Below are 144,179 nucleotides of genomic sequence, written 5' to 3' on the forward strand. Positions count from 1 at the left end.
GCTAAATAAACTCTGAAGATGGGACCATAGGGCAGACAGCCATGCTGCAGACAGTGGCCCCATGAGCCGGAGGCACTTGGTACAGCAGGTAACGTAAAGCTCAGGGTACAAAGCAAGGTGTCAAGGAACTCATAAAATGTAAAAGAATGAAAAAGACCAAGTGATCTATCGAGTTTTTTTTATTTATACAGGTTAAGGTTTTTTTTTTTTTTGTCCGAGTATAGATCTGTGCTTGTCCCAAGCATTTCCGACTTCACTGTTGACTGAAACCCAGAAAGCTGGTAGCAGATTGAAGTTCTACATGGCACTTTTCAAAGCAGAAGCAGCAGTGGGGAGATGCTTGCACAAGGCGTTATGGTTGGAAATAGCACAGGTGATGTCAGGGTTCGGGCCCACAGAATCAACCCCTTCTTCTAGGCAAATAGATGAGAAAAAGGGGATTTTTAAAAGGTGCACAACAACATACACCCCTGAAGTAATTTTAATGGGGTGTGATGGACAGACCACCAGGTTTTGATTTTGTATGTTGTCATGTTGGCTCTCCTAAGGTCTTTTAACGTCAATGTCTTGTTTTGCACATCAAGGCCTTCAGGTAAGACTGCATAGGTTAAGCATTTTAATAAATAAATGAATTATTCTGCTGATGCTTGGCCTGACTGACTCACTCAAAGAATCTTCAGATATAGCACAAGTAGAAGCAATACCAGCAGCTCTAGTGCTCTGTGGCTATTTTCTTTTTTACCAGACTGGAGCCTGGAAAAAGCACCCTTTGCTGAACCCAGTACTCACTTCAGCAGGTCACTGATGATGCACTTCAAAAGCCAGGCTGAGGATGACCACACTAGATGGCTGCAATTGGACAGAGCAGCTCTAGCAGCAGTGTAGAGCAGTCTCTTCACTGAAGAAAAAGGTAGCTTGCTGTATTTGGAGGCTAGGATGACTGCATCCAAGTACCCCAATTTTGGCATATTTGACTGGACACATCTGGATGAAGAGATCAAGCCCCTTAGGGTCCAAGAAATGGCTGCTGAGATAATCCACCTGCAAGTTGTCTACTCCTGGCAATCCTTCCTTCAACACTCATGTCTCCTTAATGGTTGATACATACCACTGTGGTGGCATTTTCTGACTGTATCCCAATTAGGTATCCCTTTAAAAGGGAGATCCAGTACTAGGGAAAACCTGACTGCTCTGAGTGCCAAAATGATGGGAAATTTCCTTGCTTGACCATGTTTCCTAGCAAAAGTGCAGGAGGAAGCACAGAGTAGCCTATAAGCACTCTAAACTGAAGTGGTATTAAAGTGCTTAACCAGAGGTGTGATGTAACCCCTGTCTATGCACCAGATGCAGCTCTGAGTGGTTGAATTATAGCAGCAAGTTTGAAAATGTAGCACTATAAAGTTAACATAGTCCAAACCTAACCCCAATGTTACAGTAACGGTCATACAGGTTAACCGTTTTACCTGCCCACAATGTTGGATTGCATAAAGTCCAAACTTTGGCTATCACAGTGGACATATCCCCAAAGAGGGCTTTAGGGACAGGGTTCCATAGTGATTGACCACAGGTCTGGACCTGTATAGCACCCTATGGCTAACTCAATGTGTTGCACCAAGTGCTTAAGTGAGCACCCCATGCAGGATTTAGTGCCAGAAGCAACATTACAGACTGTTCCCATAGTGCATGGTCTGGGTATTGCTCTCAAGGTTTTACAGAGGTTGCACAAATCCACATACACTGCTTCTGTATGGACTTTAGACAGTGATGGTTGATTGAAGAAATCTAAGAAAAGGACAAAAAAAAGGGAATAAATCTAGCAAACCTGATTTCTCTACAAAGGAAAAGTGGTCCATCACCTTCAAGGAGTACAAAAAAAAAGCAAGCAGGATGATACACAGGGAACTAGGGAATTCAGGACTGGTATGTTTTGAAGAGACCAGGGGTCATCATCTAGAAGTTAGAGTAGGTCTGTAGCAAAGGTTCCTCTGTACCAGTTTGGTGCAATGAGCATCACCAATTTCTTCCATCTTACAGAGCAGTCGAGGAAGAACCTACACTGGGGGAAAGGCATATATTTGCCTGAACTGTATCAATGTGATTATCAGAGCATTAGATGGCAGGTTCTTACAGGATTATTGGGTCCTGGCCATAAACAGGGGTAATTTGTTGTTGAACTTGGAGATCAGCTTCGAACAAGGCAACCACATGGCCTAGGATTCTCATGGTGAATTTCACAAAGAGAAGTTTTATTTTTTTATTTTAAAGGTCTGCGCATGAGACCTTAGAGAGAAGCTGGGTTTGGTGGGAAGAAAGCTTCCAGTCTAGTATGGGGCCTAAGGATTTCAGACAAGGGGAAAGCTAGAGTGCAGACTTTAAAAAACTGGATTACCCAAACCAAGGCCTGAAGAAGATGGCTAGTCTTCTGGACATTTGCAGACAGTTGGAAGGGGGGTGAATCGTTCTGGGGAAGGTCATCTAGGTAATCTGGATGCCCCGATTTCTTAAAAGCTCTAGTAAGGTTTTAAACATCCTTGTGAATGCTCTGGGTGCAAACCATAGCCCAAAACGGTAGTGTAACAAACCAAAGTGTTTGTTTCCTAATGTGAAGCGCAGATGAGGTGGATATATAGGAATATGGGAGGTAGGAATCTTGAGCATCTACTAATCCCACATATTACCCTTATTTCAGAGAGATAATAACGGACCTTGTGGATTCCATTTGAAACTTGTGAACTTGAAGGTACATGTTTTGGGAATTTAGGTCCAAGATAGGTTGAATAACCCTGTTTTGCGTAGAATACTTTAAATGTGTCCGCCAGTGGGAACAAAATTACGCCCTGAGAAGGTTCAGGGCAGTTTGTAAATTCCACTGTCATTGGGCAGATTTTGGTTGGTTTGAGAGACTAAAACAACGACAGGGAAAGTTGGAACTCTATTTTGTATCACTTTGAAACCATAGGTCTGGGAGCCAGAAGAATGTTAACAGTATAACAAATTCCACCATTTTTTGGAGAGAGATTACTCTAGCACTGTGGAGAGGGCTTTGTGACAGACTTAGCTGGCTTTGTGTTCCAAAAGTCACATGTCAAGGGGAAGGGCTAAATTTTGGCATTGAAGATGAAAACACTGGGATGTTTTGGGACATTTTACGAATTTGTAAAGTGCCTCACAAAAAGGGCATACAAGTGATGCGTCCTTTATAGGCAGCTGTAGCTAACCAGACTTTTAGGCCGCGTACACACACGGGGACTGTTCGCTCAACTTTGTCCGCTGAACAGTGTTTCGGCGGACAGTCCGCTCGTGTGTGGGCTTTCAGCAGACAGTTTCAGCGGACAGTCTGCTGAACAAAGTTTTTCGGAAATTCCGAAAAACTGTCCGCTGAAACTTTGTTTCAGCGAACAGTCCCCTCGTGTGTAGGCTTGTTCGTCAAACTAAGTTCCGCGCATGCTCAGAAAGGATTTACACGCCGAAGTTTGCATTGCAGTGTATAGGACGTCGTTTTCTAGTCCCGTCGTACGTGCCGTTCACGTCATCGCGCACGGTTTCAGCGGACTGTTCGTTCGTCGTGTGTGGCCAAGTCCGTCCATGCTAATTTTGAGCGGACTGTCCGCTGAAACTGTTTGACGGACAAAGTTGAGCGAACAGTCCCCGCGTGTGTACGCGGCCTTAGCCTTACAATTCTGCACATATGGATAAAAAATTATAGCCATTCTGGAAACATGTGTCATGTCAAGGACATTAACACAGAGGGGTAAGGTGAAAGGCAGTGTATGTAAGGTTCAGCTGTTCTCAAAAGCAGGATCCTGTCAATTGCCAATGGCCCTACTCCAATTAGCTGCGGTTTGACAAACAAAAATTGCAGCAGAAGCCAATTGCAGGGGTGGACCCACAAACATGAAGAGGGCCTTTAAAAGTGCCTCACATTTTCTGTCTGCAGAATCCTTAAAATGAAGGAACATCTAGAGGCACAGGAAGATACTTATTGAGTACGGATTTTTTTTTTTTTTTTCACTGGACAGAGCTCAGCAACGATTCTGAAGGGAGAAATACTTTTTAGAAACCCCCCCCCCCAAAAGTCACAAATTGCACATTCTATTTGTTCATGAATACACAATGAATGAATATAGACTTTGCAAATCCTTTAGTACCCAGGAGCCTGGCAAGAAAATCAAGTGCGACTACTATACCACGGCTTTTGCAGACAGCGGAAACAAACATATCTACGGTTGAAAGCATCGCATCAGGTAGATGAGGCTGGGGATCTTCCACGGCCTCCTCTAATACACTCCTGGGTCTTCTTTAAAGTTTTTTATGTCTACTTCGTTCAAGGGAGGTAGGTCCACTTTCAACACAGGTAGAGAAGGTAGCAGTGCAGACGATGTCTTTTGCTTTTGGGCTCTGGACAGTGATGAATTAAGGCCGTCAGCTAGAAATTCTTGTGGGTTGCTCATGGATTGGGGTGTGTAAATTGGGCAAGCATGTTCAGGGAATGATACACAGTAACTCAGGTATTAACCATCCTATGGTGAAGGCCTTATTGCCAAAACTGCAGGAAGTAGCACCTAAGCACCCAATAAAGCTTTTGAAAGAAAGTTGGTAAGAATAGTGCTACCTGTGGTGTAACACTTCATCATCCACTTGATACTAAGCTCTGAACGTCAGACATTGAATGGAAAGTCAGCAAGTGAATAAATTAAAACACATTTTCCAGTTTTGTAATCGTTTTAAATGTAAACTTGAATCAGCAGAGCAGGAGATACTAATAAGTGTGGAGTATATTAAGTCCCACATTTGTTAAAGGGCCTGCCCAAAAGCTTTGCCAGTGTTTAATCACCTGAAGGTAGCAGACTATAACCCAATGTCTAGAAATATCTAGCCTGTGTTTTGTACTGTACCTTTTCCAAAGTTATGGTTACGCAAGCATAACTTGGCTCAGGTAACTGCAAGCATGTAATGTATTTCTAAAGTTGGTCCATGGTTCGGTTTCCTACACTTTAAAGCTTGAAGTCACAGCAATAGTATGATTTCAATAGAACTACATATCTAACAGACTTCATTATCTGTCTTATCTTCACTTCCCTGTTACAGCTTATTTGTGTGATTTTTTTTATATATATATATATATATATATATATATATATATATATATATATATATATATATATATATATATATATATATATTTTAGAAGTTATAAAAAAAAAATAAAAAAAACTCTGGGCTTTAAATTACTTGATTATAACATAACTGGAGGGTGAGGGCAAAAACAGAATTTCTACTAATGAGGAGAAAAAAAAAAGTTTTTGGGGTTTTCAAATGGTCACAAAACCAAGTAGTACTGGACTATAAAATAGATAAGAGGCAAGACTTAATAGATCCAAGATATACTGGCTACTATAACTTTTTCCTGAGGCGGTTCTGCAACTTCACAAAACGCGTATCAAAAGGCTGTGATGCAACTTCTGAAATAGCAGAATAATGAATAAACATTGAAGATGTACATTAGACGTATATAACACGTTTTAGATCTGTTTAAAGCAGCATGAGTAGCTAGGCACAGCCCTCTTGTCACTTAGTGAGCTTTCTTACTATTTAGCAGAAATCATAAGCACCAGACGAAAAAATAAAACTCAAAGAAAACAAAGTTTAGGATACAGTATTCCTTAACTCTTTCCCTTAAATATGGATACAAAAAAATAACATTTCACTTTTTCGCACACAAAAAAGCATATTAATGTTAAACTAAAAAATAAAATAAACACAACAGAAAAAATTACCAAAGGAAGGGGGGAAATGAAAACAAGATGTGGGAATATTCAATTTGACTATTAAGTCTTTAATAGGAAGAAGCTCTTAGTTTAAGAGCATTGTAAAAGTCCGGCTTTGTTGAAAGTATTCCAGTCCAAAGGCAGCTGCTTGAGGGTATGCAGAGGTGATTAGATCCAAGCAAGGAGTCCCTCTACCTGTTCAGTAACCAATTTGTTCCTGCAAAGACTGGAATCCAAATGTAAAAATCAACTACTGGAGAAAGCAATTTGTACACTGAGTAAGTTGTAAGGGAGGAGAGGAAAAACAAAACCAAACCAGGAAAAAAAAAGAAAAAAAAAAAAAAAGAAGAAAAACTAAAATTTGCACGTATAAAAGAAAGTTAAATTTCGGAAAAGGCAATTCAGATTGCACAGCTGTTAACAAGAAAGGAGAGAAGAGGATTTCTTTCAGCTCATCAATATGATGAGTTGATTCATTGTCAGCATCCAGGCAAGCATTCTACACGATGTTTAGTTTGGATACCACCCTGATCCCCTTCAAAACTATTAAAAAAAATAATTAGGGACTGAATGTATTATCTGGCTTACTTAAAGTGAACAAAAAGATAGTACAGTTCCTGGGGTGGATGAAAAGTCTGTGTCCTCAGTCCAGCCTTAAATTAGGAGCTGGTCTTAAAATACTCCATGAGGCATTAAAGAAAGAGGAAGCTGTGGATTGTCACCCTGCCAGGTGAGGACAACCATCATATGGTGACAAGGTAAGCAGGTGCTATGTACTGGATGTAGGTGGCTTGTCTCCTTCATCGCTAGGTGCTGAGGGAAAAACAAAAAAACACTAGTTAAAAAAGTGTAGGGCACATCCAAAGTAGCAAAGAGAAATTTTAGGAAAAATGTTAACAAACATAATAGTGAGCGAAACAGAAAAAAAAAAAAAAAAAAAACTCAGCAACTTGCTAATTTCTACTACAGTGCCCCAAGCCTCAGCAACAAAGCTGAGAAATCATAATGCAAGAAACTGGCAAGGTATCAAAAGTTTTTGGAGGATAAAGTATATTACATTTTGCACTGCAACCACTATGGGAATATACAGTTTTTACAAGCTCAGCACTTTAGGCATTTGCAATTAGTCATCTCATGAGAGCGCTTTATAAAGGCATAATCTATCCATAGTTTGGGTACACATAGAAAGCACAAGGTCTGTGGTCTGTTGAAACAAGAAGCGACAGAAAATCCCGAGTGATCACTAGAATAGAAGGAAACAAAAATATTCCAATGGGACAGTTACAACATCCTAAAAACCCCTTTCACACTGGGGCTCTTTAGCGCTAAAAATAGCGCCTACAAAGCACCCTGAAAGAGCCACTGCTGTGTCTTCAGTGTGAAACCCCCCGAGGCTTTCACACTGGAGCTGTGCATGGCAGGACACTAAAAAGTCCTGCTAGCAGCATCTTTGGCGCTAGTGGGCGAATAGCGCCACAAAATTGGCAGTAAAGCACCATTTTACCACCGGCGCACCCACCGCCCCAGTCTGAAAGGGGCCAAAAGGATTTAACTTTTGGAGGCTGCCAACTTCCTGTTGTATTTCAAGTGAATTGGCTTTGTATTTAAGTGTAAACAAAGCAGATGTAACTTGACACCACAGGAGGGGGTGAAATATGGCCAATACTGATGGATTATAATAGTCTTGGCATAATATCTCCATGTATTTAAACCTCAATGGATTTAGAAAGTCTTTGGCGTTTCCAAATACTCTATATCAGGGGTATTGAATTATAGTTCACAGAGGTCCAACTAGTAAAATTTTCTTTCACCCGGATCGGAACTGCATTTTTTTTTCAGCCCTCTCCTCCTATATCACAATCCCTTACATCAGTGTTCTCAGCCCCCACATATCATAGCCCCACCTTCACATTACCCCCACCCCCCCTTTACAATACTGAACTGAAACCCCTTCACATCACATATACACACACACACACACACACACACACACTTTATTCACAGCAGTCCTCAATCCCCCTTCAAGTCATCATCCCCACACCACATTACTGTCCCGTGGCCCTTTCACATCATCCCCCAGCAAAGCTGCACCCCTTCAAACCCTCCCAAAACACTGCCCTCCTTTACATTCCCCTCCCCCACAGCAGTAGTGTACTCTGCCCTCTTCACATCAAACATCTGCCCCATAGCACTGCCCCCCACACACACACACACACACACACACACATATATATACATTACAACCCCCCCCCCCCCCCCCCCCAGTAGTACAGTAGTATGTTCTGTCCTCACATCATTGATCCCCCTTTAAATCACATTTTAACCCTCCCACCCCCCTTCTCATCACACACAGTTGTGTGTTCTGTACTTTTTTTTTATTTTTATTTTTTTACTTTATTTCTTTGACATATTTCAATGTAGCAGAACAAGTTATAACAGACCAAGTTACAGCATCAGTATATAATTTTACAATTTTGTTTCCTTATACCGCTAGTACATCCTATCCTCATTTTCCCATTTATTTTGATTGATCCGTGCAAAACATCTTTTTATATTTTTCTATTTTTCTTACTTGCCACTATCATATATACTTCCCAACCATCCTTTAGACACAAGTATTTACAAACATATACACACAGACATACACACACAAAAAATAAATAAAAATAAAATAAAACACGCACTCACCGGGCGACAAATCCATAGCGTAGTTTCCATAGTGAGTTATATACCACAAGCTGACAAAGGAAAAGATTGTTTCTACCCACATCTTTTATCGTTACAATTTAAAAAAAAAAAAAAAATTTCCTGTCCTCTGGTATAACTCTCTACCCCGTTTTCCTTTGAATACCGCGTTTACTGTCCCACTCAACAGAAAAAAAAAAACAGTACTAACCACTCAATACAGACTCCCTCCAATACTAGTGAGAGGGGAGCTAACCGTGGATCCGATATCCATCGTTTCCATATTTTAATCCAGTTATTGGATTCCCCCTATTGCAATCAATTTGTTGTTCTTTCAAGATGTTTTCATTTACCTGAAGACACCAGTCCTCAGCTTACGTGCAACAAACAATAGTCTAGTAACTAATATCACCTCCCTGGGGAAAAAAAGCCTTCCTCGTCAAAATATCCCAGTAGACATGTCATAGGGGTCTTGTCAATATGTGTATTACATGTAGCATTGATTGTATTAACCACCTCTCATGTGTATTAAATCAGCTGGAGACTTGGCATCTAGGACACTCCAGAGAATCGCGTCTGCCCCACTTAAATAATTTAACTGGTGTTCTGTATACCCGATATATTATAAATAGTTGCGTCAGGCATTGAGCCGGTGATAATGATACTAGGGGTACCCTTCTCAAGATAATTTGCCAGTTTTCATCTGAGATGTCCCCTATGTCTCTCCCAGCCTGTTCTACCCAGGCTGACAACGTTATCCTGATATAGTCTCATCAGTTGATCATATAAAGACGAGAGCAAGCCCTTTTTTTCCTCCCCCCTTGCTAATGATGTTATAAGTGGGGGTAGGTTTTATCACCATCTTTTCCCTTCTAAACTGAGTTTGAATCGCATGCCGTAATTGTAAATATTTATAGAAGTGACTAGAAGGCAGTTGAAAGGATTCTTGCAGGTCCTGAAAGGAGCACAAAAATTATGTGTAAACATCTGTTCTATATATTGGAGCCCCTTAGAGTGCCAGCTTTCAAAACCCTCCAATTTATATAATTCTTTGTATTGCTTATTCCCCCAAAGCGGGGAGTATTTCGAAACTCCTTGAAATTTCGTTATACTCCTCGTTTCCTTCCAGACTCTATTCATAAGTGTCATTGTTAGACCCCTACAGGTGTTACCCAGGGCTCCGGATTCCAACTGAGCCACAAGATTATATCAAACTATTTAACAATAAAACCTGTATGGGGTCTTCCCAATTCCTTTCTCCCCAGCCTGCAAAATGCTGAAGCTGGGAGGCTATGAAGTAGAGTCTTGGCTGTGGTAACGCTAATCCACCCTTGCCCTCTGAAGAATCGAAAACTTAATTCTCTGGGTTTTTCCTTTCCATAATAGTCTACAAAATATTGATTCTGTTTTTTTGAACCATTTTAAAGTTATCCATATCAGTGAATTATGGAGTATATATAACAATTGAGGGGTCCAGATCATTTTTATGAGATTTGCACGGCCTACCACCGATAATGGCAATTTGGTCCACGCCATGCTCTTAAGTTGGAATTTGTTAAGAATAGGTGACAAGTTATCCATTAAAGAGTTTTCTATTCTAGAGTTTATCATTATTCCCAAGTATTTAAATGATGACACTATTTTAACTTGGGGGGCCTCTCTTAACCTGGGCAGACTAGGATTGTCTAAGGGAAGTAGTACGGATTTATCCCAATTAATAATGTATCCAGAAAACGATCCAATTTTTTTTTATTAGTGACATTAAGGCGCTTAAAAGAACCTTCTGTATCCCCAAGAAACAGTAATCATCAGCATACAAGGAGATTTTTTTCAATCCTCGTTCCTCTAATAAATCCACAAATAGATTCCGCCTGACGGGCGGCCTCGGCCAGTGGTTCAAGGGCCAATGCGAATAGTAAAGGAGACAGGGGACACCCCTGTCTTGTTCCTCTGTATAGTGGGAAAAATTCTGAAACCGTGCCATTTATTTGCATACATGCCCTTGGAGTGGCATACAGCATCCTGATCCACCTTATAAACTTGTCCCCCAGGCCAAACAAACCCAACACCTCCCACAGATATGTCCACTTGACGCGGTCAAAAGCTTTCGCAGCGTTGAGTGACAAAATTGCTCTTGTCCCAATATTATCAGTTGGTATTTGCATATTCAAATAAAGCCTCCTTATATTAATAGCTGTAGACCTTGTGGGGATAAAGCCACATTGGTCACGATGAATCAATCCCTGTATATGTTTACTTAGTCTTTTAGCCAGGACCCTGGCTAGAATCTTAGCGTCTGAGTTCAACAATGATATCGGTCGGTAAGATTCCGGAAGCCAAAGGGTCCTTTCCCGGCTTTGGTAATACAATAATACAAGCATCCCTCATAGATTCAGGAAGCCTGAATGATTCCAAAGCCTGGTTAAGGACCTTCAATAATTCTGTAAGCAAAACCTCACCATATTGTTTATATACTTCTGAAGGTAACCCGTCAATACCCAGGGGTTTATCATTTGGACTTTCTTCCACTGCCTTAATCAACTCCTCCAATGTCAGAGAAGCTCCCAGTTCTTGTTTATCGTTTTCAGAAAGAGAGGGGAATTTTAAATGTTCTAAAAATTCTCTAAGTCTTGTCTCGGAACAATTAACTTTATTTTGATATAAATTACTATAAAAATTAACAAAGGATCGCATTATTTCCTTCTGGTCATAAGTAATATCTCCCTCCACTGTACGAATAGCAGAAATAATTTTACTATCTTCTTGGGATTTGGCTATTACTGATAGCATTGTACCTGATTTTCCTCCTCCTTCAAAACTGCGACATCTAGACAAAAAGTCAGACCGCGCAGCCTTTTTCATAGAAGTCCGTTTATATAATAATTGTGCATCCTTCCACACCCCAATGATTAGAGGTAGTAGGACTCTGAATATACTGAACTTCTTTCTGCTGCACCTCTACTGCTAACAGCGATTCCCATTCTCTACATGCTTTTTTGTAGACGCTTATGGCCTTAACCACTTGCTTACAGGGCACTTAAACACCTTCCTGCCCAGACCAATTTTCAGCTTTCGGTGCTCTCACACTTTGAATGACAATTACTCAGTCATGCAACACTGTACCCAAATGAATTTTTTGTCCTTTTTTTCCCACAAATAGAGCTTTCTTTTGGTGGTATTTGATCACCTCTGGGGTTTTTATTTTTTGCGCTATAAATGAAAAAAGACCGAAAATTTTGAAAAAAAACGCATATTTCTTTGTTTCTGTGACAGAATTATGCAAATTATTAATTTTTCTTCATAAATTTTGGTCACAATTTATACTGCTACATGTCTTTGGTAAAAATAACCCAAATTAGTGGATATTATTTGGTCTTTGTGAAAGTTAGAGAGTCTACAAGCTGTGGTGCGAATCGCACAAAATTGATCACATCTGATGTACTGGTGACCTATCTCGCTTCTTGTGACCCGAACAAGTCAGGAAAGTACAAATACCCCCCAAATGACCCCTTTTTGGAAAGTAGACATTCCAAGGTATTTAGTAAGAGGTATAGTGAGCTTTTTGATGTTGTCATTTTTTTCCCACAATTCTTTGCAAAATTAAGATTTTTCATTTTTTTTTTTTTTCTCCACAAAATTGTCATTGTAATAGGTTATTTCTCTCACGTGGCATGTGTATACCACAAATGACACCCCACAAAAAATTCTGCTACTCCTCCTGAGTATTACAATACCACATGTGTGGGACTTTTTCACAGCCTGGCCACATAGAGAGGCCCAACATGCAGGTAGCGCCATCATGTGTTCTAGGAACATAAGTTACACATCTAACTTGTTGACTATTTATTACACTTTTGAAGCACCAGGACAATGACACGTGACACTGATGACAGATGGCACTGATACGTGGCAATGATGACAGGTGGCACTGATGACAGATGGCACTAATATGTGGCACTGATGACAGATGGCACTAATATGTGGCACTGATGACGCGTGGCACTTATACGTGGCACTGATGACACGTGGCACTAATACGTGGCACTGATGACACGTGGCACTGAAACGTGGCACCGATGACAGATGGCACTAATACGTGGCACTAATATGTGCCACCGATGACAGATGGCACTAATACATGCCACCGATGACGCGTGACACTGATGACAGATGGCACTGATAAGTGGCATTGATGACACGTGACACTGACAACAGATGGCACGTGACACTGACAGGTGGCACTGATGACAAATGGCACTGATACGTGGCACTGATGACAGATGGCACTATGTGGCACTGATGACACGTGGCACTGACGGCAGGTGGCACTGACGGCAGGTGGCACTGACGGCAGGTGGCACTGGGGGCAGGTGGCACTGGGGGCAGGTGGCACTGACGGCAGGTGGCACTGGGGTGGATGGCACTGGGGGCAGGTAGCACTGGGGTGGATGGCACTGGGGGCAGGTAGCACTGGGGTGGATGGCACTGGGGGCAGGTAGCACTGGGGTGGATGGCACTGGGGGCAGGTAGCACTGGGGTGGATGGCACTAGGGGCAGGTAGCACTGGGGTGGATGGCACTGGGGGCAGGTAGCACTGGGGTGGATGGCACTGGGGGCAGGTAGCACTGGGGTGGATGGCACTGGGGCAGATAGCACTGCTGGGGGCGGATGGCACTGCTGGGGGCGGATGGCACTTTTTATTTCATTTTTTTTTTTTTTTTTTTTTTCCGGAATCAGAACGGCTGCCGCTGCAGCCGTTCATCTCTCCCCTCTCGCACTGTCTGTGCGAGGAAGGAGAGCGGCGCTGCGAGATGATCTCATATGTTTACATATGAGATCATCTCCCATTGGACACGCCGATCACGCTGTAAACGGCCGCTGTGATTGGCCGTTTACAGCGATCTGTGTTTGCCTGTCCCCGGGGGACACGGCGAACACAGAACTTCCGCGATGCGCGCCCGCGGCGGCGCGCATTGCGGAAGTAAACATCAGGCCGTCCAGGGACGACCGCCCAAACGAACGCGCCTGCTCTACGGCCGTAATTCGGCTATAGGGCGGGCGCGAGGAGGTTAACCAGTAATCCTCTCAAAAATGCCTTCATGGTGTCCCATACTACCTGAGGTGATGTTGAGTTATTATCAATTTGAAAAAATTCAACTAAGGCCAAACTCATTGCATCCCCCTGATGAGGAACTTTAAACCAGAAAGTAGGAACTCTCCAGTTAGACCTAATTTTAAGCTTTATCTAGTGTTACTACTAACTGTGAATGATCTGATAAATCCCTCGTTACGTAATAAACATCAGAAACCCAAACAATAGCCGAGTCTGTTCCCAAGAACATATATAACCTTGATAGGGTCTGATAAGTACCAGAGCAACAAGAATATTCTTTAGAAGAAGGTTTCCTATGCCGCCATATGTCATACAGTCCAAGCTCCTGAATATAATTGTAGAATGCAGTATTCACATTAGGGCCTGCTGGATATCTATCCATGCTGGGATTGCATACATTACTGAAGTCCCCCATAATAAACATGGGGGTCACTGGATTATCAGCTAATATCAACCCTATCTGTTGCATTACTTCGCTGTTATATGGAGGAGGGATATAAATAGACCCTCAAATACATGGCATAGAAAATAATGTACATACCAGCAAGACAAACCTACCCTGTGGATCTATCCTTGCTTGCCTGCAGGAAAACTGAACCTTTGAGGAAATTAATATACTTATTCCTCTTGCGTAAGCTGAATATACTGAATGGTATTGAGTGGTGTACTTTTTATTCTGTAATAAGCTAACAGTATCTTTAGTTAAGTGTGTTTCCTGCAAGCAAACAATCAAGGGGTCATGCTGGACCAGTTTATTGAAAATAGCACGTTTTTTTAATAGGGTTCTTAATCCCTCTAATATTCCATGACCATATTCTGATCTTATTAGCCATTAGTAATTACAGTGCCTTGTGAAAGTATTCGGCCCCCTTGAACTTTTCAACCTTTTGCAACATTTCAGGCTTCAAAACATAAAGATATACAATTTTATTTTTTTGTGAAGAATCACCAACAAGTGTGACACAATTGTGAAGTGGAACAAAATCTATTGGATAATTTAAACTTTTTTAGCAAATAAAAAACTGAAAAGTGGTGCATGCAAAATTATTCGGCCCCTTTACTTTCAGTGCAGCAAACTCACTCCAGTTCAGCGAGGATCTCTGAATGATCCAATGTTGTCCTAAATGACTGATGGTGATAAATAGAATCCACCTGTGTGTAATCAAGTCTCTGTATAAATGCACCTGCTCTGTGATAGTCTCAGGGTTCTGTTGAAAGCGCAGAGAGCAACATGAAGACCAAGGAACACACCAGGCAGGTCCGTAATACTGTTGTGGAGAAGTTTAAAGCCGGATTTGGATACAAAAAGATTTCCCAAGCTTTAAACATCCCAAGGAGCACTGTGCAAGCAATCATTATGAAATGGGAGTATCAGACCACTGCAAATCTTCCAAGACTTGGCCGTCCCTCTAAACTTTCAGCTCAGACAAGGAGAAGACTGATCAGAGATGCAGCCAAGAGGCCCATGATCACTCTGGATGAACTGCAGAGAACTACAGCTGAGGTGGGAGAGTCTGTCCATAGGACAACAATCAGTCATACACTGCACAAATCTGGCCTTTATGGAAGAGTGGCAAGAAGAAAGCCATTTCTCAAAGATATCCATAAAAAGTCTTGTCTAAAGTTTGCCGCAAGCCACCTGGGAGACACACCAAACATGTGGAAGAAGGTGCTCTGGTCAGATGAAACCAAAATCGAACTTTTTGCCCACAATGCAAAACGATATGTTTGGCGTAAAGCAACACAGCTCATCACCCTCAACACACCATCCCCACTGTCAAACATGGTGGTGGCAGCATCATGGTTTGGGCCTGCTTTTCTTCAGCAGGGACAGGGAACATGGTTAAAATTGAGGGGAACATGGATGCAGCCAAATACAGGACCATTCTGGATGAAAACCTGTTGAAGTCTGCAAAAGACCTGAAACCGGGACGGAGATTTATCTTCCAACAAGACAATGATCCCAAACATACAGCAAAATCTACAAAGGAATGGTTCACAAATAAACGTATCCAGGTGTTAGAATGGCCAAGTCAAAGTCCAGACCTGAATCCAATCGAGAATCTGTGGAAAGAGCTGAAAACTGCTGTTCACAAACGCTCTCCATCCAACCTCACTGAGCTCGAGCTGTTTTGCAAGGAAGAATGGGCAAGAATTTCAGTCTCTTGATGTGCAAAACTGATAGAGACATACCCCAAGCGACTTGCAGCTGTAATCGCAGCAAAAGGTGGCTCTACAAAGTATTAACGCAAGGGGGCCGAATAATTTTGCATGCCCCACTTTTCATTTTTTTATTAGTTAAAAACGTTTCAAAAATCCAAAAGATTTCGTTCCACTTCACAATTGTGTCCCACTTGTTGGTGATTCTTCACAAAAAATAAAAATTTTATATCTTTATGTTTGAAGCCTGAAATGTGTCAAAAGGTTGAAAAGTTCAAGGGGGCCGAATACTTTCGCAAGGCACTGTACACACACACACACACACACACACACGACCTAGTGCCCATATTGTCCACATGATCCCCGAAATACGGTAAATCATACAACAGTAAGTCATTATACCGCCTTCCTCCATTTGAAGAGTTACAGACCTGACCAGCCCAACATTCAGTTGATATCTTAAGCATGTCATACTGTAACCGGCATAAACAAAATAGTACAACATCAAGCAGTAAAATGTAGATTGTCACCCATACACACACCAAAAAAATAATAGCAAAAAAAATAAATAAAAAAAAACATTGTTTCCCGCAGGAAGGTGTATACTCTTGACATCCACATCCCCCTCCCCACACTCGGATCTGCCTTTCTGTTTTTTTTCAGGTGGATCAGAATGGGCTACCCACTGACTGTGGGCAGGTGAATGTCAGCGGAGATGTGTCCGCTGACACCCGCCTGCCATCCGCTCCGCTAAAAACTGACTTATGGCGATATGGTCAGCCATCCGTCTTGGTGGATCGGATCCATTTTTTTGTCCGATCTTCCCATAGAAATCAGTGGGGCTCTGACAGATCCCTCCCTGCTCAGTGAGCAGAGGGACCTGTCATTCATGGCTCAGTGGAGGTCAGAGCAATCTGCAGCTGAGCTGGCGGATGCCACTGAGCAGATCCACCCAGTGTGAAAGAGGCCTTAGAGCAGAGAGTGGAAGACAGAACGTTTCTGGACCAAGTGTGGGGGCACAGCACAGAGTGCAGGAGCTGCAAAGGTTAATTTTTTGTATTAACCAGCAGGACCACCCTGCATCCAATCACTTGCTGGTTAACTTCAAAAGTTAACCCTGGCAGCTCCCACTCCACTCAATGTTGTGCCTCCCACACTCGATCCTATCTCCGGCTCTCCACTTTGCTCTTATAACAGTAGCGGAGGTGTGGTGAAAGAGGCAGCTCCTAAACAGCGCGACCGTGGTCCGGATGGAACAGTGGCTCAGTCTGGATCTGGACCGCTGTCTGCCATTTGATGATGCATGCTCTATAATCAATATATAAATGCTATCCCTCCACATTCCATTGAGGGTTCCGAATTCATCAATGGTAAATATACCACAAGAGGGAGTCATATGGTTTCCCAATTAACCTTTACTCAGGCCCTGCTTAAGATGAGCAAAATCAGGCACTAAAATGTGACTGAGGGGATGCTGATGAAAAGCCAAAAAAATAAAATTATATATATATATATATATATATATATATATATATATATATATATATATATATATATATATACATACATACATATATATACATACATACATGTCATTAGTACAGTGACCATGCATATTTTTAACACTGATCACTGTATTAGTATCGCTGGTTCCTACAAAGTGTCAGCTAATGTCCGACTGTCTGCCGCAATATCGCAGTCCAGCTATAAGTCGCTGTTTGCTGCCATTACTAATATCATTTTTTATTTTTTTTTTTAAAGTTCCAGTACAACTACCATAGTTTGCAGATGCTAGAACTTTTGCGTAAACCAATCAATATAAGCTTATTGGGATTTTTTTTTTTTTAATCAAAAATTTGTAGAAGAATACATATTGGCCTAAATTTATGAAGAAATTTGATTTTATTTAATTTTTTATATTGGATAGGTTTTATAACAAAGTAAAAAAAAAAAAAAAAAAACACCTTTATAGTGCAAAAAATTAACCCCCAAAAAATAAAAAAAAACTTACTATGGTGATCAAATACCACCAAAATAAAAAATGGGGGGGGGGGGGGAATGATATACCAGCCTAAAGAAAAAAAAATAGATGTTCCATAAAAGTTTTTAAAATCAAGTGCAGATCCAAGCAGCTTGAATAAATATTGCAGTCATGCATGGCAGGTTTCTGTAAATTTTTAAATAAATAAATGGACTTGCCAAGAAATGCAGTATCACTTCACACCATAGTTTAATGAATACCAAAAATGGCTCTAGCTACTCCAGTGCAAGTATATTTACCAACTGTGGTTGTGACAGCAGGCGTAAGGACATCATCATCACTGTCTTCCTCATTGCACTGGGCCACCTCCCTGACTGGTTCAGGGCACTTGGTCTCTGTCTCCTGCTCTACATGACTCCTTAGAGCAAGGATGCGATGGTGAATAGCAGCAAAAATCTGACCTGTGTCTTTAGAGCTTGCCTTTAAAGAGAAGGAAAAGAAACATGCTCAGTTAAAGCAGGAGACACATTCTACGAAATATGAAAATCAGTTAAATACTCACAGATATTAGAAAGACCTTTACACCCTGGTCTTCTGTGTCCATTGCAGTAATCCTTATGCTCTTCTCACTAGCTTTGTCTATCTGCATCTGAGCCCAGAGCTTAGTGTTCAGAATTAATCGCAGACTGCCTTGAGTGCGCATCACTGGGCAGGAAAAGTCACATATAAAAGATTAAACAATTGCTGACTTTACATATCCTAAACAATCAGAATAGGCCTCCTCAACTGTGACCGCACAGGTCTAAAGCTCAAGCTATGAAATTAGTGGCTGCATTCTTTAAAACATTAAATACCAGTAACATATAAGACTTTCCTTATAACCACAATTTTGCATTGTAATACAGTAGACAAAATTACTAGCTAATGAAAATGGTGTCACATATGTAAAATGTATCTACAATTTATATTTTAAGGGGGAGAGAAGAGAAATTAAGAAACAGATGACCCTTTTTGTTACCAAGCTAATCACCACTATATACAGTGTATTCATAAAGTATTCACACCCCTCCTCAGTTTTTTCACTTATGCCAATGTGACATTTCAGTTTTCCTGACAGGCTCTATGGCAGCATACGTTCCTACCCCATAGGACTCCACTCCCATAAACTTTCAGGCTGAGCCAGAGGCCATGTTCCTTTTTTGTCCTCCTCACTCATAGGACCATTTTGTATAAAGTTTTCCTACCTTTTGGAAGTATCGGTGGGATAGCTGTGTGGATGTCAGGAGTGTGCAGAGGTCTTCCAGGATGGTTTTGGTGGTCACCAAGACCCCAGCTATCAGCAGAGTGGTGTTAAATCACATCTGCTGGAATCGGCCAGACCTGTTGCAGTAAGAAATAAATCCCAACTAGCCTGTACCCAAGGGAGAATTCTGCATTTTTAAGAAAAAAAAAAAAAATTATAACGTGTACAATTGCTGCTCCAGCCCCCATGGCATCTGGTCCCTTCTGCTGACTTGCGCAGTAGATCAATACCTGCACAACAAAGGCCCAAGCAATGGCGGGCATTTGTGCTGGTCTGATGCCCTGCCAACAGCGGTCTAGGTTACACGAGTATGTTTGGCTTGAGGTCAGCAGAAGGAACCAGATGCCATGCGGTCTTGAGCAGCAATTGTACATGTTATAATATTTTTTTTCTTAAAAATGCGTAATTCTCCCTTAGGTATAGGCTAGCTGGAATTTATTTCTTACTGCAACAGGTCCAGCTGATTCCAGCAGATGCGATTTTAGGAAGAGTACCTCTCCTTTAGACAGGGATCTCTGTCAAGAATACAGTGGGAGGCTCAGAACCCTACAAGAGATTGGCTGGCTAGTCTTCAAGAAGAAACAAGTGACTCCTTGCGCATCAGAGAGCTTAATTCATTAAGGTTTAGGGTACATTGTTTTTGCCACTAGAGTACACTAGTGGTAGGACATTGGGTAATCCTGGCTTTCCTCTCCACCTGTCAGCATCTTAATACCTGATGATCAGGACCACGGTTTCTCCCATCTCTATATTGTGGTGTGCTCAATGGAAACGGCCTCCTGTCCCAAAAGGGTTTTTTCGCCAATGTTGATTATGCACCCAGCAATTCATATCTCGCAAACAGGCAGATGAAACCTTGGGTGCTGGCATAGTTATAAATCTGTGCTGCTGGTTGGGAAGTTTTGAACAATCTGGTTTTCTGGACAGCTTTTTTCATGCTCCCTTTAACTTTTGTCACCGGACAGCAGGCCTTTTAGACTCCAGTGAGCCTGAAAAACATGGTGTCCTACATCAGGGGGCAGGTCAGAACCTGAAGGGCTAGTCCACTGAGAAGAGAGAGACGACTGATCTGGGTGGAGTAGAATTTCTCTATTCTCTCATTTGAGTCTACATTCAGAAATTCTGGGAAGAATCCATATTCTGGGGTCCAATTGGGCAACAAGTGGTTCCTATATCCATGTTCCTGCAAGTGGATTTCATGTCTGGACAAGAGGTCAGAGTTAGATCGGCTAGCGTCTCCTTACCGCTACAAGTTGGAAAGATTCCCCCCTAAGGGCCTGGGCCAAGCCCTGGGTGTGGATGCTGTGGCAGATCAGGAAAGGTCTGGCAAGGGATCCATATACATCTCTTTTTTGGGGTCTGTTGCTAAAGACTATTAATTATTGCAGTAATTCCCCATTGGCCAAAACAGGCATTCATTCCCGCCTTTGATAGTGGATTATCGGATTGAAGTCCTTTCTCTCGGATGAGATCTTCTGTCACAGAGTGCAATACTCCACCCTTGTTCATCTCTTCCAGTTTCTTTTCCTGGCAGGAAGAGACTGATCAGGCTTGGCTGTTTCTCCAAGCCAATATCTTTAAATCCTACAAAAGGATTTGAGTAAAGATTGTTCAGTTTGGACTGCTTTGTTTTCTTTGCACTTGACCAGAGGACTGACGCAATTCTGGACTTCAAATGATCCTAAAGTTTTCTTAAAGGGCATATCTCAGCCGCCCCCATTATATCCAATGTCTTGTGGGTAGACTATCCCTTACTCATGCAATACTTTGATGGGGGGGTTGCATCTGAGACTCGAAGGAGAGCCAAGGCTCTATTGGTGGGATTTACTACTTGCTCTGGATTTCCTTGCCAGCTCCAGATGAGACTTCAGTCCAGCATGGGTAAAGACTAAACTATGAAGACCTGTACTCTAAGGGCTATCCTTTCAGCTGGTGACTTACAGCCCCAGGTGGCATCACCTCCAGGCAAGCTGGAGTAAGGATTGAGCCATGATGTCATTCTATCTAGGGGTTATATCCTCAGTGGGAAATTTGCCAGAATCAGGACCTTTAGGACCCTGTGGCAGTTAGCTGCTCCAGATGAGATCTCTTTCGGTCCAGTTTTGAGTAAAAGGTTTGGTCATGAAGGCAGCCTCTCTAAGGGTTCTTTTTTCCCCCTCAGTCAGGTGGTTTTCCAGGATCTGGGCCTTCTTGCCAGCATTCTGCCTAGTATGTGTCGTGTTTATATCCATACTGGGTTGCAATCTGAGGTGGCTTCGGCAGCCTATGAGAACAAAAGCTTTGTTCCTCCCATATGCAGGACCACCAAAAAAAGCTAGTTCCAGGCCATGGATATTGGGATACTTCGAGCATGTTCTCAAGCTCAGAGTTTTGGGACATATTTGTCACTCGCTCTAGCAAAACCAGCAAGAGAGCGATATCATCGAGAATCATTGTTGGCTGGGTCATTCAAGCTAGCCAGTAGGCTTATAGAGCATAGAGCTTGATCCCTAAGGAAGCAGTAATAACACACAACCAGGAGTGTGTAGGCTTTCTTGGGCTTCCTATAAAAGGGCATCAGGAATATTTTGGAGTTTGTTCCTTAGGAAGCTTTTGTTTGAAAAAGTCGGAATTGGCAGTCGAAAGTTGTGTACACACCATCAGAAAATAGTTTCTCAGATAAAAATGGTCACCTGATTTTCTTATAGTATGCATGGGGCAGAAGAAACTGACTGGCTACCATGCACAGCTGCACCAGATTTTGCACTCTCAACTTGTAATAAATCAACCCACGTGTACAAACACACACACACACACACACACAAACACACACACACACAAACACAAACACACACACACACAAACACAAACACACAAACTCACCTAGTCTAGACTGCAACGTGCCATCTTCGGTGGAGGCCATATCGTTCAGTCGTAGAAGACCTCGCCCCCTCTCTACCCAAGACTGAGACACTTTATCAAACACAAACAGTTTGCACTGGATCTGTTATCACAAAACGAATAAAATAAAAAAAAAGGGAAGAGAAACTTTTTAAAAAAAGGACACAAACATGAGACGATCATTACCCATAACCCAACTCTGCACATAGCAGAAAGCATTCAATGCTGCCTGCTTACAGAAAAATTCTCTTTTTCAAAAGAGGATATAAATAATATTTCAATAGGACTCATAACGAAAGTTTGTGCCATATAAAGCTTATGCTTGTCAAAACTTTTCATCAAGTTTTGGATACAGTGGAGATGGCCAGAATCACTAGTAAAATTCACGAGCGGGGGAGCCAACCAGCGGGTCCAGCACCCACCTGCAATCGATTTAGAAACGGGCAGAACGGGGATATGTCAGTTTAAACAGATCCCCGTTCTGTCAGGGGAGGAGAGAGAGATAGTCTGTCTGTTCCTAGTGATTAGATCTCTCTCCTCCAGTCAGTCCAGCCCCCATACAGCTAGCAACACCTCCAAGGGAACACACTTAACTCATTGATTGCCCCGTTAACCCCTTCCACGCCAGTGACATTTATACAATAATCAGTGGCTATTTTTAGCTCTGATCGCTGAATAAATGTCAACATTCCCAAAGAGGAAAAAAAATAAAGTGTCAAAAGCATCCGATCTGTCCGCCGCAATCCCGCTAAAAATTTGCAGATCACCGCCATTACTATATTATCTTGCTGTTTACATCAGCATCTCTCAGTTCTTCCTCCCCGTGAGACGATCGTGGGTATCCCCACCGCGATCAAGTCCGCAGGACCCGCGGTCGGACTCACGGGAGTGAGATTCAAAGGGACGTACCTGTGCGACGCTTTGCCTGTCCGTGCCATTCTGCCGACGTACATCGTTGTGCGCCGGTCGGGAAAGGGGTAAAATAAATGGCAAACATCCCTATCAACACCTTGCTTTTTTCACTTGCGTAAAATGTAGTCTGTTTTTGCCCCTCATGCACGCAGCCTATAGTAGAGCACATTTTCACATTACTGCATTCCTACATATCCCACAATCCCTGGACCTCTCAGTGCAGTGCTTGTGCAGGTGAATTACACAGTAATTAAATCTCACACAGAAACAAGCAGGCAGAGCATCGACAGACGCATAGAGAGCTTACTCATGCAGCAAACAGATGTGTTTAATCAGATTAGCATGCCCCATAATTGTGATGCAACACAGAGGATGGCGAGGCATGCACGGGACACTGTGACCCGGAATAGACTTTTTGTCCCATTGGCACACTGGGACCAGTTAGCTGCAACAATTCATGTACATAGAGGAATCAATCAGCCATGACACCACAAGGCAAGGCAAAACACAGGAAATATAATTACACCAATAGCTAGTTAAACACAGAAACCATTTTAAAGTGAACAATGCAACAAATTTAAAATCAGTATTTTTTGCTGGAAAATTGCTGGAAAATTACTTCGAACCCCCAAACCTTATATATAATTGATTAGCAGAGACCCTAGAGAATAAAATGGCAGTTGTTGCAATAGTTTGTCACACTGTATTTGCGCAGCAGTCTTTGAAAACTTTAATGAATAAAAAAAAAAAAAAAAAAAAAAAAAAAGTTAAATGTAGCACAATTTTTTTTGTATAATGTGAAAAAGTGTATTACGCCGAGTAATTAGATACCCAACTCGATGAAAGCCGATTCTAGGTTTGTTGAGGGCTCCGGCCACTTGGGGGACATTGCAGCTGGTCGGTTGGACGGGAGAGCCCAGGCTAGCTACATAAAGAAGTGCAGGGAGCCACTGCTTGTAATAACAGCTGAGCAGGTGATTAGCCGCATCAGTTCTTATTACAAGAAAGCTACCTTTAAGGCCAGTTCACACTGCTGCGATGCCAGACATCACATTTGATTTGCGCAACATTGTTGTGCAGATCACATGCGATGTCTGTGCAATGGTAATTCAGCCACACAAACTGAATCTCATCGCATTTGGACCAAAGTCGTACAGGACCCTTTTTTTTGGCCGTGCAGAATCAGATTCACACCCATGTGATCCAATTCCTGTCCGAATTCACAGAGGTTCACATAGGGCATTGTGAACTGCCTGCAATTTAGGTGCGATGCAGGAACCCGCACTGCATTCGCAGGGTTTCGCACATCACACCAATGTGAATTGAGCCTTAAGATGTGCAATTGTTCTGTGTGCCCTGTTCATACCTCAACATGTGGATTTTTTCTGCACAGAAATCTGCAACAAATATGCAGTTTTCTGTACATGAAAAAAAAAAAACTGAGTTTTCATGCATGCAAGGAAGATGCTGTTTGATCTGCAACTGCCATGGTGCTGCACATTGTGACCCGTTAAGGCAAGTCATTTGGTAGTTACAGTTTGGTTGAGGACACAAGCAAACGCGACAGTCAGCAAACCCAAGATTTCAGGAATGGAAAGGCAATTTACAGCACACACCAATTTTGGTAGCATAATTATTAAACGCGGATTATATTTTCCTTGCTAAAGAACATTTTTTTTTTTTTTTTTTTATCAAGTTAGGGGTATAGTTCCACTTTAAAAAAGAGGTTCACTGTGGGGAATTTTTTTTTTTAATGAATAAGCAGCTCAAAGTCCTGTAGCTACTGTCTTTTAATCAAAAGGACACTTACCTGTCCAGGGATCCAGCACCATCCTCACCCAGGCTAGTTCTTAACTAGCCTTCGGATTTCTGGCGTTGGCATCCTAACTGTGGGTATCCGGCCGCCCGCCTCACTGTGCTTTGTGAATGGTCCTGCAGTATTCTGGGACCTGTGATGTGTCACAGAAGACACCCCCCCCCCCCCCACCAAAGAAAAAATTATGACATGCCAAATGTGGCAGTGGAGGGGGGGGGAGGAGGACTTAAAGCGGAACTTCCCCTTTCGGGTGGAGTTCCATTTTAATTTTTTGTTTTATTATTCTGACAGAAAGAACGCTGTCAAATCCCTGCTTTTCAGATATAGATATATATATATATATATATATATATATATACACACATTTTTTTTTTTTTTAAACCTATGTGTGCATTTAAGACGACCAAAGAACCCAGGAGACTAGCCTAAGTTGGAATCACCAGTAATAAGTGACCACAGCCTTTGCATAGCTGGGAGGGTGAATCTGAAGAGAAGTGTGCCATATGGTACAACTATGCCAAGCATATTTGCAGGTTATATAGCAAGAGCGCCTGGTGGCTAAAAATGTGTTATTTATTTCCACTTAAAAGAGGTAGTAAACCCGCTAATTTATTTTTTTATCACCTGCAAAGCAAAAGGCATACTAGCTCATTATGAAATACTTACCTTACAACGAGGCCCCGACATCTGGCCCGATCCAGGCCGAGGACATGCTCCCTCTGCGTTTCTTCCGGGTATTGCGGCTCCGGCGCTGTGAGTGGCCGGAGCCGCGATATTGTCACTCCCGCGCATGCGCACGGGAGATTTCCTCCCGGCCGGGCCGGCCACTGCCGGACTTTCAGCCGAGAATCCCCTTGTGCGCATGCGCCGCTGCAGTCAGCAGCGCATACCGAGGGGAATATCTCCTAAACCGTACAGGTTTAGGAGATTTTTTTTTACCTACAGGTAAGCCTTATTATAGGCTTTCCTGTAGGTAAAAGTTAAAAAAATGAGTATACAACCACTTTAATACTTAATGCACACCAAGCAATCCTTCCACAAAGAATGGTAGTAAGGCTGTGCAGATAGCTGCTGTCTTACTTGTAGTACATTACTCTCGGCTTCTTCTCCTGTGATCACTTCCACTTTTTCAAGTAAACACCGTTTTGCTGTGGCCTTTGTGTAAGCAGCTGCAGATTCCGCTAGTGATTCAGAGATGTTATTGGCTACAAGACATTCAAAAGACATCATGAGTACATTTCATATGGCCCAGAAAACACACACACACACACAACACACACACACACACAGCTTACATTTGTCTGGGGTATTTTCCAATGAAGACCCCTCTGAACCAGATTCCAGACCAGAATTTTCCTTATTGCTATCGGAACTTGCCTCTACTTTCGGTGGACTCTAAAACAGAAAGTGGTTGACTTGACGGTTAAAAAGAGGAGAAAAAAAAAAAACACTCAAATCTATATTTTGGAATACAGTACAGGACTAGTATCTATAAACAATGGCTTTATATGTTGCTACCTTCAGGTAGGTGATTAAACACTGAGAAAAACTTTTGCTAGGGCTGACCCTAAAGCATATCCATATAATCCTGCCCACTCTGAGGCTCCAGGTTATTTTATTTTTTTTATTTTTTTTTTAGCAAGCAAGGAGGGACCTTCAGAGGGGAGGGACCCGTGCCTTGCTCTACTCATTAACAAAATTATAGGCAAGTCAAAATTCCTATCTTAATCATACAGTATATGCCTGGTATTCGTAGACCATTGGGCACACCCAAGCAAATAAACTGAGGGTGGTGGGCAAAAAAATACCAACAGGCCCATGAGAAATAGAAGCTCTCTCTTATAAAGGGCTTAACTCTGTCTAACAGACGTCATGGTGACCAATAAGGCACCCTTAACCTCTTTGATGCTAGAGCCATTTTTCCTTTTTGCACACGTTAAAGCGGAGGTCCACCCTAAAGTGGACCTTCCGCTCATCGGAACCCCCCCCCCCTCCGGTGCCACAATCGGCACCTTTCAGGGGGGAGGGGGGTGCAGTTACCTGGATAATCCAGGTAACTGCACCCACTTCCGGGATAGCTCTCTGCGGAAAGGGGCGTAACTTACGCCCCTTTCCGCAAGTGCCCGCCCCTTCCCGCAAGTGCCCCGCTGCCTGCTGGGAAACACACAGATCCCAGAGGCAGCGGGGAGCGTCCTTATTGCGCAGCGCGATTCGTGCATGCGCAGTAGGGAACCGGGAAATTAAGCCGAAAGGCTCCATTTCCTGATTCCCATACCCAAGATGGCGGCGGCAGGACCCGACAGACGACCTAGAGATCGGCTTCGGGTGCCGACATCGCGGGCGTGCTGGACAGGTAAGTGTCACTATTTTAAAAGTCAGCAGCTGCAGTATTTGTAGCTGCTGGCTTTTAAAAAAAATAAATAAATAAAAAAAAAAAAACACGGAGTCCCGGTGGACTCCCGCTTTAAAAAAAAGATGAAGATTGTGTAAAACCCCAAAACATTACATATTTTCACAAAGCACATACCCAGGAAAGAACAAAATCATGGCAGTTTGTTTTTACAGTATTAGCACAATGGTTTATGAAATGCAAATTTTCATAACATTTTTTTTAAAACGTTAAATTGTAGGGCTTAGGAGGTGGCGAAAACCCAGTCCATAATTTGGTGGAGACAAAAAATCACTGTGGGATGCAGAATACAACACTGTCTGTAGTACAGAGCAGCTGTGTAGCAGTGTGGGCAGTGTGTACAGGGCTGGGAAAGCTTTATCCAAGTAGTAAGAAGAGCATCTTGGCTGCTATGACATTGTGTTTTGGAGCAGTTTCTAGAAACGCACTGGCCAAAATATCCACATCTAGATATCATGAATGACATGGGTTCGTTAACAGCCAGGGGTAAGAAACTTTTGTGAAAACTTGGTGTGCAGGGGAGAGCCTGAAAGGCAGGGTCACAAATTGGAAATGCTGGTCTCCCACAGTAAAATGCAGGAAGCATTGGCGAGATGAGAAAACGATAATGGGCATCTTGTAAGTCTACAGATGCAAGAAATCCCCCTTGCCTGAGAAAGCAATGATCAATCTTTTCGATTTTACCTGGAGTTTTGGAATACAGAGAAATCCATTAAGCGCTTTTAAGTTTAGTTTTGGGTAGATGCCTCCACCATTTAGTTTTAGGGCTGTGAATAAGTTTGAAAATAAATTTTGAAATTCTTCTGCAGGAACTTGTAAAACCCCTCTTTGTGCCTGAAGTTGGTGCATCGCCTTGGAAGGTAAAAGGTGAGGTGGGGTAGGGATAAAAACTGCATCGTGTACCATTTAAACACAAAAAAACAAAACACAGATTGAACCCAGGAGGTCCAAAATGTCTTGGATGAAGACTGGCATACACCAACAGATATCCCCCATTCTGAGGAGTGGGGGCAGCCCTTCAATGTTGGGATGGTTTGGTAGGCCAGGGCATATGATGAAAGACAAGTGTCAGGCGTTGGTTTTGAGGTCGATGCCTGGGGATAACAAAATTACCTCTAAGTAAAAGGAGAAGCTGTAGGTAGAGGCAGCTTAGGCCTTTTCAGAATGGGTATGAATGCCTTGCCAGCAGGAACTTACTTAATGAATTGGTAAAGGAATTTCCCAAGGAAGTGTTCACCATCAAAAAGGACATGCATAGAAAAGGTTTCTTACAAGCATGGACAGCAGACCAAGCTTTAAGCCATAACTTCCTGCACATGTGCTCAGAGAAGGAGTGATTGAAATTTGTCAAATCTTTTCAAGAGCATCAACACAAAAACGGCTGAAGATACTAGCGGGGGGGGGGGGGGGGGGGGAGACCACACACCACGATTTCTCCATCCACACAAATGAGGCAGCTGGGGGAATCCCCCCACCAACTGGCTGTAGCTGCTGACTGTCAAAAGTCTTAAAACGTTCCAACTCGATTTATGTCAAACAGTAATGGCTATACATGGATTGAAAATTGCTCGATCCTGCTCAACTGGCTGAATTTTGTTCCATCTACGGCCAGCTTAAGGCTATACATTATACAATTTTCTTGTACAATTTTCCATTAGATTTACCAAAAACAATAGGTCAAACTTTCAATTTGTATCCAATCAGGCAGGCCCTTGCACTACATACTTGAAAGTAAATTGTACAGAAATTGTAAAAGAAAATCTTATAATGAATAGGCAGCTTAAAAGGAGCAGGGTCTTCAAAGACAAGTTCTTGGTCTCTGCTCAATAGCCTGGCAAATTAGAGGTGGCAGTAACAGCTGAATGCAGGGCTGGACCTGCAAAAACTGATAAAGCCTTGAAAATGCCCATCGACAGAATCCATGGATTGAAGAAAGATGGAACAGACTCAATAGGAACTGTGGAGCATTTGAGAACTGAAATGGCAGGCTCTACCATCAAGGCAGACCATTTGTTTTTAAAAATCCTTTTCCATAGGATAAATATCAGCAAACATGCTTGCCAGGAGTATAAACCTTTTTTAATTTTCATGGCCAATCGGTAAAGTGCACAATCTAAAAATTGTGGGTGTGTGGGAAAATTATTTTTAAACTTAGTCATCCTCATAGTAGCCACAGGGGTTGGTTTTGGCTTTGGAGAATCAGGTGCTGCTAGACAGACTAGTGCACACCGAATCAATTAGTATGTCTACATTGTAAAGCACTTGGTGAAAATCAATAGCTTGTACCTCGGAAGCTTCAGGAGAGAGAAAATCCTCCTCTGTTCCTGCTACAAAATCATTCCTCATTACTTTCATCCATATCTGCGAGTGAAGGTTTGGCTTCCTATTCCTGAACAGGGTCAGGGGGAAAAAAGAAAAAAGGAAGGTGTAGTATTTTCAGCATCTGGAATTCTGGTTTCTAGAAGTGCTGAAAGCTTTCCAAAAAGAGTTAAGATATAAAAGCAGAGAAATCTACTTTTGTCAGCAAGGCCAAATGATGGGTGCCCAGGGAGGTGCTAGAGTAAGATGAGGAGTTCAGTATCAGAATAGGATATTGCTCTAGGACAATAAAACTGCCATCACCCTGGGAAGTGTTCTGTGCATCCTGTAGGCTGTCTGCATGCTATTAGGCCCCTTGCCTCTGGGATCTGCTAGTGCGGAGATCCCCAGGAGGGGGGGGACTCATGGATCAGGAGTGCAAAATGAATGGTTTGTGTACAGGAAAGCAGTTTTCAAGCTCTGGGAACAACAGAAATGGAGCATGGGTCCTGGATCAGTATTGCCTGCTCCAGCTAACTTTATACATGGCACTCCAAGCCAAGGTGAGCACCCAACGCAGGATCCAGTGCCCAAAGCAAGCATTACAGAGCAACCTTGAGGACAGGGTACAGTATGTGTGTAATATGCTGCACAAATTGACGGCGCTATATAACTACCTGTAATAAATAAAAATAAACCCCAGAGTGCTGTCTGGGTACAGACCTGAGGTACACAATGAGAATAGCCCATTTGGAAACTGCCAAGTAGCACAAAGCAATCAGATGTTGATAGAGTCAGACTTCAATGGTTAAAAAAATTAATAAAAAAAACACCACACACACACACACACACACACACACACACACACACACAGCTCAGGAGGAGGGAGGAGGGAGAGGAGGATCATTTATGCTTCTTCAGTGCCTGCTAGCATATTTTACTGACAGATTGTACCCAGAGCCATGCAGAGCTGGATGAGTGGGCGTCGGGATAAAGTAACTCCCATGTACATACGTGGGAACCAAGTCATCCTTGACCAAGATAGTTGACTCCAGATCCGAAAAATTCTGTCAGAAGATGGAGGTCTTCAGAGGTCTTTCACTTTGAAGCACAGTGTGGAAAAAAATCATCACACATGTTCCATTGCCTCACACTGACCATTGACATGGGTGTCCCTGCAGAAGCCCAGCCAATGGGATCAGCAGTGTTACGGAACACCACAAGGTTACAATGCAGAAACCGCTCATCTGTTTTTGATGCACACAGCCCACCCTATAAAAAGCCAGGGTTTTCTAGAGTGAGCCAAGATGCAATAATGCAGGACAGTTTAAGAAACACATTGAATAGGCTTCCAAGGCCATGTCAAAGAAAGTTTAGCACGTAATGCAGTGAAGACAACACAATCTGCATAATCTCCATGCAGGGAACCCCCACTGCCCTGCAGAATAGAAGTGGGGTTTGTGGTCAAGTTTAACCCTGTAACAGCAATATAGTTATAATAACATTATCACTAGTGCACTGAAATGCTGTGGAATCTTCATATGTATCAGATGATACTCACCAGAACTCGCTCAATCATATTTTGTCCAAACACAAACTTATTACTTGCTGCTTCTGCTTTGTGCGCGGAATTCTCTAAGCTACAAAAAAACAAACCTTGTAAATTAGAAAGACACAGCAAACAGAGGAAAGCCATTTGTGTTCAATAAAACCAAAGGCAAAAAATGTACAAATGCATAGGTTTTACAAAAATTAAATAGAATAAAAGGTGAAGGTCTTGCTTGCAACACACTTGTAATTAAAGTGGCTGTAAAATCAGACCACTCAGTGGTTGTAAATCCAGTGAAGAGACTAGCCTCGTGTGATACACAAGATACAAAAGTCCCCAACACAAGTTGTACTTGTTTATCTGCAGGCCTTTCTCCTCTACATCGATTCAAAGTGCAGAATTTATACAGCTTGAGCTTTCAGAAAGCAGGGGGCAGGGACACGAAATTACACTCTGCAGAGCTCAGCGAGAGCTGATTGAAGAAGGGCATAACAAATCCCCCTTCACACAGCACACAGGAACAGAGCTAAGGCTGTATATCATAGGCTTGTGCATGTGCCGGAAATCCCTTCTCATCACCTTTTCTCTTGGATTTAGGAAAACTTGTCAGTCATGCAGATAGAGGAATGAGACAGCAGAGAGAAATGACACTTAGTGCTGTGACTTGAGACAAGTACACACTATAAAAAAAAAAAAAAAAAAAAAAAAAAAGCCAAAAATCATCATTTCAGAAATCAGTTGAAAATGTACGACTTGGAGCATGGAGATAGAGTATAATAAAACACATCCATACACACACAGTGCGATCCTCACATTTTTGTAAATATATTATATCTTTTCATATGACAACACTGAAGAAATTACACTTTGCTACAATGTAAAAGTAGTGTATACAGCTTGTATAACAGTGTAAATTTTCTGTCCCCTCAAAATAACTCAACCTACAGCCATTAATGTCTAAACCGCTGGCAACAAAAGTGACACCCCTAAGAGAAAAATTTGTAAAATTGTGCCCAAAGTGTCGATATTTTCCAGCACTGCCTTAACCCTCTTGGGCATGGAGTTCACCAGAGCTTCACAGGTTGGCACTGAAGTCCTCTTCCACTCCTCCATGACGACATCACGGAGCTGGTGGATGTTAGAGACCTTGCACTCATCCACCTTCCCTTTGAGGATGCCCCACAGATGCTCAATAGGGTTTAGGTCTGGAGATATGCTTGACCAGCCCCTCACCTTTATTCTCAGCTTCTTTTGCAAGTCATCTTGGAGGGGCGTTTGGAGTCGTTATGTTGGACTACTGCCCTGTGGCCCAGTCTCCGAAGGGAGGGGGATCATGCTCTGCTGCAGAATGTCACAGTACATGTTGGCATTTACGGTTCCCTCAATGAACACCCCAGTGCACTCATGCAGCCCCAGACCATGACACTCCCCACCACCGTGTTTGACTGTAGGCAAGACACACTACTTGTCTTTATATTCCTCACCTGGTTGCCACCACACACGCTTGACACCATCTGAACCAAATAAGTTTATCTTGGTCTCATCGGACCACAGGACATGGTTTCAGTAATCCATGTCCTTAGTCTGCTTGTCTTCAGAAAACGGTTTGCGGGCTTTCTTATGCATCATCTTTAGAAGAGGCTTCTTTCTGGGATGACAGCCATGCAGACCAATTTATTGCAGTGTGCGAGGTATGGATTGAGCACAGATAGGCTGACCCCCCAACCCCTTCAATCTTTGCAGTAATGCTTGCAGCACTCATACGTCTATTTTCTAAAGACAACATCTGAATAGGATGCTGAGCACGTGCATTCCACTTCTTTGGCCAACCATGGCGAGGCGTGTTCTGAGTGGAACCTGTCCTGTTAAACCGCTGTATGGTCTTGGCCACCATGCCAAGACTCCGATTCAGGGTCTTGACAATCTTTTTTATAGCCTAGTCCATCTCTATGTAGAGCAACAATTCTTTTTTTTTCAGATCCTTAAGAGTTCTTTGCCACGAGGTGGCATGTTGAACTTCCAGTGACCAATATGAGAGCGTGAGAGTGACAACACCAAAATTTAAAAACACCTGCTCCCCATTCACACTTGAGACCTTGTAACATGAACGAGTCACATGACACCAGGGAGGGAAAATGGCTAATTGGACCCAATTTGGACATTTTCCCTTAGGGGTGTACTCACTTTTGTTGCCAGCGGTTTATACATTAATGGCTGTGTTAAGTTATTTTGAGGGGATAGCACATTTACACTGTCATACAAGCTGTACACTCACTACTTTACATTGTAGGAAAGGGTCATTTCTTTAGTGCGGTCACATGAAAAAAATATAAAAAAATATTTACAAAAATGTGAGGCGTGTACTCACTTCTGTGAGATACTGTATATCACAAACCGAACAAAAAAAAATGTTTTGAAATGTATGTGGTCTTTACTGGCTCTGATGAAGCTGGCACCTTTTGTGTATTAGAGCCAGCATGGCAGATGCTAAAGCATTTGGGTTTTTAAATACAGGTGTTCTTCAAAAACACATTTTTTCAGGTCTATTTTTAGTCCATAGCTTTTCAAAAATAAAAATAAATATTATAGGCACCCCACCCCCACCACCACACTGCTCGAACGCAAAGCTTTACATTAAGTGCATTCAGAAGGACCTCACCTGGAGCTAATATACTGTAGGAAGTAGTTAGTCTGCGCTGGAGCATCAGCACTCTGTGGGCCAGACTTTTCTCCATCAAGTGAATCATTTACTGCTCCAAGCTATGGGGAAGAAAAAAAAGATTGGGTTTAATGTCTCAGTAAGCAGCTGGTTATATTATAAGGTAGAACTGAACTTTTCTGTAAACGTTAATTCATATAAATAAATGTTTAATAAAATAAATAAAATAAAAAAAGGTGAAAAATAAACGTCGAAAGAACATTCCTTTAAAATATTTTATTAGAAAAGAAAAAACCATAAACTTACTTTTACTCTGTCTCTAAGATTTTGCCCAAAAACAAACGACTGCTGCGAACTTTGCTCCCCTCGCTCTACGCCCTCCGTGGCAAATTTACTAGCAGAAGATTCTGGCTGAGCCTCATTGGCCTAAAGTTGAGAATCAGCGTTAGTAAATTTATCACTCAGTAAAGTCACGAGAGAGCAACTCTTTACAAAAAGGACACAAGATTCACATCGATATCTGCTCCAAAAGAGAACTTTGCTCCCCTCGCTCTACGCCCTCTGTGGCAAATTTACTAGCAGAAGATTCTGGCTGAGCCTCATTGGCCTAAAGATGAGAATCGGCGTTAGTAAATTTATCACTCGGTAAATTCACGCAAAAGCAACGCTTTACAAAAGAGCACAAGATTCACATTGATATCTGCTCCAAAGATCCAAACCAAATGTTTGCTGGAAAAACTGTCTGGTAAACATGCTCCTGAGGGAGGAAGATTGCGGCTTGGGCTTTGTCCATGATTAGACCCAAATACTCCAGACAATATGGGGGCTGGAGAGCAGACTTTGGTAAATTGATTATTTAACCAAATGTTTGAGGAATTGGATAGGGTTAAATGGAAATGCACTAGGGTAGAGCATATAACCCATGCTCTAGGAATACGAATCCTGTACTGTGCGATTACATTTTATGGTAAAACAAAAATCCTATATATTAAACTCCTGATGTCCCCTTCAATGAACTTGTAGAAATTAGATAGTATTAGGTTATATCACCACCTACAGGAGAATTTGAACACTAGCCAAAAAAATAAATAAATAATTGTGTCCGGCCCAGTATAACTTCTCCCAATCAAGCTTCATTTTTGTGAAGAGCAGTACATAAAAAGTACACGAAGAGCAAAATAGATACAGAGGGACCTGCGTCTCTCGCTGAAGTCCAAGAAATAAATTTTGTGGAAAGTACCAGGTACCCACTCCCATTGCCAGTGGAAGTTCACCTCTCTGCCCAGCCTTTTAAAGACATGTCACAGGTCCCAGGAGGAGGAAGATCTTTGCGGCTGGTGGGACCCCTCCAGGCTCCATGCACGCTAGAATTTTTTTTCAAAGCTCCTAGAAGCGGTTATTAGCATTTTCTAGAAGCCAAATAGTTATATCCTATGTGCCAATGCACGCTACTTTAGGCTATTAGCATTTGAGCTAACAGTAACCGAATAAAAAATGTTTTTGTAAGGTTTATTGGAGTGTTTTCCCAGCAGAAATGCTCCTAATAGCGTTTGAGAGAGCTCCTAAACCACTACTACAAAAAGCCATTACCAGCCTAGCTTAAAAAAACGCTAGTGTGCATGGAGCCTTCAAGCCCAATTGAGGGCTGAGAAACTAGAAAGAAAAGGGGGGGGGGGGGGAAGAAGACCCCATACATTAACCGCTAGCTGACCAGCCCCCACAGGTGTACTGCGACAGCATGGCTCGGCTGCGCAAATCGCCGTTATGATACATCGGCAACAAACGGTCACTAGGAGGCGCTTGCGCACGGCTGGAGGCGTGCGCCCCCTCGAGCCGAGAATCGGGGGCTATGTATGTAAACACATAGTTTCCGGTTCTCTGAGCAGTGAACTGACAGATCTTCTGTTCATACAGAGTATTACTGTTAGGACTGTTAGTTTCCCTGCACGGTCCCATCCCCCCTTCAGTTATAACACTCCCTAGGACACCTACTAACCCCTTAACTGCCAGTGACATTTTTACAGTAATCAATGCAATTTTAAATTGCACTGATCGCTGTATTAATGGCAACGGTCCCAAAAATGTGTCAAATTGTCCGACGTGTCCGCTATAATGTCGCAGTCACGGGGGAAAAAAAAAAAAAAAAGCGTGGGGTACCCTCCAAAATCCATACCAGACCATTATCCGAGCATGCAGCCTGGCAGGTCAGGAAAGGGGGGGGGGGGGGGAAGAGGAGAATGGGATGAGTGAGTGCCACCCCAGACCACATGCCCTCAACATGGGGGGGGGGGGGGGGTGTGTGCTCTTCCCGATTCTGGTATGGTCCTGACCTATCAGGCTGCATACTCGGATAAGGGTCTGGTATGGATTTTTGAGGGGGACCACAAGCTGGGCTTTTATTTTACATTTTGGTGTGGGGGCTCCCCTTAAAATCCATACCAAAGGGTCTGGAATGGTCTTTGAGGGGGACCCCATGCTGTTTTATTTCCTTATTTTGCCGTGGGTTCCCCTTCAAGATCCATACCAGACTCAAAGGGCCTGGTATAGATCTGGGGGCAACCCCACGCTGATTTCCCCCCCCCTTCAATTCTGGCATGAAGTTCCCCCTCAAGATCCTCAGAGCACAAATCCCATCCCACAAGTTACATACATAGTAGGTGAGGGGAGAAAAAAAAAAAAAAAGGTTCAAGTCCAACCCATGTGTGCGATTATATGTCAAAGTTGGATCAGTTAAGATGAGGAGTCTGACTTCCATTCAAATCAATGGGCTGAAATAGTGCCTAAGCCGGACCAAAGTAGTGCAGGTAGCATTTTCAAAGTTGGACTAACACAAGTTGGACCAGTTAAGCCAGATCTCATAGGGAACTATTGATTCTGACATGCCATGCGACTTGTGCTCTGGAAGTAAGAGCACATGTTGGACTAGTGTAAACAGACTCCAAGGTGAAAGGCTGAAAAACCATCTTAGAACGTAGTTTCAAGACCATCTTGTCCTTGCGCATAGGACTCAAACTTCTTTACACAATAAGGCCGTAATCTAAGACATACACCTCAGAGTTGATGACAATACATGCAACTTTGAGATGTGAGAGTGGAAACAGGAAAATCCAGATAAAAATAAAAATAAAAAATAGGATTTTTGTACTCGCCGTAAAATCTTTTTCTCTGAAGTTCATTTATGGACACAGCATCTTCATCTTGACTTTAGGGTTATATCGCCCCTTTAAGAGAGGCCTAGGCAGAACATGTTAAAAAAACAGCAAAACTACACAGTACCGCCCAGGGGGCAGTCCTACTGGCTATAATCCCCTACACTGCATCCAGCAGCTCAGTTTGTCAAAAGTCCATCAATGAACTTCAGAGAAAAAGGATTTTACAGTGAGTACAAAAATCCTATTTTCTCTTTCGTTCATTGACGGACATAGCAACTTCATCTTGACGTTAGGGACGCCCCCAAACAGTGTCAAACGAGGGGAGGGAAGAGCAAGAAATTAACTCCACCCATAACAACCAGAGCTCCTCAACGGAGGAGTCGCAACCTTAAATAGCCACCTGCAAAACCTTGCGGCCGAAGCAAGCAGCCAAAGATGCGCTCACATCAACCTTGTAAAATTTTGTGTAAGTGTGAACGGACAACCAGGTCGCCGCCTTAATCACCTGAGAAACCGATGCTTGATGTCGGAAAGCTCAAGGAGGCACCAATTGCCCTGGTAGAATGTGCCGTGACAGGAAACAGTGGCGCCTGCCCCCTTATCGCATAAGCCTGAACCACAATCTGTCTGATTCAAGTGAAATGATGGCAGACGAGACCGACAGGCCCTTCTTCGGACCAGCCACCAATACAAACAGCGAGTCTGACCTCCGAAAAGGAGCCGTAGCAGATAGATACACCCGCAGAGCCTGGACCATGTCCAACGAATGCAAAGCAAGTTCTTTGGGGTGCGACGGCCCAGGACATAAAAGGACAGAAGCACAATGTCTTCATTTAGATGAAAAGCCGAAACAACCTTTGGAAGAAACTAAGGCTGTGGGCGCAGCACCACCTTATCCTTGTGGAGGACCAAGTAGGGAGACATGCATGTCAAGACCGCCAACTCAGAAACCCTCCTGGGAGATGTAACAGCCACTAGAAAAAAACTACTACTTTCTCAGAGTGTCAATAAGGGGGATCTACCCAATTTTTTCAAGCGGTGGATTCTGAAGCACAGAGAGCACCAGATTCAAATCCCACGGAGGCATCGGTGGTCGCACAGGAGGGCCCATATGTCGAACTTTCTGAACAAACGTACTCACCAATGAAAGTTGCCAAGAGTCGCTGAAGACAGCCAAAGCTGATATCTGCCCCTTAATGGTGCGTAAGGCAAGTTTCTGATCCACTCCTCCCAGGATCCTGGAAACTGAGTATGTGCGTGGACGCCACCCCATCGCCTCACACATGGAGATGTAGGCCTTCCACGTACGCTGATAAATCTTCAGAGAAGATTACTTCCGTGCCCTCAGCATAGGAGATTACAGAATCTGACGACCCTGGTCCCTTAGCACCTGGCTTTCAACAGCCATGCCATTACAGCCAGCGACGGTAATTGGAGTGAATAGGATACAAAAATTAGAGAACGAAGAGGATCCTGAGGATGACCAAATAGGAGAGGCGGATCGGGATCGGAAAGATAATTGGGAAGAATGGGATAAGTTTAAAAACTCACTCCTGGAGGTTTAGGATTGAATTTACTAAATGGACCAGAAAAGAAGTCTGGAGAAAGAGGTAGAAATAGGTGATTAAGCGAATGAAATAAGAAGTAGAAGGAAAAGTATTACCTAGATTAACAGGAATATTGGTGTGGGATGCGGGAGGGCTATCTAGATATTTGAATTTTGTAATGTGCGATCTATAATTTTTGTAAGATGTAAGTTTGTAAAAATGAAATAAAGAATAATAAAATAAAAAAAATAAATAAAAAAAGGCCAGCGACAGTAAAGCAGGATGAAGTATTGGACCTTGTGACAGAAGGTCCCCTCGCATCGGCAGCCGCCAAGGAACATCCGCCACCATTCGTACTATGTCGGCGTACCACAGATGCCAATCTGTGGCCATCAGAATCACCGGAATCCCCTCAGCCTCCACTCTGCGAAGCAGACGTGGTTGAAGTTTGAGTGGGGGTGGGGTGAAGGCATAAATCAGCCGATAATGTGTCTGCCGCGTACGTCCAGTGATCTTTTGACTTGGCCACAAACTTCTGTACCTGCCAATTGAGTCGAGAAGCCAGGAGATCCACATCGGGCGTGCCCCACCTTCAGCAAAGGAGCCGACATACATCCAGATGTAGCGACCATTCCCCTTGGTCCAGCATTTGACGACTTAGGTAGTCCGCTTGCCAATTTTCTACGCCCGGAATGTACACTGCCGACAGAGCCAGCATGCGCCGCTCTGCCCACCGCAGGATGCGGGCGACCTCTAGTGCTGCAGCCAAGCTCCTCCTTGATGGGTGGCATACTCCACCGCCGTGGCGTTGTCTGACTGGATCCTGACCGGACGCCCCTGCTACCTCTGTGACCATGTGGAGAGGCACCGTCCGATTGCCCGAAGCTCCAGCACATAGATTGGCAGGTGGGATTCTTCCTGCATCCAGCGACCCTGGGCCCGACTGTACGCCCCAAACTTCCCCCCAACCGGTCAGGCTGGCGTCCGTTGTGGTCACCGTCCAATGAAGAGGAAGGAACGACTTCCCGGATAGAAGGGCCGGCAACCTCAGCCACCAGGAGCAGGGAATCCCAAACTAGCTGGCTCACCCGAATTTGACAATCCAGGGACAACAGAGATTTGGACAGATCTCCTTTTGCAAGACTCGAGTGTAGAATAGAGCATACAGTACCACCTCGAAAGTGGCTATCATGAGACCCAGGACTCGTGTGCAAAAACGCAGCAACGACCACCTGCGGGACACCAACAACTTCACCGCAGCTTGAAGATTCTGCAGCTTGTCCGAAGGGAGAAAGACTCTTGCCTCTGAGGAGTCCAGAAGCAAGCTCAGGCGTTGCGTCGGCACCAACACAGACTTCTGTGGGTTCAGTACCCAACCAAACTCCTGAAGAGTTTGCATGGCGATTGCCACATCCTCCCTTAAGTCTGAGGCGGAAGCTGCCCTCAGAAGGGAGGTCGCCCAGGTAACCCACAATTGCGATCCCTCGCTGCCTTAGAAAAGAATTGGGGCTAGCGCCTTGGTGAAGGCCCTCGGTGCCGACACCAGGCCAAAAAGGGAGGAGAGCTACAAATAGCTAGTGCTCATCCCCAGCCGCAAATTGAAGAAACCTCTGATGTCCAGGGACGCCAGAAAATCCCCCTGATGGAGTGCAGCGACCACTGAGCGAACAGATTCCATCCTGAACCTTTGTACTCTCACAAAGCTATTGAGGGCCTTGAGATCTGAAACCTTTCCAACATCGGTACAGGCACTATCACCCCGCTCAGCAGCAGGTCTTGTACTGCCCCGAACAGTGCTTCCAGACGAGTCGGAAGAAGATGAAGGTTGGAGGGGAAAAAAAAAAAAAAAACACTATCTTGTATCCTGATGAAACCAGTTCACAGACCCACTGGTCGGAAAGTAGGACGGTCCAACGAGCTGCACACTCCTGAAGGCAACCCCCCACCCGAGAGTCGGGCGGGGGCAAACCTTTATGCGGTAACTGATTTGCTCGCAGGCTTGTTCGGCTTGCGAAACCAGGGATGCTTTTGTCCCTCAACGGGCACCTCGTCGGACTGAGAAAGCTTACCTGCCGACCCGCTTCTGAGTGGAAAAGGAGGACCCTTGCCTACGGCGTGGCTCCTTACCTTTCCTGGACTGCCAGAGCAAAGTACTCTTACCCCCAGTAACATTCTTAATACTGTCATCCAGCGAGGCTCCAAATAGCCTCTCGCCCTGGAAGGGCAAATCCGCCGGTGCTTTCTTAGATGCCTGGCCTGCAGACCGGCATTTCAGCCAAATCAGGCAACGTAGCATTACTGCTGATACTGATACAGCTCTAGAGTGCAAGGGAGCTGTATCTAAGGCCGCATCACAGACATAGTTAATGCCCTGCACCAACTGGTCCGCCAGCGCCACGCAGACCGGGGAAGCCTGTAGCTTCTCCAACTCACAGTGCAACAATTTAGCCCATTCAGTAAGCGTCTGTGACACCAGTGCCGTGGCCAACACTGGCCGCAATGCTGACTCCACCACTGTAAATATGGACTGGGCCACCGTCTCGGCCCTCCTGACAGCAGGGTCCTTGAAAGCAGGGGTCCCCTCCATCACAATCATGTTTACCTTATTTAACCTGGATACCGCAGGGTCTACAATCGGAGATGTCCATTTTTTCAGGAAACTCCTCAAAAGGGGTAACGCACTGCCATACGTTTTTCGGGGGTAGTTGCCCCCGCTGTATCCTCCATCTTTAGGGTATCCCGCACTGCTGTGATAAGTGCTCCTAAAAATCGCTTTTTCCTGTGCTGACCCGGATACCGAGTCATTCTCACTGTCCGAACGGTCCTGGTCCTCTGACATGTCAGAACAGGGGCCACCTGTCACAGCGGGGCCAGAGTCCGAATTAGCGCTTTCCTTAGACTGTGGGGACGTTTTATTACCCCCTTGCGCCCGCATGCCGCCTCCACCCTGGCAACAAAGGCCTCCAGGACCGCCGACAGAGCATCCATAGGCACAGAACCGGGATGTCTGGGGGAGAAACGCCAGCTTCTGACGCCATACTGACCCACACTCGCCTATCACCACTTAGGGACCCAAGGCAAGATACAAAAAAAACGTCCACCCTCCTAGCTGCCACAGACTGGGAGGACCCCCGCAGGACTCACAACCCTGACCCAGGTACTGCGCTTTGCTGCTGCTGTCCGCTCTCCCCAGTGTCAGCCACGAGGTGATCTGTAAAATAGTGCTGTTCTAGAAGCAAACAAGCACCCAGCGATAGAGGCAAAATAAGCTGAGGCTACTAGAAAATGGCCGCCTACCGCCTCAGCAAAAAACATCTGAGGGTGCCGGACTTCTAGAAAATGGCCAAGAGTTGAAAAAACTAGCGGGGGCTGCGGAGCCTCCCCACATGGCATTCACACCAACACACCCCACTTTGGCCCAGAAACAGGGAAGAGGATGAGCGGAATCCCAACAGCCAGCGCAGCCCCCTGAGCACCCCCTGGAGGACCGCCGGCCAGGTATGTGCATGGCACCCCCCCCCATTTGTCCAGTCACACAGCGGCACATAGCATGGGGGGGGGGGGGGGGGAAGGGAGAGAAGAAAGGGAGAGTGAGAGAGCCCCCAGTTGACCTCCCAGGGATTGCCCAGCTGCTCCATCCTGCCGAGAGAGACGGAACCATACTTACCCCTCCTGTAGGGACCACTGGACGCATTCCACGGACAGACCCATGACCCGAGCAGTACGGGGAGGCTTTTGGCCATGGCACACTGACACAGAAAGCAGCAGCCCGGTTATATGTGTGCCCCGGAGCATACAGCTCGCCGGCCACCCCTGGATCAGACGGGGCATGTCGTGGCTGACCCAGCACATAGCTAAGGCCTGCTCACGCTCGATGGCCAGGCTGGGAAGACTACCAGGCTCTATATTATGCCGCCTGTCACCCAGCCTGGCTGTTGATTGTAGATCACAGGAATCAAAAATGCAGAAAAAAGAAAAAAATTCCCAGGACCAATGGTCCCACTGGGAGCCAGGTCCTTCTACACCAGGCACAAAAAAACTGAGCTGCTGCAGGGGCTGGTCTGAAGAAGGGCTTGGCGGTCTCGTCGGCCACCATTTCTTGTGGATCAGACAGATTGTGGTTCAGGCTTATGCGATAAGGGGGAGGGCGCCTCCCTTTCCTGTCACGGCACATTCTACCAGGGCAACTGGTGCCTCTTGGGCTTTCCAACATCAAGTGTCTGTTTCTCAGGTGCTTAAGGCAGAAGACCTGGTCATCCGTTCACACTTTCACAAAATTTTACAAGGTAGATGTGAGCGCATCTTCGGATGCTTGCTTCGGCCGCAAGGTTTTGTAGGCGGCTGTTTAAGGTTGCAACTCATACATGAGGCGCACTTGTTGTTATGGGTGGAGTTATTTTCTTGCTGTTCCCGCCCCTTGTTTGACACTGCTTGGGGACGTCCCCAAGGTCAAGATGAAGATGCTGTGTCCGTCAATGAACTAAAGAGAAAAAAGGATTTTTGTACTCACTGTAAAACCCTTTTCTCTGAAGTTCATTGACGGACACAGCACCCACCCCTCCTATTTATGTTTGTACGGCTTTTGACGCACTGAGCTGCTGGATGCAGTGTGAGGGGTTATAGCCAGTAGGACCGCCCCCCCCTGGGCGGTACTGTGCAGTTTTGCTGTTAACATGTTCTGCCTAGTCCTCTCCTAAAGGGGCAATACAACCCTAAGGTCAAGATGCTGTGTCCGTCAACGAACGAAAGAGAAAGTTGGTTTTTGAAGTGCAGAAAAAAATAAATAAAAAAAAAAATAAAAAAAAAGTATGTATGTATAATATCTCCAGATCCCACAGGGTTACAGAAAAGCCAAAATGAGACATCCTGTATAGAAGTGTTTTTTTCTCCTTAATGCAATCTACCCCTATCTCCACACAGACTTCTGGTTGCTCCCCGACTTTTGTTCACGTATGCTACTTCCATGGCATTTTTGCTTTTATGGGGGCGAATAAAAGATTTGCTTGATATTGACTGAACAATCTGCCTTTGGACTTTGCTTACTGCACCAGCCTGCAGTACCCACCTATAGTGTTTGGCTGAGTGTACTGAAGTAAAATCTGTTTCCGTATAGACAGGAACTGTGCCGTGGCCCTGGACCCAGAAAACACTCCATGGCCAACATAATACACTCAGAACTAAAAAGCATCACAATGCAGAACCCAGTGCCCAAGGGTCCCATCCCAGGCTAACCCCACAGTCATCTAGTCCAGCAGGGTTTGGGTACAGCCTACAGACAAAACGCCAAGCTGGATAGTGGTTTATAGAGAATGGCTCAAGCACCTTGTAGAGAAATCTTGACTGAACAAGGGTAACCTTCACTGAAGAGAAAAATAGCTAGCAAAAAGGAACAACCACCAACCATTCCGACATCCCAGAAACTTGCAAAAAAACAAAACAAAACTAAGGCATACTGGAAGATGGTGATATTATACTGGGCTTGTCACCATAATTATCATAGTTTGCCAATGCCCAAATCCTCCTGTCGATAGCAGTATAACTTAATGGAATTCTTGTGTCCCAGAATGAACTAGAAAAACATTGGGGTTAATTCACCAAGTTAAATAACTGCAAATAAAATGCGGTAAAATAATGCATACACAATTAATTTAGCGTTAAATAACAAATGCGGTATTTTTTAAGATAGTTTATGAACTACTGCATTTTCTCATACAGTAATTTATCGTGCGTGTCGGCAGTTAAGGGTTATTTAACCACTTAATCCCCTAACCATTTTGCAGGCCAAAGACCAGAGCACTTTTTGCGATTCAGCACTGTGCCGCTTTAACTGACAATTGTGTGGTCGTATGACGTGGCTCCCAAACAAAATTGACATCATTTGATCACCCCTGTGGTTTTTATTTTTTGCAAAAAAAAAAAAAGGCGTCAATTTTGGGGAAAAAAAATAAAAAACATTTTTTTCCCCTCATTTAAAGGCTGACACGTATTCTTCTACATTTTTAGGTTAAACAAAAAATAAATAAATTGCAATAAGCAATTGATTGGTTTGCGCAAACGTTATAGCGTTGATAAAAAATGCCTTTAAAACCATCTCTTATTTTGTAAATATATTTTTTATACTAGTAATCAGCGATTTTTATCATGACTGCCACATTATGGAAGACACGTCAGACATTTGCACCGATTCCTGTGTAAATTACACTGGCAGGAAAGGGGTTAACCACTAGGTGGCAGTGAAGGGGTTCAATGAAGCCTGGGGAGTGTTTCTAACTGTAGGGGGGGGGTGTGGCTGTGTATGACACGTGACCGATTTCTGCTCCCATCACAAGCAGCAGAGATCAGCGATACTGTCACTAGGCAGAACAGGGAGATGCTTGTTTACATTAGCATCTACCCGTTCTTCCTCCCCGTGAGACAATTGCAGGTATCCCTGCGGCGTTAGAGTTTGCGGGACCCGTGATCAGACTCACGGAGGTCCTGACCGACACGTGATGGCACGGCAGCAAATTTAAAGGGACGTACCTGTACGCCCATTTGCCTATCCATGCCATTCTGCCAACGTACATCGCTGTGTGCCGGTTGGCATGTGGTTAAGGTAATTTCCTTGTAGCACTTTATATATGTTTGTTTATTTTTTATTTGCAAAAAAATATTTTTTAATTTAACATTTTTTACAGTAATCTGTATTTGGAGGCATTGAAATTTTAACTACCTTCACAAATTTAGGTTTCCTGATGCTTGGTGTCTATCATGTGGATCGGTTGCCTGAAAATAGCTGTGAAAAAGTTATCAGATCCTCTTCTTTTTTTTTATAACAAACCTATTATACTTGCTTCCACTGTGCAGTTTGTTTTGCCCAGAGTTGCCCCAAACCTCATCTTCTAGGGTCCCCCGGCGGCACTCGCAGCTCCTCCTGGCATCTGGAAACCTCCTAGGAGAAGCTGTTGGCTCCCGCTGCTGTCAGTCAAATGCAGAGAACCCCAGCCAGAGAGGTAAAGCACATCTTTTACACACACACACACACACACAGAGAGATAGAGATAATAGAGATAATGGAGATAGAGATAATAGAGACACACACACACACACACACACACACACACACACACAATATATATATAAAAATATAAAGTACTTGTTAAACTTCAGCCGATGTTTGCATTTAATTTGCACTGCATGTTGTGCTTTTTTTGATTTAATAGAAGGGCAGTATTGCGACCCTTTCTGTGGGTGGAATAGTACCCCTTCCTGAGGGTGCTCTCTGGGTGGAATTAGGCCACTTTCTGTGGGTTTAATTAGGCTCTCGCTTACAGCGCGATTTTTTTGTGACATTTATCGACTTTTTTTTCTTCTTTTCCCCGTTGTTTACCGCAACGTTTATAGATTTTTTTTTTATGAATTGGACTTTATTTACCACCTGCAATAATTCATGCAAATGAGTAATACGATACCCTTACCGCATGCAATAAAGCTTAGTCAATTGACCCCATTGTCCAAGTCGGGTCTGTTTTTCAAATTATGATTGTTTCTGCACTGCACTGAGCTAAGCTAAAAATGTATACATTGACAGCCACAAGTCTTGCTACTGAATGGCTAGTTTTAAAGGCAAATTTGTAAAAAATAAATAAATAAATAAAACCTGTCACGTTAGTTATTGTAAAAAATAAAACATTGTGAAACAATCATGAAAAAAAAAAAAAAAAAAAAGCATATGCTCGCAATTTAAAAGACAACTTACTTTATCAGAGGTAAGTGTTGGGGCAGCTGCACTTAAAATCGGTTTATTTGGGGATGATACACACGACTCAGAGGACACACTGATGCCATTTGTCCCACTGTTGAAAACTGTAGAACATAAGAATATCCGTGAGATATTTAAATTCATCTCAGAGTAGCAGATGTTAGACAACACTCATACTAACACTGTGGTGAGAAAGCCTTCGGCTGTGGGGCCTGTAACACTGCTGGACGTAGCACACTGCGCTGTTGTTCCTTAGGTTTCTGGCTGGGGAGTCCTAAAATGTGCAAAGCAAGATATTAATAAAATAAATTAATTAAAAAAAACACGCATATAGTGATAATCAATACAGCAATTAATTGCACCTAGCATTAAAATGCACTTGATGTCACAGAAACATATTTAGACAGATAGGTGCTGTAATGGCTTGATTTCCATAAGCTTACCTCTACCTGTTGAAGCAGTTGTGCAGTGTGCCCAAATATGACTTAGCAGTTCAATAGACACCAGAGTTGAGTCTGACCATGCTTCCCAGCGGACTGTCATCTAACAGACCTGGTCAGACACATTCACTCTTTTCATCAGCACTACAAAAGTTTGTGATGGGTAGTGTTGCTGTTCATTATCTAAAAATTATCTAAAACTATAAATCTCTCTCTCAAAAAATAAAAAAAAATGGTGAATGACTTCAAAACAGACTTTCAAACATTCCATTGAAAAAGAAAACTAAAATATATATTTTTTTAAACGTTTAGCTTATGAATATGGACACAACAGACATAAATATTAAATACAAAACAAATGAGGTAAAACTATGTGTTTGAGAACACAAAATTAATAAATACCTGCACTGGGAGCTTGTCCATGAATTAACGTAGGTGGTTTTAGCCTAAACCCACTGGCTTTTTCCTCTAAAAAGATATCAGTTGCTTAGTTATCAGCAAGATCTCATTTAATAGGATAGAAAATATATTGGTTTATTTAATTTTCATAAAGATAGATGTAGATATTACCACACAATATTCGTGTAAAGAGAACCTAAGGGTTTATGCTATTGTTCCATATTTCACAAGATCCAGCACGCATAATACAAAGCTTTCAACGCAGTTGTCATTTTCTTACAGTCTCCTACCAATTATAAATCAGATGTGAATCAACTTACCTGGTTCTGAATCTGAGTTACCAGTGGAGGGCTGACAGAAGCTGGATGGCATGAAGACATTGTTCTTTGTCACTGTAGGCAAACAGATTTCAGATAATTCAGTTATAAGTTTTTAAAGCAAATAGCAAACATGCATATATGCCCAGCTTTTAATGCTCTATTTTAGAGGAGCCTGCCTTAACTACCATTAGAGCTAGATTGCTTAAAAAATACACTGAAAATATGTTGTGTCCTTCGGTTAAAAAGATTTAAAAAATGGCTTTGCAACACCGACAAAGCAGGACTAGCGTCCACCACAGCACATTGAACGTGAAGAGAATTGGAGCAGTGGCCGTTACGGACCAGCTAGAAAACTGGAATTAAAAAAGAGACGTGTGGGAATTCAAGAAAAAATATACATACTTACCTGCTGCAGCTGACCCCTGCCAGCTCTAAGCCTAAGCAATCATGTGATCGCTCAGTTCTCAGGTCCACTCTGAGCAGAGAGGCAGAATCTGCACTTCCTTGGGTATCAAAAGTTGCCCCTTCCACACATTTTTAATAGCTGATTTGGCCTATTATAGCGGTATGTCATGAGGAAGCAGGCATGTTCGGACACTAAGGCACAGTGTTGGGGCTTTGCATAATCAAAATTGCTTTATATTCAGGTACTGAAAGTTGCTCTGGCTATGTAAAAAGTAACTATAGGTGCCAACACAATATACTCAGCAGCAAATGTTTTTTATTTTTTGCTCGAAAAGGACTTAGAAAAAAAAAATAAAAAAAATAAAAAGAAGTGTTTTGGGGGCTCTAACAGTCTAGAGAATAAAATGGCGGTCGTTACAATACTTTGTCACACCGTATTTGCGCAGCATTCTACTTCTACTTATTACATACTTTTACGTTGCTACTTTGAAGTAGAAGATAAAACAGCGGCGGGCGGTTGAGAAATGGTTAAAGCGACAGTCAATATAAAAGTACAACATGCAGTGCACATATACAGTATAGCTGTGCAGGGCTTTGAGTGAAGCCTAGCAGAGGAGAAGGGAGCTGGAAGTGCTCTGGGGTCTCAGCTCACAGCCTACAATGATCATAGTACAGTCAACCACACTAAGACCCTTCAAACTGAGGCCGTTTTCAGGCATTTTAGCGATAGAAATAGCCTCTAAATAGCGCCTGAAAACTGCCTCCCATTCATTTTAATGTGACTTTTCACACTTGGTTGGTGCTCTTGCGTTAGGAAAAGTCCTGCAAGCAGCATCTTTTGGGCGGTTTGGGAGTGCTGTATACAGTGTTCCCAAAATGCCCTGCCCATTGAAATGAATGTGCAGCGCTACCAAAGTGCTTCAGAAGCGCTGCAACATCGGCGCTTTTAACCCCTTCTTTGGGGTTAAAACTGCTCTAAGAGCCTAAAATGAGCGGCTCTTTCGCGCCAACGCAACCGCATCTCAGTGTGAAAAGGGGTCTAAGGCTCCATTTTCCACTAGTATGACTTGTCATGCGACTTTGTGTCATAGCCTATTGATTTCAATGGCACCTGTTCACATGTATGCAACTTTAAAAATCAGCGGCTTTGAAAGGGTGCCTGCAACTACTTTGATGCGACTTTGATCCAGAGAATGTAAAGTCACATTAAAGATGCACTCTAAATCGTGCAAATTTTAGTTTCTTGGAGCGTTGTTCGTAGCTAGTAGGAATAGACGATCTGTCTCTACTCTCCTCACAGAACAGGGATTTGTCCCACACACGTCCCGTGTTCTGGTTCTCGCGCTCGTAACCGCCGGCCATCCACATCAGTTCCCCCGCCGTGCAGCGGGCAAGCCTGCTATAGGCATTTAAAGGCCCGATGTACAGCTACGACGGTTCGTGCCGACCTGCCGCAGTAGGACGATAGTGGCTGGTCGCAAGTGGTTAATAAGGCTCCATGCACAGTAGCTTCTAGAAGCTATTTTTTCCTGCTCCTACAAGCTAAAATAAAATAGTGTTATCATATGTGTCCATGCACACTACCTTAGACCATTAGCATTTTGAGCTTCAGCGTCTAGGAGCAGAAAAAAATAAATAAATTGTTTTTGTAGCGTTTTATAGCATTTTTCCAGCAGAAAAAGAAAAATGCTGAATTCTCCCAACTGCTTCTAAATGCTCCTAACAGCTATTAAAAAACGACCAAAAAGCTACCAACAGCTTTTTCTTATTCTTGTACTGAAAAACGCTAATAAAATGCTAATGCTCTTAACTGCTCCTAAAAGCTACTAAATACTGCTAGAAGCTGGGGACAAAAACGCGATTATCAGCATTTTTCATCCATTTCATTCATTTGTTTTCAACACAATGTTGTGCACTTATACAAAATTTCTAACATACAGCATGTACACAACAAAAATTACACCCCAAATATATTCCGCTACTCCTTCCGAGTATAACGATACCAAACGTGTGAGACTTTTACAGCTTGGCCACATACAGAGGTCCAACATGCTGGGAGCATCGTCAGGTGTTCTAGGGGCACACATTTCAAATCTAATTTGACTACCTATTACACTTTGTGGCACTGATGGGCACTGTAGTGGCATGGATGTGGCACAGATTAGAACTGATTAGGCATGGCTGAGCATGAATGGCTGAGGCTGGAATGGGCACAGAGCAGCAATGTGGGCACTAAACATCCAGCCCACAACGTTACTGCAACTGATCTTTCCCCCTCTCCTCTCACACTGTACCGATCAGTACGGAGAGTGGAGAGATGAACCGGGCATGCACGGCTTGTTTACAACTGATTGCTCTATCAATCCTAAAAAACACTAAATGCAGCCACCACAGGATTAGTAGTGCAATATATTATATCTTGTTTTGGAGTTTAACCACTTCAGCCCCGGAGTATTTGGCTGGCCAAAGACCAGAGCACTTTTTGCGATTCGGCACTGCGTCGATTTAACGGACAATTGCGCAGGCGTGCGACGTGGCTCCCAAACAAAATGGACGTCCTTTCCCCCCCCACAAATAGAGATTTCTTTTGGTGGTATTTGATCACCTCTGCGTTTTTTTTATTTACTTTAGCTATAAAGGGGGGGGTGACAATTTTGAAATAAAAATGCAAAATTTTACCTTTTGCTATAAATCTCCCCAAAAATTATCAGTTTAGGCCGATATCTATTCGTCTACAAATTTTTGTTAAAAAAAATAAATAAAATAGTCTACAAAATATGGGATAGTTGTATGGCATTTTTATTCTATTTTTACTGGTAATGGCGGGATTCCTGTGTAAAATGACACTGGCAGGGAAGGGGTTAACCACTAGGTGGCAGTGAAGGGGTTAAGTGAGCCTGGGAGTGTTTCTAACTGTGAGGGGGTGTGGCTGTGTCTGATGTCACTGATTTCTGCTCCAATCACAAGGAGCAGAGATCAGCGACACCGTCACTAGGCAGAACAGGGAGATGCTTGTTTACATTAGCATCTCCCCGTTCTACCTCCCCCTGAGACGATTGCGGGTATCCCTGCGGCGTTCAAGTCCACGGGACCCATGATCAGACTCACGGAGGTCCCGAACGGCACGGCGGCAAATTTAAAAAGGGACATACCTGTACGCCCATTTGCCTATCCGTGCCATTCTGCCGACGTACATGGTCGGTTGGTGGTTAAGGTAATTTCCTTGTAGCACTTTATATGATACGTTTGTTTATTTTTCATTTGCAAAAAGCAATTTTGGGACCATTCACATTTATATGGCAATCAGTGCGATTAAAAATGCACCGATTACTGTGTAAATGTGACAGGCAGTGAAGGGGTTAAAACTAGGTGGCGCTGTAGGGGTTAAGTGTGCCCTAGGGAGTGATTCTAACTGGGGAGGCTGGGCGCGACACATCACTGATCAGCGCTCCCGATCACAGAGAGAGCTGATCAGTGACACGGTCACAAGGCAGAGCGGGGAGATGCTTGTTTACATCAGCATCTCCCCGTTCTTCCTTTCCAAGAGGCGATCGTGGGTATGCCCGTGGACAGAGTCCGCGGGATCTGCTATTGGTCTCACAGAGCTAGCTAGCCAAGCCTCGCGAGATCACGTACAGTAACATGGATTTTGCACAGTGGAGCCAGCCTGCCGCAGTAAAACTGCGGCGGCTGGTCCGCAAGGAGGTCAGTAGTACTTCAAAAGAAACAGAATACACTTTCATTCTATAACATCAGCATTGTAATAGCAACACAGGCAATAGTTATTTTTGAGAAATACATTTATTTGCAAATTCTTCTTTCATGTCAAAGCTGCTGGTCATTTCTATTCACAACTTCCTGGATTCCCATCATACTTTGCAGCTTCTCCTCTGCTGTTTACATTCCATTTTCTATTTGCAAACTAAACCCCTGTTTAACACAAACCGTTAGACAGGACAATTTGGTTGGTTGCAGGCAAGTTGAACTGGGAGTTTTCTTTTTGTTTTTGTTTTGTAAAAAATAATTGTAATACAATGTAGTAATTAATATATTATTTTACATTTTAATCTGGATTTACTTACATTCTAAACGTCACAACTGTACAATCCTGTCGCAGGTTTTACATTCATAAAACATGGTGATTAACCAGTAAATTATACCTGACTGAGAAGGTGGAAACTGTGAAAAGGATGATGTCCGTTCTCTTTTTGGTGGAGGGCAATAACTTCCATCCTCTTTATCAGAATCTAAAGCAGAGAAGTCAGTGTAAGGATTGAAATTTTTCATGCTATAAACTAAAACGTTGGCAGCATGAACATTTTGAGCAATAAGCCATCTTGTCTTACCATCACCTTGTTCTGGACTGGATCCCTCTGCAGACCTCTACAATGGGACAGTAGAGAGATTATAACAAAACAGTTGTACATTTTTACTCAAACTACATTTCTTCAAAAGAAGTCTCAAATATAACAAGACAAAATAAATCAAATTTTCATATGCACCGCATCCCCCCCCCCCCACACACAAAAATGCTTTTGTAAGCGAAGAATTATAATAAAATATTTGACTGCCCTAAAAGCGGACCTTCAGTAATTTTTTTTAATCTTTCCATCTATTAAATCTTTTGCCCTTGTGGTTTTAACTTTACTGGCGCAAAAAATTTTTTATACGATCCAAATACCTTATACAGCCCACTTCCTCTTGTCTGGTAAGAAGCCTAGGGTAAAGACATCGTGCACAGCTCTCTCACTAACTACTGCCACCTAGTGGTTAACCCCTTCACTGCCAGTGTAATTTACACAGGAATCAGTGCATTTGTATAGCACTGATTGCTGTATAAATGACAATGGCCCCAAAAATGTGTCTGCCATAAAGAGGGATTCCACCAAAAAAAAAAAAAAAAATATTAAAAGCCAGCAGCTATAAATACTACAGCTGCTGACTTTTAATAAATGGACACTCACCTGTCCCGGGTTCCACCGATGCCGGCAGCCGAGGCCGATCGATCGCTCGGCTCTCAGCTGCTGCCGCCACCATTCTAGGTGAGGGAATCAGGAAGTGAAGCGAATCGGCTTCACTTCCCGGCTCCCTAGTGCGCATGCGCGAGTCGCGCTGCGCAATAGGAATTGTCCGCGCTGTCACTGGGACCCGTGTGTGTCCCAGCAGACAGCGCGGCAGGGCAGGAAATGGCGTAGACTCCCACGGGAGTCTATGCCCGGAAGTGGGTGTAAATACCTGTCTTTGACAGGTATCTCCACCCCCCTCCCCCCCTGAAAGGTGTCAATTGTGACACCGGAGGGGGGGGGAGGGATCCGATCAGCGGAGGTTCCACTTTAGGATGGAATCCCGCTTAATGTCGCAGTCACAATAAATATTGCTGATCGCCGCCATTACTAGTAAAAAATAAATAAATAAATAAAATAAATTAGTAAAAATGCCATAAAACGATCCTCTTTTTTGTAAACGCTTTAACTTTTGCGCAAACCAGTCAATAAACAATTATTGTGATTTTTTTTACCAAAAATATGTAGAAGAATACGTAGAAGAATACGTATTGGCCTAAACGAGGGAGGGAAAAAAATGTTTGTGTCACTGATCTCTGCTCCTTGTCATCGGGAGCAGAGATCAGCAACGTATCACACACAACCACGCCCCCCACAGTTAGAAACACGCCCCAGGACACACTTACTCTGGGAAAGTGCCAGCAAGGGAGGGGGAGGAGTCATAGGAGGGCCAATCAGAGCTGGAGGGGCTAGATGAGGATGGAGATGACAGAAGACTGCAAAGATACATAAGTATTCATCAAGAGAGGAGAAATGTACAGGCAAGCAGTGGTGTGAGGGTGTCTGTATATAGTGTATGCGGTGTAAATCCAGTAAGTGAAAAGAGACAGTCCTGAAAGGCTTAGAAATACCATCACCAGTAGAGCTAACTTTCTCCAATCACCTTTGAGGACAACCTTGGAGAGGATAACCGAGAAACTTACTCTAGGGTGGGACTACTGCTTGCAGTACATTCCTGCTGAAGGCTTGATCTACGGCGGACAGCAAGTCCAACCTATAATGTCGGAGAAACATTGAGTAGTTGGACCAAGTGGCAGCCTTGCAAATTTGTTCATGCGTAGCACCAGCCCAGGAAACTGCCATTGATCTCGTAGAATGAGCAGCAATTCCTGAGGGGTGCATTTCTCCCTTCGCTTTGTAGGCCTCTGTGATTGCCCATCTAAGCCATCTGCCCAGCATGATTTTGGAAGCTTTCTCCCCTTTACATGAGCCTGAGAAAATCACAAAGAGCATTTGATTTTCCTAATTCTTTGGTGACTATTAGAAAGTGTAGTAGGCACCTCCTCACATCCAAATGTGTGGAAAGATTCTTCTCCTGGGTTGGCAGGAGCTGAGGAGAAAGTGGGCAAGACCATTTCCTGTGAATGGTAAAAAAAAAAAAAAAAATAATAATATTTATGTCGAAGAAACCTTAGGCAGGAAAGCTGGATCTGTTTGAAGGATCACCCGGTCTGAAAGAACCTTTAGAAAGGGTTCTGTGACTGCCAGGGCCTGAAGCTCACTGACTCTTGCCAACGCGATGGCTACCAAAAAAAAAAAATTTTTTTAAGGATTTCTTTAAGGATGCTTCCTATAAGGGTTCAAACCGGAGTGCCCATGTAGACCCTGTGAAAACAGACAAAGACCAACTGGGAAAAACTTTAAAAGGGACACCAGCCTATTTGGTGCAAGTGCCCTAAGATCGGCCTTTTGGCTAAGATCAAGGGTAGTATCTGTTCTTATCAGTTACCAGGAGGTGGTGCTTGCTTCCGTGGGGGCGTGGCCGGATGTGAACCAGGGAGGACGCACGGTGAATGAGCTCCAGGAATCCTTTTGTAATCCTGCTCCATCCTCTCTGCTGACGGACCCGGGGACGCTGCTAGACTCTCCCCTGCACTGCGGACCATCCTCGGACCCGGCTGGGCTGTGTATTTCGGAGCCCGGCGGTGTTTCTGGAGCTCCGGTCGGCTGCGGCCTAGCTGCCTGGTGGAAGCCGGCTGCCATCTTTGAGGCCTGTGAAGCCTCCGGGACGCCCGAGGTGGAGTGCTGCGCTCGCGGAGCGTATCTACGAGCCGGACGTACGGAGGTGGATTGTCACGGACGTGCACTGCGGGCTGTGGCCGGACCTCTCACCGAAATTGTCGCGGCCGCGTTCGGATCGTACCGCGGCGGCCGGCCACGTGGCGGCAGGGGCGGCGGATCGCCTGGAGTGTGTGGAGGCCGAGCACCAGGAAGGGAGGTGAGCTTTGGAGTTGGGGTCAGCTGCAGGGTGCCCCAGGACTGAGACTGAGGGAGTGTGGTGGGGGCCTGTGTCAGCTATTGTCAGCAGTGTTGCTCTCTCACACTGGTTTGTGGCTGGACTCCTTTAAAGGGACATATCCTGTTTCTATCTGCAACCTGCTGGACTGTGTCTGTGCTGCTGCATCTTCCTGCTGAACTTCTCCTAAGCCAAGTTTTGTGCTGCACCATACACCATCCTAGCTGTTTGTTCACTCTGTGGCTGCTCTGCTCTTAAAGGGGCGCACCTTACTGCCTGTATACCATCCTGCATACTCTCAGTCTGTTTGCCTGCTCCTTCATGCCCTCCAAAGGCAAGTCTGCTGCTAAGAAGGCACCGCCGCAGCCGGTACAGAACCCTAGTGATTTTTTGAACCAATTCAAGGCGCTGATGGCGGATATGGAACAGGCGGCACCGCAGGCGGCCGCTCTGCCCGTGCCTGCTACCCCTCAAGCCAATGATACCACTGTTATTCTGGCGGCAATTGAGCAAAGCAGAACATCATTGCTGGTCCGCATAGAGCATTTGGCGGAGGAGTGCAATCTCATAAGAGCTGATTTGGACAAATTTAGGGGCCGACTTTCTGAAACCGAATCCAGAGTCTCGGCAACGGAGGACACCACTAGTCGCCATGATGAAGCCATTCATGCTCTGCAGTGCACTGTTCAGAATTTGGTGGCGAAAGCCGACGACGCAGAAAATCGCATGCGGAGGAACAATGTTAGGGTTCTGGGCCTCCCAGAGGGAGCTGAGGGGGAGCGCCCTGCTGAGTTTGCGGAGAGCTTCTTCAAAACACTTCTTCACTTAACCAAGGTCCCTCCAACATATGTGGTGGAAAGGGCTCACAGGGTACCCACTGGTCGAGGTCCGCCTGGGGCTCAGCCCAGGCCATTCCTGGTACGATTCCTCAATTTTAGGGACCGGGACTGTATACTGCGCGAGGCACGCAAACACCAGACCCTGCCTTTTGAGAACACGGTGGTGCATCTGTATCCTGATTTCTCGGCTGACTTGCAGAGACGGCGCAAGACCTTTACGGACATCAGAAGACGGCTGCGTGAGAAAGATTTGAAATACTCCATGCTCTATCCTAGTCGGCTGCGGGTACAACATGGAGGTTCGGTGAAGTTTTTTGATACCCCTGCTGAAGCAGATGCCTGGCTCCAGTCGCTGAGATAGGCGAGGCCGGACATGGTCTACTTACTACATGGCGGGATTGGTTCTTCTCTCCGTTTTCCTTTTTGCCTTTTGCTATGGCCCCTGTTAAGAGTTTGGCCGGTCTGCTCCTTGGAGGTTGAGTTCCCTGTTGTGCCATCATAGGGTTCCCCGACATGGAATTTTGCTCCCTCGGGCTTGGGGTGGGGGGGGGGGGGGGGAATTTGAAGGTGGCTGCCCTTTCCTCACAAGTGCATCTCTGTGGACACATGGTTGAGTACAGTGCCCCTTCTTCAGTATCTGTTTGGCTACCCTCTTGGACACATCGCATCCTGGGAACTGAAGGGGCATATGAGGTCCGGATGGGACAGCAAAGGCGGGAGGGTCCTGAAGCAGAGTTGGGAGCTCCGGGACACCGGACACCGTGTTTATGACAGTTTATTTTGGTGACACTTTAACACCCCTTTTGTTGTTTTTTTAGGGGGGTGTCAAAACTTTTTCTTAGTGTCTTTAGGTCCTTTTTGGCCTCACGATGGTTATGCCCTCGAGGACTATTTTAGGACACGGTTTGGGGACAAGCTGCGTGTACCTGTTTTTTTGGTTTGCTACACAGCAGCAGGGAGTTTCTGGGGTTCAGGGGGTGGGGTTCTTAGTTCATGCAGCCCTCCAAGTCAGTTTTTTTATTTTTCATATGCTTGGTTACACGTATGTCTCACATGGTCAATTGTATTTCCTTCTGTTACTTTGGGTACTGTGTCTCTTGCTGGACAGGTTTAATGGGGGATGATGGCGGGACAAATGTTTAATGTGGTCTCCTGGAATGTCCGAGGATTGAATGACAAATTCCGTAGAGCTTTAATGTTTCAATTCTTAAAACCGCTTAGTCCTCATGTGATGTTCCTGCAGGAGACGCATCTGGATGGGAGCAGGGTGCTAGCCTTACGTAGAGCCTGGATACAACGGGCGATACATGCAACTTACTCTACTTACTCCAGGGGAGTGTCAATCTTAATCAGTAAGGCGGTACCCTGCACCATACATCGTGTGATCTCGGACCCTGGGGGAAGGTATCTGATTGTAGTCGCTGATATTGGCACCTACAAGGTGGTCTTAGTTAATGTTTATATTCCACCCCCTTTTCAGATTCAGATTTTGTATGATATTTTGGGTAAATTGGCACCTTACATGCACCTCCCTCTTCTTATTGCTGGGGATTTCAATGCCATACTCTACCGCTTTGGACACCTCTAATGCGTCTAGAGTGGCATCGGCTGACCTTTCTGCCTGGGCGGCCACGGCTTCCCTGACAGAATTGTGGCGGTGGAAGAACCCTACTACTAGAGGTTACTCGCATCTTTCCAAAACGCATAGATCATCCTCGAGGATTGACTTAGCGTTTGCGAATGCATCAATGTTGCAGCTGGTGGGCGGAGCTACATATTTAGCGGGTGGTCTGTCTGATCATACGCCTCTGTCAATACATATTGGTCTCACCTCAGGCTCTAGGGGGGTGGCTGGAGGCTTAACCCTGGCTGGCTGGAGGTCGAGGAGGTGTCCACTCAGGTTGCGCCACACTTTGGTAAGTATTGGGAGGATAATGTGGGTACTGCTGCTTCAACCGTGGTGTGGGATGCGTTTAAAGCCTGCATGCGCGGTCACTATATCTCGGCTATTAAGCAGGCACGCAGGTCTCATAATCAGAAAGAGCAGGAATTGCAGGACAGGGAGAGGGTGTGTGCTTTGGCACATGCTAATAACCACTCGGATGTCACGTATGGTGAACTTCTGGAGGCGAGGCGTGTTTTGGCACTCCATTATACCGAATTAGCTCATACGTCTAGGACAAAGCTGGCTGAATCACTTTTTGAGCGGGGGGACAAAAATGGCAAGTTGCTTGCTATGTTGGTTGCGGAACAGAGAGTTCAGACTAACATACCTTGCATTAAAAACGATCGGGGGGACATTCTCACAGATCCTGTGGCTATCTTGGACACTTTTGTGGACTTCTATAGAACCCTGTATGCTCCTCTCCCGGCTTACAGCTCACTGGAACTGGACGGGCTGTTGGCGTCCCTGGATGTCCCGGTGCTGTCCGAAAGGGACAGGGACATGTTGGACGCTGATATAACTGAGGAGGACATTGAGAGGGCCATTAGGTCCTTCCCTCCACATAAGTCTCCGGGTCCCGATGGTTTCTGTGTTGAATGGTACAGGGCACATTTAGAGGACTTGGTTCCCAGGCTAAAGTGTCTCTTTCACTACTGTATTGAACATAAGTGTCTTCCTGACTCCCTACTAGAGGCGCAGGTTATTCTACTGCCAAAGCCGGGTAAGGATCCCCTGTCATGTTCGTCTTATAGGCCTATAGCACTGCTGAATCAAGATTTGAAAATCTTAACTAAAATTTTGGCTACCAGACTTTCCCAAGTCATCACTACCTTGGTGGACATAGATCAGATGGGATTTATTCCGCAGAAATCTACGGATACCAACTTGCGCAGGCTGTTTACTCATCTGCAGGTCGAACATGACAGGACGGGCGAGAGAGTAGTGGTCTCCCTCGACATGGCTAAGGCCTTCGATTCTGTAGACTGGCAGTATTTGCTGGCAGTTCTGCGGCACATGGGTTTTGGGGAGGTTTTTGTTACTTGGATTTCCCTACTTTATAGCAACCCCCGGGCGGTTATCAAAATAGGGGCCTCGATCTCCTCTCAGTTTAACGTGGGCAGGGGCACGCGTCAAGGGTGCCCGCTGTCCCCATCCTTATTTGCGTTGGCAATAGAGCCCTTGGCTATAGCTCTGCGGAGGTCCCCTGAGGTTGGAGCTTTGGAGGTGGGGGGTATCAGGGAATGCCTAGCGTTATATGCGGATGATATGCTTCTATTTCTGCAGGACGCGGGGCCCTCCTTGGAGGCTGTGTTTGGGGTGCTTGACACCTTTGCCACATACTCCGGGCTCCGGGTTAATTGGGAGAAGTCAAATGTCATGGCTATTGACGGGGGGGCTCGTGCTTTGGCGACCACTAAGGTCCCCATTGCATGGGTGCAGGAGTTCAGGTATTTGGGTGTGAGGGTGTCCCCAAGAGTAGGTGATTATATGTCTCTCAATCTTCTTCCATTGCTGGCCAAGGTGAAGGTACAACTGGATGCATGGAAACATTTGCCGCTGTCCCTGATTGGTAGGGTTAACCTACTGAAAATGAAGGTTTTACCAGTGTTTTTATACTTTTTGCGAAACACGCCTGTTTGGATCCCCTGCTCCTTTTTCAGGAGGGTGAACAGTCTGTTCAGCTGGTTTTTGTGGGCCGCTGCACATCCCAGGATAAGTCTCCGTGTTTTACATTAGCCCTGGGGTCAAGGTGGCTTGGCATTACCGGATCTCTTTAAGTATTTTATAGCTGGACAGATGGTGGTCGCCAGGAGATGGTTAACAAGGGATGACGGGGATTCCGCCACGGTACTAGAGGCAGCCCTTCTGGGCTCGTATGAGAGCTTATCATACCTGGTGTATAGGGGTCCAGGGGCCTCTCCTTCCCTGACAGTCTCCATGCGAGTAACGATGCGAGCTTGGGACAGGGCGCAGGTCTTGATGAAGCACGGAGGGGGGTGCTGGTCGCCGGACGCCCCTCTATGGTTCAATCCCAGGCTGACGCATTTTGGTGCGATCCCTGACCCGGTGATATGGGCCAGGGTGGGCATAAAACAACTCATGCACATAGTGGGGGGAACTAGGCTATACACTTTTGATCAACTGAAAACGAAATACAATCTACCGAACTGGTATTTTTTTCGCTACCTCCAGTTGAGACACGCCTTCCTCACCCAGTTTGGTTCTGATGCTTTGGAGCTGGGTGTCTCCCCTGGAGAGAGTGCTGCGGACGGGGGACCTTTTGAAGCCCTTGTCCGCGGTCTACAAAGAGCTGTTCGTTGATAGACCCAGTGTGGTACAAAAATGTAGGGACACATGGAGCGCTTTGGTGCCGGACTTTGGGGGGGGGAGGACTGGGACGACATGTGGGCCTATCCTTTCCAGACTCTGGTGTCGGCCAGAGATAGACTTATTCAATATAAAATTCTATACAGGGTACACTACACACCTGCAAGGCTAGCTGGAATGTATGGTACGGGTGCGGCGGAGTGCTGGAGGTGTACGGAGGACCGAGCTGGTTTTGATCATATATTCTGGCAGTGCCCGCAGATTAGGGACTTTTGGAAGGGAGTGACGGACACCATACAAACAGTCCTCTTGGTGCCGATTCCTCTTACGGTCGCGGTTTGTTTGCTGGGGCTGGTGGAGGAGTTGGCTCCTAGAAGGGCACAAAGGACTATGATATCTCTGTCTTTGTTCTATGCGCGTAAAGCCATCCTGCTATATTGGAAAAAGCCTGAACCACCTACTGTGTCCTATTGGAAAAGCCTGATTAACAAAGCACTTCCACTATACAGGGCCACGTACCTTAGTAGGGGATGCTCCAAAAAATTTGAGAAAGTGTGGCAGGGCTGGCTGGACGCCAAAGATACTTTGAATTAGTTTGCTGAGTGGGGAGAGGACTCCTGGATAGCCAATGGGCGCACGGGGCAGGTTGATGCTATGAGACCTAAGGGTCTTTCTGTTGTACATGCGGAGTCAGGGTGCATCATTACTTTTTGGGGAGCCAGTTTTTCTCTGAGGGATAAGACTAATGTATATGTTCTGTGATTTGTATTTGACTGGGGGGCTGCACAGGGGTATGGGTGGGAGGGGGGGGGGGGGGGTGTCTGGGTCATATGTTATATGTGTTGAAAAACTGTTAATAAAAATAAATTTACAAAAAAACAAAGGTGACTCGGAGCAGTTCGTAGCCGAAAGGGAAGCCTTCTGATGGGGATGGAGAGCCACTGGTCGGCGCCAGGGGAGGGGACCCTGGCCTTCTGGCCTGGATTGGGGCAGCTTTAGCCCTAGTCAGTTTTTTGGCAGGGAACGTTTGTTCCCCTGTTTCCAACGGGGGAACGGCCTGTACTTCCCGAATGTAATTAGGTAGGAGTGATGGGAGCGAGGGTGAGGCCTGATGGCAAAGGGCTCTCACTAAGCTCCTGGATCTCCATGCCTTTTTGGCTGGGGTGGGGGCTGCTGTGGTCTGGGCTGGGGGGGGTGGTCCTGGATGCTTCTGTTGAAAAGCCTATGGTGATGTGGGCCTTTTGGCTAGGACCAGAGGAATTTTTGATTCCTGGCCGGAGGGCCTGGTCATTGTATCACACAATGGCCACCTTTTCACTTTCATCTTCACTATCCCTTTCCTCACTTTTTATTTATTTTATTTGTGTGGTTTGTCACGTTTTGTGTTGTCACTGCACGTCTGGCGAGTAGGGTGTCGGTCCTCTGACCTATCCTGAAAGTCTTGTGGGAGGGTGGACACAGGCCTTCTGGCTTGGTTCACCCTCTCTTTGGGGGGGGGGGGGGGGGGGGGAGTCCTCCCCTAGTACCTGGGTCGGTCTTTCCGGAGAAAGGCGGTCGTCCGGCTTCGGTTGGATGGGCCATGAATCTAGTACCGCAGTCCCCGCCTGGAGCCCAACACCCCAGGGGATCAGGGTAAGGTCCTTCCTTGTGGAGGACAGCAGACACCCGTTGCACGTTTTTGTGTGTCACTCTTGATGTGTGTCTACTTTTTGGGTGTGTTTTGCACGCCATAGGCTTTTTCAATCGGGGAAAAAAAAATCTTGAAATTAAAGACCTCTCTGGAGATATAGATTAATATATATATATATATATATATAATGTGTGTGTTCATAGTGCTGGCTGTCCCTTCTCCATTCCTGCATAAAGAAATTCTAAGTCCGACACTAAACTTGTGCCCTGCGGGCCTTTATAGGTCCGCCAGGAATTGAACTTTCCAAACCTTCAGGTATATGGCCAGAGTTACCTCCTTTCTACTAGAGAGTAGGGTCTTCCCTAATTTATCTGACAGTCCCTTGACTTTTAGGAGGTCTTCAGAAACCAAGTAGTTAGATGTAACCGATCTGCTTCCGGATGATTCATAGACCCCTGCGCTAACACCTGGGCGGCAGCTTCCATGGAGGTTTTGCGGCCAGGTTTTTGCGAAAATGCAGATCTATTTGAGGCTGTCCCTACGCTTTGGAGAACATCAAGAATGCCATGGCTGATCTTCTCTTGTGGCATAAACACTCTTTGAAGCACTGAGTTTATTGTATAGCCCAGAAACCTCATCTTCTGCATTGGTTCTAGATTAGATTTTTTCTAGATTCAAGAGCCATCCTAGGTTCTTGAGGCAAGTCTGAGACACCTGAAGATTTGTCAAGACTTGTTCTTTGGAGTCTGCGAAAAACAACAGGTCGTCCAGGTATGGGATGACCGAAATGCCCTCTTAGCTTCAGAGGCTCCAGGGCTTGCGCTATTTTTCGTAAAGATCCTGGGGGAAGATGAAAGTCTGCACGGCAGAGCTCTGAATTGGAGATGCCAAACTGAAGCCCCCAGGTTGAGGGCTAGGCAGAGAAAGCGTTGGGAAGCTTGAGCTATCGGAACATGTAAATAGGCATCCATTAGATCTAGGCATGCCATGAAACAGCCTGGATCCATTTAGGATCTTTAAGTTCAGAATCAACCAATACTTTCCAGAAGGCTTTTTAACCAAGATGTGGAAACAGAAGCCTCGGCCTGATGTTTTGGGACCTGGATTATCACCTCCTGTAGAAGGCTCACCATTGCGAAAGCTTTTTGTTGATCCTTTGGAAGGGTCGTAACATAAAATCTCCATGAAGAAGTCACATGACGTAACGCGTAGGGATTGGCCAGAGGACGAACCGGAAGTAGAGTAAGGCGGGAGGAAGTTGTCATTATACCCTCTTCCTGATTGTGCTTGTTTTTGCAATTAAAATGTGAGAGTCTTTACTGCTTTTTAATAAATCTACCTGCCGTTTTTTAAACTACTACACTATGGAAGTCTCCTGTTTCTCTCTCTCCCCCTCCTCTCTCTTATTTTGAGCCATACACTGTGAAATAGAAGTGAAGATCCATTTCACCTGTTCTGGAAGCTGGGACTGGCCCTCTAGTGGCGGAATTGTATCATTGCATCCCTCCTTTGGATTTCCTGATGGCTATTATTTATTATTTATGAATGAAATAAGAGAATCCTGGAGTTTGTTTGATTTGCTTATTCACTTCGTTTAAAGGTGAGAGTTCTGGGAGCCTTGAGTAGCGGACATTTTATTATTGTTCTATCATTAAACCTTTTTTCCATTTTTTTATATATTTTTTATATATTTTTATGCGTGCTGTTTTTTGGACTATATTTTTTTTCACGGCATTGTATGTATGCACATATTTATATTATTTTGAATTTGTGTATTTTATTTGAGTGGCACGATTTGCGCAGGACCCACCCCTTTATATTCATTATTTGATAGTTTGTGCTCACTATTTTGTCCTGCTGCATTTTTTAGTTAGCATTTGCACTTTATATCACTCAGGCTCTTTTTCACAGCATCTGTGTTTCATTATATCTGATTTTGGATTTTGTTCCACTTTAGTCACTTATTACCACTTAGTGGCGCGAAGGCTGACCACTTTTAACATAAAATCTACTGTGGGGGGGGCTCTCTGAAAACTCCAGACTGTATCCTTGGGACACAAGGTTCTTCACGAACAGGCTTAAAGTTGCTTTGCTCCACTGTAAGTGAAAGGCAGACAATCTTCCCCCTACTGGGGGTAAGGTAATCATTTGTTTTTAGGGGGCTGGTCTGGGGGAGATCTAAAGAGAACTCCTCCTCTTCTCTTACCCCTTTGGGAGACCCAGTGGTTCTTGTGGTCTTGATTCCTACTTTTGTGGGGCTGTTGAACAGCATGAAAATTATTTTTGATTGGTTGTTTTTTTGGAATGGAAAGCCTTTTCCTTGTTGAATGTCCTACCCAGGACGGTTTCCAGGTCTGGACCGAAAAAAAGATCATATGAAAAAGGTGGGCTGCATAGCTTAATCTTGGAGACTGTCACCAGACCAGTTTTTGCACGTCTGGCTGAATTAACCGGCCTCGACAACCTTTCTGACATCCTGACTGATTCGGCTGATGCATCAGCCATGTACATCACTGCCTTCAGTATCAATGAGAAGGACTCCAGAAGATCTTTACACGATGTACCCGCCTCTACGTTGCCCTTCAGCTTCTCTACCTGGTATTCTAGGTTCCTTGTGACAGCTTGTGGAAGCCATAGCGGGTTCGAGGCTGGCCGATGTGAAATCCCACACTTTTTTCAAGAGGGAGTCCGCTCTCATTGCACCCTTCAGCACCTCTAAATCCTCAAATGCTAGGTCTGTGCGACAGGAAACCTGTGAGAATGCGGCACCTGTCTTGGGTTTCTTATGCCATACAACCGACTCCTTCTCTACTCTGGGAAACCTCCTCCTAAGGGTATTGGAAAAGAAGGGGCCCCTTTCAGGGTTCTTCCATTCTTTTACCGTGTCTGAGAGGATTCTATGGACTGGGAACATTATGAATAAACTGAATGTGTCCGTGGAAAGTCTTTAAAAAGTAAAGCGCAGGATGTATGGTGACTCTATAATAATATCGGTAAAAAGGAATAAAGTGCTGGTGGCCACTAGTAGCTAGTGACTTCTTGTCTTCTGTGCAGCATGATATGTGGATGTTCCCTTACCGCTTTAAAGGTAACACCACGAGGGTATGTCTTTCCTATCGAACCAGTGTGTCCCCTGGCAATTGTCCCAGTCTGTCCTCTCCGGCTCTGCAGGTATGTGTTTCTTATCTGCAACCAGAGTCCCCTTTTACCGCAGACCCGTTCTACACGCCCGCTGTCTGCCGGCTCAGAAGGAAACTCTCCCCTAACTCCGCAGCTCAGCCATCTTGGACATCTGGTTCGCTGACGTGTACAACGAGACGTCCAAAAAAGGCATCAGTTATGAGAACTTTCCACATCTGTGGGGAAAAGGGTCCAGCGTTGTGCAGAATTCTACCACACCCAGGAGAATCTGGCCTTGCACCCCATTTCCAAGGACCGAGTTTAAAATGTAAAGCATTTATGCTTTCATTTACAGCATAATTTTTTCACCCAAGAATTGAAGAAAACATAAAAAAAATTATTAAAAGCGGGACTGTACTGGGGAAAAAAAATATTAAAAGCCAGCAGCTATAAATACTACACCTGCTGACTTTTAATAAATGGACACTCACCTGTCCCGGGGTCCAGCGATGGCGGCAGCCGAGGCCGATCGATCGGCTCTCAGCTGCTGCCGCCACCATTCTAGGTGAGGGAATCAGGAAGTGAAGCAAATCGGCTTCACTTCCCGGTTACCTACTGCGCATGCGCGAGTCGCGTAGCGCAATAGGAATTGTCCGCGCTGTCTCTGGGACCCGTGTGTGTCCCAGCAGACAGCGCGGCAGGACAGGAAGAGGCATAGACTCCCACGGGAGTCTATGCCCGGAAGGGAGTGTGAATACCTGTCTTTGACAGGTATCTCCACCCCCTCCCCCCTGAAAGGTGCCAATTGTGACACCGGAGGGGGGGAGGGTTCCGATCAGCGGAAGTTCCACTTTAGGGTGGAACCCCGCTTTAAAATGTAATGCTAAAAAAGCATTTGTAAATTTAAACGATTGCCCTAACAGAAGCACACATTGATTGCTAAAAATTTTAGCAGAACAAAAAATACTTTAAAACCTGCAAATACTGAAATTAGTTTAGATAAACCAGGCCTAAGAATGGTACAGTAATCAGCTACAACTGAGTACTGGCCCAACAAATTGTGATGAGGACATCAAAATATGATTCTATTAGTGCAATGTTCTACATAAAATGCAAATGTGCAAAATTATAATGATGCATAATTGCAGATAAAAACAAGGTCTTTCATTAACAAAATACAGCTGAAATAAGGGAGGCAGAGATGGGGAAAATTCAGGCAAATGCTGGCTTCTTACAAGCAGTGCTACATCTGGCCAAAATGAACATACAATTTATGCTTAAACACATTTGTAGATATTTAAATTTTCTCACCTTCTGGGCTTTGTCTTTTTGAAACACAAACACTGGTGGCGCTATGGCGGGTTTGTCTGATTAGGAAAAAAAATAAATCCAAATTTAGACTTTACAATACCAAAACCACATGGCAGATTAACCAGAGAAGTCATTTACACTACCAAAATGTGTTACCAGTTAACTTGCATTGCGCAACGGCAGCCCATTCATTTAACTAGTTAAGCCGAGATTTGTGCGCAGTTAGATAGTGAGGCAGGGGAGACATTGTGCTCCATTAGACAGGCAGAGACGCACCCAGGGTGCGCATGTGTATGAAAACCGCAACTGCACCACATATTGCTGAGAACGGCAAAGCGAAAGCAATAATTCTAGCACAAAAGCGCCTGGTTAACGCTAAAATAATAAGCTGTAAATGCTTTTAAAGCCTCACCTATGAAGATTTTTGGGTACCGTACCTTTTTGCGATATTGTGGACACACACACACACACACACACACACACACACACACACACACACACACACACACACACACTGAAGACTTGGCATGCTTGGCATCTATTTATGGTAAATTTGCACGATTCTGGATAAAATAAGGATTGCAATTTTTTTGCTTATTAGAAAAATCACGATTCTCGGCATAAATTCATCTTTCATATTTAAAAAAAAAAAAAAAAAAAAAAAAAAAAACTTTACTGTTTAGGTTCTTTGTAATTCATTAAAGTGTATTTTTTCCTAAAAATTTGCTTTTGAAAAGCCGCTGTGCAAATACAGCGTAGGAAAAAAAAAAAAAATAAATAAATAAAAAAAGCTAGATTCAAATAGTTTTTTTTTGATGGACACCGCTCAGGTTCTGGGGAGTCGTGAGCATGAGTTTTTAGGCGAGGCCGCGGCTTTGGCTTAGTCCGCAGCGTCCGACCTCTGGCTAGGCGGATACCTCTCCTAAAAACTCCTGCCCACAGATCCTTAGGACCGGCGCAGTGTTAAAAAAAATAAAAAAAATAAATAAATAAATAAAAAATAAAAAATCGATTTGCTGAAAATTTTAATTGATTTGACCCCTCAACTCGATTGAAGGTTCAAATTGATTTTTTTCCCCCAGCCCTAATACAGTGTGACATAAAATATTGCAACAAGTGTCAAAAAAGGTTTAGTCTTTTACGCCCTTAATGACCAGGCCATTTTTGCGATATGGCACTGCGTCTTTAACTGAGAATTGCACAGTCATGCAATGTTGTACCCAAACAATTTATGTCCTTTTTTTTCCCTCACAAATAGAACTTTCTTTTGGTGGTATTTGATCACCGCTGCGGTTTTTATTTTTTGCACTATAAAACAAAAACAATATTTTTTACTTTCTGCTACAATACATATCCAAAAAATAAATATGTATTATAAAATAAAAATAAAAAAAGTATCAGTTTAGGACAATAGGATTTTAATAACAGCTTACCTGTAAAATCCTTTTCTTGAAGTACATCACGGGACACAGCGCCACAGTAATTACTATATGGGTTACCGTATTTTTCGGACTATAAGGCGCACGTAAAAGCCTAAATTTTCTCCCAAAAACGACCGTGCGCCTTATAGTCCGGTGCGCCTTATATATGACCTGTTGACATCGCTGGAGTTCTTTGTTAACAGTATCTGTCATCTTGACGTAAACCTTCGGACTATAAGGCGCACGTAAAAGCCTAAATTTTCTCCCAAAATCGACCGTGCGCCTTATAGTCCGATGCGCTTTATATATATGGAAATATCCATTTTATCAGCCGGTCGTTGCTAGTGCGCCTTATAATGCGGTGCGCCTTATAGTCCGATGCGCCTTATATATGGAAATATCCATTTTATCAGCCGGTCGTTGCTAGTGCGCCTTATAATCCGGTGCGCCTTATAGTCCGAAAAATACGGTATATGGCACGTTCAGGTGATGGACACCGGTACACCCTAGACAGGAAGTTCAATTCCCCATATAACCCCTCCCTGGGAGTACCTCAGTTTTGTAGCAAAGCAATACATGTGTAACCAGAAAGAGGGGAGAGACCTCTGTGTCCCATGATGTACTCCAAGAAAAGGATTTTACAGGTAAGCCGTTATATAAAAAAAATTTTATCGTACATCACGGGACACAGAGCCATAGTAATTACTTTATGGGGTGTCCAAGAGCAATGCTACCTGAGGGGAGGGAGACACAAACAAAAGTAGGGAGCAATCAGATCTGAGGACTTATACTGCTGCCTACAGCACACTGCGCCCAAAGGCGATATCCTCATGCCTTCTTACATCCACTTGATAGAATCTGGTGAATGTATGGACTGAAGACCAAGTTGCAGCCTTGCAGATTTGAGCCATGGAGGCTTGGCTATGCACTGCCCATGAAGCACTAACAACCCTGGTGGAGTGTGCCTTGATTCGAAAAGGTGGAACTTTCCTCTTCAAACCATAAGCTTGAATAATTACTTTCCAAATCTATTTGGCAATAGTAGATTTTAACGCTGCCTGTCCTTTTCTAGGACTTTCAGGCGACACAAACAAAATATCTATTTTTCGAATCTGAGCAGTTGCCTTTAAATAGATTTTGACTGCTCTCCCTACAGTCAGAAGATGTAACAGCTTTTCTTCCGTAGAACAGGGTTCTGGGGAAAAATAAAAATAAATAAAAAAAATGAAGGTAGAACAATATCCTGGTTTAGATGAAAACCTGAAACCACATTTGGCAGAAAGCTAGGATGAGGACGCAATACTACTCTATCCTTGTGAATGATTAAATATGGCTCTTTACCAGAAAGAGCCGCCAATTCTTATACCCTTCTTGCAGAAGAAATGGCTACCAGAAAAACTAGCTTCCTTGTCAAAAAGGACCAAGGGAATATGTCGTATCGGCTCAAAAGGCTGTTTCTGTAATGCAGACAGAACTAAATTCAAGTCCCAAGGGTTCAGGGGTGCTCTAACTGGTGGATTAAGCCGCATTACCCCCGGTACAAAGTGTTGGACCAAAGAATGCAAAGAAAGCGGACATTGAAACAATACCGATAAGGCCAAAACCTGGCCCTTGGCAGTATTCAAGGCCAGCTTCATCTCTAACCCCATTTGAAGAAAGGCAAGAATTCTACCCATGACATACTTTCTGGGTTTCCAACCCCTGGATTCACACCAGGAAACATATGCCTTCCAGAGTTCTAGTGCTTGGACCTTCTTGTTCCAGGCAGACAGGATACTGTGTTGCAGCAGTCTGGAATGAAACTGAGCACAGGGAACTGCTTCAAATGAAGCCCCCATCTTTCCCCAACAACCTCATACAAAAAGGCGAATAGAAGGACCCTTCATCGCCCTGACCACCCGAACCAGCTCCTTTATAGTGCTGATGTTTGCCTGGGGTAAAACACACCCTATTCTGGGTTGTATCTATAACCAGACCCAAGTACTCCAATCTTCTTACTGGCTGTAAAGAAGATTTCTCTAGGTTGAGGATCCAACCTAGGTATTCCAGGTAGTTGACTGTAGTGACCATGCTTTGGTCCAAGTGGGCTACCGACCGGTCTATCAAGAGCAGGTCGTCTACATATGCCATCAACGTTATACCTCGAGTCCTTAATCTGGCCAGAGGAAGGACCAGAAGTTTTGTAAACACCCAAGGTGCAGTAGCTAGACCAAAAGGCAAGGCTACAAACTGAAAATATGTTTTTCTACTTTGAAAAAACGCAGATATTTCTGGTGAGCAGGGAAAATGGGTACATGCAGGTATGCATCCTTGATGTCGATTGATGCCAGAAGTTCTACTCCTTGAAGGCGGAGACTACTGATTGGATTGACTCCTTGCGGAAAGAGCGGATATTCAGAAACTGGTTTAGATCTTTGAGACCTAGAATAGGTCTGACATCTCCACTTGGCTTTGCCACCATAAAAATGTTTGAATAAAACCCCCAACCCCTACTCTTCCATGGCAGGGATCAGCATTTTTTAGCGGGACTGCAACATTGCAGCAGACAAATCAGACCCCAAGTAATGCTTTTTGGTGACCAGTGCTATAAAAATGCACTGATCACCATATAAATGGCACTGGCAGGGAAGGGGTTAGCACTAGGGGCGATCAGGGGTGTAAGTGTTCCCTAGGGAGGTGCTTTCTAACAGTCAGGGGAACGGACTGAGTGGGAGTAGAGAAAGAGCTGTTCCTGATCACTAGGAATGATCTCTCCTCCTGTCAGAACAGGGATCCGTCTTGTTTACATGATTCCTGTTCTGCCTCTCTTCACCGCAATCGCGGGTGGCCAGTAGACAGTCTGCCAGACCCGTAGATATGTTCCCACTGCGCAAGCCAGTCCACATGCACAGACCGACGTACAGGTACGTTGGTTTGTGCAGCCGAGCCACCTTGCTGCAGTATATATGCAGAAGGCGGTCGGCAAGTGGTTAAAGTGGATGTAAACCTGAAAAAAAAATAAAAATTAAGACCTCTACCTGGTAGAGTAGAGAATGTCAATTCATCTGTGCCCAGTCTTGCCACAGAGAGTTAATGCAGCTCTGAGCAATCTTTTAGCAAGAAAATAAATAAATAAATAAATTATATATATATATATATATATATATATATATATATATATATATATATATATATATATATATATATAAAATTAAAATAAATTTAAAAAAAGGAGGACACACAGATAAGTTTGTGTTACCACATGCCCCACTGCTGTGACTGACATCTCATTTCTTTATCTCATGAAGGAGCAGAGAGAGTGTGTTACCATTCCAGCTTCACACCCTCCCTCCTTTCTTCCTCAGCTCTCCACATGAATGGGCATGCTGAAATCATGGGGTGCCTTTCCTGAATTTTATTTGGATGCTACTCAACTCAGGAATAGCAGTAAGAGTGTAGAGGTGGGCGGTGAATCTTGTGACATCAAGACTCTGCCTGAGTTCTAGCAAACAGACCCACCAATTCCTGAGTTTTGCAGGGCTCCTACTGCTGAAGGGGGTGACATTTGCAAGGTAGGGATGCATGCAGGAGGCTTGCATGAATATATACACACACATTAATATTGTGCCATTAGTTTATACTGGGCGGGTGGTGGGTTTACATCCACTTTAAGGAGGTTAAGCTAACCTCATTTACAGACAGAAGTTCATTCCCTTCATCAAAAATAACCAAGGGGATGCATGATTTCTCTTTATCACTGTTGATAAACATTTGCTGGCTGAGTATTTTTTTCTTTTGAGAGCTCTGCTTGGCTATGCACTTGTTTAACATGAATCAGGGAAATGCTGTATTAACCACTTCCCACCCGGCCAATGCACATATACGGCCGGGTGGGGGCCGCCTACTCCTGATAGGACGTTCAGGAACGTCATTCAGGAGTAGCGGGATCGCGCGCGCGCCCGCGCAGCGGCGCGATCCCGATGCGCCCGTGTCACCCGGACACGGCGCATCTCAGATCGGCAGGAGGGCTCTGTGATTGGCCCTCCTGATCACATGACGGCCGTGTCCAATCACGGCCGTCATGTGATGTAAACAAACAGCCGGTTGCTAGGCAATCGGCTCCTCCTCTCCTCACACAGAAGTCATCGCTGTGGAGAGGAGAGCAGATCGCTGCAGCCGGCTGCTGATCAGTGAGTATGAGCTGCTTTTTACAGCTTTTTACTCACTGATCACCAGTCTAGTGTACACAGTAAACACACCACACAGTAAACACATCACACAGTATAAACACAATGTCCCCACACATGTCCCCAAAACATACATGTCCCCAAATAATAAAAACACATGTCCCTAATAATAAAAACATGTCCCCCACATATGTCCCACTAAAATCACATGTCCCAATGATTATCTGCACACATATGTACGTGATCACCTGCACACATATGTACATGATCATTTGCGTACATATGTCCGTGATCACACAAACCAATTATTATACACTTAACGGATTTTTTTTTACCAAAAACATGTAGCAGAATACATTTTGGCTTAAATTTATGACAAAATTTGATTTTATTGGATTTTTATTGAAGTAGAAAAAAGAAAATGTTTTTTTTTTCCAAATTTCCGCTTTTTTGCGCTTATATCGCAAAAAATAAAAAACGGAGTCGTGAATAAATACCACCAAAATAAAGCTCTATTTGTGCGAACAAAATGATAAAAATTTCATTTGGGTACAGTGTAGCATGACCGCGCAATTGTCACTGAAAGCGCTAGAGCGCTGAAAGCTGAAAATTGGGCTGGGAAGGAAGGGGGCGAAAGTGCCCTGTATTGAAGTGGTTAAGATAGTGAGGGGGGTTGAATCTAGGGCTGAAACAACTAATCGATTATGAAATTAATCGATTACTATTTTCATAATCGATTAATCGGCCAGTAACATAATGGGGTTAAAAAAAAATAAATAAAACTAAAATTAGCCCTTTATGGTACAAAAATATAATCACTACTGTAAATATTACTTTCACTGTTCTACAGTGATGCGTTTTTGCAGCAATTTGTGTTTTGTAATCTGCCCAAAAAACGCAAATTGCCGTAAAATCATGTGCACAAAAATCAAAATGCACAGCAAAAAGCACTGCATAAACAGATCAAAAGCTAAAACTGCATAGGTGTGTACCGAGCCTTATGCTGTCCACATGGATCAATTTTCAGGTGAGAATATTCAGATGAAAAATCTTTGTACATTCGCTGAATGAAAATTTCAAACAAAATTCTTTCACTTGATTTCTGAACAAAAACCACATACACTGTCTGAAAATTCCTTTGACCAAGAAGTTTTCTATTATTTCCAAATTTTCCTATCACTGTGGTTGAAAATGAACGTCAATTTGACCCACTTTTTTTTAACCACTTGCTTACTGGGCACTTAAACCCCCCTCAGTCCCAGACCAATTTTCAGCTTTCAGCGCTGATGCACTTTGAATGACAATTGCGCGGGCATACAACACTGTACCCAAATGAAATTTTTATCATTTTTTTTCCCACAAATAGAGCTTTCTTTTGGTGGTATTTAGTTACAGCTCGGCGTTTTATTTTTTGCTAAACAAACAAAAAAAGATGCAAAAAAAAAAATCATGTTTTAATAGTTTGTTCTAAAATTTTGCAAACGGGTCATTTTTCTCCTTCATTGAAGTGCGCTGATTAGGCGGCACTGATAGGCTGCATTGGTGGGCACTGATGGGCATAGTTAAGGCGGCACTGGTGGGCACTGATGGGTGGCACTGGGGTGCAGCACCTTTGAGGCAGATTGTGGGCACTGTGGGTGGCACTGACGGGGGGCACATGGTCGCTTGAATTGCTGGCCGTGATCGGGACTCATGTCCCGATCACGGCCGCCGGTGATCGGCTTTTTTTTTTTTCTCCTCGCGCTGTCAGCGCAAGGAGGAATACTAGCCGATTACCGGCTCCGTTATATCACCTGATCAGCTGTCATTGGCTGACAGCTGATCACGTGATAAGGGGTCGGGATCGACCCCTTGCACGGATCGGTGATTAGGCGAGTCTCATGGACTCGCCGATCACAGAGCGCGCCCCTCAGGGGGGGCGCAGGCCGCTCATGCACAGGACGACGTCAATAGACGTAGTCCCGGAAAAGTAGGTCTGCGCTAATGCCGTCATTTGGCAATAGCGCGGATCCCAAGTGGTTAAGGTTATTATCCGATTAATCGAAACAATAAATCGGCCAACTAATCATGGGCTCGACAAAACCCGGGCGCCAGGTCGCATTGGCGACTAGAAATAGCGACCTCGCGCCTGGGGCAGCACAGCTGGGGGTATCCTGTCTCAGTGGACCCCCCCCAGCGTGATCGCGTCGGGCCGTTCCGCCGGCGGCCGAAAATTTAGGCCGCGGCTTTGAGGCCTTCTGCGGTCCTATGATTCCTTATGGAATCTGGCGCCCTCTTGTGGTCGCCGTTGGTATGACAAACCAGCAATGCTAATGACTGTTTTATATTACCTGCCTCTTCTTCCCTTTATTTAGAACCCCCTAAACATTATATATATTTTTTATTCTAACACCCTAGAGAATAAAATGGTGGTTGTTGCAATACTGTCTGTCACACCGTATTTGTGCAGCGGACTTACAAGCGCACTTTTGTTGGGAAAAATAATTTAGTTAATAAAAAAATAAGACAACAGTAAAGTTAGCCCAATTATTTTTTATATTGTGAAAGATAATGTTACGCCGAGTAAATTGATACCCAACATGTCACGCTTCAAAATTGCACCCGCTCATGGAATGGCGACAAACTTTTACCCTTTAAAATCTCCATAGGCGACGTTTAAAAAAATTCTACAGGTTGCACGTTTTGAGTTACAGAGGAGGTCTGGGGCTAGAATTATTGCTCTCGCTCTACCGATCACGGCGCTACCTCCTATGTGTGGTTCGAACACCGATTTTATATGCGGGCAGGACAGGGCGCGTTTAAAAATTATTATTTTTTCTGCTTATTTTAACTTTTTTTTTCCACTGTTCTTTTAAAAAAAAATGTTGTGTCACTTTTATTCTTATTACAAGGAATGTAAAAATCCCTTGTAATAGAAAAAGCATGACAGGTCCTCTTAAATATGAGATCTGGGGTCAGAGAGACCTCGGATCTCATATTTACACTAAAATGCAATTGAAAAAAAAAAAAAAAAAAAAAAATGTCCCTCTAAGAGCTATGGACAATGACTTGGAGACGGGGGGGGGGGGGGGGGGGTGGGGTTGGGCGGCGACGGCGCTGCTATCTTCCCCTCACTCGTCTCCATGTCAGGCCAGGGACAGGTCCGGATCGCCGTCACGGACCTGGCTCCTAACTTTTTAAGCTGGCTCCTAGATTCCAAGCAAATTTGTCAACCCCTGAACTAATCGATTATGAAAATAATCGTTAGTTGCAGCCCTAGTTGAATCCCGATAATGTTTTTAACGATTAAAATAGCACAGCTCTAATTAATGCGATACAACCTCACCATTTATATTTTACCAAAAAATGGGTCTATTCACTAAAATTCATTTTATTTTTCCTGAAAATTTGCTTTTAATGGGTGCACAAATATCATGCGACATAAATTGCAACTATTATCTTTTCATTCTACAGGGCATTTGCTTTCAAAAAAGATTTAGGTAGTCATTTTAATCGCCAAAAATTAAGATTTTATTTTTTTACATTTGTGCACAGAGCATTAAGGCTCGGTTCACACTAGTGCGGGTGTTACTTCCTGCGTTTCAGCTGCAGGTAATGATCAATGAGATTCCGCAAACCGGAACGCACAGCCTGCACTAGTGTGAACTGAGCCTAAAGTTTAACCAATTACTAACTATACCCAAGGCAGAATTAAACCCTCCTATTCTTTTCAGCCAAAGGAAGCTGCTATCTTGGCCTCTGTTTGATCTGCAACTGCCCTGGTGCTGCACGTGTGATTAGGTATGGCTACAGCCATTTGATGGCTTGACAGTTTGGTAGAAAGCACAAGCAAATGTGACAGGGATGCAACTGATTTTTTTTTTTTTTTTTTTTTTTTTTTATTGTTAAAATTGATGGGTTTAGTTCTGCTTTAAATCTACTCCCACACCCATTCTAAGCCTAATTCTATCTACCCTGTAAAAGGAAAGATCTGTATACTTGCCTATGCTGAGGGTGCTCCAGTTCAGCGAGAGATGACTGGGTCCAAGCGCCCGCTTAAGTGTCCCAAGGCTCTGCAGGCATTCTCAGCACTCTCGCCTCCTCATTGAAGCTGGGACCCGATCATGTGACCAGATTGAAACACCCTCAGCATAGATAAGTATACAGATCTCGACAAAACCCGGGCGCCAGGTCGCATTGGCGAGTCGCTCCTCTTAGAACGGTTCCATTGTACAGAACGGGGGCGACTTGTCAGGTCGCGGCACGGCAAGTCGTGTTGCCTCGTGTCGCCCCCTGTGTGAACCGGCCCTAAAGGTAAGTGTATAACAAAACTATAAAGTCACCAGTAAAAGTGAAATAAAAACACACACACACACACACACACACACACACACACACACACACACACACACACACACACACACACACACACACACACACACACACACACGAAATATAAAAATGTAAAAGCTAAAATATTAAATACTGTACAATAAATGAACTGAGCATCCCATCAAAACACTGCACAGAATAAATAACAGCAAACAGCAGAAAATTTTAGGCTACAAAAATGCAAATTTTGCACCTCCAACCTAAAGTGCCTTGAATACAAATGCAAGTCACGCTTTTCACATATTTATTAATTTGTAAAAAAAATTTATTTGAAAACCATTTTATCATTCTCCTTCCGCTTCACAATTATGCGCCACTGAGTTCTATCACATAGAATCCCAATAAAATGCATTTCCATTTTTGGTTGTGACATGACTATAAAATGTTGAAAATTTCAAGGGGTATGGAAGCCCCCCCGAGTCAATACTTGCATTGTCATTACAGCTGCAAGTTTTTTTTTTTTTGTTTTTTAGGTATGTCTCTACCAGCTTTGCACATCTAGAGAGTGACATTTTTGCCCATTCTTATTTGTCAAATAGCTTAAGTGGTTGTTAACCCAATTGCCACCAATTAATCAGGCACACAGTACATGGTTCCCCAAGCATTGCAGCATCATCTTTTTTTGTGTAAATGTCTTCTATTAGAATTTTTTTTACTCTGTCAATTGTCCCATTTCATCTCCGTATCGGAACCGAGGGAGTTGAGTAGGAGGGACACAAATTTCTTCTGACATACGCAAGATACGTCGTTCGGAGACAGGAGCTGGCGGGATCAAACAGGTATTCTAAGAGATACAGAGAAGGCAAAAAGCAAAAGCACCAAAGCTGCAGCTTTCACATTAAAAAGGACAGGAGCAGCATATCTCTCTCTTTGTTATCCCCCCAAAAAAAAAAAACGCATCAGATTGGAAGGAGAGCATCTGAACAGCAATTTAAGGCTTGCTACAGATTCTCAATTGGATTTAGGTCTGGACCAGTCTTACACATGAATATGTTTTGATCTAAACCATTCCATAGCTTTGGCTGTATGTTTAGGGTCATTGTCCTGCTGGAAGGTGAACCTCAGCCCCAGTCTCAAGTAGGGCTGAAACAACTAATCGATTTCATAATCAATTAATCGGCCATCACCCCGATTTACATGGTTTCCTATGGGACGCATTCACATCTATGCTTTTTTTCAGCCTCTGCTTATTTGGAAAGGGTGAGGGACTTTTTTTCGTAAAAAAAAAAAAAAAATACAAAAAAAAAAAAATAAAAAGGTACTTTTGGTTCAATATACTTCATTGGAGAAGCTGCAGAAAAGCATGTAAATACGTTTTTGCAGCAATTTGTGTTTAACCTGCCTAACAATTTGGCCCAAAAAATAAATAAATAAAAAATAAAGCGCAAATCGCAGCAAAATCATGTGTGCAAAAATCTAAACGCACAGCAATAAGCACTGTAGAAACAGATCAAAAGCAAACTGCATAGGTCATAGGTGTGTACCAAGCCTTATGCTGGCCACATGGATCAAATTTTCAGACGAAAATATTTAGACAAAAAAAATCTTTGTACATTCACTGAATGAAAGAATGTTGCTTGAAATTTTGATAGAAAATTTACATAATACCCCCAAACATATACACAAAAAAATAAAATGTAATTAAATATATATATATATATATATATATATATATAGCCTCCAATGATCATAGAGAAATCTCTATGATCAACATCCAGGGCCGTCGGATCCTCTGTCTGACTCACCGATCATAGTGGTGAGTCGGTAATAGCACCAGAGGGCGCCCGGGGCGGGGGGGTCTGAGGGGTGCGGGGAGTCATCTCTCGCCTCCCGTAAGAACGATCAAGCGGCGGAACAGCCGCTATGATTGTTCTTATGGTGCAGGGATTCGCCGGCTGAAAACGGCAATATCTGAATGAGGTCTGTAGCTACAGGCATCATCATTCAGATATACCCACTCAAAGTCCATCACGTCATATGACAGAGGGCGGGAGTGTAGCAGTTAAAATGAATGTAATTTCTGAACAAAAACCACATATACTGTCTGAAAATTCCTTTGACCAAGATTTTCCCCATCACTGTGGTTAAATATGAACGTCGATTTGACCCCACTAACGATTATAAATTTTTCTCTCTTTTTGGAAGACATTGTTTTTCAGAGTGAATTAGATATTTTGCTCCCTAACCATATAGTTGGTTATTTATATTTACCACTGCATAGAGATATTTAATAATAAATTGCCTTTTTTTTTTAAACTTTACATATTAACTAAATTATACACCACACTTTTAAGGTTATTAACCGATCAAAACAATAAATCGGCCAACTAATTGATTATGAAAATAATCGTTAGTTGCAGCCCCAGTCTCAAGTCTTTTGCAGACTAACAGGTTTTCTTCTAAGATTTCCCTGTATTTGGCTCCGTCCACCTTCCAAGCAACTCTGACCAATTTCCCTGTCCCTGCTAAAGAAAAGCATCCCCACAACATGCTGCTGCCACCACCATGTCTCACGGTGGAGCTGGTGTGTTCAGGGTGATGTGCAGTGTTAGTTTTCCGTCGCACATATCAGTTTGCTTTTAGGCCAAAAAGTTCCATTTTGGTCTCATCTGACCAGAACACCTTCTTCCACATTTGTTGTGTCCCCCACATGGCTTCGCGCAAATTGCAAACGGGACTTCTTACGATTTTCTTTCAACAATGGCTTTCTTCTTGCCACTCATCCATAAAAGCCAGAGTAGTGGAGCGTGTGGATAGATTCTCCCACCTGAACTGTAAATCTCTGCAGTCCCTCCAGAGTTACTATGTGCCTCTTTGGCTGCTCCTCCGATGAATGCTCTCCTTGCCCGGGCTGTCAGTTTAGGTGGACGCCCATGTCTCGGTAGGATTGCAGTTGTGCTACATTTTCAGATGGATTGAAAAGTGCTCCATGAAATGTACAAAGCTTGGGATATTTTTATAACTCCACCCCGCTTTAAACTTCTCCACAACTTCATCCCTGACCTGTCTGGTGTATGCCTTGGCCTTCATGATGCTGTTTGTTCACTAAGGTTCTCTATAACAAACTTCTGAGGGCTTCACAGAACAGCTGCATTTCTACCGAGATTAAATGACACAGGTGGACTCCATTTACTAAATAGGCGACTTCTGAAGGCAAATGGCTCCACTAGATTTTATTTAGGGGTATCAGAGTAAAGGGGGCTGAATACAAATGAACGCCACACTTTTCACATATTTGTAAAAAAAAAAAAAAAAAAAAAAATAAAAACACGTGAAAACCCTTTATCACTTCCTTCCACTTCACAATTATGTGCCACTTTATGTGGGTCTATCACATAAAATCCCAATAAAAAAAAAAACATTTAAATTTTTGGTTGTAACATGACAAAATGTGGAACATTTCCAGGGGTATGAATACTTTCAAGGCACTGTAAATATTACACTTAAAGCGGGACTGTACTGGGGAAAAAAATATTAAAAGCCAGCAGCTATAAATACTACAGCTGCTGACTTTTAATAAATGGACACTCACCTGTCCCGGGTTCCAGCGATGCCGGCAGTCGAGGCCGATCGATCACTCGGCTCTCGGCTGCTGCCACCACCATTCTAGGTGAGGGAATCAGGAAGTGAAGCGAATCGGCTTCACTTCCCGGTTCCCTACTGCGCATGTGCGAGTCGCGCAGCGCAATAGGAATTGTCCGCGCTGTCACTGGGACCCGTGTGTGTCCCAGCAGACAGCGCGGCAGGACAGGAAGAGGCATAGACTCCCACGGGAGTCTATGCCCGGAAGTGGGTGTAAATACCTGTCTTTGACAGGTATCTGAACACCCCTCCCCCCTGAAAGGTGCCAATTGTGACACTGGAGGGGGGCGGGGGTTCCGATCAGCGGAAGTTCCACCCACTTCAGGGTGGAACCCCGCTTTAATTACATCACTTAACCGCTTAAGGACCGCCTCCTGCACATATACGTCGACAGAATGGCATGGCTGGGCACAATCACGTACCTGTGCTTGGCTCTTTAAGTGCCCAGCTGTGGATCCTGAGCTCCGTGACCAGCGGACCTGATCGCCGCTGGTGTCCCGCGATCGGGTCACAGAGCTAAAGAACAAGGAGAGGTCTGTGTAAACAAACCTCTCCCCGTGCTTCCTACCGAGTCTGGCATCGATCGACTGTTCCCTGTTATAGGGAAACACAATCAGTGATGTCAGACGCCAAGCCACGCCCCCTACAGTTTAAAAAAAAAAAAAGCACGTACACACACACACACACACACACACACACACACTTAATCCCTCCCCCTAGAGGTTAACTCCTTCACTGCCAGTGTCATTTACACAGGAATCAGTGCATTTAAATAGCAAAAATGTCCGACGTATCCACCAAAAAAACTAAAAATAATTTTTATTTAATAAAAATGCTATAAAAACGATCCCCTATTTTGTAAACGCTATAAAAAGCTCTGTGGGAAAAAAAGGACGCCAATTATGTTTGGGAGCCATGTCGCATGATCGTGCAATTGTCAATTAAAGCGACGCAGTGTCGAATCGCAAAAAGGAACCTGGTCCTTTGGCTGCAAATTGGTCCGGGGTTTAAGTGGTTAAACTCAACCTAGTATTGCACATAATATAAATATTAGTGGTGCACCAAAAGTTCGGCCGCAGAAAATTATTATCTGAAAAACTGTTTACGATATCGGCCGAAAAGAAAAAAAAACTGATAATGGAAGCCTAAAAAGGGGACGGGGGCATCATCCTGGCACGCGCAAGTCCTTCCCTCCATCTCACAGAGCAGTAATCTCCATGTGTTATAGAGATGATGTGCATGGGCCGTAGTAACAATGTCCTGCCTCCTGTGATAGACAGCACACTGATCCAATGGTAGGAAATTGAACCAGTGTGACGTGATCATAGGAGGTGCGGGCTGCATCCACAGGCACTGGTGAGGCTGCATAGATCTTTTGTATCATGTGTGCAGTCTCTGACCATCTCCTGTATCATGTCTGCTAGAGGTGCACCAAATGGAAATTTTGCCCTTACCATTAGCAGCGTGTTTAGATTTAAAGGTCTGTGCACACAATCAGAAAATAAGAAGTAAAATTTCGTCTGAACGATCTGCGGATTTTTGGATCGTTCGTATGGTGCTTTCAACAGCAGATTCAGAATTTTCGGATGACAAAAACTAGATGTGCAGGCTATAAAATTTTTGTTGTATGTGAACACAACGTTCGATTTTCATTTAATTAGTGCAGTTTTCGTCCAAAATAAAAATCGTAAGATCAAGACTACACATGCTCAGAAATGAAAGAACACATACAAAACAATTTAATACATCACTTCTAAAAAGATGAATTTGGTCGTACGAGAATTTTTGTAAGGAGAGTAACCTCTTCACTTTCAGTATGAGAATGGCATGAAAAAAAATAAAATAAAATAAATAAAAAGAAAAATAGACAAAAGTTCGTCTGATAATCAGATTGTGTGTACCCGGCTTGAGTAAGACCCCTTTCACACTGTGGCATTTTTCAGGCGCTTTTGGGCTAAAAAATAGCACCTGTAAAGTGCCTAAAAAACACCTCCCCTGTAGTCTCAGTGTGAAAGCCCAAGTGCTTTCGCACTGAGGCAATGCGCTGGCAAGACGTTGAAAAAAAAAAAAAAAAAAAAGTCCTGTAAGCAGCATCTTTGGAACAGTATATATGCCACTACTGCTCCTTGAAATGAATGGCCACTGCTGCTGAAGCGATTTGCAGTGCTACACGGGTCATTTAACCCCTTCATCTGCCACTAGCGGGGGTTAAAAGCATCCTGCTAGAGGTCGAATAGTGCTGCTAAAACTGTGAAAGCAGCCCAACAGACTGCAGTCACCATACAAGAGACGGTTAGAGACTGAGGACATGATATAAGAGACTGAGGACTGCATTTTTTCCTGACCTTTGTTGCACTAAATAGGTGCCAATAATGGCCAAAAATAAAATTCATATTAAATTTAAATTGAGGATATAAAAAAAAAAATATATATAAAAAAAAAAGTCAAATACAATTATATAAATATTTTTTAAAAACTGACATTTTCGGTTTACGGAAAACGGCATCCTGCATTTTCAGTACCAAAATTTCCATTTGGTGCACCCCTAATAAAGATCACGAGTCCTCATATCAAAGAATTAACGTGTATAATTTAATGGCCACAGGCAGAAACGATTGCTTGTGGTGCTCTATGGTGCATTGTGCTTGTAACAGTCAGTCACTGAAGGTACTCTTCAGACTGATCAGCGTATTAAGTGGGTGGGAAGAGTTATCCAAGATTGATTGTAACCTGGATGTCAATTTCCTCTCTGACACTACTGTTAAAAGAACCCTGTACTACCACTTTTGCCTACAGGTAAGCCTACATTAAGGATCACCTGTAAGTACCGTGAATATCTCCTAAACTTGTACCGTTTAGGAGATATTCACTGTATCTGCATGTGCCGACGTTATGGCACAAGCAAGCCATTTATTCAGTGTGCCGATTTCTTCAGTAGCGGTGTCGTGACTGGCGGCTCATTGTGTGCATGACCTCATCGCAGCTACGGCCAATCACAGCACCGGAGCCCACAAACTCGGAAATTACTCCAGGAGGCATGTTGTCGGTGTACAGGGACCGCTAAAACTGCTCCGATTTAAGGTGAGTATTTCATAATGTGCTAGTATACGATGCATACTAGCTCATTATGCCTTTGTCTTGCAGGTTTGTTTCTCCCCCCCCCCCCCCCCCCCCCGGAGAGTTTACAACCACTTTAACCACTTGCCTACCAGGCACTAACACCCCCTTCCCGCCCAATGCATTTTTCAGCGCTGTCATACTACACTGTACCCATCAAGTTTTTTTTATCATTTTCTTCACACAAATAGGTTTCTTTTGGTGGAATTTAACCACTTGGGCACTTAAACCCACCTACTCCCCAGACCAATTTTCTGCGCTGACGCACTTTGAATGACAATTGTTCTCAAATTACATTTTTATCATTTTTTTTCCACAAATAGAGCTTTCTTTTGGTGGTATTTAAATCACAGCTGGGATTTTTTTTAAGCAAAAAATACCACCACATGTTTAATAGTTTGTTATAAAATTTTGCAAACAGATAATTTTTCTCCATCGATATGCGCTGATGAGGTGGCACTGATACGCTGCACTGGTGGGAACAGTTAATGTGGCACTGATGGGGACAGATAAGGCGGCACTCATGTGCAGCACTGTTGAGGCACTGTGGGCGACACTGTTGCCTATTGCTAGGTGGCACAGGTGAGCACTGAGGATCTGGCCTGATGTCCCTCTCACAGCCGCCTGTCATCACATGATCAGCTGTCATTGGCCGACAGCTGATCACGTGGTAAGGGGTCAGGATCGACCCCTTACTCCGATTCGTGATCCAGTGAGTCTCAGACTCGCCGATCACAGAGCGTGCCACGTGCACCCTTCAGGTGGCGCGCAGGCGACTCGGCACAGTGTGAGGTGAGCAGAGCTGATTACTGGCATCTCCGTGTTTACATGTGAACGGCTAGGATTGGACACAGCCGATCACATCGTTAAAGAGCCACGAACCCAGCTCTTTACGCAGATCGGGGTCACGTCGTGTCCTAGCGCAAGAGCAGCATCCCAGAACAAGAGCTCCATCGTCATTTGAAGGTGGGCGGGTAGCAAGCAGTTAAAGACTCCAATCCACCACTGGCCTTACGGAACGGTTTATGGAGTCTGTTTGTTTGCCATCCTAAAGCTGGGAACGCACTGGCCAAAAAAAAAATAAAAAAAAAATCAGCCGGTTCAGCAAGAACTGGCCAACTTTCGGTCAGTGTGTACAGCTGTCCGACAACCAACTTTTGGTTCAAATTAGCGGATTCACTGACCTGTGAATTCCAGCAGGGGGAGTCTCCCCGCTGTCAGACTTCAATAGGAGAAATAGAGATATAGAGAGAGATAGAGAGATAGAATATTGAATAGAATATCCATATTGCATTTTATAGAAAATCACAGCGCTGCAGATTGAAAATGAAAAGCAATTGTTAACATTCAATTACAATGACTTGTGTAACAATATACCCCATGTTATTTCCCCCCCTCACAAAAGTGGAGTTACCCTTTAAGCCTGCTTCCCCAGCATACACGAGAGCATGGCCACCCCAGACTCATAAAACCTCTTCAGCATCGTTTGGCAGATCTCAGCCACAAAAAACAAAAAGGAGGCAGCTCTGCCCTTTCCTGTAGAGCCGTTCAGTGTTCTTACTCCAGTTCAATTTATTATCTTATGTGCACCCCCAGATACTTGCAATTCTCTACTACATCCAAACTAACTCCCTGGTTGGAAACGGGTCACTGATACCTTCTTTCTCAAACCCACACATCCAATTCATACACCATTAACTGCATAAAGGCAGTTTTTCACTAGATTCTTCCTACTGTGTTTTTCTGCCTCGTTATGTCCTCCCTGAGCTCCTGAACCTCACCTTTGCCCTCTCCTATACGATTTTGCAGCAGAGACCAGAAGGTCCAGCACTGAAGCGCCAGAAGTATAGCAATAACTATGTTCCAGGTGCTCAGTAAAAATTGAATTTGTAAATGAAAAATAAAGTAGTTTGGACAAAATCTACCTTCAGCACATAGGTGTCCACACGAGCATGTCTCTGTCGCCAGCAAGCAAAAAGTGTGGGGGGGGGGCTGCAATTTCCCTAGAAAATCCTGAGGGCCCTTTCACACAAGCGCTGATCGGAGAAGAGCAGGGCGGATGACAGGTCTCAGATTATGCAGAGTGGACATGGACAGAGCCCGCTCTGCTCTAAAGGCGGCCAGGAGTATATGGACACTGCTGTACATTTAAACCTAGCTGCCTCCAATCCGGTCAACCCAAATGGAGGATGACAGTTCTTTTTGTGCGTCTGAGTGGATGCAGAGGTAGGCGGGTGTAAACGGACACTATGAGGTTTATTTACTAAAGGCAAAATTTCTAATACCTATACACAAATGTTTTGGCTTTCATTTCTATTTTAAACAGAATGGGTTGTTTTACAAGGTGATCATTTACAATGAGTAGTTATTTATTACATGTGTAGCTCAATGAAGTTACAAAATATGTTTTCAAACAGAAAAAGTAAGATGCTTTTTTTGCAAAGGAGCATAGAAGTGTCTTCGGCAAATAGGAAAAAAAATGTTCCATTCTTTTCCTGGACCAACTTCTGCTTTAAATTATATGTTAGTGAAAAGATATAACTATGATCCTAGAGAGGCCAAAAATCTATTATGAACAAAACAAGAAAATGTTTATCTCTGAACCATTAGGAGTATTCTTTTCTGTGTATCACATGATTCGATAGTGGAGTTGGGCACAGGCTCCAATTGATTAAAAGAACACCCATCAAAGTATGTGGGCTGCTATTATTAACTTATAATAGCCCGGCCATGATGTTGATTGTTTGGCTTTAAAACATTGAGACATGGACCCAAGACAAACATCGACATACGTTTAACATTTTCTTTTGCTACAGGTGACTTTTTCCTTTCAATCTATGCATGTTCCGGGTCTGTAACATCAAAACACAGGCACTTGCAGGCCTTTCCCTTGAAATTTTTATTTGGGGCTGGGTGGAATAAAAAAAAAAAAAAAAAAAAGTAGCTAGGTGGTTAAATGGAAAAATAACTACAATGCCCAAAACTCTACATAGACGACAAGTTAAAAACACTTTACAACGTATCAGTTTAGACTAGATAGCACAAATTATTCTTCTACTGCTTGTGTGCGGAACACATGGCATATGGATGCTCTGGTGTACTGCCATTCTTTGGCACACTAATGAATTTTTACAGTAGACCTAAAAACACATGTGCACTATAGTGTACATCAGGTGTGCATTGTAATGCACTACATTGCCAAAAAACATGTAGGTACATTTTTCATGTGTTGAGGCAATTTGCAAGGCCATTTAAAACAAAAAGCCGATACAGCACAATTTGGTATACAAAAAAAAAAAAAAAAAAAAAAAATATAAAAAAAAAAAAAAAAAAAAAAAAAAAATTATGAAGGGGTCCTTAGATTTATTTTGTATTCTGAAGTCTCAACCAATAAAAAGGGCTCAAAGCTTAACGCTTTCAAGTTCTTTTGGTAGAGGGGAGATTATCAATCCCAGATTACTCTCCATCCTGAATCTCTTGCAACGGTCTGAGGCTTATAAAGAAAGAAGCCAAGTGAGCGGGTTCATTTGCTCGGCACCTGCCAACAGCAAGGTGGAGCACCCAGCGAAAAAAATCCCCGGGGAGAACACAAATATTAACAAACAAGGAGGTTAGCAATGGCATCACATTTTTATTATGACAGGTGTATTTTAATGATCCTAAAAAGTAATTAGACAATTACTGAAACAGTTATTCATCAGCTCATGTTCCAACAAATTAAGTTTCCATACACTAGAGAATATAAAGTCCCTCAATCTCCTGCCTACCAACAGCCATAATTCCCAAGAAGTTATATAAAAAAATAAAACCCCAAACACACACCTTAAATACTTTTCTGTTTTGCAGTAACTGCTGTTGTGAATTCCAAAATGATTGGCCCTGTGACCAAATACCTAAACACTTATTTTGCTGAACAAGAAGATCACATGCAGTTCAGATCTGCTCTCTTCAGCAGAGATCATGTGTCAAAATCCTGAGCCGCTTAGTCAAATGACCATTTGCCACGTTTCAGTAGCTACAGGTCCTGAGTTAGGTGGTCATTCCGGAGGTTCTTTCAACATACAGTGGTACCTTGGATTACGAGCATAATTTGTTCCAGAAGAGAATGCTTGTAATCCAAAGTACTTGTATATCAAAGCGAGTTTCCCCATAGCAGTCAATGGAAACTCAGATAATTCATTCCACAGTGACTGCTATTGTATGCAGTACCGCATGTGGCCAGAGGTTGGGGGGGGGGGGGGGCACCGGAAACACTTGGGAAGGGAGTGCATCTGAGCATCTCCAAGTGTCACCAACTCCCCCACGCCTCTGGCCAAATGCGGTACTGCCCACCCCATTGGCTTGAATCCTGCTCATCATGGGAGAGAACTCTCACGAATCGAGTCAGCATTTAAAAAATATATATATAATAGCTCGTATTGCGAAACGCTTATAAACCGCGTATTACTGTATTTATATTCTAATGGAAACTAAGGATGCGCCGATACCACTTTAACACTGAATATGAATACTGATACTTTTTTGCAAGCACTCGTCGATACCCATTGCCTAGGAATAGTAGGTAGGGGGGTGGTTTGGGGAAGGTTGTTAGGGAGTTGGGTAAGGCCCGGGGTAAGGGCAGGGAGCATAGAAGGGGTAAGTGAGGGCAGGGTAGTTGAGGTTGGGGTGAAATAGGAATTGTGGGGTAGGAGAGTTGGGATGGGAGTAGACTGTGAACGCAGTAGAAAGAGGATGGGGAATGGGAGGGTCATTGGGAGACTCTCTCTCTTAAAATGCTGCACTTACAGAAGGCCATTTCTACAGTAAATGCCAGATGCGCAAATCACAGGGCTTGCAAATGAACGTTAACCTCAATCCTACAAAGCAAACTAAACAGTCCAAAGCAGATAAGACTAGCTGAGTGATTTACAGGTTTCCCCCACATAAGTATGATACCTCCAGTCGCTGTCACTGCTGTCCCAGCCGGCATGTGATAGTTGCGCAACAGCCAAAGACCCCGAGAAATCTGGCAGTTACTTTTCATGCAAACAGGCAGAGGAGAACCATCCACTGCGAAAGCCAACACCGCTGGGAAGATGGAACAGGATGAGGTCTGTATTTTCAACGTTCAGGCAGCGGCTCTCAGTTGCAGGACATATCTTAGATCCGTAAGACACTGGCATACCATTAACTTTCCAGGAATAGGTATGCTACTGCTCCAAGCGCCGCAGACGGAGGGGAGGAGGCCCCAGCTGACATCACAGTATCGGTTTCCGGTATTGAGCATTTTCTCGAGTACTGATACTCGCAAAAATGCCTAGTACTGATGCCGATACCTATACCAGTATCGGTATAACCCTAATGGAAACCGTTACAATTGAAAGAAATCCACTATTCAATGTACCCATTAGCGATTTTATATCAGACCTGGACTTGGGAAACCTCATTCTTCAAACAGTGTACGATGTACCGGCTGTAATTAATGACACTTTCACACTGCCAGCGGCGCTGTTTTTACCATCGTTTTTGCAGCGCTTTCCAGCCGCTAGTGTGGTGTTTTTAACCCCCGCTAGGGGCCAAAAAAGGGTTAAAACTGCCCACAAAGCACTGCTTTGCCAGCAGGTCTGCCCATTGATTTCAATGGGCAGGGGCGCTTTAGGAGCAGTGTATTCACTGCTCCTACAGCGCTGCAAAGAAGCCGCTTGCAGGACTTTTTTTTTTTTTTACATCGTACCAGTGCAGCACCCCAGTGTGAAAGCACTCGGGCTTTCACACTGGGATTGCAGCTGAGGCTTTTTTCAGGAGCATTACAGTCGCTATTTTTAGCGCTAAAGCGCCTGAAAAACGCCTCCAGTGTGAATCTTACAGTAGCCATTCTGCAGCAGGTCTTTTGCCTGGGTCAATTCAACATCCCAGTGGAAAAGCTCTCCCAATTTCTAAAGCCAGCCTTCTGGAGGACACCAACATAATCCAGTAATCAGAAACAGGGGGTGACATATGAATAACAGAGTCCAGAGAGACTAAAAGAAGGCATTGTCACAAATGCAAAAGTGCTCTACTGCTCCCGATTGGAATTATAAGCGAAACATTTACTTTATTCAACTGACGCGTTTGCCATATTGCATGGTACAAATAACCAGCGAACACATTTGAGGGGGGGTATGGGGGGGAATATTCCACCCCCCCCCCCCTCAGTTATTGTATTCTGACAGCAGGGAAACTTCACAATCCTCAGAATATACTGATCAACACTGCCAGTTAAAGCCGGTGGCGTTGATCAAACAGGAAAAATCCAAGATTCTGGTTATACAGAAGTCGATTGATAGTTCAACCTCTACGCAACCAGCCTCTGCCCATACACACATCAAAATTTGCCCAGTTCCCGCTGACCCTCCGAATTTTGATCGATGGGTGGCTGGCTTAAGGTAGGTCCACTTCCAAATTTTACAAATCCTCCCTAAAAATCAGACAGACAAACACGAGATGCTTGCCATCAGATTTTGAGATAGAAAGAGAAGCACCGTGTACATTTTTGAAGTTTTACTTCCGAGGTCTGATTTCAGAGGTAAGCCTACTTTCAGTTTGATGGCATTTGTTAAAAGTGAAGCAAAAACAGAAAAACTAGCTTATAAGCTGGTCTAATGTTAAATCATTCCTTTTAAGGGCTTGTTTACACTTGTGTTCTTTGAAGAACACTTAAAGAGGATGGGTTTACTTCCTCTTTGATTCCCTGCAAAGGTAAAGCATAATGGACTACTATGCATTGCATAGTAGTCCATTACGTGTCACTTACCTGACACAGGAGCCAGCGAAGTCCCCGCTGTCCCCCTTGTGTACGGAGCCTCCATCTTCTTGGTGGGTCTCGCTGCCCCAGCGCTGTCATTCGGCGAAGCCGCGATGGTGGCACATGCGCACGGGAGCCGCACTCGTGGCATATCGCCGTTGACAGCAGCGCGCTCAGTGTGGCTGCGCGCCGTCTACGGTGCATGCGCCGTAGACAGCGGTGCCTGTGTTTTGGCAAATATCTCCTAAACCTTGTAGGTTTGGGAGATATTTCTTGGTCCTACAGGTAAGCCTCAATCTAGGCTTACCTGTAGGTCAAAGTGGTTTGTAAGGGTTTACAACCACTTTAACGGTGAAAAGATTTTCAGAAAGTGGTGAGGAGGATACTGCTCACCAAACACAAGGAGGATCATTTTTGCTGCTTCTTTGGGTGATGTAGACAGAGGAAAGCCGTCAACACAAGGGGAGGTTGTTATACATATTTAATGCTAAACTCCAGGGACTGGGTAAAGCAACTTTACATACCTGATCCTCTGCTGTGTTAGACCAGTCCCTGCAGCCTCTGCTCCCCTACACTCCAGTGGTCTAAGGTCCTCTGATGTCATCAAGACCGATGCAGAGCCCATAGACCTGCCTTGGACATGAGAATTGCGGAGGAACAGTCCACTACCGGAGCAGAGGGGAGCATCTGCCAGAGGAACAGAAGATCAAGTAAGTACAGGTGCTTTTCTCATCCCCTAGACAGAAACAAGCAGTTAACATATGCAGTACAGGCACATCCCCACTGCAAGGAATGTTTGTTTCGTTTTCCCAAAGTTGGGCTTTAAAGCAGAATTCCATGATATCTCTAATCTCAACAATACTTTCTCCCCCCCAAGACCTATGCTTGCTGTTAAATGCTGGCCATTGAAAAGTAAAAAAAAAAAAAAAAAAAAAAAATGTTGATTCCCTGTACACACATTCAATGTGGATGGGGCAATCCTCCCCCATGAACTATTGTATTCTGACAGTGGGGAGACCTACCTGATCAGCATTGTACACTAATGCCTGTGGTACTGGTCAAGAGTTTATTTTTCCCCAACAAGGAGGCTGAACAGAAGTCGAACACAGTGGCCATAAATGGATCAAGATTCGGTTAATTCTTGCTAAACCAGGCAAACTTTGATCCACGTTTGGCCAGCTTTAGAAAGATGCACATACTCCCATGTCTGCCAGAAGTGCTGCAGGGGATAGGAGGGAGCGCTCGACAATGACTGGTAAAGCCTGAAGCAGCGACGTCAACCATAGATGGCCCATCTGTGGACAGTGCTATGTCCGCCTCCTTCAGCCACCACTGGCTGACACAGGGCAGTGGAATCACATGACAAGACTGGAGCAGCATGAATATAGGAAAGTATATGCATCTTTCTTACACAGGGTAGTCAGTACAGATGTTGCATTTTTAAGAGAAGTTAGAGTGTTCATGAAATTCTACTTTAACTGCAAGTGGGGCTTTAAAACAGATCTAAAGAGAAGGATTCTCTAGCTAACAAAATTGTAGGCATACTGTAGTGTCTGCCCTGCTCACAAGCTGAATGGAAAAAGACTCACAGGTTTGCTTTAACCACTTAAAGACCGCCCACCACATACGGTATATATTGCGGCAAGGTGGCGAGATTTCGTGAAACATACCTGTATGTTGTTCCGTGTAATAGATATGGGGCGCATGTGCCCGATGGCTGCCGGCCACCCATGATTGCTCCTCACAGGAGGCGGATTCCCGTCCTGACAGCAGAGTAGAGAGAGGTAAGCTGTTCCTAGTGATCAGGAACAGCGATCTCTCTCCACTCCCAGTCAGTCTGTCCCCCTGACAGTTAGAAAGCCCATCCCTAGGGAACACTTAAACCCTTTGATCACCCCTAGTGTTAACCCTGTCCCTGCCGGTACCATTTATACAGTGATCACCAAAAGAATCTTTCCCCATATTTTGTAAACAATATAACGTTTGTGCAAACCAATCAATATACGCTTATTGGGATTTTTACCAAAAATATGTAGAATACATATTGGCCTAAACTGATGGAAAAATACGTTTTTTTTAATTGAACATGTATTATAAACAAAAAAAAAAAAGTGTGTTCAAAAAAAGTTTGCGCTTTTTTTGTTTATAGCGCAAATGATAAAATACCATCAAAAGAAAGCCATTTGTGGGGAGGAAAAAAAAATAAATCAATTTTTCTGGGTACAACGTCTATGCAATTGTCGGTTAAAGTAACAGTGTAGTATCGCAGAAAATGGCCTGGTCATTAAGGGAGTAAATCCTTCCAGGGCTGAAGTGGTTAACCACTTCAATACCAGGCACATATACACCAACCTGCCCAAGCCAATTTTCAGCGCTGTTTAAATGACAATTGCACGGTCATGCTTCACTGTACTCAAACAGAATTTTTATCATTTTGTTCCCACAAATAGAGCTCTTTTTCACTACATCTCATTTATCATATTTCTATTCAGTTCACAAACGCCAAATCATTGTCCAAAGAGCAACAGGAGGCAAAAGCTGGAAGCTAGAAGTTAAAGTGGTTCTAAAGTTTGAAGCAAGGGTGGATTTGATTTAAATAATTTTAATCGCTAGTAAAAAGGCTTGATTTAAATCATAATGTTTAAAGCGGAGGTCCACCCTAAAGTGGACCTTCCGCTCATTGGAATCCTACCCCCCCTCCGGCGCCACAATTGCCACCTTTCAGGGGGGAGGGGGTGCAGGTACCTGTACAGTAGAGGTATCTGCACCCACTTCCGGGATAGCTCTCTGCGGAAAGGGGCGTAGATTACGCCTCTTTCCAAAAGTCCCCCGCTGCCTGCTAGGAAACACACAGATCCCAGAGGCAGCGGGTCCATCCTTATTGCGCAGCGCAACTCGCGCATGCGCAGTAGGGAACCGGGAAATGAAGCCAAAAGGCTCCACTTCCTGATTCCCATACCCAAGATGGCGGCGGCAGCACCCGAGAGACGATCGAGAGATCGGCTTCGGGTGCCGATATCGCGGGCGCGCTGGACAGGTAAGTGTCACTATTTTAAAAGTCAGCAGCTGCAGTATTTGTAGCTGCTGGCTTTTAAAAAAAAAAAAAAAAAAAAAAAAAACGCAGACTCCCGCTTTAAAGAGCAACTGTCATCTCTGTCCTTCAGCAGCTCCTCCTCAGTCCCATTCACTTTAATGGCAATGACACAGCAAGGTGAGGGACGTGGTAGCAGCAGACGAGTGGATGCCCGCTAACAGGCGCTGTCACGATGGATCTGAAATGACAGGCGCTCTTTAAATGTAAGGGCATATTCTTGCTGGTAGAATCTTTAAACATTTGCAAACAAAATGAAGGATTCCTATTCAGAATAATAAGCTAGTTAATAAAAAAAAAAAAAAAAAAATGTATAATATATTATATATTTTATAACACACAAATTTTACGCACCCTGGTTTTAAGATTTCCACCTTCATATATATGTATTAGAAGAGGAGGAGTGGACCCAAGAAGAGGCGGATCAGGGCTGTTCTGTGCAAAACCACAGAGCAGGCAAGTAACAATTTATTATTTTTTTATTTTTTTTTATTAACCTTTAATATCAGTTTAAATCAACGATTATGTAGGGTAGCAAAAGCATGTCACTCAGCAGGCTAAACTGAATTACACATTTCTGGCAGGTAAACTATTTACATATGTATTCCAACCACATTTGCTTGGTTCTAAGTAATAGGGGGGGAAAATCTTCTAATAGGGACACTAGTTCTGGTGACCTGCGGGTCCCCAAGGAATTACCTTGATTTGCAGGCATTTTCTCTCACTTCCTTTTGGGCTATAAGACAGGAAATTAAGGTAAATCTCCACAATGGGACACAGATGGTGGGAAAATAAATAAATAAATAAAATCTGAAAGGGGTTATAACCCTCTTTTGCTAATGGCTGATCACAGTGTAAATAGGAAGAGCCAGTGACTGACTTTTCCTCACTCGCGTCTGTCAGACGTGAGTAAAGGAGAGCCGATCAGCTGCTCCTCTGACAGTGGGGGGGGGGGTCTGTGCTGATCGATTACCCCAGGATTCCCAGCACCAGGTATGCCACCCTAGACCACCAGGGATGCCAATCAGTGCCCACAATGGGCATCACTGATTGGCATGCATTATTGTTTGGCACTGATTGGCATCCATCAGTACAAAACAATACAATGCCGCCTATCAGTGCACATCAGTGCCCATCCATGCCGCCTATCAGTGCCAATCCATGACCATCTGTGCCGCCTACCCATGCCCATCTGTGCCACTTCATTGGTGCCACCTCATCAGTGCCCATCAGTGAAGGAGAAAACGTACTTACTTACAAAGTTTTGAAACAAACAAAAAAAAAACATATTTTTCCAAACTTTTGGACATTTTTTTTTATTTGTTTAGCAAAAAATAAAAACCGTAGAGGTGATCAAATACCACCAAAAGAAAGCTCTATTTGTGGGAAAAAAATTATAACAATTTCATTTGGGTACAGCGTAGCATGACCGCGCAATCGTTATTCAAAGTGCGACAGCGCTGAAAGCTCAAAATTGGTCTGGGCAGGAAGGTGTTTAAGTGCCCGGTATTGAGGTGGTTAAACAAATGCAGCCACCACATCTAAGGACAGGTAAGCTGCAATGCGATCAAATTATGTCCTAGGGCACGCTTTAACAATTGCAGTGCAGGGGGGCCCACTGCAAAAATGTTTTTTTGTGCATTTTCCCCAGACTTCAGCTTTAACCTCTTACTGACCAGGGTGGGCTTTAACCCTCCACCCTCTGCACATATGCATCCATGGTTGCTGAGTGTGCAATCCCAGTACAGTGACCAAGCTGTCTATCAGACAGCTCCCAGTCTCTGGCAATGATTGGGAGCTCGCTATTGAGAGCGCTGGGACAGCCAAACACAAGCCTGGGAAGACCTCCCTGCCACCACTGCATGAAGTTAAAATTGCCTCCAGAAGGGGGGGGGGGGCAGGAAGGGGTCAAAGCTGACCATCATAAAGCAGAACTAAACCCTGCTATCCTTTACAGCCAAGGAAGCTGTCATCTTTGCCTGTTTCAATTGCAGTTGCCACATGTGATCAGTTATGACACCAGCCATTTGATGGCTTGGCAGTTTGGTTGAGAGCACAAGCAAATGTGGCAGTCATTCACAGCATGCCTTGCTTTTAACCACTCTGATAAACTGTTACATTTATAGGTTGAGTTCTGCTTTAAATAAATGTGATTTTGCTCTGCTTCCTCCCTCTTTCTTACAACTGGATATCAATTATATTTTATATACAGTATGTGTTTTTTTTGTTTTGTTTTTTATTGGTGCTACAAAAACAGAGCTTACTGATTTCTCACCTAGGCAAGAACCACCTTTGCCCCACCCCCTGCACAGATGTGCTGCAGGGCATTTGGTTCCAAGTGAGCCCTGCAGCACAACTGCGCACATACACGTCCACTTTAATTTCAGTGCATGTGCAAAGACGCCAATTATAAAGTCCTAAACGTTGCTGTCCTAGCATGGAAATGCCCTTCTTGTGTGACAATGTGCCAAAAGACTCTGCCAAGACAAATGGGTGGGCAGAGCACTTCAGCACAAGATCTAAAATGGCAACTCTGGAGGGAGGAGGCAAAGAAAATGGAAAGAAGTTTCTCTTTAAAAAAAAAAGTGTTAGTTTACCTTTACAGAAATAAAACGTAAAGGTGAACTAATATCATACACCCTGCCCACAATCCTGCTGTACTTACTTCTAAAGATTCTGAACCGTCAGTATCCATGGAGTCAGTCCAGTGACTTGAAATCCCCGCTATTCTACCTCTCCTCTGTGCAGCACTCCCAGGATGGATCAAAGCGATGCCAATTAGCAATAAAGTTATTGTAAAGGATATTTTCTGGGGACCTACAGCAAACAAACTTACTCACTCTGTGCAATGGTATGGCACAGAGCAGCCCCTTACCTTGTCTTCTGAAATCATCCCCTAGTGCTGTCCATTCCTTCTTTCCTCCAGGTGCCCCCTCAGCAAGCTGTGTCCTGAGGTGGCACCTAGGCAGGCATACCCCTGATCTGGGCTGTGTGTTTCTATAGATGCACACACACAGCACCAGTAAGCCACGCACTCTCTCACTTTTCACAGGAATTTGACGGACAACAGCAGCCTATGGCCCCCATGGCTGCCTGTCTCTCCTGTGAGAGCAGGAAGAGGAGATAGAGGTGCTGCAGACAGGTGTTTAGGGGGGAAAAAATAAAAAAGGGGGGGGGATAGGAAGTTCCCCTAAACACTTGTCTGTAGCACCACTATCTCCTTTTCAAGCTGCTCTCCCATTTTTGGCTACATTATTTTTGTGGTTAGTGCATACCTGCGCCCACTTCTGCTCAGATTGCCTAGGCCAGTGACGGCGAACCTTGGCACCCCAGATGTTTTGGAACTACATTTCCCTTGATGGTCATGCACACTGCCGTGTAGTTGAGTGTCATGGAAAATGTACCTCAAAAACATCTGGGGTGCCAAGGTTAGCCATCACTAACCTAGGCAATCTGAGCAGAAGTTTGCACCCCCCCCTTTTGCCCACATCTTTCTGCAACACCTTGTAGATCCCAGAAAGCTGTAGGGCCAGTCACAAAGCAGCTCTAGCATGCACAGTAGAAAGCCGGCTGCTAGGCTGCAAGGAGTCACAGCTGGCTCCCCTTAGTAAACATGCCAGAGCCAGGGACTCCAAGACCAGCGAAGAACCAGCCCAGTTGAGGACAGTGCTGGATGGTTGGACAGAGAAGCATTCTTTCATCAAGGCTGGGTTCACACTAGTGCCAACTGGATGGAGCTGATGTTCTATCGATTTATGCCGTCCATTGAAAAGTGCTCACGCATGTGTAGAACGGAGGAGCACTCCAGTTGAGTTGCCGCTATCATAAAGCATGTGCACATCGTAGGAGGGTTTTTCCGACGGGCAATACCATTTAACAGCCACAATTGAAAGCCATGCAAAGAGCAGAGGGACACCATAGATGTCAGACTGTGCCTCGCTGTAAACCCGCAGCGCAAGAGTAAGGCACAATATCGCAAATACGGTGTCCCTTCACTCTTTGCGCCCGAGAAACTGTATCTCCCGTCAAAAAAAAGGCTCCGACAACGTGCGCATGTACTATTGGACATCACTCCAGCTGATCGGCAACTCAGCGTTTTCAATGGTGGGTGCAGATTGAAAGAACACCAGTTTACTTATCTCCGCAACATCTCCGGTGCGATTTGCACAGGAACATTGCATGTTTTTGGTCTGTTTCAGGGCCAAATTCAGCCATAAATCAGACCTGAAACTGTGACTGACGACGTACCAGACTCCTGCTGTCAGCCGCTACATGCTCATGTGAACCCAGCCTACAGGATCTGTAGCTACTAAGGATGAGCTCCGGCATGTTAGCACACTCCACGAGCAGAGCCCGCCAGGAAGTCGGTGCAGCGCTGCGCTAATCACAGGTGGCAAGACATTCCCCCGACGTGCGGCTGCAGAGATCTGCAAATGTCTCACTGCCTGTGATTAGCGCAGCGCCGGCTTCCTGGCGGGCTCAGCACGTGGCGTGTGTGAACACGCCGGAGCTCATCCCTACTAATGACTTGTTCGCACAGCCTGATCCTCTTAATGTAGAAAAAAATAAAAATAAATAAAACACACTAAAACCACTTTAAGACAGTACTCAACATCTACTGTATAGTTGGTTACTGTAGGCAGTGTGAAGCTGCTGTCAGTATAAACGTGTGCATGTGTCCTACATCTCCTTGGGTTCAGATCTTCAGTCAGGAAGGAGGACAATACATGCATGGCCTTTATAAGGCTTACTAATTCATGTTTATTGACAACGAGAGGTCCCTACAAAATGTAAACAGAGGCCTTACTAACCCCTGCCCAGAACTAGCAAACATTGCTACACACTATTTCATTGCCATGAATGGGTATCTCCCAGGTGGAGGGAGAAGTTGCAGAGGCAGGTGGGTGTGTGAGCCATGGTGGGAGACCCCCCTACACCTCACCAGGGTGGCACTACTCTTCCACAAGTCTATAGGATACTAGTAGAGTTGAAGAGAGCGGCCACCGTCCACACACACACAGGGCCCAAATGAGCAGAGGCCTGCAGTAACCAGGGGATCGTCAGAGCCGCGCCCCCAACCTCTTCCTACCGGCCCAGAGACATGAGTACGGCTACAGCCACACTGCCTCTACACAGCCGCACACCACCTCCGCTCTGTACCAGGCACCTGTACCATCAGCCGCCTCACAACTAACACAACACAGCTCTCTCCTACTTACCTTCGTTTGCTAGGTCCTCCATTTTACCGCCTCGGCCGCACCCACAATTCCTAGCGGCAGCTTTCACAGGCAGGGGGCGGGCTGTACTGGGCGGGAACTACAAGTAAACCGCCACACCCGCCACTCTGGGATTGCGCATGGCAGGAGCCGCCGCTTACGTCCTGTCGTGAAAGCGGAGCCTCCGCTCAAAGTGCGGCGCTGAGTTGCTTTACTATCGGCTCCACTCAGCTGGTTTTGGCCAGTTTTACGTTGTTGTTAAAGAGGAAGTAAAGGCACTTAAAAAAAATAAAAAATAAATGCAACCTGCAAGGCAAAGGCATAATGAGCTAGTATGCATAGCATACTAGCTTATTATGATTAACTTACCTGAGAACGAAGCCCCCGAAACGGTCCTCCGTCTTCATGTGCGCCGCTGCCATGTATCCCGAAGTGACTTCCGGGTCTCGCTGCTCCGGCACTGTGGTTCGCCGAAGCCGCGATGACGTCACTCCTGCACATGCACACGGTAGCCGACACGAGCGGCATATCCAGTGCGCCTGCGCGCCGCTGTCTACGGCACATGCGTCGTAGACATCGGTGGCTGCCTTTTTGTAAATACGGTTTAGGAGATATTTCTTGGACCTACAGGTAAGCCTTAATCTAGGCTTACCTGTAGGTCAAAGTGGTTTGTAAAAGTTTACAACCACTTTAACCACTTAAGGACCAAACCTCTTTTTGAGATGTGTTGTTTACAAGTTAACCACTTGACAACTGCGCATTTAAGGCCGGGTTCACACCGGAGCGATGCGGGAACGCCGCAAATCCGCAGCGTTTTCCCCGCATCGCATGCCTCCCGCCGGCAGTTCACACTGCCCTATGCGGACTGCTGGGAGTGTCAGTGAAATGTTAATGACACCCCCAGATCAGTCCGCATATCGCAGTGCGATCTGCAAACTCGGACAGGAATCGGATCGCATGGTGTGAACACCCATGCGATCCGATTCTGCTGCGGACCAAAAAAAGGGTCCCGTGCGAGTTTGCGGCGGGTGCAATGCGAATTCAGCCATACTATCTGTATGGCTGAACTCGCATCGCACAGAGATCGGATGTGATTTGCACTGCAGTGCGGTGCGAATCACATCCGGTTCTCGCTGCCGCAGCAGTGTGAACCCAGCCTAAACCCCCTCGTGAACAGACCAATTTTCAGCTGTCAGTGCTCTCCCACTTTGAATGACAATTACACAGTCATTTAACACTGTACCCAAATGAAATTTTCATCCTTTTTTCATACAAATAGCGCTTTCTTTTGGTGGTATTTGATCACCTCTGGGCTTTTTATTTTTTTTGCGCTATAAATGAAAAAAGACCAAACATTTTGAAAAAAACACATTTTTCTTACTTTCAGTGATAAAATTTTGCAATTTATAAATTTTTCTTCATAAATTTTGGCCACAATTTATACTGCTACATATCTTTGGTAAAAATAACCCAAATTAGTGGATATTATTTGGTCTTTGTGAAAGTAGAGAGTCTACAAGTTGTGGTGCAAATCATAAAAAATGTATCACACCTGAAGTACTGGTGGCCTATCTCATTTGTTGTGACCCAAACAAGCCAGAAATGTACAAATACCCCCCAAATGACCCCTTTTTGGAAAATAGACACTCCAAGGTATTTAGTAAGATGTGTGGTGAGGCGTTTGATGTCATTTTTTCCCCACAATTCTTTGCAAAATTAAGATTTTTTTTTTCCTCCACAAAATTGTCATTGTAATAGGTTATTTCTCTCACATGGCATGTGTATACCACAAATGACACCCCAAAATACATTCTGCTCCTCCTCCTAGGTATGGCGATACCACATGTGTGGGACTTTTTCACAGCCTGGCCACATAGAGAGGCCCAATATACAGGGAGCACCATCAGGTGTTCTAGGAGCATAAATTACACAACATGTTGACTATTACATTTTTGAAGGCCCTGGAGCACCAGGACAATGGAAACGCCCACAAAATGACCCCATTTTGGAAAGCTAACACCCCAATGTATAATCTAGGAAGCATAATGAGTCTTTTGAATGGTTCATTTTTTTCCAGAAGTTTTTGGAAAATGTGGAAAAAAATGAAAAGACATATTTTTATTAGACAAAATTGTCCATTTATAAGATATTTCCAACACATAGCATGTACAAAGCAAAAATGACACCCCAAAATACATTCTGCTACTCCTCCTAAGTACGGCGATACCACATTTATGTGAGACTTTTATACAGCTTGGCCACACACAGAGGCCCAACATTGAAATAGCACTTTCAAGGGTTTTAGGAGCATCAATTACACATCTAATTTCTCAACCACCTATTACACTTTTGAAGGCCCTGGGGCACCAGGACAATGGAAACGCCCACAAAATGACCCCATTTTGGAAAGCTAACACCCCAACATATAATCTATGAGGCATAATGAGTCTTTTGAATGGTTCATTTTTTTCCAGAAGTTTTTGGAAAATGTGGAAAAAAATGAAAACGCATTTTTTTATTACACAAAGTTGTCCATTTATAAGATATTTCCAACACATAGCATGTACATAGCAAAAATGACACCCCAAAATAAATTCTGCTACTCCTCCTGAGTACGGCAATACCACATGTGTGAGACTTTTATACAGCCTGGCCACATACAGAGGCCCAACATTGAACTAGCACTTTCAAAGGTTTTAGGAGCATCAATTACACATCTCATTTCTCAACCACCTATTACAATTTTGAAGGCCCTGGAGCACCAGGACAATGGAAACGCCCACAAAATGACCCCATTTTGGAAAGCTAACACCCCAACATATAATCTATGAGGCATAATGAGTCTTTTGAATGGTTTATTTTTTTCCAGAAGTTTTTGGAAAATGTGGAAAAAAATGAAAACGCATTATTTTTTATTTTTTTTACACAAAATTGTCAATTTATAAGATATTTCTAACACATAGCATGTACATAGCAAAAATGACACCCCAAAATACATTCTGCTACTCCTCCTGAGTATGGCGATGCCACATATGTGAGACTTTTATACAGCCTGGCCACATACAGAGGCCCAAAATTTAAATAGCTTTTTCAAGGGTTTTAGGTGCATCAATTACACATCTCATTTCTCAACCACCTATTGCATTTTGAAGGCCCTGGAGCACCAGGACAATGGAAACGCCCACAAAATTACCCCATTTTGGAAAGCTAACACCCCAACGTATAATTTATGAGGCATAATGAGTCTTTTGAATGGTTCATTTTTTTCCAGAAGCTTTTGGAAAATGTGGAAAAAAATGAAAACGCATTTTTTTATTACACAAAGTTGTCCATTTATAAGATATTTCCAACACATAGCATGTACATAGCAAAAATGACACTCCAAAATAAATTCTGCTACTCCTCCTGAGTACGGCAATACCACATGTGTGAGACTTTTATACAGCCTGGCCACATACAGAGGCCCAACATTGAACTAGCACTTTCAAAGGTTTTAGGAGCATCAATTACACATCTCATTTCTCAACCACCTATTACAATTTTGAAGGCCCTGGAGCACCAGGACAATGGAAACGCCCACAAAATGACCCCATTTTGGAAAGCTAACACCCCAACATATAATCTATGAGGCATAATGAGTCTTTTGAATGGTTTATTTTTTTCCAGAAGTTTTTGGAAAATGTGGAAAAAAATGAAAACGCATTTTTTTTACACAAAGTTGTCAATTTATAAGATATTTCCAACACATAGCATGTACATAGAAAAAATGACACTCCAAAATAAATTCTGCTACTCCTCCTGAGTACGGCAATACCACATGTGTGAGACTTTTATACAGCCTGGCCACATACAGAGGCCCAACATTGAACTAGCACTTTCAAAGGTTTTAGGAGCATCAATTACACATCTAATTTCTCAACCACCTATTACAATTTTGAAGGCCCTGGAGCACCAGGACAATGGAAACGCCCACAAAATGACCCCATTTTGGAAAGCTAACACCCCAACATATAATCTATGAGGCATAATGAGTCTTTTGAATGGTTTATTTTTTTCCAGAAGTTTTTGGAAAATGTGGAAAAAAATGAAAACGCATTTTTTTTACACAAAGTTGTCAATTTATAAGATATTTCCAACACATAGCATGTACATAGAAAAAATGACACCCCAAAATACATTCTGCTACTCCTGCTGAGTACGGTGATACCACATGTGTGAGACTTTTATACAGCCTGGCCACATACAGAGGCCCAACATTGAAATAGCACTTTCAAGGGTTTTAGGAGCATCAATTACACATCTCATTTCTCAACCACCTATTACACTTTTGAAGGCCCTGGAGCACCAGGACAATGGAAACGCCCACAAAATGACCCCATTTTGGAAAGCTAACACCGCAATGTATAATTTATGAGGCATAATGAGTCTTTTGAATGGTTCATTTTTTTTCCAGAAGTTTTTGGAAAATGTGGAAAAAATGAAAACGCATTTTTTTTTACACAAAGTTGTCAATTTATAAGATATTTCCAACACATAGCATGTACATAGCAAAAATTACACCCCAAAATACATGCTGCTACTCCTGCTGAGTACGGTGATACCACATGTGTGAGACTTTTATACAGCCTGGCCACATACAGAGGCCCAACATTGAAATAGCACTTTCAAGGGTTTTAGGAGCATCAATTACACATCTAATTTCTCAACCACCTATTACAATTTTGAAGGCCCTGGAGCACCAGGACAATGGAAACGCCCACAAAATGACCCCATTTTGGAAAGCTAACACCACAACGTATAATCTATGAGACATAATGAGTCTTTTTAATGGTTCATTTTTTTCCAGAAGTTTTTGGAAAATGTGTAAAAAAATTAACACGCATTTCTTTTACACAAAGTTGTCCATTTATAGGATATTTCCAACACATAGCATGTACATAGCAAAAATGACACCCCAAAATACATTCTGTTACTCCTCCTGAGTATGGCAATACCACATGTGTGAGACTTTTACACAGCCTGGCCACATACAAGGAATGAAAAGGGTAAAAAAAAGATTACCTGTAGTTTTAGAAGCACAGTTGTCCACAGAAGGATAGCACTGGTCCAGGCAGCAGGCAGGGACTTGGTCAGCAAAAGCAAACGTAATTGTCCAGGCAACAGGCAAGAACACTTTCCATAGTCTGTACAGGCAGGGATACAGTCCAGGGTCAGTGCAGGCAGAGATTGTAAGCAATGGTCCACCCATGTGGTGTGGTCAGTTCATGCGACAGGCAGAGGCATGATGGCATAGGTCCTACAGGCAGCAGGCAAAAGTAGGGCCTCGTTCAGGACAGAACGGGGATGGAGCAGAGGCTTCTCCCACCCAAATCTCTTTGAAGCCTCCGAGTCTCCAGACCCTAATCTACGAATGAGAAAACAAAAAAAAATGTTTTCTTCACCCAGAAAAACAATTCTGGAGCCCCTCACATATGTGAGACCCCTGTGTTATGAATCCCACTAGTCCACTGGCAGGGTACAAGATCAGTCCAAGAGGCAAGCAAAAAGGATGGTCAAACAGTCCAGGGTCAGTTCCAGATCAGGCAAAGCGTACAGAATCAGTAGGCAGAAGCGTGGTTGAATAACAAGCCAGGGTCAGTTCCAGATCAGGCAGAAGTATGAACAGAATCGGTAGGCAGAAGCGTGGTCGAATAACAAGCCAGGGTCAGTTCCAGATCAGGCAGAGGTATAAACAGAAACGGTAGGCAGAAGCGTGGTTGAATAACAAGCCAGGGTCAGTTACAGAGCAAGTAGAGGCATAAGGGGTGTGAAGGTAAATGTAGTGAAGTATAGTAACGGCCTGGTTGGGAAGGACATTGGGGACAATAAAAAGTGTTGTCTCTTCTCATTCCTCCTTTGGTGCACACCTTGCATTTTTTCTGCCGTTTTTGGCCTGTTGGTCTGGGAGGGATTTTTTCGGGAAAGTGTCTTTCGGAGAGTCTACTAATCACATCAGATTGAATGGTTTCTGGTGGGCCTTACTGGTATGTTCGTCTTGTGGCAAGGTAGGGTTCGAGCATCTGGTCGTTGAAGTCAACATCCCCCATGAACATGTTGTATTCGTGGATACATGTTGGCTTTTGAACTCGGCCATCCCTCCTGTTGATCTCCACGAAGGTATTATTGTGGATCGATGAAAGAACGTACACATCCCTTCTGACTCTCCACTTCACAGACAGAATTTCCTCATTCAGTAAGCTCACTGTCTCCCCTCTTCTTAGCTTCTTTTTGACGAGGCTTTAAGGAAAGCCCTTCCGGTTTGTCCTTACAGTGCCACATGCTGGAGTTTTCTTTCTGTGAAGGTTGCGGAACAGGGGTAAACTTGTATAAAAATTGTCCACATACAGATGGTAGCCTTTCTCCAGGAGTGGATTTACGAGTTCCTAAACAACTTTCCCACTCGATCCAATCTATTCTGGCCAATTGGGGGGATGTAGCTGGGTGTCCTTCCCTTCGTATACCATGAAGGCATAGGTATACCCTGTAGTGCGGTCTCACAATTTGTACATCTTCACCCCATAGCGGGCCCTTTTGGAGGGAATAAATTGTTTTATGCCCAGCCTGCCAGAAAATTTGACAAGTTACTCATGCACACAAATGTGTTCGTCTGGGGTAAACAACTGGGGGAAGATATCAGAAAAATAGTTGAGTAGTGGCCCAATTTTATAAAGCTTGTCAAAATTTGGGTCATTTCGGGGAGGGCACTGGGTATTATCATTGTAGTGTAGGAATTTCATAATCATGAGATATCTGGTCCTGGGCATTACTGAGGAAAAGATGGGCATGTGGTGGATGGGGAGGGTAGACCAATACGAACGTAAAATATTTTTTTTGCTTAGTCCCATACAAAATGTGAGGCCCAAAAAATATTTAAACTCCTCCACTGTTAGGGCTCTCCACTCATAGGGACGGGCATAATAGGACGTTGGGTTGCTTGCAATAAATTGTTAGTCATATAGGTTGGACTGGACCACAACTGATGCAAGCATGTTCTCAGTAAAAATTAGCTTGAAACATTTTTCTGTATTAACCTGGACTCCTGGCTGGGCAGTGAAAGGGGGAATGATAGCTTCTCCTGAATTGGGAGGAAGCCATAAGGGGTTCTGAAGGGAATAGGGAAGGCTGGCATGGGACCTAACCCTTTGGGACTGAGCTGACACCCCACTGGTACGTGGCCTTTGCTGAGGTACTGCCGTGCTGGTGGATGGCATTGCTGTGCTAGTTGATGGCATTGCGGTGCTGGTGGATGGCACTGCGGTGCTGGTGGATGGCACTGCCTCCTCACCAGTACGCCTTCTTCTGGTGGGCGGACTCTCATCTTCCTCCTCTGAGGCTGTCTGTGTTCCACTGGTTAGGACAGGCTCATAGTCCACGTCAGACTCACAATCAGAAAATTAGGAATCCGAAGTGGAGAGCTCCTGTTGCTCTCGTCAGCCGCAAGAATATTGTATGCCTCCTCGGCTGAAAATAATCTTTGCCCCATTCTCACAAATGGCACTGATGTGGCAGGTGACACTGATCTGGCAGGTGACAGTGACAGGTGACACTGATGTGGCAGGTGACTCTGATAAGTGGCACTGATGACACGTCACACTGGCAGATGGCACTGGTGACAGATGGCACTGATGACACGTTGCACTGGTGTGGCACTGGTGTGGCAGGTGACACTGATGTGGCAGGTGACACTGACAGGTGACACTGATGTGACAGGTGACACTGATAGATGACACTGATGTGACAGGTGACACTGTTAGGTGGCACGGATAAGTGGCACTGATGATACGTGCAGGGCTCAAGTCCTGCGGGAACGCATGGGAACGGAGTTCCTGTACTTTTTCCACAACAGGAACTCAGTTCCCGTTAGCAGCCATGTCCTGCAAAACTTTGAAGTATGCAAACTTTGTGGCAGTTGCTAGACCAGCAGCTGCAGACACAGCTCGCAATAGTAAGTGCCGCACGCTTGACCATTCAGGCATTGCCAGTAGGGGGCCCCATGACAGCTTCCACTTCAATCTATATGACAATCACAGCTAGCTGATGGGTAGATCAGGTTCCTGCTGCTAAGAGATTGTATTTAGTCAGACCTCTCGTGATGTGCTCCTCCCCGCCGACCCCTCCTTATCCTGATGTGGCAGGTGACACTGACAGGTGGCACTGATGTAGCAGGTGGCACTGACAGATGGGCGACATTTAAAAAATTCTACAGGTTGCATGTTTTAAGTTAAGTTATTGCTCCCGCTCTACTGATCGCAGCGATACCTCACATGTGTGGTTTTCATATGCGGGCGCTAATCACGTATACGTTTAATTATTGTGTATAATGTGAAAGATAATGTTACGCCAAGTAAGTAGTTACCCAACATGTCACACTTTAAAGCGGGAGTCCGCTGTTTTTTTTTTTTTAAAAGCCAGCAGCTACAAATACTGCAGCTGCTGACTTTTAAAATAATGACACTTACCCGCCCAGCGTGCCCGCGATGTCGGCACCCGCAGCCGATCTCTCGATCGTCTCTCGGGTGCTGCCGCCGCCATCTTGTGTATGGGAATCAGGAAGTGGAGCCTTGCGGCTTTATTTCCCGGTTCCCTACTGCGCATGCGCGAGTTGCGTTGAGCAATAAGGATGGTCCCCGCTGTCTCTGGGATCCGTGTGTTTCCCAGCAGGCAGCGGGGGACCTTCGGAAAGGGGCGTAGATTCTGCGGCAAGGGGCGTACCTTCTGCAGAATCTACGCCGGAAGTGGGTGCAGATACCTATACTGTACAGGTACCTGCACCCCCCTCCCCCCTGAAAGGTACCAATTGTGGCGTCGGAGGGGGGGAGGGTTCCAATGAGCGGAGGTGGACCTCCGCTTTAAAATTCCACATCCTTGTGAAATGGCAGCAAACTACAATACTTAAAAATCTACATGGCTGCTTTCACACTGAGGCCATGCCGCGTTAGCGGTAAAGTCTCGCTCATTTTAGCAGAGCATTTCGGCGCTTTTAACCCCCGCTAGCAGCTGAAGAAAGGGTTAAAACTGCCCATGTTGCGGTGCTTCTGAAACGCTGCCCATGTATTCCAATGGGTAGGGGCGGTGTAGGAGAGCTGTATACAGCGCTCCCAAACCGCCCCAAAGATGCGGCTTGCAGGACTTTTTTTCCAGTCCTGCAAGCACACCGCCCCAGTGTGAAAGCACTCAGGCTTTCACACTGGGATTGCAGATGAGGCAGTTTAGAGGTGCTATTTTTAGCGCTAAAACGCCTTCAGTGTGAAAGTAGCTTAAAGGTAACACTTTAAAAATATTTACAGGTTGCCAGCTTAGAGTAATGACCGATGAGAGCTTTTCATCGGAAAATGCGACCGTGTGTATGCTCCATTGGAATTTAGCTGTCCGAAGTACCGCCAGCCAAAAATTTATAGCATGTTAATGAAAGCCTGAGATTAACCAATTCCCTACTGGGCACTTAAACCCCCTTCCTGTCCAGGCCACTTTTCAGCTTTCAGCGCTGTTGCATTCTGAATGACAATTGTGCGGTCAAACAACACTGTACGCATAGGAAATTTTTATAGTTTTTTTTTCACAAAAATAGAGCTTTCTTTTGGTGGTATTTAATAATAACCAGTGTGTTTTTTATTTTTTCCTAAAGAAACAAAAAAGACCTAAAATTTTGAAAAAAACTAACTTTTTTTCATAGTTTGTTATAACATTTTGCAAACAGGTAATGTTTCTCCTTCACTGATGTGTGCTGATGAGGTGGCAATAATGAGGCGGCACTGATGGACACTGATGGCAGTGATGGACACTGATGGCAGTGATGGGCACTGATGGCAGTGATGGGCACTGATGAGGCTACACTGATGAGGTAGCATTGGTGGACACTGATGAGGAGGCACTGATAGGTCGCCCTGAAGGGCACTCATGGGCACTGGTAGGTGACACTAATGATGAGGCACTGATGGACACTTATTGGTAGCACTGAAAGGTGGCACTGGTGGGCACTGACAGATGGCACTTGCGGGCACTGATTAGTAGCACAGATTGGGACCGATGTCCCTGTAAAAGAAGCCGGTTACCAGCTTCATTCTTTCTCCTCGCACTGATCGCGAGGAGAAAAAAAGCCGCCAACCAGCTTCTGTTTACTTCCTGATCAGCTATCATTGGATGACAGCTGATCCCGTGGTAAAGGGCCCACCGTGATTGGCCCTTTACTTAGGGGCGCACGAGCAGTGCGATTATGGGAGGATGCCTATTAAAGACCCCCACAACCGAAAGCATTCAGCTATAGCGCAGCGGAAATAGATTTAAAAAAAAATGCCCAGCTCTATGGTAAACTGCCGCTGTCTACGGATTTATTCACCGACTCCCTAATTGCACGGAAGAGACTGCAGAAGCACCAGAGGGTGTTGGGAGGGGGAGCATTCCTCCCCCCCCCCCCCCCACCTGTAAAAGTGGCTAAACAGCCTCTATGATGGCTTTTACTTAGCAGGGAATTGCCTGCTTAAAGCAGAATTCTACCCAAAAGTGGAACTTTCGCTTTAAGCACTCCTAGCCCCCTGACATGCCACAATTAGCGTGTCAACTTTCTTTTGGGGGGGGGGGGAGAGTGTGTACCTTCTATTTATTGGGACTTCCTGTTCCACTTCCTCTTCTTGGCTTCCTAGGCAACTCCTCCTGTCGCCCTGGGTGGCCCCTCCCTGCCAGCGATCTTCTGGGACACGTCACTGGTCCCAGAAGATTGCCTGGCCAGTAGCAGAGTGCAGCGCGTCTCACGTGTGTGCCCCCGGCCATTAAGCTGTAAGCTATCACGGCCGGGTGCCCACACACAGTTGGTGTGACAGCGCTGCGGAGAGGAGGAGGAGAGGAGCTAGCCTCCGGGCGACCGCATCGCTGGACTGTGGGACAGGTAAGTGTCTGTTTATTAAAAGTCAGCAGCTATGCTTTTAATAAACAAAAAACGGGTGGAACTCCACTTTAAGATAAAGATATCTGAATGATGGTAGCTGCAGGCATCATTCAGATATCTCCACTCAAAGTCCAGGACATCATATGACAGCCTACTAGCAGCAAGTGGTTAATTAAAGTGTAACTAAAGGCAGAACTTTTTATTTGGGTTAGAGTAAGGCTAGGTTCACAGTAGCCCACACTGTTTTCATGTTGCGGGAATCGCCTCAATTCCCCCACCAGCAGCTGAAACACGCTACTGTCATTCATTGTAAATGGCACCCCCACATATCTCAGCCTGCAGTACGATTGCGGGTGCGGGAACCACAGGGAAACAGCATGGTCAAAAAGACCATGCAGTTTGCCTGCGGCCACCTTTTTAACCGCTTGCTGACCGGCTCACGCAGATATACATCGGCAGGGCACGTACAAGCATATTAATGTACCTGTACGATTCCCTTTAATTTTTTTTTTTTAAAGGCACCAGCTACAAACACTGTAGCTGCTGACTTTTAATAAGGACACTTACCTGTCCAGGGCACCCGCGATGTTGCCCCCCCCCCCCCCGAGGCCAATACGTCCCTCGTATGGTGTCCCGGTGCCGCCAGCCTCACTAAGGGAAACAGGCAGTGGAGCCTTGCGGCTTCACTGTCCGTTTCCTACTGTGCATGTGCGAGTCACGCAGCGCTTTGTGAATGGGTTGCGCTGTGTTCTGGGATACACGCAGTTCCCAGAACACAGCTCGCCCCATTCCCCAGAAGACAACACGAGGAGGAGAAGACTGATGATCACCGTGGAGTAGGAAGAGGCAGATTAGAAAGATTGACCTAGCAACAGGGGTAATCGGGAGCGGTGATCGGTGTCATGTCACACATAGCCCCTCCCCCCACAGTTAGAATCACTCCCTAGGACACACCTAACCCCTACAGCGCCACTTAGTGTTAGCTCCTTCACTGCCAGTCACATTTACACAGTAATAAATGCATTTTTTAATCGCACTGATCGCTGTATAAATGTGAATGGTCCCAAAATAGCGCCAAAAATGTCCGATCTGTCCGCCATAATGTTGCAGTCATGATAAAAATTGCTGATCGCCGCCATTACTTGTAAAAAAATCATTATTAATAAAAATGCCATAAAACTATCGCCTATTTTGTAGACACTTGTAGAAGAATATGTATCGGCCTAAACTGAGGAAAAAATGTGTTTTTTTTAATATATTTTTGGGGGATATTTATTATAACAAAAAGTAAAAAATAATGTGTTTTTTAAAAAATTGTCGCTATTTTTTTGTTTATAGCATAAAAAATAAAAACCGCAGGGGTGATCAAATACCACCAAAAGAAAGTTATATTTGTGGGGAAAAAAATTATGTCAATTTTGTTTGGGAGCCACGTCGCAAAAACTGCTCTTTTGGCTCTTTGGCTGGTGTTAGGCCAGCCAAATGGTCCGGGTCTTAAAGTGGTTGTATACTCAGTTTTTATATAATAAATAATATAAGGCTTACCTGTAATAAGGCTTACCTGTAGGTAAAAAAAATATCTCCTAAACCTGTACGGTTTAGGAGATATTCCCCTCATTATGCGCCGCTGACTGCAGCGGCGCATGCGCACAAGGGGGTTCTCGGCCTGAAAATCCGGCAGTGGCCGGCCGGCCGGAATGAAATCTCCCGCGTGCATGCGCGGGAGTGACGATATTGCGGCTCCGGCCACTCACAGCGCCGGAGCTGCGATACCCGGAAGAAACGCTGGGGGAGCATGTCAGCTCCCTCGGCGTGGATCGGGCCAGATGTCAGGGCCTCGTTCTAAGGTAAGTATTTCATAATGAGCTAGTATGCGGTGCATACTAGCTCATTATGCCTTTTGCTTTTCAGGTTTAAAAAATAAATAAAAATTGTGCGGGTTTACTACCGCTTTAAGTGGTTAAAGGGTAAGAACACAAACTTAAAAAAAGGATGAAACATGTACTCTAGGTGTCTTACCTGTCAGCCAAACTGCAGATATATTTTGAGCTTCAAAATTTTCATAGATTAGGGATTGGCATAATATATGTGCATCATGCACAGATCCAAAATGTGCATTTATTATTTTTTGGTAAAAGGTGAACTTATCCTTATCCTTAAGATACATATATAGTTATCCCTAGCAATAACACTATGGCCTAGACTAGATGGCGCCCTTTAAAAAAATGTATTAAATAGCAAGGCCTAACTAGATAGTAAGGAAAACAGAAAAATATAATAAAACAAATTTCACTGTAACTATATAAAGTTAGCCTACCTTAAAAGTCGACTGTGTCAGTTAGTAGGGCAGTGGACAATGTGTGGACGTATCAGTAGGGCAGTGGAAAGTATCGGTAGGGCAGTGGACTGTGTCAGTAGGACAGTGGACGGTATCAGTAGGGCAGTGCACAGTGTCAGTAGGGCAGTGGATTGTATCAGTAGGGCAGTGGATTGTATCAGTAGTGCAGTGGATTGTATCAGTAGGGCAGTGGATTGTATCAGTAGTGCAGTGGATTGTATCAGTAGGGCAGTGGATTGTATCAGTAGGGCAGTGGATTGTATCAGTAGTGCAGTGGATTGTATCAGTAGGGCAGTGGATTGTATCAGTAGGGCAGTTGATTGTATCAGTAGTGCAGTGGATTGTATCAGTAGGGCAGTTGATTATATCAGTAGGGCAGTGGATTGTATCAGTAGGGCAGTTGATTGTATCAGTAAGGCAGTGGATTGTATCAGTAGGGCAGTTGATTGTATCAGTAGGGCAGTGGATTGTATCAGTAGAGGAGTGGATTGTATCAGTAGGGCAGTGGATTGTATCAGTAGGGCAGTGGATTGTATCAGTAGTGCAGTGGATTGTATCAGTAGTGCAGTGGATTGTATCAGTAGTGCAGTGTGTTGTTTCAGTAGGGCAGTGGATTGTATCATTAGTGCAGTGGATTGTATCAGTAGTGCAGTGTGTTGTTTCAGTAAGGCAGTGGATTGTATCAGTAGTGCAGTGGATTGTATCAGTAGGGCAGTGGATTGTATCAGTAGTGCAGTGGATTTTATCAGTAGTGCAGTGTGTTGTTTCAGTAGGGCAGTGGATTGTATCAGTAGAGCAGTGGATGGTGTCAGCAGAGCATCGGACAGTGTCCTCAGGGCAGTGAATGATGCCAGCAGGGCAATAGATAGGGATTGACCAGAATAGATGCACACCGGAAGTTACGCAAGAAGGCACAGAACAGCGCAGTTTTTGTTCTCTGTCTGTTTTACACATTTTTAAATGTCCAGCTGAGAACTTAAATATTTTGTTTGGTCCATAACACACTACACCATTTGAGGCTATTTCTGTTTGTGTTCCCCCTTTCTTACACTGAGGTATTGTGTACTGGATTAAAATTGGGGCAACTGAATGGATTACTGTGTCCACTGGAGGAATATCTATGAGTTCATCTGCAGTGTGTACTGAAAGAAGTGTCCATAGATGATAGTTATTTCAGGTGAGAGTTCTGGGAGACTTTAGCATTAAGAGGCTATTTGAAGAACACCTAGGAATAATATGGACATTTATATGTGTGTGCATTAATTCTACATCACATATATCGGATCCATCCATTTGTGAAGAAGGCAGAAGTTTTGCACTTTATACTTTTTTAGAGGACTATTTAACCTCATTTTACATTTTTGTGATTGAGTCAAATCTTTTTTGATATATTATATTTGTGTGATTTACTACTTTCTCACGTCATTAAGATACATTGTGGACACTTTATTGCTATTTTGCACATTTATATTTTTATTCATCATAATTTACTTCACGTGGAGATATTTTTATTGGCTTTCATTGTTTTTTTTTATATGATATGTTATTTCTTGCGCAATATCACTTTTTATAGATTTTACATGTTTTGGTGTTTTGTGATACACTTTTATGTTTTGCTTCATTAGTCACACTTTTCACTAGTTACATTAAGGCCCCTTTCACACATGCGGATGATATGTCCGTATTTCATCCATCCGTTTGCGGATGAAATACGGACATCCATTCATCCCTATGGGATAGCGGGTGTCTGCGGATGAGCATCCGCAGACACCCGCTATTGTCCGCCTCCGCAAATGTCCGATTCTGCAGACGGAGGAAAATCCTATTTTTCTGTCCGTCTGCAGAGCGGATCGGATGAACACGGACACACGGTCCGTGCTCGTCCGATCCCCATAGAGGAGAGCGGAGAGCTGACAGGGCGGTCCCCGCACAGTGTGCGGAGACCGCCCTGTCCGCAGCCGGCTCAGTGGGGACAACGGAGCGATCCCCGCTGAGCGAGCGGATCATCACGGGGCGGATCTTTACTGATCCGCCCCGTGTGAAAGGGGCCTTACTGTTTACACTTAGTAGTGCAAGGGACACTTTCAGTAATAGACAGTGTCAGTAGTTTTTTTTTTTTTAACAATTTTTTTTTTTTTTTTACAATATTATTTGTCCCCCTTCCCCATAGCAGTGAACCCTGCCTCCAGCACCCCCTCCCCAGCAATGACCTCTGCCCCTTTTTTGGTGCTGACAGCCTGCCCATGGACATACCCGTGCAGTGGGGAGCAACAGTTAGGGGAAAGGCAGTAAGAAGAGCTTGGGGCGCCTGTAGGGGGATGGGTATTAGAAGGGGAAGAGCCACCCTGTCAGCTCTGTGTTGAGGAACATGCGTGCCCCTCCCCTTCTGCTTACTGGGAGATAGCACCAGAGGAGCATCCTGAGGCTTCCGGAGAGTCAGAGGGGGTTGTAGTAGCCTGTGGAAGGGTAACCGGAGGGTGGAATGTGCTAGGAAGAGGCGGATCCCCAGGGCAAAATTAGAGCTAAACTAATTTGGACATGCCCCTTCCCCATATTAACAAGCTGCTGCTTGGTTGCTAGGACCGCCCTGTGTCCTAGCAACCAATTACCTGCAGGTTAACTTGGCCAGCTCCCGCCCTCCGTTCTGAGCTGTGCATGCATCCATCATCCGCTACGGCCATGAAGATGAGAGCAGCAGAGGCGGGGAGCAGCACACAAGCGGGGGTCGGCAAAGCAGGGACAGTTTCACAATCTACCTGTTACCTGCCTGACCCCAGCCATAAGGTAATCATACCTGAATAACAGCAGAGAGTCCTTAGTGTCATTAGAGTTATGCCGCGTACACACGATCGGAATTATGGTTGAAAAAAGGTCTGATGGTTTTCCGGACGGAATTCCGCTCAAGCTGTCTTGCCTACACACGGTCACACCAAATTCCGACTGCCAAGAACGCGGTGACATACAACACGTACGACGGAACTAGAGAAAGGAAGATCAATAGCCAGTAGCCAATAGCTTCCATCTTGTAGTTGAATCTGAGCATGCGTGAGTTTTTGCGTGTCGGAATCATCGGGAAAATTGAGAACATGCTCTCAAATTTTTGCTAGCTAAATTCCGATGGAGCATACAAGCGGTCGCATTTTCTGATTAAAAGCTCTCATCGGTCTTTTGCTGGCCGAAATTCCGATCGTGTGTAGGCGGCATTAGAGTCCATGATTGGCAAATAATTCACAAAAAGTAGCGCAGTTTCCATATGGTCCATGTTTGGCAAAGATCCTTAAAGGGTTAGTTCACCCTTACAAAAAAAGCTGACTATGCAGGTAAGGAGTGTTTGTAGATAAAACAAACCATCCAGCTCTGACTAATGCCGCGTACACATGATCAGACTATCCGGCGGACTTAGTCTGGCGGACAAACCGCCTTAAAGTCCGCCGGACTGTCCGAATGAGCGGACCTGCCCACACACGGGACTTTTCCGGTGGACTAGGTCCGGCGGACTTATCTGCCATACTTTTGAAATGAACGGACTTACCCACACACGGAGGAAAGTCTGTTCATTTTGAGCGCGGCTCCAGGTAGCCAGGACTAGCGAAGGAAGTCAATGTCGCCGTTTTCGTCTGCGAGATTGACACGTCGCTAGCTCCGTCACCTGGTATGGACTTAAAGGGGAAGCCTATGCCGAAAAAACGGCGTGGGGGTCCCCCCCAGGTCCATATCAGGCCCTTATCCGAGCACGCAACCCAGCTGGTCAGGAAAAGGGGTGGGGACGAGCGAGTGGCCCCCCCTCCTGAGCCGTACCAGGCCGCGTACCCTCAACATAGGGGGTGCTTTGGGGAAGGGGGGGCCGCGTGGCCCCCCACCCCAAAGCACCTCGTCCCCATGTTGTTGAGGACAAGGGCCTCTTCCCGACAACCCTGGCCTTTGGTTGTTGGGGTCTGCGGGCGGGGGGCTTATCAGAATCCCTACCCATTCACCTGTGAAAAAAAATGTAAATAAAACACAACACACAAGGGTTAAAAATAATTTATTGCACAGCTCCGAGGGTCTTCTTCCATCTTGGGGGGTCTTATCGCCAGACTCCTCCGCTATCTTCTGCTAGGTCTTTTACTAGCAGAGGAGCCCAGCTTTCTTCTTCGCCACCGCCCGGGGGTCTTCTTCCCACTTCGGGGATCTTGTCCCCCTCTTCGGTTCTTCTTGCCGGGCCTCTGCTCCTTCTTCCAGCTCTTTTACTGGCGGTGGCCCGGTCCTCTGTCACCGCTGTCTTCGCCACCTTCTGTTCTTCTCTTCTTCTCTTCTTGAGATGTTGACTCGTCGCTGTCTCTGGCCGCAATGACAGGGACGGGGCGTGTGGTGACTTATATAGGGACATCGCCGGGTGATGTCCCCACCCATTATGATGTCACAGTCCCAGAGGATCACCAAGTGACCCCGCCCATTGTCCCTATATAAGTCGCTGAGCAACATGTCCCTGTCATTACGGCCAAAGACAGCGATGAGTCAACATCAACATCTCAAGAAGAGAATGTTTTTTCAGCGTAGGGCTTCCCCTTTAAGTCCATACCAGCTAACGGGGCCAGCGAGGTGCCTTCGGCGGCGATATTGACTTCTTTCACTAGTCCCTGTCTACCTGGAGCCATGTTCAAAATGAACAGACTTTCCTCTGTGTGTGGGCACGTCCATTCATTTCATTAGGCCGCCGGAAAAGTTTGGTCGTGTGTGGGCAGGTCGGCTCATTCGGAAAGTCTGGCGGACCTCTGGTTCAAAGTTCGGTGGTTTGTCCGCTGGACAATGTACCCCGGATAGTCCGATCGTGTGTACGTGGCATAACACATGGATATGCTTTGATCTAAACCATTCCATTGTAGCTCTGGCTGTATGTTTAGGGTCATTGTCTTGCTGAAAGGTGAACCTCTGCCCCAGTCTCAAGTCTTTGCAGACTCTAATGCCGCGTACACACGATCGGACAGCAAAATCCCATGTTTTTTTTTGAAGGATGTTGGCCAGGGGCGGACTGACCCATCGGTCATTCGGTCGCCGTCCGAGGGCCCGGAGCCATTAGGGGCCCGTGGCCGTCCCAACGAGAGGCCCCTTGAAGCGGCTGTAATAATACTGCTAACAGCACGCTGCTCCCCGCCAGCTCCTCCCTCCCTCCCGTCCGTCGCCGGTGCTTGCACTGTACACTACATCACCTAGGACGGACGAGAAGGGAGGAGGGGCCAGCGGGGAGCAGCGCGCTCTTAGCGGTATTGATTACAGGCATGACCGGGGCGAGTGAAACTTTTTTTTACTGGAGGGCCGCCATCGGAGGGAGGGGGTGACCAGTACAGATTTATGGGGCCCGGGCAGTCTTCAGTGTGCTCTCTCCCCTCTCCACACTAACCCCCTGTATGCTCTCCCCCCACAGTGTTGCCCTGTGTGTCCCCCTCCCCAGTGTCCAAATGTGTCCCCCTGTTTGTCCTCCCCATGTCCCCCTGTGTGTGTCCCCCCAGTGTCTCCCCGTGTCCCCTCCCCAGTGTTCCCCTGTATTCCCCTGTGTGTGTCCCCTCCCCAGTGTCCCCCTGTGTGTCCCCCCCAGTGTCCCCTCCCCAGTGTCCCCCTGTGTGTCCCCTCACCAGTATTCCCCTGTGTCCCCCCCCCGGTGTTCCCCTGTATGTCCCCCCCAGTGTCCTGTGTACTCCCCCCAGTGTCCCCCTGTGTTTTCTCCCCCCACCCAGTGTTCCCCTGTGTGCTCCCCCCACAGGGTCCCCCGTGTCCCCCCAGTATACCCCTGTGTGCCTACCCCTCCCAGTGTTCCCTGTGTGCTCCCCCCGCAGTGTCCCACTATGTGCTCCCCCCAGTGTCCCCCTGTGTGCTCTCCCTCCCAAAGTGTCCCACTGTGCTCCCCCCAGTGTCCTCCTGTGTGCTCCCCCCAGTGTCCTCCTGTGTGCTCCCCACAGTGTCCTCCTGTGTGCTCCCCACAGTGTCCTCCTGTGTGCTCCCCACAGTGTCCTCCTGTGTGCTCCCCCCAGTGTTCTCCTGTGTTCTCCCCCCAGTGTCCTCCAGTGTGCTCCGCCCAGTGTTCCCCTCTGTGACCCCCCCCCGTGTTCCCCTGTGTGACCCCCCCCCCAGTGTTCCCCTGTGTGACCCCCACAGTGCCTCCTTGTGTGTGACCCCCTCCAGTGTCCCCCTGTGTGCTCCCCACCCCCACAGTGTACACCTTGTGTGCCCCCATCCCCAGTGTCCCCCTGTGCCCCCCTCCCAGGGCCCCCTGTGTGCTCCCCACCCCCCACACTTTCTTCCTGTGTGCTCCCCACCTCCCACAGTGTCCACCCTGTGTGCCCCCTCCCCAGTGTCCCCCTGTGCCCCCCCTCCCAGGGCCCCCCTGTGTGCTCCCCACCCCCCACAGTGTCTTCCTGCGTGCTCCCCACCCCCCACAGTGTCTTCCTGTGTGCTCCCCACCCCCCACAGTGTCCCCCTGTGTGCTCCCCACCCCCACAGTGTCCCCCTGTGTGCTCCACACCCCCTCAGGGTCTCCCTGTGTGCTCCCCCAGTGTCCCCCTGTGCCCTCTCCCCCTCCCCAGGGTCTCCCTGTATGCTCTCCCCCCACAGTGTCCCTCTGTATGCTCTCCCCCCACAGTGTCCCTCTGTATGCTCTCCCCCCACAGTGTCCCTCTGTATGCTCTCCCCCAGTGACCCCGTTTGCTCCCCCCAGTGTTGCCCTGTGTGCTCTCCATCCCCACAGTGTCCCCCGTGTGCTTTCCCCCTCCCCCAGTGCCCCCCTATGCCCTCTCCCCTTCCCAGGGTCTCCCTGTGTGCTCCCTCCAGTGTCCCCATGTGTGGTTCCCCCCCCACAGTGTCCCTCTATGTGCTTCCCCCCCACAGTGTCCCCATGTGCTCTCCAACCCCACAGTGTCTTCCTGTGTGCTCCCCACCCCCCACAATGTCCTCCTATGTGCTCCCCACCCCCCCAGTGTCCCCCTGTGTGCCTACCCCTCCCAGGGTCTCCCTGTGTGCTCCCCCCAGTGTCCCTCTGTGTGCTTCCCCCCTCCCCAGTGTCCTCCTGTGCCCCCTCCCCCTCCCAGGGCACCCTGTGTGCTCCCCACCCCATACAGTGTCTTCCTGTGTGCTCCCCACCCCCCCACAGTGTCCTCCTGTGTGCTCCCCAACCCCCACAGTGTCCTCCTGTGTGCTCCCCACCCCCAACGGTGTCTTCCTGTGTGCTCCCCACCCCCCACGGTGTCTTCCTGTGTGCTCCCCACCCCCCACGGTGTCTTCCTGTGTGCTCCCCACCCTCCACAGTGTCCCCCTGTGTGCTCCCCACCCCCCACAGTGTCCGCCTGTGTGCTCCCCACCCCCCACAGTGTCTTCCTGTGTGCTCCCCACCCCCCACAGTGTCTTCCTGTGTGCTCCCCACCCCCCACAGTGTCTTCCTGTATGCTCCCCACAGTGTCTTCCTGTGTGCACCCCACCCCCTCAGGGTCTCCCTGTGTGCTCCCCCAGTGTCCCCCTGTGTGATTTTCCCCCCCTCCCCAGTGTCCCCCTGTGCCCTCTCCCCCTCCCCAGGGTCTCCCTGTATGCTCTTCCCCCACAGTGTCCCTCTGTATGCTCTTCCCCCACAGTGTCCCTCTGTATGCTCTCCCCCCACAGTGTCCCTCTGTATGCTCTCCCCCAGTGACCCCGTTTGCTCCCCCCAGTGTCGCCCTGTGTGCTCTCCATCCCCACAGTGTCCCCCGTGTGCTTTACCCCTCCCCCAGTGCCCCCCTATGCCCTCTCCCCTTCCCAGGGTCTCCCTGTGTGCTCCCTCCAGTGTCCCCCTGTGTGGTTCCCCCCCCCCACAGTGTCCCTCTATGTGCTTCCCCCCCACAGTGTCCCCCATGTGCTCTCCAACCCCACAGGGTCCACCGTGTGCTCTCCCCCTCCGCCAGTGTTCCCTTGTGCCCTCTCCCCTCCCAGGGTCTCCCTGTGTGCTCCCCACAGTGTCCCCCATGTGCTCTCCAACCCCACAGGGTCCACCGTGTGCTCTCCCCCTCCGCCAGTGTCCCCCTGTGCCCTCTCCCCTCCCAGGGTCTCCCTGTGTGCTCCCCCAGTGTCCCCCTGTGTGCTCTCCCCCCCCCCCACAGTGTCCCCCTGTGTGCTGTGCTCCCCCCAAATGTCCCCCTGTCCAGGTGTGGCTTGGGATGCAGGGGGCCCCATGATCTTCTATTGCCCGGGGGCCCCATCAGTTGTCAGTCCGCCCCTGATGTTGGCTCAAACTTGTCTTGCATACACACGGTCACACAAAGTTGGTCGGAAATTCCGAACGTCAAGACCACAACACATACACAACACAAGATGTACAACACATACAACGAGCCAAGAAAAATAAAGTTCAATAGCCAGTGCTGCTCTTCTGCTTGATTCCGAGGATGCGTGGCACTTTGTGTGTCGGAATTGTGTACACACGATCGGAATTTGCGTGAACAAATTTTGTTGTCAGAGAATTTGAGAACCAGATCTCAAATTTTGTGGGAGGAAAATTCCGATGGAAACTGTCCGATAGAGCCTACACATGGTCGGAATTTCCGACAAAAGGCTCCCATCGAACAATTTCCATGACAAAATCCGACCATGTGTACGAGGCATAACAGGTTTTCTTCTAAGCCCCTGTAAACACGGTCAGAGATTTCGACAACCAAATCCGTCGGATTTTGTCCGTCGGATTTTGTCCGTTGGATCTTGTCCGAAACTGTTGCATACACACGGTCGGACTAAGTTGTCAAAAAATCCGATCATTCAGAACGTGATGACGTAATTTCGTTACGATGGGACTACGTTCAGGCTAGTAGCCAATAGCTTTGATGTAGGAATTTGATCTGAGCATACGTGGCACTTGGTCCGATCAAAATTCTCTACACATGAACGGAGTATGTCCAATCGAACCAGTTGGTCGGGAAATATTTCCAACATGTTGGAAAATTGGGTCCGACGGATATTCCGACGGAATCAGTCCGATGCATACCACACACAGTCGGATTATCCGACGACACGGTCCGATAGGACACATTCCGACGGATTCTCCGACCGTGTGCAAGGGCTAAGATTGCCCTGTATTTGGCTACAGCCATCTTCCCATCAACTCAGACCAGCTTTCCTGTCCCTGCTGAAGAAAAGCATCCTTACAACATGATGCTACCACCACCATGTTTTACGGTGGGGATGGTGTTTTCAGGGTGATGTGCGGTGTTAGTTTTCCGTCACACATAGCGTTTTTCTTTTTGGCCAAAAAGTTCAATTTTGGTCTCATCTGACCAGAGCACCTTCTTTTACATGTTTGCTTTGTCTCCCACATGGCTTCTCGCAAACTGCAAATGGGACTTGTTATGGCCTTCTTTTAACAATGGCTTTCTTTTTGCCACTCTTCCATAAAGGCCAGATTTGTGAAATGCATGGCTAATAGTTGTCCTGTGGACAGATTCTCCCACCTGAGCTGTGGATCTCTGTAGCTCCTCCAGACTTACCATGGGCCTCTTGGCTGCTTCTCTGATTAATGCTCTTCTTGCCCGGCCTGTCAGTTTAGGTGGACGGCCATGTCTTGGTAGGTTTTCAGTTTCAGTTTCAGTGCCGTACTGTTTCTGTTTTCAGATGATGGATTGAACAGTGCTCCATGAGATGTTTAAAGCTTGGGATATTTTTTATAACCTAACACTGCTTTAAACTTATCTACAACTTTATCCCTGACTTGTATGGTGCGTTTCTTGGCCTTCATGATGCTGTTTGTTCACTAAGGTTCTCTAACAAATCTATGAGGGCTTCACAGAACAGTTGCATTTATACTGAGATTAAATTACACATGGATGGACTTTATTTACTAATTAGGTGACTTCTGAAGGCAATTGGTTCCACTAGATTTTAGTTAGGGGTATCAGAGTAAAAGGGGCTGAATACAAATGCACGCCACACTTTTCATATAGTACATTAATTTGTAAAAAATTTTGAAAACCATTCATCATTTTCCTTTCCCTTCACAACTATGTGCCACTTTGTGTTGGTCTCTCACATAAAATCCCAATAAAATACATTTACGTTTTTGGTTGCAACATGACAAAATGTGGAAAATTTCAAGGCGTATGAATACTTTTTCAAGGCACTGTACATACCTCATGAAGGCTGGGTTCACATTGCTCCGCCATGAAAGTCGCACGACTTTGCCAGGAGACTTCGGCGCGACCTTGACGCAACTTCGACGTGACTTTGACACGACTCAGAAGCAATTACGAAGCAACTTCAGGGAATGCCCGTGTAATCTTCCTGTAATGTCGGATACAAATCTCACCAATTAAAATGAGGATCCAAATTTAATGCAACTTCCATTCAATTCTATGGGCAGAAGTCAGACCAAATTAGTGCAGGAACCTTTTTCAAAGTCGGACCAGTTAAGACAGCTCTCATAGGGAAACATTGATTTTTACATGTCATGCGACATGTGCTGTTAAAGGGGCATTCCGGTTTTAAAGTCAGCAGCTACAAACACTGTAGCTACTGACTTTTAATAAGGACACTCACCTGTCCAGCGAGCCCACGATGTGCCCCCCCCCCCCCCTGAAGCCAATACATCCATCAGATCGGCTATCGGCGCCGCCATCTTAACGAAGGGAAACAGGCAGTGGGGCCTTGCGGCTTCACTGTCCATTTCCTACTGCTCATGCAGGAGTCGCTCAGCGCTTTGTGAATGGCCCCGTTGTTTTCGAAGGCAACGGGGCCGCTCACCGAAGAGTAGGAAGCACCGTGGAATAGGAAGAGGCAGATTAGGAAGACAGCCTAGCAACAGGGTTTTCTGGTAATGTTTCTTTTTTATCTACAGGCACCTCTTATCTGCATAGGCAGTTTTTTGGTAAAGGTGAAGGCAGTAAGTCCAAGATTGGTAATTAAGAGTTCTCAGGCGTAGTCCCTCAGGGAGCCCCACGTGGCCCCCATCCCCGAGGAATGGGCACAAACCCTGAATGCCGAGATGACTGGTGCATTTGCAAAAGTGAGGTCATTCTACGCCAGCCAATGCAGGCGCATTACGACCGGCACCCAACAAAAGATGTCAGTGAAGGACCGGGGACGTAATGGTAAGTTTAGCTCTGCTTTACTGTTTTCCAAAACAGTTGTATTAAAGGCAAGCCATGAATAATAACTGTCACAGCTGTTGGCTCTCAACCGAACTGCCAAGTCATCAAATGGTTGGTCACATAACTGATCCCATGTGCAGCACCATGGCAACTGCAGATCAAACTGCAGATCAAACGGAGGCTAAGATGGTAGCTTTCTTGGCTGTAAAGGATAAGAGGCAGGGCTCAAGTCCTGCGGGAACGCATGGGAACGGAGTTCCTGTACTTTTTCCACAACAGTAACTCAGTTCCCATTAGCAGCCACGTCCTGCAAGACTTTGAAGTATGTGAGCTGTGTGGCAGGTGCTACTCCCAGCAGCCACTGACACAACTCGCAATAGTAAGTGCCGCACACCAGGGGTGGACTGACCATTCAGGCATTGCCAGTAGGGGGCCCCATGACAGCTTCCTCTTCGATCTACCTGTCAATCACATCAGCTGACGGGTAGATCAGGTCTCTGCTGCTAAAAGATTGTATTTAGCCAGACCTCTCATGATGTGCTCCTCCCTGCCAGCCCCTCCTGATATTCTGTCTCCTCACCCCTCCCCAGTCTCCTGCATACTTGCTCTGTGTGTCCCGCTGAATCTCCCCCCCCCCCCCTCTATCTTCAGTGCCATATGATGAGAGAACCCAAAGGAGGAGCATAGCTATTCTGCTCACAGGACATGCAGGGAGAGAGGTGAGCTGAGGGAGGAACATCAGTTTGGGGTGGTAAGCTGGCACAATACCTGGCAAAGTTTAATGCCAGGAGGGAAGTTTATGTGGAAATATGTGAAGGGTTGGAATAGCAGCGAGTGTGTGTTGGAGCCCCTGCAGAGTTTGCAGCCCCCCCAAGCTAACATACATCTCCTAAGCAGGAACGCATCACTATCTCCCCAAGCATTCTGTCCAGATAATGTGCAGTTCATTTATGACCTTTACGTTTAACCCTGTGTTATCCAAACTCTGTTCAACGAAAAGTGTAAACTCACCACATAAACACTCTATATACAAAATAACATTCCCCAATAAAGATCAGAACATGATGTTCACATTTGCATGGAAGCACAATTGAATGAATGCTGATTATTCAGAGAATTACCGTATTTATGTTTATTGAGGATTGTTTTTTTTTTATGTACTAACAGTTAAACTTCATACACACAATACGAAAATTAGATGAAAAATACCACTTTTGAAGTGTTCGTGCATATGAGCGTATCATTTGTTTTTGGTGGGGGAGTGGATCTTGGGTGGGAGTTCCCACACTTTTTTCCCCAGGACTTGCCCCCTGATAAGAGGGTTTAGTTTTGCTTAAAAATTAAAACTAGAAACTGATTGGTTGACATGCACAGCTGCTATAGTATTCAGGTCCATTCACAAACTGAGGAGAATTGATCAAGATTGGAGCAGACAGAATCTGGAGCAGATGTACATGACAACCAATTAGCCTCCATCTTTCATTTTCAAAGCACAATACTTACCTATGTTCCCATGGTCCAATGCCTAAGCAGTCTTACATCAGTACTGGCATCCTCCAGATGCTGATCTCTGGCCATCTTGTTTGGTCAGTGCACTGGCACGGTGCCTAGAAAATGGAGCTGTGCATGTGCAGCTCTGTGTACATTCTGGAGAGGATTGCAAACAGGCAGTCAGTTTATTTTATTGCATATCTGTCCACCTGCCTGTTCATAAGCTTTTATATTTTGCCTTTAGTTAGCTTTAAAAGCACTGGATAAATGTTTGCCTCTGCTAGGGCAAAAAAAAAACAATCTTTCTATGTGCTCCATTCCCACTGCAGCGCAGCTGTGCAGTGAACTGCGGTAAAATGCAGACATGTAGCATTTTACCATGGCACAGCGCTCTGCTGTTAGGAGACAACAATGGAAGGTTGTCAGGTAGTTATCATCCTGTAACACAAAATGCCTGATTGAGAACCTTCATCGCAGGATCACCTAATATTTTCTACTGAAATTTGCATACCTAAAGGCTCTTTTACATGGCCTTTACTGTTGAGCAGGGTATCTGTTCATTGCTACAGAATCAGCACCCAAAGGGGCCCTGATCATGTCCTGGTCCTATCAGTAGCTACTGCTGGCAGGAGCATGAAATGCCCAAGATGGTGGGGTGGCACAAAAGTGACGAAGTGTGGGCCCTAGTGATGAACTGGTGATGAACTAGTGATGAACTGGTGAAGGAAAGAATGAAACTTTGCTCCCTTGGAGACACTTTTGAGTGTGTTGGATAGTGTGTCCCCTGCTGGAGTTTTACTTCCACCAAATTCTGTGAAACTATTTTGTCCTGTTATGACATAGGAGTTGGCTGGAAGAACCATATTGCCCAGTCGGGGGGACACACTTGGAAGTATAGAATATCAGTAGTGTTCTGCAAGAGAGAAGAAAGTTTCAATATACTTTAGCTGATCAGGAAGGTGAATATTCCTCCTCTTTTTCTGGCTGATGACAGCATTATCTCCTTGATTTACCAAACAAGGTTGCCCAATCATGATTCTAAAGGTTATCTCTAAAAAATAAAAAAATAAAAAAATAAATCCAAATGTGTTATATTTACCTGCTCTGTGCAATGGTTTTGCGCAGTGCAGCCCCGATCCTCTTCTTTTTGGGACCCCTGCCGGCATTCCTGGCTACTCCCCCTGCCGGGTCCCTCCATTAGCAAGCCTCTTGACATTGTTACATTCACACACAGAGCATGGCTTAGCCCCGCCCCCTCTCTCTCCTCATTGGCTTACTGGCTGTGATTACTGTCATACATTTCAAGACAAAAGTTTGCAACTGCAAAAAAAGAAGATCACAAACTGTAGTATTAAATAGTTTTTTCACTGGCTATTGGCAAAAAGTTGAGGGCTTTAGCTTTATTTTTTTGGTAAAATGTATAATCACGTTCAGGCTTCAACTACTTAAGCCCCAGACCATTTTGCAGGCCAAAGACCAGACCACTTTTTGCGATTCGGCACTGCGTCACTTTAACTGACAATTGCACAGTCCTGCGATGTGGCTCCCAAACAAAATTGACGTCCTTTTTTTCCCACAAATAGAGCTTTCTTTTGGTGGTATTTGGTCACCCCTGCGGTTTAAATTTTTTGCGCTATAAACAAAAAACCATCGTCAATTTTGAAAAAAACACATTATTTTGCTATAATAAATATCCCCCAAAAATATATAAAAAAAATGTTTTCCCTCATATTCTTCTACATATTTTTGGTAAAAAGAATCGCAATAATCGATTATTGATTGGTTTGCGCAAAAGTAATAGCGTTTACAAAAAAGGGGATCGTTTTATGGCATTTTTATGAATAATTTTTTTTTACTAGTAATGGCAGCGATCAGCGATTTTTATCGTGACTGCGACATTATGGCGGACACATCGGGCATTTTTGACAAATTTTTGGGACCATTGTCATTTATATAGCAATCAGTGCTATACAAATACACTGATTCCTGTGTAAATTACACTGGCAGTGAAGGGGTTAACCACTAGGTGGCAGTGTAGGTGTGTCCTGGGGTGTGTTTCTAACTGTTGGGGGGGTGTGGCTGTGTGTGATACATCACTGATCTCTGCTCCCAATGACAGGGAGCAGAGATCAGTGACACTGTCACTAGGCAGAACGGGGAGATGCTTGTTTACATTAGCATCTCCCAGTTCTTCCTCCCCGTGAGACGATCGCGGTTATCCCCGCGGTGATCGAGTTTACTGGGGACCCGCGATCTGACTCATGGAGGTCCCGACCGGTACGCACGTGGTGGCACGGCAGCAAATTTAACCGGTTCCCGACCAGCGCACGCCGATGTACGTCGGCAGAATGGCACGGGCAGGCATATTGGCATACAGGTACGTCCAATCTTTAATGCCGCCCTGCCATCGGTTGGGACCTCCGTGAGTCCGGTCGCAGGTCCCGCAGACTCGATCGCCGCGGGCATACCCACGATCGTCTCACGGGACGGCTGAATGGAGGAAATGGCATGTAAACAGCATTTCTCCATTCTGCCTAGCAACTAGTGACGCTGATCTCTGCTCCATTTGATTGGAGCAGAGATCAGTGTTCACTAAATGAAAGCCCAACCCCCCCCCACAGTTAGTAACACACCCCTAGGAACACTTAACCCCTACACTGCCACCCACTGGTTAACCCCTTCAGTGCCAGTGTCATTTACACAGGAATCACTGCATTTATATAGCAGTGATTACTGTAGAAATTACAATGGTCCCAAAAATGTCCGATGTGTCCGCCACAATGTCGCAGTCACAATAAAAATCGCTGATCACCGCCATTACTAGTAAAAAATAATAATAAAAAATTATTAATAAAAATGCCATAAAACTATCCCTATTTTGTAAACGCTATAACTTTTGCGCAAAGCAATCAATAATCGCTAATTGCGATTTTTTTTTACCAAAAATATGTAGAAGAATTCGTATCGGCCTTAACTGAGGGAAAAATTTTTTTTTTTATATATTTTTGGGGGATATTTATTATAACGAAAAGTAAAAAATAATGCGTTTTTTTCAAAATTGTCGCTCTATTTTTGTTTATAGCACAAAAAATAAAAACCGCAGAGGGGATCAAATACCACCAAAATAAAGCTCTATTTGTGGGAAAAAAAGGACGTAAATTTTGTTTGGGAGTCACGTCGCATGACCGCGCAAATGTGAGTTAAAGCAACGCAGTGCCGAATCGCAAAAAGTGGTCTGGTCTTTGACCAGCAAAATGGTCTGGTCTGTAAGTGGTTAAAGGGACGTACAGGTACGCCCATTTGCCTGTCCGTGCCATTCTGCCGACGTACATCGGCGCGCGCCAGTCGGGAAGTGGTTAAAAACAACAGCAAAACTGCCTATGCTACAGCATATCCTGATACAAGATACTGTATGCAGATATTAAGATACAGAGTGTGGTGCTATAAAACAAATTATGCAAAAAACATATGATTACAATAAAATTACAAATGGTGCATAGTGCAACTACTGTATATTGTTTCTTCAATAATGAGGAAACGATATAGTGTTAATTTAAAACACACAATGTGGATAAAACAAGATATGCCAAAGACATAGTCCATGCATACATTTTTTGTTTTTGTTAAGAGTAAGCTTATTTCAAGTTTTTAGATCTGTTGTGGCTGCTACAACCAATAAATTCAGGCCTAATGCCACTGGAGAGAAAAAAACAGGTGGCCATTTTTTCAAGGTGAAATAATCATATTGGGGACACTCTTGTGGAACTTAAAGTGATTGCAAAGACAGAAGGTTGTTTATCTTAATGCATTCTATGCATTAATATAAAAAGCCTTCTGTGTGCAGCAGCCCCCCTAAGGCTGGATTCACAGCTATGCATTTTTAGTGCTTTTTGCATTTTGCAGATTTGCACTGCAGTCCATTTAACATATGGTGATGAACTAGTGATGAGCTGGTGAAGGAAAGAGTGGTGAAACTTTGTTCCTATGGAACACATTCTGTAGTGCAAATCTGCAAAATGCAAAAAGCACCAAAACTGCATAGGGGTGAATCCAGCCTAATACTTACATGAGCCCCCTCTCTATCCAGCGATGTTGTAGGATTGTCTCAGCTGCCTGGGACTCCCCTCCTCATTGACTGAGACAGCAATGCGGCACCAATGGCTCCCGCTGCTGTCAAAGTCAGTCAGCCAATGAGGATAGAAAGGGGGCAGGGCCGGGCTGTAGCTAGGGTTGCCACCTTTTCGTCAAGCCAAACCCGAACACTTTAGCGGCGCACGGCAATTTGTTTTGCAGTACACACTATAGGATTGTAGGAGACTTGGGACACCTTTGAGTGACCCTAGAAGAGTAGTAAGAGGCGCGCATAGCGCGCTCCAGTGAACAGTGGCTGTGGCCAAATTGTGTTAACAGTGGAGAGGGGGCTGGACTTAAAGGGGTATGGTTAAATAAAACAAAAGCATTTGTGTGACCATAAAATATGATTAGATTAATAAAATAAATGTGACAGTTGAAAGATGAACCTAGCCTACCTTAAAAGTGGACGCTGTCATTCAGTAGGACAGTGGACGGTGTCAGTGGGGCAGAGTGCGGTGTCAGTGGGGCAGAGTGCGGTGTCAGTGGGGCAGCGTGCGGTGTCAGTGGACAGTGTCAGTGGGGCAGAGTGCGGTGTCAGTGGGGCAGCGTGCGGTGTCAGTGGGGCAGCGTGCGGTGTCAGTGGACAGTGTCAGTGGGGCAGAGTGCGGTGTCAGTGGGGCAGCGTGCGGTGTCAGTGGACAGTGTCAATGGGGCAGCGTGCGGTATCAGTGGACAGTGTCAGTGGGGCAGCGTGCGGTGTCAGTGGGGCAGCGTGCGGTGTCAGTGGGGCAGCGTGCGGTGTCAGTGGACAGTGTCAGTGGGGCAGCGTGCGGTGTCAGTGGACAGTGTCAGTGGGGCAGAGAGCGGTGTCAGTGGACAGTGTCAGTGGGGGGGGGCAGAGTGCAGTGTCAGTGGGGGGGGGCAGAGTACGGTGTCAGTGGGGCAGAGTACGGTGTCAGTGGGGCAGCGTGCGGTGTCAGTGGGGCAGAGTGCGGTGTCAGTGGACAGTGTCAGTGGGGCAGAGTGCGGTGTCAGTGGGGCAGCGTGCGGTGTCAGTGGACAGTGTCAGTGGGGCAGCGTGCGGTGTCAGTGGACAGTGTCAGTGGGGCAGCGTGCGGTGTCAGTGGACAGTGTCAGTGGGGCAGCGTGCGGTGTCAGTGGACAGTGTCAGTGGGGCAGCGTGCGGTGTCAGTGGACAGTGTCAGTGGGGCAGCGTGCGGTGTCAGTGGGGGGGGGGGCAGAGTGCGGTGTCAGTGGAGCAGAGTGCGGTGTCAGTGGGGCAGAGTGCGGTGTCAGTGGGGCAGAGTGCGGTGTCAGTGGGGCAGAGTGCGGTGTCAGTGGGGCAGAGTGCGGTGTCAGTCAGGCAGAGTGCGGTGTCAGTCAGGCAGAGTGCGGTGTCAGTGGGGCAGAGTGCGGTGTCAGTGGGGCAGAGAGCGGTGTCAGTGGGGCAGAGAGCGGTGTCAGTGGGGCAGAGAGCGGTGTCAGTGGGGCAGAGAGCGGTGTCAGTGGGGGAGAGAGCGGTGTCAGTGGGGCAGAGTGCGGTGTCAGTCGGGCAGAGAGCGGTGTCAGTCGGGCAGAGAGCGGTGTCAGTCGGGCAGAGTGCGGTGTCAGTGGGGCAGAGAGCGGTGTCAGTTTGGCAGAGAGCGGTGTCAGTGGGGCAGAGATCGGTGTCAGTCGGGCAGAGAGCGGTGTCAGTCGGGCAGAGAGCGGTGTCAGTGGGGCAGAAAGCGGTGTCAGTGGGGCAGAGTGCGGTGTCAGTTTGGCAGAGTGCGGTGTCAGTTTGGCAGAGTGCGGTGTCAGTTTGGCAGAGTGCGGTGTCAGTTTGGCAGAGTGCGGTGTCAGTGGGGCAGAGTGCGGTGTCAGTGGGGCAGAGTGCGGTGTCAGTGGGGCAGAGAGCGGTGTCAGTGGGGCAGAGTGCGGTGGTAGAGAGCGGTGTCAGTGGGGCAGAGAGCGGTGTCAGTGGGGCAGAGTGCGGTGTCAGTGGGGCAGAGTGCGGTGTCAGTGGGGCAGAGTGCGGTGTCAGTGGGGCAGAGTGCGGTGTCAGTTTGGCAGAGAACGGTGTCAGTGGGGCAGAGAGCGGTGTCAGTGGGGCAGTGGACTTTTAATTACCAAAAAAAGCACTGCACAGTAATGCACAATGAAGTAATGATGCCAGGATGGTACTGCAGGGAGAACTAGACTGCAATCTTCAATCAGCAGCCATGTCCCTGGAAGACCAGCATGCCGAGTCCCACATTGGAGAGCTTGTGGACTGAACTTCAGGGAAGTAAAGGCTCTCAGCTCTGCACTCACCCAGCGGTCTGTCTGTGTCTCCTTAGCTCGCTCAGCAGGCTCTCTGTTCCTCTCGCTTTCCGGACAGGTCACATGATCGACTTGCAGAGGGGAAGAGCTGAAGCTGTGTGTCTGCATGGAGTAGGCACTGGCATGTCTCTCCCCCCTCACAGCCGCCCTGCAATGTGTCACAAATTAAGTTAGACAGTGCCAAAGACTCGGCCAGAGCGCCAGGCAGTGCAGGCAGGGAAGGAGACACCTGCACGGGGAACACGGATACAGAGAATGAGAGACTCCTCAGCACTGTGTCCGGGGCTCAGGCAGACTGATCCCCGGACACAGGAGTCAAAACCCGTACTGTCCGGGTGAATCCCGGACGGGTGGCAACCCTAGCTGTAGCTCCATGTCTGAATGGATGCACTGAGATGCAGCTCGGCTGAGGTGCCCCCATATCAAGCTGCATACCGAGGGGGCACTTGTCAGGAGGGAGGAGCCGAAGAGGGACCTTAGACCTTAGATGATAAAACATGATGGTAAAACGTTTATTATTTTTAACAACAACAACAAAAAAATAGACTTCACAATCACTTTAAGTCTAGCTGAATGAAAAAGTAAAAAGAAAAAAACTGAAAAGAAGAACTGTGCCAGACCAACCTTCTATGGGGAGGTAAGCAATAATTTGGATAAAGAAAGGTCTGTGATTCAGTACCTATAAATGTTTAATTTACAGATTAAGATATTTTTTTTGATGACATGGTATGTACCTGGATAGAGAACTGGTTGCAGGAGTTTGTCCAGAGGGCAGTGGCGTAGCATGGGTTGTCAGCACCCGGGTCAAGGCAAGTCATTTTTCCCCCTCTAACCTGTGGACTTTTAGCACTCCCCGAGTCCCTTCCCTTCCTACAATAATAATGACCAGCTTAATTCCAACACTGACCATTAGACTGACCTATCCGATTTCAACACTGACCACTACACTGACCAACCTGATTCCTATACTGACCACTACACTGACCAACCTGATTCCTACACTGACCACTACACTACACTGATCAACCTGATTTCTATACTGACCACGACACTGACCAACCTGATTCCTATACTGACCACTACACTGTCCACTGACCACTACACTGTCTACTACACAATACTGACCACTATACTGTCCACTATACTACACTGACCACTATACTCAACCCTGTCCTCAGGGCCCACTAACAGGCCAGGTTTGTAAGATAACTGAAACAGGTGATATAATTTGCTGCTCAGTGTTTGCAGTATTCTAGTCTGCATCTCCCCAAGGTAATACATAAAACCTTGCCTGTTAGTGGGCCCTGAGGACAGGGTTGATGACCACTGCACTACACTACACTGACCACTAGACTGTCCACTACACTAACCATTACACTGTCCACTACACTGACCACTACACTAACCACTATACTGTCCACTACACAACACTAACCGCTATAATGTCCATTACATTAACCAGTACACTGTCCACTACACTAACCACTATACTGTCCACTACACTACACTAACCACTACACTGACCAGTATACTGTCCACTACACTACACTAACCACTATACTGTCCACTACACTACACTAACCACTATACTGTCCACTACACTAAACTGACCAATATACTTCCCACAACATTGACCACTATACTGTTTACTACACTACACTGACCACTACACTGTCCACTACACTGCTACACTGCACTGAACACTATACTGTCCACTACACTGCACTGACCACTATACTATCCACTACACTGACCGCTACACTATACTGTCCATTACATTACACTAACCACTATGCTGACCAGTATACTTTCCACTACATTACACTGACTACTATACTGTCCAATATGCTACACTGACCACTATACTGTCCAATAAACTCCAATGACCAATATACTTCACACAAACTGACCACTACACTGTCTACTACACTACACTGGCCACTATACGGTCCAGTACACTACACTAACCACTACACTGTCCACTACACTACACTAACAACTACACTGACCAGTATACTGTCCACTACACTATACTGGCCGCTATACTGTCCACTACAATACACTGACCACTATACTGTCCACTACACTACACTATACTGTCCACTACACTACACTGACCACTATACTGTCTACTACACTGCAATGACCACTATACTGTCCACTACACTACACTGACGGCTACATAGTCCACGACACTACACTGACTGATATACAGTCAACTACACTACACTGACCACTATACTGTCCACTACACTGACCGCTATACAGTCCACTACACTGACCACTATACTGTCCACTACACTACACTGACTGCTATACAGTCGTCTACACTACATTGACCACTATACTGTCCACTGTTCTACACTGACCAATATACTGTCCACTATACTGTCCACTACACTACACTGACCACTATACTGTCAACTAGACTACATTGACCGCTATGCAGTCCACTATACTGTCCACTACACTACACTGACCGCTATACTGTCCACTATACAATCCACTACACTACACTTGGGGTGGCACAGTGGTGTAGTGGTTAGCACTCTCACCTAGCAGTAAGAAGCATCGCTGGTTCAAATCCCAACCACGATAATACTTGCCTGGAGTTTGCATGTTCTCCCTGTGCCTGCGTGGGTTTCCTCCGGGTACTCCAGTTTCCTCCCACAATCCAAAGACATGCAGGTAGATTAATTGGCTTCTATCTAAAATTGGCCCTAGTATATGAACCTTGGCTTGTGGGCTCCTTCAGGGTAGGGATGTGTGATATGAGTGTGCAATGTACAGGGATAGGGGCAATTGTAGACACTCACTCAGGTTGAACTGGATGGACTGGTGTCTTTATTCAACCTTACTAACTATGAAACTATGACTTACCACTACACTGTCCTACCTACAGTATTCCTATACTGACACTACACATCGCTTGTTGGAGAAGAACTGGCAGATATGCCAATATCTATTATGGCCGCATGAATCCGCGTATGAAGCGTGCGCAGCACGTAACGGGGAGCACACGTTGGCGATGGCTAACCTGCGTATGCAAAACGTGCTAATTGCCAGTTTTCTGCTGGCCTATATAAGCACTCCAAGTGCTCTCATAAATTGCTGGATTATCGTCAGCTCTGTGTTTCTGTGTTCCTTGCTCTTGTTGGATTACCTGTTACCGACCTGGCTTACCCTGACCTGCTCTGGCTTCTCTCCTGGCTCTGAACCCAGCCTGTTTCATGGACCTGCTCTTGTCTGTTCCAGATTGACTTCCTGTATTTGACCCTGGCTTTATCACAACTACACCTCCTGCCTCTGCTTCTGACTGCTTGACTAGTGTAGTCTGAATGTTCCCCTTATACTATTCCTTATCTATTAGAAACGAGACCACACCATAGGTTGGAGTAAACTGGCCACAACAGCCTTTATTAAACATAACTCAAAATTACTCCAATAACTTGTAATATGAAAATATATAAATATATAAATATATATATAAATATATAAATATAAATAACTTTATTAACATTAAACCACATTTAAATTAACATTAACTGCCCATTCTGGTGATCTCTGACGGTGACCACACTTAAGCCAATACCCAATCACTGCGGTACACCTGACCAACTTCCCAAAGGCCTCCACCTGTGACCGGTCGGAGACAACTTCCGCCAGTGAACATAACCGTATTCCCTCCAACGTTCAGGAATACCCAGAGGGGCCGATCGTTAGATGAGCCCCCCACACCCTCAGATCCCTTCTGAGTACCTGTCTACCGTCAGAAACCACCAGAAAACACACCGCCACAGCCCGAAAGGGTGACCCCCTCAACCTTGAGGGCCGCCCCACACCCGAAGAGCTTTCTGTATGCCCTCCTGTAAGCCAAAGGACCAGAGGTCAATCCCCACATCAGATAGATGAACGCCATCCCGCCTGAGATAAAGCCCTACATTCACCTCCAATTCCCTGTGTCTTACCACAATGCCCCCGTTCTGCACTACAAACCGCCCAACAACCTTATTAACCCTAATCCTGGTTTTCTCAAGGCTGGCTAAAGACCTGGCCCCCCGCCACACCGTTCTGGCCACAATGTCTGACCACACCAAAATGGTGCCCGGGAAAAGGACTCGCATGCGCAACACATCAGCCTTGATATCCGCCAAAATGTCCTTCACTTTTCGAACTCCCAGGTCATTGCCCCCCGCATGAACGACCAGCACATCCGGGGGCCTATCCCTCAAAGCGAAACGCTCCACCTCCCTCATGACACGCTCCCACCTCATGCCCGGGAAACCCAACCACATCACCCTAGCTACCTCCCTGGGGATACCTAATTGCCTGCCTGCTGGTAGAGAATCACCTCTCCTGGCCCCCCAGCAGACGTACGAATGCCCCAGGATCCAAACGAGGCGTTGAGAACCTCCATCTGGAATGAAAACAAGAGAAATAACACAACAACCAAAGGAATGTTACAAGCACAGTCCTCCCCCCCATAAATCCCACAGCAAAACAACCCCCAGCCGCACCATCCTTACCCCAGTAGCAACTGCGGCCGGACATAGGACCGGAACCTCCGGGACTCCCATCTACCAATCCGGCGAACCACCGCCTCCTCCAGCCCACATCGAGCCGCCTCCGTGGCCGCCCCAATCCGAAAAGAGTGGGACGCGTAGTCCCGCTCATCCAAACCCACCGCCCTCAGGCATTGCCGAAAGACCGACACAAACTGAAAACGGGATAGAAAAGAGCCCTCCTCGTGCACCAAAAAGGGGCCCGCCCTCCCAGGCCGTACCGCCCGGAAAGCCCGTACCGCCGCCACCGGGCACACTACCGAGCCCGGCAGGGCGAGCAGCGTAATCGCCACTCCCTTGCCCCGTTGATCAGTCTTAGACCTACGCAACCGTATACTCACCCGATCCGCAACCACCTGCACGTCCTGATCCAACAGACCCCCAGCCACCCGTTTTGAGCGACACACCAACTCCCCAATCCTAAAAGCCCCATAAAACGCCAGCGAAAACGCTGCCGTAAACAGGACGGTCTCGTAAGCAGACGAGCAAACGTCCACCAGCCGAGAACAAATTGCCACCAGATTGTCAAATGACACCGGCCGGCGCGCATCCCTACCCTTCCAATCCCTCCTGTACCCCTTCAACGTTTGCCTCACCCAAAAATCCTTCGTCCCGTCCGGCTCCCCCCACAGTTTGAACAAAAAGGCCAACCCCGCCAGCTTCCGCTCAATAGATGCGGGAGACAGGCCCGTCTCAATGTTCCGGGCAACCCAGTACAATACCACCCAGCGCCGGTCGGAGCCCCGACCAGCCACTCCAACCTCCCGCAGGAACGCCCACCATTCCGCCCACACTCTAGAATAAGCAGACCATGTAGCCTCACTCAACGACCTTTTTAACCAACCTGCGGCGATTCCAAGGGAAGTTCCCACATCCACCCGGGGCATGGCGCCCCCGACTCCTCCGCTCCCGGCGCCAGCTGCCGGAACTTGTCCCACTGAAAACGAGAGAGCGAGTCAGCCAAAGAATTCTCCACCCCAGGTATGTGCACAGCATAAACGTAAACATTGAGCCGCAAACATCGAAAGACCAGGTGTCGCAGCAGCCGGATGACCGGGGGGGAAGAAGCAGTCATCCGATTGAGGACCTGGACCACCCCCATGTTATCGCAATTGATGCGCAACTTCAAATTACGAAACTCCGCCCCCCATAACTCCAATGCCACCACTATCGGGAACAATTCTAGCAAAACCAAATTGCCCAACAACCCCGCAACCTCCCATGAGCGTGGCCAAGGTTCCGCACTCCACCGACCCCGGAAAAAGGCCCCATAACCCGTTGAGCCAGCCGCGTCAGTAACCAACTCCACATCGAAGTTGCTCACTGGCCCCGACATCCACATAGCCCGCCCATTATACGACTCCAAAAATTCATGCCAAGCCCGCAGGTCCTCCCGGTGTTCCCTTCGCAAACGTACGAAGTGGGTAGGGGCGGTTACCCCGGCAGTGGCCCCCGACAGCCGTCGGCAGAACACACGGCCCATAGGGATGATCCGGCAAGCGAAATTCAGCTTGCCCAACAGGGACTGCAGGGCCCGAAGCTGAACCTTCGGCCGGCCCTGCATGCCTGCCAACTCCGCCTGCAGATCCCGTAATTTACTCTCTGGCAATCGACACTCCATTGCCACAGAATCAATCACGATTCCCAGAAAACTCAATTCCGTCACCGGGCCCTCCGTCTTATCCCCCGCCAACGGCACCCCGAACCTGCCCGCAATGTGCTGCAACGTGGACAGAAGAATCGCACACACACTGGAGGCAGGCGGGCCCACGCACAGAAAATCATCCAAATAGTGGATGACCGACTCCAGGCCCGAAACATCTCTCACCACCCATTCCAAGAATGAACTAAAAGCTTCAAAATAGGCGCATGAAATGGAACAACCCATGGGCAGGCACAAGTCCACATAAAACTTGCCCCGCCAATGGCATCCCAACAGCCGGAAGCTGTCCGGGTGGACCGGCAGAAGGCGAAACGCCGATTCCACATCCGCCTTGGCCATGAGAGCCCCACGACCATACCGCCTGACCCACCGTACCGCCGCGTCAAAAGAAGTGTAGGAAACCGTACACGCCTCCGGGTCAATGAAATCATTGACCGACCCCCCTTTCGGAAAAGACAGGTGATGAATCAAGCGAAACTTCCCCGGCTCCTTCTTAGGAACTACACCCAACGGGGAGACCACCAGGTCCCCCCACGGCTGCACTTCGAAAGGACCACCCATCCGGCCCAGCGCCACCTCTTTACCCAATTTTTCATCCACAACCCCCGGGTGATCTAAAGCCGATCGCAAATTCCTGGCCAACGGCGGCACCCCTCCCAAAGAACAGGGAATCCTAAAACCGTCCCGAAAACCCAGAATTAACCCACGCGCCGCCGCACCATCCGGATACCTATTTAGGAAAGGAAGCATCCTTCCCAGGTTCACCGGCGTCATCCCTTTTGTGACCGGCGGCACCGGCACGCTGACCTTTTTTGAAACAGCGAGACAGGGGGTGGGTGCCGCCGCACCCGGAGCACTCATGCTTGAAGCGGCACGCGCCTCCGAATTTACAAGCCCCTTCATTAAAGGGCCAGCACACCCCCCACTTCTTTCCGGCCGGCAGTCCCGAGGAAGACGCACTCCCGGCCCCCCCCTGAAGAAACGGAGTGGGGGCCCGCGGAGCAGACATAAGCCTCATCCAGAGGCTTATGTCCTTGTGATCCCACCGCAGGTCAGCCCGCACTGCCTTACGCTGACGAAACTGCTCATCATAGCGCAGCCAAGCCAGCCCTCCATACACTCGGTGAGCCTCCCCAATCGCGTCCAGGTAACAAAATAACGCCGAGCAATGCTCGGGGTTCTTTTCCCCTATCACGCTAGCCAATATAGCGAACGCCTGAAGCCAATTTGCAAATGTGCGCGGGATCAGCCGATACCTACGTTTTTCCTCGTCGTCCTTCTTGGAACTGTCCGGCTTAACCCTGTCCAAATTAAATTTCTCGAGGGGGAGCAAGGAGAAAATCTCCACATACTCACCCTTGCCGATTTTGTCCCGCACCTCCTGCTTCAAATGCGCCCCCAATGGGCCTTCGAAACAAACAGACTTCGCACCGGGCAGCATCCGCGATCCTAACCAGGTCAGACCGCGCCCCCGGGTCCGCGGGCACCGGGGGGACCCCCGGGCCCACAGCCCCCGCATCCGTGCTCCCCGACACCGCGGCAGGCGGTGCATCCCGCGCAGGAATGACCTCCGCCCCCCCGGCCCCCCCCACAGTACCCATCCAGGGGGCCACCTGAGGCGACCCGGAGCCCCCAGCAAACTTACCCACCAGGGCCTGCAGCCCCCCCAACAGCTCCTGCAACTGACCTGACGGCCCCCCCGGGGCCACAGGCCCCGCCCCCTGCGCTGAACCTGCCACAACCCCCCCCAATACATCCCGGGATCCCGTGGGCACCGCACCCCCCTGCGCCACCCCCATCAGATCCCGCAAGGCATCCGCCAGCAATGTAGACTCCCGCAACTTACCCGGGCCCCCAGGGGCCTCGGCGACCGGTACCGGTCCGGGTGTAGAAAAGGACCCCTCCTCCTCCTGGGACAGCTCGCTCTCCGAACCGACCTCTCCAACGCGCACCGGGGACGCGGCAATCCCCCTGTGCTCCGCGCGGTCCATCCGGTCCCTGCGATCCGGGACTGCAGGCAATGTCCTCCTCCCCCCGCCGCCCCCGGCATGCCGGCGTCTAAAACCAGCCCTGCCAGGCACCTTGGCAGCCTTCTGCGACCCACCCTCCCCCCCCTCCGGCATGCGACCCCCCCGGAGCGCCCCCCTCCCCCCCACCGCGCGGATGCTGGCCCCAGACCCAGCCTGCCGCAGATCCCCCGCCACGTGCACCCCCCCCCCTTGGCCTGCCGACCCAGAGCCATCCACACTCCCCCCCACCTCCACCGGGCCCCGTGCGGTCCCGGCGCCATTTTCATGCGGCCGTGAAGCCCCGCCCCCCTCCGTTCGGCGGCGTAACGACCGCCCGGACCGGGGGGAGCCGATAACCTGTCGTTTTGCCGGGGGGACCGATCGGTCCACCCCCGGGCTCCGGGAGTCACGAGGCGGCCGAGGAGTAGGCCCAGGAGAAAAACGCGCCGGAGGCCGAGACCTCCGCGCGCGCAGTGGAACCTCACCTGTCCCGCCGCCGTCCACATCGCCGTCCGTCAGGTCACCCACACGTTCCCGCAGCCAGTCCGCACCGTGCACCTCCGCCGCCCGTCGCAGCCGCGCGAAGAGTCCCTCGAGGTCCGCCATAGCAGAGGAGCAGCGAAAAAACTGCCTCCTCTGTGTCACACTGGGCTCCGAATGATTCCTTAAAGCCACACCTCTCCCTTTTATGTGACCCCTCCCCTACACTGAACTTGTTTCCTGCAAACCTTTTCCTGAACTCCACCCATAAAGCTTAACCCTCTGTGTCCCTCATCCACACTGTCATGTCCAGCACTCCTTATATCATTGTATTCATAATCCGTGCTTCTCTTTCCTGTGTTTGACCCCCGGCCTGGTTTCTGACGATGTCTCTGCTTTTCCACCTGTTAAGATCCGCCAGTACCTCCAGGTAATCATTGGCTGTGACCACATTCTCTTCTCCTGGATGTCCACTCTGGGAACCATCAGACAGCTTCACCGGCAGGCAACCCGTGCATCTCTGGGCCTAGCACTCAACTCCAGGGGTGCTCTGCACTCAGCCGCAAGGGGAGCCATCTCGTCACCTCAACCTCCAGCCTTGTACATGAAAGTATAATCCAGCCAGAATGTCTGAGGCTGAAGGAGGTGCTTCCCCATTAGAGACTCTATGCCAACAAGTTACCGCCCTTAACTTTAAGCAGTAAAGAACCTGCAAGAAGGGTACTTTCAGCTGGAAGGTTGCCTACAGAACCTTGCTGTGTCATCTGCATGATCTCTCTGCTGCTCCCTCTGCTTCAGCAGCTCCTGCTCAAGAACATGCTGCCTTTGCTCCCGCTGTGGTGATGCTATCTCCAGAACCCAGGGTACCAGTCCCTGAATGCTTCTGACGACGAAAGTTCAGGGCATTCCAGACTGCATGCCTTCTATATTTTGCACTTCAGCCACTGACTTTTTCTCTGGAATCCGTAAAAGTTGGGTTCATCATTTCCCTCCTCTCAGATGAACCCCAGTCATGGGCACACCACCTACTGCAGCAGAAAAGCCATGTGACTAACACTATTGACGTGTTACTTGAGGCTATGGCACAGCTTTACGATGATCCCCAATGCGTGGCCATGGCAGAGGCTACCCTTCATACCCTGCAACAAGGGCTATGCCCCGTTGAGGATTATAACGTTGATTTCCACAAATGGTTTGCAGATAGCGGATGGAATGAGGCTGCCCTTAAGTACCAGTATTGGCTCAGTTTGTCTGAAGCTCCTAAGGATGAACTAACCAGAACTGAGTCTCCTGCTACCATTGAGCCTCCTGCTACCATTAACTAACTCCTATAGACCCACCTGGATGCTGGCCAGGATTCCATCCACACCTCTACCTATACCTGTCCCCCCACCTGCTTCCGCTACTGAAGGAGAACCAATGCAGATTGGACTGGTACACAACGCTTTGTCTCCAGATGAAAAGATGCAAAGACGTCAGGCTAACCTCTGCTTCTACTGCCAGTAAGTTTCTCCCTCCATGTCCTGTCTACTTCCAAGTTTCACGATCTCCTACAGCTCACCTTGTTTTACCCATCTCATTGCAGGTGGTGGACGGAATAGTCCAGTTCCAAGCAATAGTTGACTCCAGGGCATGCAGTTGCTTCCTGGACATAACTTTGCAAGAAAACTACAAATTCCGCTTAAAAACAAGAAACGGAGACTTGAGGTCCATCTGGCTGATGGGACCATTCCCAGATCTGGACCTGTAACACAAGAGACTATCCCCATTCTTACTCTAACAGACTCTGGTCACAAGGAATTCCTCTGCTTTGACATACTATGTTCCCCCATGTTTCCCATCATTCTGGGGATTCCGTGGCTTCGGGCACATAACCCTCAGATTGATTGGCCCTTGGGGAAAATCTTCTTCCAATCTGAATATTGCTTGCAGCACTGTTTTGCCCTGGAATCCAGTAATCCTTCAAGTTGTCTGACAGTCCAGCCTGTAACCAGTACCGGCCAAATAGTGCAACCAGCCTACCATTAGTATCAAATTTCTTTCAGGTGCAGAGGTCCCGTTTGGGCGGATTTTTCCGTTATCTGAAAAAGAACTTGAAACCTTATGACTCTACATTGATGAGAGCCTCCAGAAGAAATTAATTCGGTCATCCTCTTCACCACCAACAAAAGATTGAGAGCATGTTCTCTATTTTTCTGTTGGAAAAAGTTCTGATCCGAAATTTCGATCGTCTGTACAAATTCCAACGCGCAAAATTCCTACGCATGCTCGGAAACAATTCGATGCATGCTCAGAAGCTTTGGACTTAATTTTCTTAGCTTGTTGTAGTGTTGTACGCCACCGCGTTCTTAACAATCGAAAGTTCATAGAACTTTTGTGTGACCCTGTGTATGCAAGCCAAGCTTGAGCGGAATTCCGTCGGAAAAACCATCCAAATTTTTTCCCAAGGAAAATCCGCTCGTGTGTACGGGGCATAACTTTAGCTAAAACTAAAAACAAAAGAATCAGCACAATGGACATAAATTATAGTTAGTATGATGAGTCCCTTTTCCAGATTATTTTGCTTTCAGTAGAACTTTTGCTGTGTGGAAAGCTATACATATACAGTCACCATACAGCCAGGAGTAGGGAGAGTTCCTTGTACAGTTTTCCAAAATGTGAAAAAATAACAGTTGGCATGGCGGTCAGTTATGTCCCGTAACCTATGCTACCACCCTGAGCAGTAAGAACAGATGCACTTACAGAAGAGTAACAGTTAAAGCCAATGAGTAAGATCCAGGGAGAATGGTACAAGCCATACTAGGGGTGAAAGGGTCTAATGAATATAGAGGTAGAAAACAGATGTGCTACATTAACATATAGTGAAAAGGGCAGATGTGATCATCTCCATTAAAAAAGGAACTATGATTCTCATCAGTCTTAAGAAGACCAGAATGTTTATGATTGCAATTAGATCATTGCTTGAGATTAGCGACTATGGATATATCATCTCTTTGAACATTGTGGTTGGCTGGAAAGGTGGTACAAGGTTGAGAGTGTAGGTCTGTTGGTGGGTCAAGATTGAGCTACACACCTGTTCTTGTGGAGTCCCCTGCCATCAATCTCCATTCCTCCTCTTCCCGGTGAACCACTAAAAGAAGTGACTTCCGAGTGAGGTACACCTGCGGCACGCTCCACCCCTCACTCCCTCCTCACAGGATTTCATTGACAGCATTAGGAGCCAATGGCTTCCACTGCTGACTAAATCTCCTGTGAGGATAGAAAGAGAGACGAGAGAGCCACTGCAGATGGGCATAGAGATGGATCTAGATAGGAATCAGGTAAGTATTTAGAGCAATACCACAGGAGGGGCATTTTTTACCTTAATGCAGAGAATACATTATGGTAAAAATGTCCTCCCTTTACAACCGCGTTAAGGAAGTGTAGCATAAGCAACCTGCCCTGAGGCAGGATTTGTCAGATTGAAACCTGGGAATGAACCAATATCCCTCTGAATCATTCACCTAGAGCTGCTAGTAGAGTTCTGTAATTGGCTGCCTTGTTTTAGTACAGCTCAAATATGTGAAAAGTGAATGGGGCTCCATTTACTGACTTATTTTTCAGTCCTGGCTTTAAAACAGAAGTTTAAAATCACTATACTTTCTGCAAAATGTGAAAAAGAATGTTGTTTTATATGTTGAATTTAGTGAATGATATTGCAAGTAGTTTGTTTTTGTTGTATTGCTTTTTTTGTTGCAGTGGTTAGTGCATTACTTTAATTGGTGCATTTTGACAACAGACAGCAGAAGATTTTTGAAAGTCAAGAAGCCTAAGTTGTTTTAAAAAAAAAAGTGAAGCACACTGCAGGTTGTGAATATGTTTTCCAGGTACTGTGGATGACCCAGTAACCCAGCTAGTGAAAGATTAGCAAACATCATTTTATGAGATTAGTATATAAGCTCAAAGCTTGGCCAAGTGCTACTTCCAGCAAACAGCAGGGGCTTAGTAAGCAAATGACCTCCCCCACTATTAGTACTGCTTGCTGTTACTGTGGTTTTGTAAAAATAAAGTTATTGAGAAATGTATTTCATAGCAAAGCACATTCACATTTTGCGTGTTTCTGGGTTTCTGTGCAAAGAAAGCAAATGAGAACTGTATTTGACAAATGTACGTGAATCCTTGTGCTCTTTTGGGGGTGGTTATGAGAAATGACCCTCCCCAAACAGGATAGTGTGCTAAACCCGAAGATTAATAAAGGCACTTTCACACTGAGGTGGTGGGGGGGTGGTAACCGCAAAGTGTAGCTAGCTTTAGCGGTGCTTTGCCACCGCTAGTTTTAGCAGATCTTTGCCGCTGCTAGTGGTGCCCTTTTACCCCCCTTCCCCTGAAAAGGTTAAAAAGGGGTTAAAAGCACCCACAAAGTGCCGCTGCCGAAGCGCTTTGCAGACGCTTTGGCAGCACTGCCCATGCATTCCAATGGGCAGGGGCGGTGGAGGAGCGGTGTATACACCACTCCCAAACCTCCCCAAAGATGCTGCTTGCAGGACTTTTTTTTAACGTCCTGCAAGCGCACCGCTCCAGTGTGAAAGCACGCAGGCTTTCACACTGGAGTAACAGGAGAGGCGCTTTACAGGTGCTTTGAGGCACTATTTTTAGCGCTAAAACACCAGTAAAGCACCTAAATGTGAAAGTGGCCTAAGAAAAGCAAAACCTTTGCTAAGTGGAAGGGTGGGTTTGATAATAAAGCTGGCAGTACCTCCACCGAGGATGATGCCTCTGTACACTCCCTGTGGACTCCCTTCCTGGAAAATCAAAATCTAAACAAAGTAATTGGGAGCAGAGGAACTACTGCAATCTGCATATAACATTAACCACTTAAAGACCGGAAGATTTGCCCCCCTAATGACCAGGAACATTTTTTGTGATAAGGCACTGCATAGCTTTAACTGACAATTGCATGGTTGTACAACATTGTACCCAAACAAAATTGACGTCCTGTTTTCCCCCACAAATAGAGCTTTCGTTTGGTGGTATTTGATCACCTCTGCAGTTTTTATTCTTTGCGCTCTACACAAAAAAAGAGTGACAATTTTGAAAAAAAAAATATATTTTTTACTTTTTGCTATAATAAATAACCCCAAAATAAATTAAAAAAAAAATCTTCATCAGTTTAGGCCAATATGTATTCTTCTACATAATTTTGGCAACATTTTTTTCAATAAGCGTATATTGATTGGTTTGCGCAAAAGTTATAGCGTCTACAAAATAGGGGATATATTTATGGCATTTTTTACTAGTAATGGTGGTGATCTGTGATTTTTAGTGGGACTACGACATTGCGGGGGACAGATCGGACACTTTTGACACTTTTTTAGGACCATTGACATGTATACAGCGATCAGAGCTAAAAATAGGCACTGATTACTGTATAAATGTCACTGGCAGGGAAGAGGTTATCACTAGGGGGCGATCAAGGGGTTAAGCGTGTTACTAACTGTATGGTGGCTGGGCTGACTGGAGGAGGAGAGAGATTGTTGTTCCTAATCACTAGG

The 144,179-nt window shown here is 45.7% G+C and overlaps 1 protein-coding gene across 2 annotated transcripts; it reads right to left on the minus strand.

Moving 5' to 3' along the window:
* Positions 1-5,815: 5,815 nt before the first annotated feature.
* On the minus strand, positions 5,816-97,861 carry RANBP3 (RAN binding protein 3). 2 transcript variants are annotated; one of them, XM_077476293.1, is made up of 17 exons: positions 97,741-97,861; positions 66,011-66,066; positions 51,885-51,921; positions 51,699-51,785; positions 47,134-47,205; positions 46,817-46,882; positions 46,156-46,248; positions 45,972-46,078; positions 33,841-33,960; positions 33,535-33,635; positions 30,888-30,966; positions 25,914-26,013; positions 25,699-25,823; positions 21,873-21,993; positions 18,270-18,412; positions 18,007-18,187; positions 5,816-6,581 (listed from the first exon to the last, which is right to left on the minus strand). In XM_077476293.1, the coding sequence occupies exons 1-17, from the start codon at positions 97,760-97,762 to the stop codon at positions 6,538-6,540; spliced, it is 1,554 nt and encodes a 517-aa protein (XP_077332419.1). In that variant the 5' UTR covers positions 97,763-97,861; the 3' UTR covers positions 5,816-6,537. The 2 variants fall into 2 exon arrangements, with proteins under 2 accessions (XP_077332419.1, XP_077332420.1); XM_077476294.1 differs by lacking the exon at positions 33,841-33,960.
* Positions 97,862-144,179: the final 46,318 nt, after the last annotated feature.

Source organism: Lithobates pipiens, unplaced genomic scaffold (assembly GCF_037356315.1).
Source record: "Lithobates pipiens isolate NorthernLeopardFrog02 unplaced genomic scaffold, aLitPip1_a1.2 Scaffold_13, whole genome shotgun sequence".
Lineage (NCBI taxonomy): Eukaryota > Metazoa > Chordata > Amphibia > Anura > Ranidae > Lithobates > Lithobates pipiens.

Coding starts and splice junctions, on each gene's coding strand:
- RANBP3 (XM_077476293.1), bottom strand. CDS start 97,762: ATGGAGGACCTAGCAAACGAAG. Junction 51,786..51,884: donor CAGTCCAGAACAAGGTGATG/GTAAGACAAGAT, acceptor TCTCTGCTTTAG/ATTCTGATAAAGAGGATGGA. Junction 18,413..21,872: donor CACGTTGCAGTCTAGACTAG/GTGAGTTTGTGT, acceptor TTTCCTGCCCAG/TGATGCGCACTCAAGGCAGT.